Source organism: Miniopterus schreibersii, assembly GCF_964146895.1.
Source record: "Miniopterus schreibersii genome assembly, chromosome: 1".
NCBI lineage: Eukaryota > Metazoa > Chordata > Mammalia > Chiroptera > Miniopteridae > Miniopterus > Miniopterus schreibersii.
Window position 1 is genome coordinate 181924916 of NC_138101.1, and position 141923 is coordinate 182066838.

At 50.4% G+C, this 141923-nt stretch overlaps 3 protein-coding genes across 4 annotated transcripts; 1 reads left to right on the top strand and 2 right to left on the bottom strand.

Annotated features, from left to right (window-relative positions):
- Window positions 1–16773: 16773 nt before the first annotated feature.
- Window positions 16774–26831, bottom strand: NPC2 (NPC intracellular cholesterol transporter 2). Its single transcript, XM_081145451.1, has 4 exons — window positions 26540–26831; window positions 22067–22174; window positions 19498–19670; window positions 16774–17479 (listed from the first exon to the last, which is right to left on the bottom strand). Exons 1-4 carry the CDS (start codon window positions 26619–26621, stop codon window positions 17393–17395), a joined length of 450 nt encoding a protein of 149 aa, XP_081001577.1. The 5' UTR covers window positions 26622–26831; the 3' UTR covers window positions 16774–17392.
- A 148-nt stretch (window positions 26832–26979) lies between these two features.
- ISCA2 (iron-sulfur cluster assembly 2) lies at window positions 26980–29604 on the top strand. 2 transcript variants are annotated; one of them, XM_081137678.1, is made up of 4 exons: window positions 26980–27090; window positions 27332–27434; window positions 27534–27649; window positions 28107–29604. In XM_081137678.1, the coding sequence occupies exons 1-4, from the start codon at window positions 27020–27022 to the stop codon at window positions 28279–28281; spliced, it is 465 nt and encodes a 154-aa protein (XP_080993804.1). In that variant the 5' UTR covers window positions 26980–27019; the 3' UTR covers window positions 28282–29604. The 2 variants fall into 2 exon arrangements, with proteins under 2 accessions (XP_080993804.1, XP_080993803.1); XM_081137677.1 differs by having other exon boundaries at window positions 27002–27090; window positions 27272–27434.
- Window positions 29605–30555: 951 nt separating this feature from the next.
- On the bottom strand, window positions 30556–120493 carry LTBP2 (latent transforming growth factor beta binding protein 2; the record flags this gene model as incomplete). The annotated part of the gene is given in 39 exon segments (XM_081137551.1): window positions 30556–34495; window positions 34975–35124; window positions 36894–37175; window positions 37478–37645; window positions 37728–37865; window positions 38202–38330; window positions 39045–39128; window positions 39236–39427; window positions 40267–40410; window positions 40973–41098; window positions 41371–41502; window positions 42185–42307; window positions 42730–42855; window positions 42956–43078; window positions 43900–44025; window positions 44439–44564; window positions 44789–44911; window positions 45962–46081; window positions 51147–51266; window positions 55328–55456; window positions 56096–56224; window positions 58318–58431; window positions 59987–60202; window positions 60440–60604; window positions 61880–62002; window positions 64264–64338; window positions 73709–73811; window positions 74871–75157; window positions 76033–76239; window positions 76499–76669; window positions 78783–78973; window positions 100381–100627; window positions 113264–113334; window positions 119646–120184; window positions 120186–120197; window positions 120200–120316; window positions 120318–120398; window positions 120400–120444; window positions 120446–120493. Coding segments are annotated over 39 exon segments (5748 nt in total). The 3' UTR covers window positions 30556–34349.
- Between the last annotated feature and the right edge of the window lie 21430 nt (window positions 120494–141923).

A 141923-nucleotide genomic window follows, 5' to 3' on the forward strand; every position in this document is an offset into this window, starting at 1 on the left:
CATGACGGGCCAGCTAGCTTCCCCCAGAGTGAGTGATCTGAGATAAAGCGACTAAAATGGAAGCTGCAATGCTTTTTATACTAGAATCTTGGAAGTGACATTCCATCACTTCTGCTGTGTTCCATTGGTCCCACAGACCAACCCCTGATACAATGTGGGAGGGGACGGCCAGGTGAGAAAACCAGGAGGGGAGGGTCACTGGGGACCATCTTGGAAGCTGAGTTGCGTACCCTGGCTGTCTGCACAGTTTGCTGCCACCTCGTCACTCAGATTGTCCTCACTGAGTCCCCAGTGATTTCCTTGGCTACACCCCAGTCCTTGTCTTAGGCGGCCCCTCTGCAGCATCCCACCTCGGTGAGCCCCCCTCGCTCTTTCTCAGCTCCTTGGCTCCTGTGATACTGTTACTAGAAAGGGGACCTGGCCCTAGTGGATCTGCCTAGGGCTGGCCAGTGGTGTGTGGGTTCTTGACCTCGTGAAGGAAAAATGTCATGAGTCCAGGTGAATTTTAGAGGATGTTTATTAAAGCTGAGGACAGAGAAACAAAGAAGGGCTGGGGAGATGAGCCTAGGCTGGTCTGCTTTGGCTCACTAAGGAGCCAGAGAAAAAGGGGCCTTGGGGACAGGTTTAGGGGTTTGCCCAGGAAGAACTGCAACTGCCCATTGCTGCCCTGGTTGCAAGTCTCATGGGGTCCCTTAGAGTTTAGGAGATGCACGCCTATTGGGGAACAAAAAGAGGTGGGGCAGGTGAAGGGGGCCTGCTCTTGTGCTGGGATCTTCATCTTGGGGGTTCGAAAGGCTGGGAGTTTAGGGGAGGTCTTAGGGAAGGATCTCAATAGAATATTCATCAGTTTTATGCACATGTGCCAAAATGAGATTTATTTCCTTAACTTTATCTGTCCTTGGATGTGGTTGGCAAATGGCACTAATTGGATTTCTGCTGTCTCCCTGAGTAGGATGATTTAAACTACTTACCCTCTGGTTGGGGAGGAGAAGTGCAAACCATTTACTCTTAAGTGTCTTAGGTTTAGCCCTGGCTGGTGTGGCTCCGTTGGCTGGAGCGTCATCCTGGTGGTGGGCCTGATTCCTGGTCAGGGCATATATCCAAGTTGCAGGTTTGATTCCCAGTTGGGGCAAGTGCGGGAGGCAACTGGTCAATGTTTCTCTCTCTCTCCCTCTCCCTTTCTCTCTCTAAAAGCAATAAAAACATGTCCTCAGGTGAGGATTTGAAAAAAGTGTTCTTGGTTTAGGGAAGGATTTACTAGATGGCTGCAAACTGCTGTTTAACTCTCTGCCTCAGTTTTCCCCATTCCACTTGCCAAGGAATTTTCCTAGCTTCTTACAGTCCTGCCTCCATACCACAGGCTCCTGTATTTTTTCTTTTTTTACCTTTTGGCCCTTCTCAATTGTATCCACAACCTTCTTTTCACTCATCTGTCCTTTCCTGGGGGTTGCTACACCTCAGGGCATCATTTGGCCTCTGCTAACCTTATCACCCAACACTCCCTGCATCCCCTCCGCACTCTACCTGCCAACCCTACAGAATGTCCCATGGCTCCTATAGTCTTACTACTCCTCAGGGCTACTCTTTGTCCAGTCCTGGATCCCTCAACTAAAGGACAGGGGAGAGGCCTGAGGAAGTAAAGAGTAGGTCATAAATTAATGGGTGTAGTAAGTGGGATTCATTAGCCTCAGATGGAGAAGCCTTAGGGGTGGTTGGATTATTGTTTTCAGGTCTGCAGAGGCCCCTTGCTTTGAGAATTATGACCACTGCCCTGTATCCTCCAAAGACCAGAAAGGAGAAGGTTAAGTTTTAGTACGGACAGAAATGACATATCGGGTTAGAGACAGAGAAGCATTAAATGCCAGGAATTAGCTAGAGCAATGTAGAATCCGATCAGCAGATTTTTAGAAGTAGGTTAGGATTTTGCACATCTGAGATGATTCCAGCGTAGACAGAGCTAAAGTTGGGCAGGTGGATTGGGTAACCCACTAACACCCCAGGATCCACAACTTCATGGTGGCATGAGGGGCAAGTCCAAGGTGGGACTGAGCTTAGAACCTGGTCTCTTATCCAGTTCCAGCAGCAGAGTGTGACTGTGGCAACCCCTGGGCTGCAGGATGGGCTCATTCTGTCCCACAGGGTCAGGACACTCCAGCTATTGCTGCCTGGTTGCACCAGTCCTGAAAGAGCCTAGAGGCTGGGGTTATATATAGGGAGAAGTGCAGTGAGGACTGACTTGGTTTGATATTTAGAAAAGAAGCAAAACCAGTGAGAATAACCTTGGCTAAGGAGCTGGTTGGTGCATCACCTCCTCCAGGAAGCCCTCTCTGATACCTTCAGGTTGGCTCAGGGCTTTTTCTCTGTGCTCCCAAACACTCTGCGCTACCTTGTTCCTTAGATTAACTCTGTGGCTCTGAGATGGTCTAAGGGTTTGTCTCGCTCCTCATCAAACTATTAATTCCTTGATGGCAAGAACCACGTTTTGTTGATAGCTGTCTCTGGGATGTGGTACTGAACATAGATCATGGGAAGCGCTGGGTAAATCAATCTGGACTAATTCATCTAGGGGACAAAGCCTTGGGGGACTTTGTACTGCATTGTCCCCAGATGAGACTTCAGGATAGCCAGGAGAAAGCCCTGGCTTTTGGAACCACATTCCAATAGGAATATTGAAGAGATGACCCAAGGAAATCTGGGTTCCAGTCCCTGCTCAGCCACTAATTAGCAGTATGACTTGGTTAGCACAGGACAATCCCTTCCCCATGCCTCAGTTTCCTCATCTATCAAATGGGGGTGATGACCCCACAGATTCTGAGTTGTCTTGAAAATCAAATGAGATAATGGTTGTGCAGGTGGTGAAAACATCCAGAAAAAGGTCTTTAAGACTTAAACAGAGGAAAGAAGTTATTAATAGTCTCATTGTTATTCTTACCCAGAACGCCCATGGAAAAGTAGCATGTGCCAGCCCCAGCCCCGGAGCCCCACCCTTCCATACTATTTCTGTCCCTGGAAAGCAGGTTCTTGGAGTGGTAGTCCCCCGCTTTGCCACTGGGGAAGGGGGTGAATGTCGGGTAGAGCTGCCACCCTCTCCAGCTCTCCAGCCTGCCTCTCCTGGTGGCTCTCACCAAGACACTGGCACACCACCCTCTGGAGGGTTGCAGGCAGCATCTTGATGCTGTTGTGGTGTGGAGAGGTGCTCAGGTGACCCCCACCCACCCAATTAGGCCCGGGTACAAGGGAAAGCAGCTTTCCTTCCTCTTCTGCATTTCTTTTTTTTTTAAAAATATGTTTTTTAAATGATTCTTAGAGAGAGAGGAAGGGAGAGGGATAGAATAGAGAAACATTGATTAGAGAGAAACATCATCGACGGGCTGCCTCCTACACGCCCCCTACTGGGGATCGAGGCTGAAAACCAGGCATGTGCCCTGACCTGGAATTGAATCGTGACCTATGGTTCCTAGGTCGACGCCCAACCGCTTGGCCACACCGGCCGGGCCTCTTCTGCATTTCTGAGGAAGCGTGAGCAGCTCAAGGAGGCTCATCCTATCTTTCTTCCTACTTTTCTTCCCATGGCTCCTCCACTGCCTGCAGCCCACCCTGCCTGGGGAGTGGGGAGTGGGGAGCTGTGCTCAGAGTGGGAATAAATCCAGGGGTTTCTCCTCCCCCACAGCACTCACTTCCCTGCCATGCCAGTGTGACACTTGTGCGCACCAGTTGGCCCAGGACTAGGGAGCAGCAAAGAGAAGCAGGTGGCTTGAGGATTGGGAGCAGAAATCCAGATGGGTGGGGTCTGATGGTGGCCCCATCCTCCTGGAAACAGCATCCAGGTTCTGCCAGCCGGCAGAATCTTCCAGACTGTAAGCCCTGTGGGCTCCCAGCAGAACACCTGACCTCCTCATCCCTGGGCCTCATCTTTCCATTTTGTGGCCCTAACACTAACCTGTGAACATCAGCATGAGGGCAGAACAGATCCGTAGAAGTGAGGTGTTCACTGGCTTTGGGAATGATCAAAGCCCCAGGGTCAGTGAGACAGTGGGGACAGAGGAGAGAAAGTCAGGAGAAGATACCTGATGCCCAGGGAAGGCTGGCACCTGGAGTGAGGTGACAGACTGAGGCTCCACCAGCCCGGTCCAGGGCTCTGTCTGCAGGAGGGGGACCAGCAGTGATTATTACCATTCCCACGGGAATGGGCCATTATCAGAGAAACGCAGCCTGGCTGCTCCGAGGTCTCTAACTCAGCTTAGCTCCCCCTCCCCACTCGGCCAGGCAGGTCTGTTCACTGCTGACTTAAAACGCTGCCCTCAATTCTATCTTTAGCTCTGGCTGTTGGAAGCCTGAGTGGCAGGCAGGGTGGGGGCTTGTGCTGGGGTGGGGAAAATTTGCAGCTACCAGGTTTGCTGAGAAGGTGGCACGATTGTAAGGAGCAGGGCCCATGTCTGTTCATTGCTGCAGCTGTGGCCAGTGCAGTGGTGAGCACAGAGCGCCGCCCAAACTGGTTGAATGGGTGGGCAGCTAGAGCAGAGGCCCCCGAGGGAGCAGGCGAGCGAGGCCAAGTGGTCCACAGACAAAGTCACGGGCCCCGAGGGAGCTCTGCATCATCTCGGGCAAGCGACTTCCTTTCTGACCTCGGTTTCTTCCTTTGTAAAAGGGGACTAGATAACTAGTTTTCAGGCAACCTCCATGGACCACCGCCACCACCTCCACCACCACCTCTCATTTCCCACCCCCTCCATAAACAAGGCACTTCTGCCCGGCTTGACTTCGACAGCAGGGAAATGATAGACTGACAGGGCTCTCCCACTCTTCCATGGGGTTAAGTCATTTTGATCAATTCTGAGTAGTGAGCTTCCTGGAAAGAATTCTTTAGACAAAGGGCAGCTCAGTTCCCCAAGCACATCCAGATTTGAGAAGCCGGAATGAAATTACCTCTTGCAGCAGGTGGCAACACTAGCCCCTCAACTACCTCTCATCAGGACGGATATGAAAATCTCTAATCTAAGCAATAAAACAGCAGCAAGGCCCTATGCAGCCAATTCTCTTTCCAATAAGAGAAAAGGAAGTGCCCAAGAAAGAATGAAGGGGGTGGGGGGTCGAGGGGAGGCCCTTGCAGGGCAGTAGGAGGGTGGGTTGGAAGGGAACTTTATGTTCTTCCCTTGGCCTGCCTTCCAGAAGGCATGGGGTGTGGCAGGGACCTCAGACAAGTTACTTTAATTCTACACACCTCCGTTTTGCTCCCTTGTTATATGGATAATCTTTGACCTACATCAAGGAGATGTTCTGATCAAATCAGATTACAGATGTGAGATTTTCTTTTTAAAAGTGAAAATTGCTTTACAGGTATTCATTCCTTTCCCCCCCAGGTATTATTCAGTGGCCAGATGGTTGGGGTTTAGCTGGCAGGTCCCTGGTTCCTCCAGGCTCTTCTCCCTCCTGCTCTTGGAGACTTGCTCAGGTGAAGCCCAGGGCCTGCTTCTTTCCCTCCTTTGAACTTCCCTTCCTTCTCCAAGGCACCCTCCTCCCACTCCCTTTCTCCAGCCTTTACCCTGGTGTGGCTTCTGGCACTGAGCTCCAAATAAGGCAGAGTTCCTGTTTGGCCCCCCTGTTCCAGCCTCCCAGCTCCAGCTCATCTCACATACTTCAGCTGGAAATTATCTCCCTGCTTGGAAACCTGCTGCGTGTTCAGGTGTGCATCCCACACTAAGCCCGAGTTACTCACCGAGCACTTGCCAGGGCCCACTCGCTTCTCCCTGACCTGACCACCCCAGGCACCACCCTGACATGGCCCCTCTGCAGACAATCAGCTTTCTGCAACCTCCTGCCTCCAAACCAGGCCCTCACCCACCACCCAAATTTCCTCCCCTTTTCCGCTAAATCAACCAAATACACTTTGAGTAACTGGTCTAATATCTCCTGCATTCCAGGAAACCTTCCCCAAATAACCTCATGAAATCTTGACCTTCCTTCACCTGAACACTTTCTAGAAGAGATTAGCACCTCTGTAGTGTGTGTATATTGAGTGTGCGTCTGTGGGTTCTGGTAAGTTTCGGGGGGTCATCATTCCCAAAGGCACCATACACGCTGGTTCCCCAAGATGTGAGTGGTATGAGCTGCTGACCAACCAGCAGACTCATTACGTAGCAAGATAACCAGGCCAGGTTTGGTGTCGGGGAAGATGGCAGGACGGCATCAGGAACAGAGGCCGCAGTGACCTTTATCACAGCAGGACTTCTCAGAGCCTTTTCACTAAGATGGGGCCACAGGGTGTCCTCCTCTAATGCCACTCTGCAGCACTCGTCACCTGCAAGCTGTGGCCGGGACTGTAGGTGAGGTGCAGGCATCGCTGCCCATCCCCAGAGTGGCAGGTTGGTTGGCTTTGGCCGCCTGCACATTGCCAAGGGGTGAAGGCTCAGGGGCTATCTATGCGCACGCATTGGGCTCAGCGCACAGCCCTGGCCTATTTGGGGTCTTAAATTCAGAGATGGCGAGAACAGTGCTTTTGTTGCTGCTAGGTCTGGCAGTTTAACCCACAGTAACCTTCAGGTGCTTTTCAATCCTGCAACTTCTTTTTGTATTGTTCTGGTTGGAAAATGAAAACCCACTCTGCCAGCAATTAATTTACCAAAATAAACAAGAATTCTGCTTTTCGTGACAAAGACGGTCCCTGAATGCCAATCTTAGGGCTGCCAGATTGCAGTTTCAAGTGGGTGCAACCAGCACGGTTACAATCTGCAGGTGATTTATTACGAAAGTTATGAGAAAAGGAGACGCTGCAGTCAAGAGGGAATGGAGAAGTGCTGCTTAGTTCTTGCCTCATCTCTAACTTCTTTGGCAACAAATCTCATGCTCTTGACTCTTTCTAACACCCCCCCCCCACTTTTTTTTTTTAACCGCAGATGATTCTTGTTTTTCCATTCTGTTCTATTTGGCTGATTTCCAGCCCTTTCCTGACATGAGTGCAGCCTGGCCTGCTGCTTCCAAACCGCGTCACGGCCTGCTGGTACCCCGTGCACTGGCTATCCAGGACCTCTGGCTCGCTACATTTTGCCGGTGGGTCCGATCCCTTCATCAGAGAGCTGCTGCTCCTGGGGTGATTGATTTGATACGCTCTTGAAAGAGTATCCAGACTGCAAAGCTGCAGCCTCGCTCCTTGCTGGTCCCTGAACACTGACTGGGTGGGGACTCCGATGCATTGGAAAGATAGGGGGCAGGCTTGGATCTGAGATACAGAGCTGCTGAGAAGCTGGAAAGAATTTGCTCAGGTAGCAGAGTGGGGGGTCTGGGGGCGGAGGCTCTGAGTGACACCAGCCAGGGCCCATTAGAGATTACATTGGGGGAGTTAAAAGCAGCGATTAAGTCTGAGAACATTGTCTCCTTCGTCGCGGCCCCTGCGGGGAATCAATCCCAGTAATCACCAGTCCTTTTCCCACCGCTGCTCTCCAGCCTTCCCCGCACACCTACTGCTCCAGCTTCCTGCTTCCCACTGCCTACCTCTGAGGACTTTGCTCCTCGTGGCTTTGCAATTCCGATGGTTGCCTTTGCCAAGATCCTATCTACTCTGAACCCGGGATTCCCTGGGCTCAACAGTGGGCATGTATCTGTTGTGCGTGGTTTCGAGGTGCCTCGTTTTAAAAACAGGCCCAGCCCTGACTTCAAGGAGTTCCTAGTTTCTCCTGGGGTCAAGGTAAACATAAAGATGGAAACATGCAGAGGAACTAGGGAATAATTTCCTTATAGGCTATGGCAGGGAGTTAAATTCTCTTCCTACTTTCTTTTCTTTTTTAAAAAATATGTTTTTATTGATTTCCGAGAGAGGAAGGGAGAGGGAGAGAGAAACATCAGTGATGAAAGAAAGTCACCAGTCGGCTGCCTTCTGCACACCCCCTGCTGGGGATCGAGCCCACCACCCAGGCATGTGCCCTAATCGGGAATCAGTGACCTCCTGGTTCATAGGTCGGTGCTCAACCGCTGAGCCACACCAGCCAGGCTCTCTTCATACTTCCTGCTTTCACCTCACTCTTGCTGCCTCCTCCTGTCTCCTCACTATTCTTCCCTGGAATAGTTTGGACACAATACCCCATGAAGCCTCTTTATTTAGAGCCTCTCCAGAGAGACACAGAAGTGGCTCCAACTCTCTCTGGAGAAGGGGTGGGCAGAGTAATCTTGATAATAAAATCCAATGAACGATTTACAGACCAGACTAAGAGCTGTTTGCTGTGGAGTCGGTTCAACATTCAATGTGCAGCTACTCTGCCTGCAGGACACTGTGCTTGGCCTTTGCGGAGTAGTGGTGAGTGGTACAAAAAGGAACAAGAAGAGTATTGCTTCTAAAAAGCATGCCCTCCATGTATTTCTAGTTATATTTGATTTACAAAATTTCAATCATACGGAATCCTTTGGAATATAGTACTTAAAGATATTAATGTACTACAGACTCTTTCACAGCACTACTGCTAAAATCATTAGTGCCTTTAGAAGTCTCGTGAGTTTTTATAATCCTATGAAATTTATATTCTACTTAGTATTGGTTTTAATAGAAAACGATGCTCCTTTCCTCCAATCCCACATTCCTTGAAGTCTAGTTATAACTGAAACAGTAGGAAGATGGGACAGTTATCCTGTTGTTTTTTTAACCCCTCTACATTATCTTATACCCATACCCATGGGACACAAGTACCCCTGAGCTGAGGGACAACCGGGGTAACATACTCAGTGCTGATTTATCAACACTCCCTCTTTCCCAGGACCCCTCCTAGGTCTGACCTTGCCAGGCAGCTCAGGTCTCTGTTTTTCCTGCCTTTGCCTCCATTCCTTCAAGCCAGGAGCCTCCTAGTCCTGGCACATCCCGCCCCAGCCTACCTTCTATTTGCGCCTCTATTAGAGGAGGCTCCCTGTTCAGCTCTGGCCCCTGGTTTTATGTTTAGTATTATTTTTAGTTTTGGACACATAACCATTTAGGCCGGAGGCAAATACTGCCCAAAAAAGTCATTAATCATTAGTGCTAAAGGCACTAATGATTTTAGCAGTAGGGCTGTGAAAGAGTCTGTAGTACATTAATATCTTTAAGTACTATATTCCAAAGGATTCCGTATGATGAAAGATATCTACGGGCTACCTCCTCCTTAGACTAAGAGCAGTTAGACACTGGGAATACAGTGATGAGCAAAGTGGAAATGTTTTCTATCCCAATGGTGGGTACAAGTTCCTGGGAGAGGCAGACATGAATCACATAACCCTATCAGCATGGAATCCTGAACTGTGCCACGAAGGGAGAATAGGAGGCTACGAGAGTATAGAGCAAAGTGCTTGATCTGATCTGGGTGAGGTGGTCAGGGACGGCTTCCCTGAGGAAGCAACATGTCTGGGGAGGTCAGATAGGAGTTAAAGAAATGAAAGTTAACTTAGTAAGGGGAACCATTCCAAGCAGAAGGAACAGTATGTTGTAAGAGTCCCATGGCTGCGGGAAGGGAACACAACCAACTTGAGGAACAGAAAGGAGACCAGTGTGGCTGGAGCAGAGGCAGAGAAAGGAAAAGTGGGTCAGATGGGCAGGGTCGGTGGGGGCCAGAATTCTAAAGTCCGAACAGGTCATTTTAGCTGGAGATATATATGTCTATATATATATACACACAAACACACACACACTGGATGCATAGTCAGGACATAACCAGATATGCTTACTTACTTCCACAAAAAATTAAGTAGGAGGAACTTTAAGTAAAAACAAATTAACCAAGCCCTGGCCAGTGTAGTTCAGTTGGTTGAGAATCATCCCATGCACAGAAAGGTTGTTAGTTCAGTTCCGGTCAGGGCACATGCCTGGGTTGCAGGTTTGATCCCCAGTCAGGGTGCATAGGGGGGACAACTGATCTATGTTTCTCTCACACATCAATGTTTCTCTCTTTCTCTCCCTTCCTCTCTAAAATCAATAAAAATATATTTAAAACAAACAAAAAATCAAATTAACCAAGATCAGTAGTTCAGGAGGAGGTAAATTCACTATAATAAATACTTCCCCCAAATCTCAGAAGACAAAGGTCAGGGACACGTTTGTGGAATGAATGAATGAATCATAAGTGGTAGATGAATGAAGACCTAGGACAGTGTTAGACATCTCCATTCCCAGCCATGCTGCCAGCAGAAGCCCCTGACCAGACTCTGCCTCTCCCACGACAAATCACCCAGTGCTCTGCCTTCCTGTGGCCATGGCATTCTGCACATGTGACCATCACGGCAGCGTCCCATCATATCATGGTGATGGTTTGCCACTTGTCTCTCCTACTAGACTCTGAGCTCCTTAAAGTCAGGGACATTATATTGCCTTCCTCATTTTTCCATCCCCAGGGCCCAGCATAGTGCTGCGCACATAATAGGTGCTCAGTAAGTGTTGCCTGAAGGAACGCACATGGTCCTGCGTACAAATTCAACCAGACTGCAGGGCGGTCAGGATAATGAAAGCGAGCAGTTGCCTAAGCCTTCTATACCCTCAGGACTAGCAGCAAATGTTTCAGGAGAGCCAGTTGCATTAGACATCTGTCTTGTGGCCAAATCTTAAACTTATTCTTACAGGGATCAAACCTAGGACCTTGCTTTTCTTGTGGGTTTTTCTGTATTCAGTTCACCAAGTCAACAGAAGCTAAGCAGGAAAATCCAAAGGATGAATTATCTGTCAGGCTTCTCCACTTGCCTATGATATTAATATTCTGACTGTGAGTAGCCTTTGTTTTTTCCAAGCTACAGGCACACACCCGTCATTTCTTTTCGTTCATATAACATATGCGGTATTTAACTAAAAGAGGTTAAATGATTCATCCAAGGTCAGGGCAAATCAGTCAGGCCTAGAAGCTTTTCTTCTATATTCATTCCAATGCCTATATTTCCTACCCAGCATTTTCCCTGTTACCCACCTTGCAGAAAGATGGTTCTCAGTGGCCACAGTCTGGGAGATGCTCCAGATAGTCCCTTGGGCCTTGTTCCTGCTGAGAAAGCTCTGGTGGGAAGCCGAGGGGGTTCTGCCAGGGGCTGCAGAGATTCAGTGGAGAGACTTGGGTAAACCAAATCGGCTTTCCCTCACCCTCTCAGAGGGAACCTGATACAATATGCAGCTACTGAGCCATAACCCAGACAGGAGCAGCCAAGAGCAGTCAGGAGGCAGGAGGCTTGTTGAACTGAACTGAAGACGGACAGCAGCCAGGAGGGAGGGGGAGCCATTTCCTCGTGAGCCAGGGCCAGGGAACCTGCAAGCTGGAAACGAGCTAGTGTTGTCAATGACTCCTAGACACAGACGACAGCTGGCTTCTGCAAGATGTGAGCTGAAGTCCTGCTCTAGAGATGCCCACCCAGGATAGGAACTACGTGCCCTTCTTCAGAAGAATGAATCCAAAACAACTGTTAGCTTCCCGCCCCTTTGGAGACCAAGGTTGCTACAGGGTTAAGTGGTCAGATTCAAAATCGTGACATTTTTCTATATTGGAAGAATTCACTAAACAACTGCTGAGAGCTGAGTTGAAAGGGCAGTCTCTATTCTTAATATGTTTACAGCCTAGAAGGAAGGTGAGCTGGCACACAAAAATTATACATGAAAATGAACGGGGTTAAGTGTCATAAAGAGAGGATTAGAATCCGCCTTAAAGAAGGCAAGCCGCAGGGAGGGCTGTCGGGGTGGCTACCAGTCCTGAATGGCACCTGGAGTTAAATCTAGGGGACAAATCCATGGCAAATGTCTAGGATTCTGGGCCATTGAGCAGTTTCCATGGCTGCGACCTTCTTTTCTTATCAAGGAGGATAATGTAAGCAGGTGCTTATTAGAGTCAGGCAGCTCGCATACACCACCTGAGGTCATGGTTAAACCACCTGAAGGTGGGTACTTTCATCCTGTTTTACAGCTGAGAAAATTGAGTCCTTAAGAAGTTAAATAAAGAGTTTAGACCTTAAAAGTACTTATCACAAAAAAATCAAAAGATTATAGTTAAATAACCTATCCAAAGTTAATTAGCTAGAAACAGTTGGAGGTGGAATACAAAGCCAGCTTATATTGAAAAATTGAAATGTTACAGAAATCTATAAACTACTATGATCCAACCTCCCCACAGACCCTGGGGTGATGCTCAATCACCTATGGAGCAGTTCGAATTCCGGTGGCATCTCTCCCTCTCTGGTGCCAGGCTCCTAGACTCTAAAGCTCCCTGGGAGGGGCAGATGCCCACAACTCCAGGCAGGAGAAGGCAGGATTAGGGGAGAAAGTCAAGACCATAGACTTCAGAATTCTAGAGAATCAGGTGAAAGCCCCATGGGCCAGACATATCTGAGATGGTCTCTAAATGAATGTCTTGGCCCTTGTCTCAGTCCTAAGCCCCTCTGGACTCCAGGGATTTTCCTTATTCTGATAGGTATGATTAGTCTGTGTCTGTTTGCCTGTAGTGTCCAGACTTCCTTTCAGTGTCTTGTGAATGGGAAAAAAAAAAAAAGACTGTGTAGCAAACCTGGGGATGCAGGGCACTACCTGGCACACCTGAGAAGCCCAGTGACCAAAAGTACCACATGGGATGGTCTGATCATAAACTCCTAACTGGGCAGACCATGGCAGATAGTCACGTCCCAGGCCTAAAGCTTCCTTAACAAAGGCCAGTTTTTACCTTAACTGGGCTCTGTCTGTTGTATCTTTTTTTTTTTTAAATATATCTTTATTGATTTCAGAGAGAGGAAAGGAGAGGGAGAGAGAGCTAGAAACTTCAATGATGAGAGAGGCATTGATCGGCTGCAGCCCGCAACCCGGGCATGTGCCCTGACCAGGAATCGAACCCTGATCGCCTGGATCCTAGGTCAATGCTCAACCGCTGAGCCACGCCCAGCCAGGCTCTGTCTGTTGTTCTTATGCATCTAAGATAACGCACCTTTGAAATGTCAGCGTAATCTTCTTTTCTAGACCCCTCAAAGCATAAGCATGAGACCACAGAGCCCCCAGTGGGTATCTGATCCCCACACACCATCTCCGTGTTAAATGTTAACTATCCTGTACCAACCAACGTGAAAGAAGCATGTGTTTCTCCATTTTGTTTTTTATCCAGTTCTACACATTTCCCCACTTTGTTTTCTCCTGCTTCCCTAACTACCACCAATGGATTTCATCTATCTTTCCTTACATTTTCTCCTTTGATTCTAATGTATAAAATAAGCTATAAAACTGCTATTTTTGGAGCATTTTCTCCACCCTTCGACATCTTACTTCTGAGCACATCCTCAAAATTTGGCTGAAATGAACTTGAAGAAAACTTTTCTATAGGCCGGGCATTCTTTTGTTGACAGTCTCAATGAACCATAAGCTGTTAGTTCTGACAGACATTAGCGATTACCTAGTCCAGTCCCTTCAATGTGTACGTTACACATTAACAGTAGTTAATGGCAGAGCCACTAGAATGTTTTCTTTGTTCAGTAGGTCATCTTACCACTAGACACTGATGTAAGTTATTTTCTTTGATTGCAAAACCCGGAGAAGAATCTTACAACTGTTGTGCGCATCCATTGAGAGCCTCCGTCAAAGCTCGTCTTTAATCTTTTCTCTATCTGCAGTACCCCCTTCTGTGGTGGAGGCGTGTGGGTGGGTAGGGGGTTTGAGAGCAACATAGTGCGTTTCTCTAATGCTAAAAGCAGACTGTCGTTGCCTGCCTGTCCTTCTGCTTCTTCACCTGGAACCCCCAGAATCCCTGCCACGTTCAAGGCCAGCAGCCATCCATTTTGTCTGCCAGGCTCCTTCTCAGCCTGACCCACTGGCAGTCAGAGCTAAGCTGATTCTCTTACCTGCTGGCTGCCCATGTGAGACACGATGTGTGGAGAACAGCCTGCCATGCAGACAGGAGCCAAGACTTTCCCTCTCTGAGCCCAAGCAGATGAATAGCAGCACCCCAAGATTTCACGGCCTTCCTCTGCATTTGGGACAGCAAACAGCTGTGCTCTGTGGCGACCATGGGGCAATGGGCAGAGAACAGGTGGAGAATGCCTGCAGAAAGTCACTGGAAGAAGTCACTGCTCTTCTGCCACAGCAGGCTCACCACACTGCTCACTCTCTTCCAGGACCCTGGAGCCAACTACGCAACCCATCACCTGCGCTCCACCCTCTCCCCTCCCCTCCACTTTTTAGGAACCAGACCCCTGGTTTCCAGAGCATGGTAGGTTCCCATAGCAATGGGCCTTTTAACTGTTTCCATGGCAACCAACACCCAGACCATTTAGTTGCTAGTCAACTGACAGCTGTAAATGAATAGAATTCAGTTTAGAATTTGAGGGATAGGCCGGGGGATTGTCTTCACAGAAAAAGACACAACCACCCAAAATGACTCAACTCGTCTAAAGATTCTCACAGGCAGCATCTGTGGAGATCCAGCGCCACTTTCAAACTCAGGTCACACAACACTGCCTATCCCATTCCCAACCCCCCCCCCAAAAAAAACCCCAGAATTTCCCAGGACTTTAAATCCCCCAAGCCTATTTCCTGTGCTGTGTTCTCCCCAAAGGGCCCTGGGGAAAAACATTAGTTTGAGGTGACTATCACCGTGGCGATGCTTCTCACACATAACCCGTCAGTCTTCTTCCTGTGCCCCAGGACCCTGACCTCAAACTGACCCTATCACTTAAGCAATACTTGCTTTTCAGATGATCTGATGAGTGGCTATTTCCAGATCATCTTGCCTTAGCCTGAACCTCACCTACGTCAAGCCACCCCTCCTACACCTGAGGGTGTTCTCAGAGAACACAGTTTCATCAACCTTTGCAAAGCATAATTAAGATGAATTTGTTTCTTTTAAGAAGTCAACTAAGATTTCAAAACCAAAGAGGATTGGAAATTATGCTTTTTGCTCTTTATTGGCTTGATTTGACTAAAATGCCAGGCCTCCCACCTAGCACTCTACCAAACTGGGGGATACTAGGTGTTGTGTCCCCTTCACTCTGTAAGCAGGGGTGCCTCTCATGTTTTTTTTTTTTTTTGTGTGTGTGTGTGTTTTTAAAATGACTGGAGTCTGAAATTCATGAAGGAGCAATGTGTCTAAGTCTCCATGGCCTGCTCAGTGGACTAGAAAAGTATGAGACTGTCGCTGGAAAGAACATGACCTTTTATATATAGCCTAATTTCAGTGCTTCTCAATGTTTTAATGACTCCGGGGGCACCTGTGAACCATCTGTACTGAATACGACCTTTCAAACTAATCCCCCGCAGGAGCCCTAACTAGTTCACTGCTGCAGGCTCCACGTGGCCCCACATTGGCCGGTAAACAGTTATAAGCTGCTGTGTTACCCTTCTGCTCTGACTGAAGGGGACAAGCTAGCGGAACTGCTTTTCTTCTGTCGTTTCCCATATGAGGGTAGGAGTATGAAATAAGGAGGGGGGCTGTTAGCCTCAAGGAGCTCAATGACCTGAGGAGTCTTCTGGGAATAGGGAGAGCGCAGACGCACGAGAACAGCTTTTCCAGGAATCTTGAAAAGTTCTGTGCACAGAGGAGGGTCTCATTTTCCCAGGCGGCACCCCACACATCAGATTGAATTAGATTTTCCTGATGTTTCTAGATGAAGAGCAATGTGTATCCCAGAATAATTGCCAACATTTACTGAGTCTGTGCCATGTGCCATTCTAACTGTTTTACAAGCACCTCATTTAATCTTCGAAGCCCTACTATTATCCCCACTTAACAGATAAGGAGACTGAAGCACTGGGGAGGTTAAGGGTTTAAAGAGCCCACTGGTAGTCCTCTTAATTGGTGAGGCCAGTATCCAACTCCTGGCAGCCTGACGCCAGAGACCAGAGAATCCCTTTGGGATTCTTACAAGTCGGATATACCTAGGGTCCATCATGGGGAGAGAGAGGGCTGTCCCTCTGGACCCAATGTGATGGGATACACAAAAGGTCTGACCAAGAGTACAGTGGTTGAATGGCTCTGGGAATTAACTAGTAAATCTTGGCTGCTGATAACTTTATTCCCGATCTATGGCTGTCCCCTGGTGGTTTTCCTGGGAAACTCACAAGCAAAGAAACCCAAGGCTCTAGTGAAATTAGTGGGATGAAAAGAACTGAACTAAATTACTTATTTGCTGTATAAACACCCTAACCAAAAACAGATAATCCTTTCAAGGTCCACATTACCCAACTCACTTGTGAAGTGTTGTAATCCTTGTGACAGCTAAGAGCTGATTGGTAGTACATTGATTAAAACAGGCAGCAAAATATATGCCCTGATTATACTTGTATTTCAAAAGCAGCAAATAACAAGGTTTAATTAATTTAGCCATTACTTGTGACTTCACATTTCATTTTTAAGCTTCTAGGCTTTCCTCGTGGCAGAAGGTTCGTTCCCCAAAGACTACTATGCTCCATGCCAACTTGTAACCTTACTCTTCACCCTCCCGTCTCAATTCTGTTCCCTCGGCCTTTCAGATGTTATTATTCAACTAGATGATGTTTGCTTTCACTACTCATTTCAAACACTTGGTGGTATAAGATTATGCAAAATAAAGCAAAACCAGGTCATTTCATATGAAGTAGATAAGTAAGGTCTAACTGGGCAAGAAGGGGAGAAAAGGCAGTTTCCAAAAGAGTAGTCTTTACTGCATTCTGGGACCATGGGACTCGGTAGCCACCTTGCATAGATCTGGGGGAAATACTCTGAAAGAAGCAGGTTACCTAAGTACGAATGCAGAGAAATGCGAAGTTTTTAATTATTCAAAGAGACATAGGTGCATAAAGAAGTCACAAATTAATGTTAAAAAAACAACAAAAAACCAAACATCTGCTAATCAAGTTTTGCATTTAATGAAAACCACCTAAGACAGAGAAGAAATAAGATAACCACAGAGAACCAGCCACCCAGAGCTGAATTTCTATCTCAGACCACCCCCCTCCGCTGAAATGCTGGATACCACAGAAGAGCATGTCATTATTGTTGAGGCAGTGGAGCTGGAGGTGCTGTCAAGTCAGCGGGCTTATTGGCCAGATGCACTGAACTCAATGAGGCACTTGGAGATGTAACATCCCAGCTAGAGGAATGTGGTTTGGAACCTGTCCTTCACTACAAGGGTCAATATCCCTAAGCAGCCTCATTCGGGTCCTGTCTGGCTGGACCCTCCTTATTTCAACAGCAAAAAACACTGAAGATAATTACATCAATTCCTACAGTGTCTGTCTCTCTCCCCTTTCCTTCAATGCTTTTACAAAAGGTATTACAAGAGCAGCAGTTCTGAGCTCTCCGGAAACAGGGTCTTAGATGCAGCTGGAGGTTGAGAGGCATAAAACAGCAGTCTAGAATTCCTTTCCTCTTATGGCACTGATTTAGTTTAGACTTGATTTCTCTTCCCCTCCCTCCACTCTTGCTCTCTCATCTCCAGACGGACACACTGGCATTAAATAGCTCTAGTTTTCAAGCTGTACTGGAATTTCCCAGCAGAAGAGACAATGGTCTTCGTCATCCCGAAGTTCCCACTTCACCACCAGTTTTATCTGGATAAAGACAAAAAGAATTGGGAAAAATGAAACTGGGATCTCATCTCGATCCAGAATTGGTATAACTATGAATCCTAGAAGTACACTCTAACAAACTGCCTAGTTCCTCATGCTTTTCTTCTTAAATCATGGCATCAGGAAAGCTGCTTGGGATGTAGACACAGCCTGTCTTTAAACTTAAAATACTAACCTAGTTAACTTATCAAATATAATTTCTAAAGCATTTATTCCATAAATGAAGGCTTACATGAAAAATAATTTTACACTCAGACAATTTCTCTTGTATTTGGCAATCTGATCCAGCTTTTTCCAACTGTAACCATGAAGAGCAGATATTGTTAGGTATAAGGAAACTTACTTTTAGTTGGAAATGAAACTATCAAAGCACAAAGGATGTCCAAAGAAGTTTACTGCCGTATGAATAATTTCAGGAACAACCCTTGTAGTATATAGTTTCAGTTAAATTCCTTAAACCATTTTTAAAAATTTATTTTAAAGAGAGAGGAAGGGAGAGGGGGAGGGAGGGAAAGAGACGGGGGGGTAGGGAGAGAAGGAGGGAGAGAGGGAGAGAGAGAGAGAGAGAGAGAAACATCAATATGAATGAGAGAGAAACATCGATCAGTTGCCTCCCACACGCACCCTGACGGGATTGAACCCACAACCCGGGTATGTGCCCTGACTGGGAATCAAACCCATGACCTTTTGGTATACAGGATATTCCAACCAACTGAGCCATACCAGCCAGGGTTTAAAGCGTTTCTTGATTATATACCTCATTACAGATCTCTGCTTTGACTTGTTATTATCATACTATGAGCTGTCCCTTCTAGTTCTTAATAATTCACTGACACTTTGCCGGTCCTTTCTTATGTGGACATTAGCTTATTACTTCTCTTGTGTACTCAACTGTTTGTTTACCACATGCCATTTGAGTGACAGTGATACCCAGGCTTCTCTAACCTTGTTTTATAAGTCTTTCAAGACAAGTACACATTAATTACTGTTTCACTTAGTGCTTAAATTAACACAGTTTAAGAATTCACATAATAACTACCATATAGAAAGTGCCTGCTATGTAACAGGCCCTAAATAGAAACTCTGTATTAAGTAACTGAGGCTCCAAAATGCCCACGATTATATGGCTACTCTGCAAATTAATCTACAAATCTGTCCCTGAACTTTAGGGTCTCCGACATCCCTTAAACACAGACTCTCTACATCAGAGATTTTTTAGAATGTTTTTTAATTAATTGCCATTTCTAGAAAATAGCCAGATTGCTCCTGGGTTCTATTTGACTGGAAGAAAGTAATCCCTTTACTTCCTTCATTCTTATCAAGATTCATATTTTTAATACAGGCCCATTTCAGCAGGCTCTATCTATAAATGTTTGGTAGAAAAAAAAGTAGGTATAGCAGGGTGAGTCAGAGGTGAAGGCAGGGGGTAGAGGGGGTGAAGGGGAGAAAGAAGAGTGGAAAAAGCTACCTTTCTGCTATGGAGCTAACAAGCTACTGCTCTGTTGTTAACAGATTAATGGAGAAACCAGGACTTTTCTGATGACATGTTATGACAACTTGAAATCTTGAATTATTTTATATCTGGCTAAAATCTTTTAATACTATACAGGTTTTGAAGTCAAAAGACCTGGCTCTAAGTCTAGGCTGTAGTATTCCTTTGCAGAGTGGACTCTGCTCATATTGCATAATATTGGAGGCTTAAATTTCTTCATCTGTGAAAAAGGGATATCACCTCTATATCACCTCTACAAAGGATGGTCATGAGAATCCAGTGAAATATTGTATATAAAAATGGCTAACCATTAGCCTACAGACAAAGAAAAAAGGCCACTAAAAAATACCTGCCTACCTCATGATTCCTAACACTCTAACTTATCTCCTTCCCTCAGGCTCCTTTCCTCCACAGAAAGGAAGGACTCCTCCTCCAATCTTTTCTTCCTGCCCCCCTCCTCAGATATCTAATCTAGTCACAAGATGTCCAGTGTCAACAAGTCACTCACAGAGGGGTAGGCACTCTTCACTGGTAGTTTAGCCATGTAGCTGTAGGTCTTATTCTTTTCTATGGGGCAGTTGACTCCACTCTTACAACCATCAGGCTCAGGAATGGCAAAGGCAATTGGGACGCCCATCACGATGCCATGCACCACGGCTTTGCTCCCCTGAGACTGAGTACCTAAGAGGGAAAAAAAAGACAATCAGATAGTGAAGAAAACAGCGTATTTCCAAACTCTAAATTAAAAATTGATACATTCTCAAGCAACAGCATTGCTATTATAGCAAATCATAAAGCCTATGGCTCTTAATTCCCAGGGTCTAGTTCTCTTTGTAGTTATGCTTTGTACCTCTGCAAATGCTTATTACTCCAAAACTTGAAAAATTACTGAATTATACCATAAAAAAAAAGGAATCAGTGGGGGTTGTTTTCTTTGCTCTTAACCCCACCTTGCTCTTCACTCTTAGGCTTGCCAAGGAACACACGAGGCCAGATAAGAAGGTAAGTTTATTAGGGCATCCGCATACACAGATGGTTAAAGCATCTGAATACAGATGGGCTGAGCTCCAAGTGGCATCAGCCGGAAGTGGTTGGGAGGTAGTCTCTTTATAGGGTGTAGGGAGGGAACTTTTTGGTGTATGCACACTTTTTCTGAGCAGGAGTAGAAAGCTACTGAATGTAAGGAACAGATTGTTGCTTGAGATAATTTCTAATGCAGGGAGTGAAAGTTGCCAAGTGTAAGGAACAGGTTGTTGTTTGAGTTCATCTAAAAGTTACATTCTCATGCTGGGGAGGGGAGAGCCCTCAGGAACATTAAGCTTTTGTCCAGACCTAACATTCACCGCTTTTCATAGTTTCTCAGGAGAACCAGAGCTACTTGGATAAATGTCATTCAACAAAGTAACTGATTTTTGGCAGTTAACTTTCTATTTACTATTTACATCAGTTTCTGTCAAAGTGTACTGTGCATCTTAAAGAATTTTAGGAAACTGGTCTCTGAACTCTCAAATACTCCCACACAAAGGATTCCATTAGAAATTAAGAATTAAATAGAAGGAAATGTGGAAAGAATAAGGAATCTACAGAGACATACCATGGGCTGTGACAGTAGAGAACGAGGTAACCTTCAGAAACTGGATACGATTAGAAAGGGGGCATTTCATGCTAAGCTCTGTCCTCCATATGACAAGATGGTCAGGAGAAATAAATATAATAAAATTAGGGCAACCAGAATTATGAGCTGTTAGGTTATCCTGGAGATCCAGAGTATTGGCTTTCCTTTTCTCTTTTTTTGGTGCACCATTCCTGGAGGTACTGCAATACCAGGTCTATGAATGGAGTAGAGAGAGCAAGCTCCTATTCCATCTCCCTATTCCAAAAATCCATTTAATATATTGTCCTCGGGTAAGGGACGTATCAGATATTAAACTCATAAGGACAGATACCACACTTGATCTCAGCCAAAAGGCCGAGAAGCAATGGGCTCTGTTTCTTTCTTTCTACCTAGGTTCGTGCTGACTTTTGTTTAGAAGGTACTTTTTGAGAAAACAACTCTAGTACTTAGAGCTGTTTTTAGGCTTAAGAATAAGAGATGACGGGGACTTTGAGATTTCTTTTTTTGGGGAGAGGTGCAGTGAAGAAGGAACTAGATTCAGTGCAGAACAGCTCAATTGTGATATCACATGGCTGTGAGGCAGCCCTGGGGCCAGGCCCCTCTCCAGCCAGACAGCTCTGCTCCGCTCCGCTCCTCCAAGACCCGCCTTGCTTAGCACTTCCTGCTGGGCTGGGCTGGGCTGGGCTGGGCTGGTCTTTCAGCTCAGCCAGGGAGACGCATTCTCCAGTCTTCCATGGAATGGGAAGGTGTGCTCCGAGATCTACTGGACTGTCTAGTTTAGTTCAATAGGAAAGAAAATGAGAGAGGAATTCAAGGGAGATGCCCTTTCTAGAAATAAAGATTTTGCATTAGTCTAGATTCCTGGGAATCTGAAGGTGATGAATGTGATCCCGGAAAGCAACAGGTTCCAGTAATATTTCTTCAAGTTAAAAGAAAGTTCTCAGACTTCTTGATTGCTTCTTGGGTCCCCAGTGAGTTCCCTAAACCTTACAGAGGCTAAGTATTAACTGCTCTTGTATTTTTGAGGCAGAACATAGAATTAATAGCTAGAAGGTATACTGCTTAAAATGACACTTTGGAGGAGTTCCAAAGTCTACAGAATTGGGGTCTCTACTAATACTCTGCAGTCTGAGGCAACACAAGGCTGACATTCCCATAAAAGGCTACTGTGCAATATGGCCTAAAATAGGACATAGAGAAGCCAAGCTGTCTTGTCTCACCTGAGAACACATGGAAATCTCTCTCTGCTTAGAGTCTGGATTCTAGGAAACAGGCATATGGGAATCCCATATGAGAAGGGTGTGTAAGGGTATAGCGAATCCTAGCTTGACACAGGTTGGAAGGGAGGTCACAGAATTCTTGACTGCAGTTCCCCTCCCCCACATTCCCATGCTCATACCAAAACTCGGGATTGATGTTATGCTTTAAGATGACTTTGAAGGTAAGAGTCACTTTTACTCACTACTGGTGAAGGTGACATTAACAGCGTAAGACTGTCCTTTCTGCAGATGGCAGGGCTGAACAGGACATGGGATCACATTCACTTCCTTTACAACTCCAACCTCAGAACCTGCAAAAGAAAAAGAGTTGAAATAGGAGAAAAAATAAACCACCTAGGCTGTCCCTATCTAATGGGAAGATGCTCTATTCTCCCAGTTAAGATGAGCTTTTCTCCTCTGACACTTGGTGATATCCAGGAAACTGTTCATATTTGATGGGTAAAAGAGAATTAAGGAAGGTATTAAGTACACATAGCCACTCCCCTACTCTATAACCTGGGAGGGCTATACCATGAAAAATCATCCCCCCATCCCCACACAGGATTATATATATATTACTGATTTCAGAGAGAGGAAGGGAGAGGAGGAGAGAGAGAGAAACATCAATGATGAGAGGGAATCATTGATCAGCTGCCTCCTGCACGCCCCCTGCTGTGTTGAGCCCGAAACCCAGGCATGTGCCCTGACCGGGAATCGAACCTCCATCTCCTGGATCATAGGTCGATGCTCAACTGCTGAATCATGCCGGCTGGGCACCCCCACAGGGTTTTAAAGCAGCACACACATCCTACAAGTGATGGCTCAAGTCTAGCACTACTGTTTCCATTTGGAATCTTGAGACTGGCTGCTCCCAAAATCCCTCCTCCACCATCTTCCAATCCTGTACTGGTATTTCTCCAAATTAGTGGTCTTCAAGCTTTGTATATCCCCACCAATGAGAACAACTTTAAGCACTCATCTGCAATATTCAGATGTGTACACTCTACTTTGGAAACGTGTTCTTCAAAGTAAGTATCTTCGGGGCAAGGTGCGTGTCTTTTTTTTTTTTTAATTTCAGTCTAAAAAGGGACAAAAGTGCTGTTTATTTACAATAAATGCTTGATCAGAAAAGGTTAAGTACAAATTGTTAAAAATCCGTTTATCTCATCTAGGCCCCTGATGCTGGACAGCTGAATGGGAAAGAATGCAAGAGAGCCGATGGTCAACACTGCCTGTAACAGGGTAAGTGTAAGCTCTGCAATTCAGCCATCTCTGTTGAGAGGTAGACTCTGGGACCTGATTCCTGGGTTTAAAATCTTACCAATCTCGCCCGGCCGGGCGTGGCTCAGTGGCTGAGCGCCAACCTAGGATCCAGGCGATTGGGGTTTCATTCCCGGTCAGGGCACATGCCCGGGTTGCGGGCTCGATCAATGACTCTCTCATCATTGATGTTTCTATCTCTCTCTCTCCCCTTCCTTTCCTCTCTCTGAAATCAATAAAGATATGTTTAAAAATATATATATATATATATAAAATCTTACCAATCTCAGTAATGGCTCCATTACTTACTGTGTAACCTCAGGGCAAGATATTTAACCTCTCTGGGGATAATAATAGTACCTACCTCATAGAGTAGGTGAGCTAACACACATGTAGCGCTGAGATAAGTATTTGGAACATACTAATGGTATACAGTAGCCCCCTTATCTGTGGTTTTTCTTTCTGCGGTTTCAGTTACTCACGGTCAACTGTGGTCCAAAAAAATTAAATGGGAAATTCCAGAAATAAACAATTCATAAGTTTTAAATTTCGAATAGCGTGTTGAAATTTCACCCCACTCCATGACTCATCTCTTTGTTTAGCAAGACAGTTAGCAGCTGACTGTCCTGGTATCACAGTGCTTGTGTTCACATCCCCCTTACTTTACTTAATAATAGCCCCAAAGAACAAAAGTAGTGATGCTGGCAATTCAGATATTCCAGAGAGACGCAGTAAAGTGCTTTCTTCATGTGAAAAGATATGTATGTATTGGAAAAAACAGTATGTACAGGGTGGGGCAAAAGTAGGTTTACAGTTATGAGTACACAAAACAGTTTATTCTTCTGTTATTATTAATTAATTATTGTATTCTTTTCCATATGAACACCTGTAAACCTATTTTTGCCTGACCTTGTATAGGGTTGGGTACTATCCATGATTTCAGGAATCCACTGGGGTCTTAGAATGTATTCCTCATGGATAAAGGGGGGCTACTATATAACTGTTTACTACTATTGTCATCATATCAGGATTCAGTCCATAAATTTAATCTAGACTACCTGCTCCTGAGTGGGTTAGCACGTTCCCTTTTACCACACAAGGTGGGCCTCTCATCTCAAATATACTTTGTGGGTAGAAATTATGGATCCAGCTGATAGAATGGATTCTGTCTCTAAAGTAGAACTCATGAAGACAGAAAGCAAACTGAAGGTTGAGAGCACGTTATCTGCTTTGCAGTCACCAGGTTAGCTCTGTCCTGTAGGATACGAACTGAGCAGCTCAGGTGGATGCCCTCTGCTTCCTCAGCCTGCGCCTGCTCTTGGGTGGAACAGTTTCATCACACTGACCAACACTGCTTCAGCTACTCTGTAAATACTTTGCCTATCCTTTATCCCCAGTTTGCTTCTTCATCATGGCAAAGTTCTCAAACTCTACACTCAAGAATTCTCTAAGCACTGTGTTTCACTCTGTCATATCTTCCACGGATGGGGGGGTGAAAATCCAGAACTTTAAGCAACGGTCTATTGAAAATCAGTGCTTATACTCAAGCTTTCCATGCCTAGCTTCTGCCAGATTCTTTCAAGGCTGGGTCACACGACCTAGAAGGAACTGAGTAAAGGGTAGTACTTGTAGCTCCTTCAGCCAGTTTTTTGGCTGACAAGAGGTTCTTGCACTTCCAATGTCAACAGAACAAACTCCTCAGTCCTAACCTGCAAAAATTGCAAAACTAATTTGCTTGGCCTTATTTCTCACTTGAAGAAATGACACTCCAGGGAAAAGGGGGTGCACAGCGGAACTCAAAAGACTTTTGATGTGGGCACTGAAGTTTTTACATTGTATTTCCCAATTCAAAAGTCAACTGAAAATCTGTAACTGAAACGCACCTTTCCTTAAGTTCTTGCCATGGGTGTACACCTGCTTTTTTCAAATGAGTAGAACAATGTCTGGATTTAGTTTTCTTAGTTGTGTGTGTGTGTGTGTGTGTGTGCGTGTTTAATGTTACTGTTGAAACCCAAAGTGGCTCAAAAACACACACCAGTTTCCTACTGCTTGCTAGCTGTGAGAACTTGGGAAAGGGACTCTATGTGCTTGTTTCCTCATCTGTAAAACAGATTGTGAGGGCTGGATGAGTGTCTTCATCCAAATGTTGGCCACTAAATTTAATGGAGGGAAAGACAGTAACCCGAGGTGGTAACAGCACCTCCTCGCTCAGTGCAACAGCATTTGTTAAGAATCAATAGGCCAGCCCGGCCAGGCGGGGCTCAGCGGTTGAGCTTCGACCTGGGATCCAGGAGATCAGGGTTTGATTCCTGGTCAGGGCACATGCCCGGGTTGCGGGCTGCAGCCGATCAGTGACTCTCTCATCGCTGAGGTTTCTCTCTCTCTCCCTCTCCTTTCCTCTCTCTGAAATCAATAAAGATATATTACAAAAAAAAAAAAAAATCAATAGGCCAGCAGTCGTTATTCCCTAACCAATCTGTTCCCTAGCCCCCAACTTTTTGCTTCAACATGAATTTTAATGACATGGTGGAAAGAGTATTTACTCCCTCATTTCCTTTTTCAACAAATACTGATTGAGCAGTTACTATTACTTGGGAACTGGATGTAAAGGAGCAAACTTATGCTGGTTCCCATTCTGCTGTGTGACTTTGGTTAAGTTACCTAACATCTCTGGAATTCAATGACTGACTTTTAGATAGTTTCCTTCCAGCTCACAAATTTTACAAAATCAGTGTCATGCCTCTTCCATTTATCCTTGCACCTCTCCACTTCAAAAACGTTCGGCTGGAATAATTAATGCTATAGACTTGACTGAACGAACTCACAATGCCTACGCCCTTCCCTCTTGCATTTCCTATCCAAGATTCCAACCTCAGCAGCAACAGGGGCTTATGTGTCACAAGCTGTGACCAGAAATACGAATTTTATATAAAGGAGGAATCACAAAACTCCAGAGCCCAAAGGAAACGCTAACGGAAAAAATCATGAAAAGGAGAAGTGACTTTTGACTTGTCAGCAAAAGGTAAAATAAAAAGCGAACAGAGTGCGGAGGGAGAGGCCGTGCGAGATACAAGGCAAACACGAAAGTCCTGCGCCCCACCCCTCAATCCCCGCGCTGCCTATGGACCTTCGGTTCCGCCCTACAAACTTTAGGAAACTTCAGCAAAAGGTCCATCCACCTCCAGGAAGGTCCAGGGACCCCGAACACGCGTTCCAAGGGCAGAGACAAAGTTGTGAGCGGTCGCGTTTCCTCGAGGCCGGCGCTTCTCGCCTACCGCACCCCACCGCACCCCACCCCACGAGGGACCCAAAGCTGAGCCTACGGCACCCGCCCAACCTAGCTCGGGTCTCCGCGCGAGCTTCGGGCTGAGACTCCCGCCGAGAGCGCGGGAACCTCGGCAAGGTGCGGGGCTCACCGCAGTCTTTGAAATGCACGGGCTCCGCCAGGGCGGAAGCGCTGAGCGCCAGGAGCAGGAACGCGGCGGCCGAGAAACACATCGCTGCCAAGGAACTTCCAAGCGTCGGGAAGGAAGAAGCGGCCGCGGCAGTCACAAGATAAACCTGGCGGGGCGGGCTCGGGGAGGAGCTCAGTCAGGCGACCCGCGCCAGCAAACAAGGCCTCGGCCCGCCCGCGCCCCGCCCCCGGCTGCAGGGAGCCAGGCTCCGGTCCGTCTCCTCCCACCCCTTCCACTTCGCCGCCGGGCGGGCGAGGATACATCCCCGCCCCGTGCGTCTCCGCTCCCGCAATGGGAACATTTCTAGCCAATAAAATTCCTCTGCCTCTCGAACCACCCAATCGGCGTGCTCGGAGGCGGGGGTCTCTGTGGGTTCCGCCTCCCGAGGCCCAGGCGGAGAAGGGGATTGGATGACGCGAGGGGTGGGGTTTGTGGAGGAAGATGGCGGCCGCCCGGGGTTTATCCCTGTCGGCGGCGGCGCTGAGAGCCGTCACCCCCTGGTGGAGGAGCAGGTACCAAGCCTAGAAGGGCACTTGGGAAGTCTAGTAGGTTTTGTGCCTTCCAGGACTAAGCGGAAACTAAGGTCCACGGGGGAGGTGAGGGTGTGGCGGGAGGCTGCCCAGTTGGAGGTCGTCGCGTTTGGCGTGAGGCAGTGCCGGTGGGCGTCGTCAGGTTTGGCTTCATTCTGTCCAGATGGGGGTCGCCAGGTGCCCCTCTGCTCGCGGGCTCAGCGTCCTCCCTTGCGCGTGGCAGGCTCCTCGGGGCTTCCGCCCGACCTCAGGCGCTTCGGGCAGCGTCGTCCTCCAGCCCCGAGGCTGGCGAAGGGCAGATTCACCTCACCGCCAGCTGCGTCCAGGTAAGAGGGGCGGCGGTGGCCGGACTAGGGCCCTCCCCTCGGCCCACCCTTCTGCCTCCCCTTGCCTAGCATTCCGGATCCCCTCTTCCTGCGTTTCAGAGGCTCCTGGAAATCACCCAAGGCTCAGAATTCCTCAGGCTGGAGGTGGAGGGAGGTGGATGCTCCGGATTCCAATACAGATTTTCACTGGATACAGTTATCAACCCGGACGACAGGCAAGGAGGAAGGGGTGGGTCCTCGGGAACCGAGCGGGAGGGATAAAAGCGTGTCCAGTTTAAGGTGCGCTTTTATCCCAAATTTAAAAGGTTTGCTGAAGTTGCTTAACACCACCCTTCTCACACAGTGGGGATACAGTGAAGATTTGTTGTCTCGAAGATTTGGTGTTTATGATATTCAAAATAACTAAGTTATAGGAGGAGAATTGGCCTGCCTGGGTCCATAGGGTAGTTGATAGAGTTAGGCTGGACTGGATTCCAGGCCTGAATCTCAACATTTCCCAGTATTCATTCCATTGAATCTTTTTGCCTCAACATCTGCACCTTTTGGAGGTAATAAGGAATGCTTCCTCAATTTCAGAAAACAACGTGCACCTCTCACATCAGGGCTCAGAGGGTGTCATGTTTTTGGTGTTTATGATATTCATTAATGCTTCTCTTCTGTTTTTTTCTTCAGGGTATTTGAACAGGGTGGGGCAAAAGTGGTGGTTGACTCTGATAGCTTGGCCTTCGTGAAAGGGGCCCAGGTGGACTTCAGCCAAGAACTGATCCGAAGCTCATTTCAAGTGTTGAACAATCCTCAAGCTGACAAAGGCTGCTCCTGTGGGTCATCCTTCTCTGTCAAACTCTGATTCGATGACAGGTGACCTAGAGATTGCTGCCATTGGTACCAATTGGAGGAACCTGGGATTAGTCGAATTTTAGTGGTTTCCTTCCAATCATGTCCCTCCCTCAATTCAGGATTGTTGTGTTTTGCCACCATTATTTTCAGAATGTGAAGCTGTTACTCTTGACTTAATTTCTCCTGCACAATTCTAAAGCCAAGGCCCTAGATGCCGTTACCTAAGATTTAATAACTAGTTGAAATGCAGTGTAATCTGTAGAGCCTCCAAGGTTCCAAAATTTGAGTTACTTCTCTGGCCTTCAGAGGTGCTCATACATATATGTAAAACTATGTATAAAAGCTATATTTTACAGAAAGTCCTTATTTACTTGTGTTTTGGATCAGTCTTAGATTAAGTAGCTTGAACACTTGTTACTAGGCCAGAGAGGATGAGAAAGGCCAGTGAAAAGTTCTCATCTTCATCTCACCCTTCCTGAATGTTCTCCTTGACTTATCTTTATTTCCTATGCAGTTCATGGTCTACTTCCCATTTGTTAGGCAGATACATTTTCTCACACTCAGAATTTTATTTTATTTTAAATTTTATTTTATTATTTTCATCACCATTTATCCATTCTATGCCCTCTTACACGCTCAGAATTTAGATTCACAAAACCAAAAGCCCATCACTCAGAAAACAGACCTAACTCCCACTGATACCCTAATTACTTGAAAAATAGCCCCTGCAGTCCCACAGACATTTCAAGATTCTGTGATCATTTAGCGACTGAATCTCTTAAGGGTATGTTGCTTCACTTGCCTTATGGCGTAAACATCTCTGGTCTGTGCATAGTAGGAACTGGTCCCTTTGTTGGAATAGATAACAGATAACTCAGGGATTTTCTTTTAGGTTGAATTACCAGATAAAATGCAGGATGCCCAATTAAATTTGAATTTCAGATAAACAGTAAATAATTTTTAGTATAGGTGTGTCCAAATATTGCATGAGACATACTAAAAATTGTTTGTTGTTTATCTGAAATTCAAATTTAACTAGGTATCCTGTATATTTCTTTATTAAACCTGGCAACTTCACTTTAGGATTACTGAAGGAAAAGCATTTTAAGCCACAAATTCCAGTGAATTTTAAAGTATTTGTTTGAGCCCTGGGCAGATGGCTTAGTTGGTTGGAGAGGGCTCAATTCCCAGTCAGGGCATGTACCTGGGGTGTGGGTTTGATCCTTGGTTGGGGCATGTATGGGAGGCAACCAATCAATGTTTCTCACATCAATCTCTCTCTCTAAAAATCAATAAAAACATATCCTTGGGTGAGGATTAAAAAAAAATTAAAGTACTTGTTTGGGTATGGCATTTAAATAGGCTACAGAGCTAGAAATTGTTGTGGTATGTGTATGACTGCTGGGGGAGCCAGAACTGCATGGACTGACAACGAAAAATACCACCACCAGGATGAATGACTTATAAATGCTAATGTTGGGGAAACCACACCCAAGTTGATTCTGGAAGAATTATTGGTTAAACCCATCTTTTCCTCCAGAGCCTAAAAGTTTGTTACAGTAAAAACTTGCATTTCTGGCCTGGATTGGAACATTTCTAGACTAGATTAGAATTTAGGTCATTCAATAAAAGAATTTACCATTAAAAAATGGAAATACAGAATTTAGAGACAAAGTATCTAAAATAGAGGGGGTAAAGGGGGTCATTGGGGGGAAAAGGGGACATCTGTAATACTTTCAACAATAAAGATAAACTTACAAAAGTATTTGAGATAGAAACTTAGATGCTTACATTTTTATCATGGGAAAATCTAGGACTTCGAGAAAACAAACCTATCCTGTGTAGACAAAGAGGAAAGAGGGTACACTCAGAAACCTGAGCAGATTTCTTAGCAGGTTTTCATAGGCTGAAACCAGTATGCCATGGAAATGTCTGTGTGTAACTTTACTAAAACATTGAAAATTGCTGCCTGGCCGGTGTGGCTCAGTGGTTGAGCATTGACCCAGAAACCAAGAGGTCATCGTTCAATTCCCGGTTGCCCAGGTTGTGGGCTCGATTCCCCAGTGGGGGGAGTGCAGGAGACAGCTGATGGATGATGTTTCTCTCTCATCAATGTTTCTATCTCTCCCTCTTCCTTCCTCTCTAGAAATCAATAAAAACATTTTTTTAAAAATTGCTACCAGTGAGCATAAGCATAATAGCTTTAGTAGCTAAATAAACCATTGAATTGTAGTGGCCTATTAGGAACAGGATGCCTTAGAATGCCTATATCTAAGTACCTACTGTTAATGAGAAAAATGGAATTTTGTGTTTAGAAAGGGTGGATTTCTGTGTGAAATCTTATTCTGGGGGAACTTCAGAGTAACAAGAAGTAACAATGGAGACTTCTTGTTACTTCAGAGTTACAGGAAGTCTCCATTGGAGGTGAGTGACAGAAATTTTAATAATGGGGCATGGGGAAATGATAGCATCAAGTGGTGACAGGCAGTTTGCTTGGAGTAAACAGCAATGTGAAACAGGGTTAGGACCTTTCAGGGGCACTTTCTGACCAGATGCCGCCTTCCTGGCAGGCCATAAAGTGGGCAGATATTTTCACAAATACTGCTGCTCACTGTGCTAATTCATTTATACTCTTTCAGCATCAACTGGAAGGTATTTTTGTTTGTTTTTGCCTCTCTTTCAAGGGGAGGTTATCAAGGCCCTATTTGTTGCAGAATTGATTTTTTTAAACTCACTATGCAAGCTAGTGAGTGCCTGGGGCAGCATGCCCTACGTTTGCCTTAGCAAAATATAGTGCAGGAAGCAAAGGCAGGGGAGCCTTGGATCTGCTTTATGTTGTGAATAGCTTTATGTTGTTTGCTCCAAAGAGGGGGCCTCTTGGTCAGCGTCCAGATCTTACCTTGTTGCGGCATGAAGCTTTAGTTATATGATTGATAGTGACTAGTGGTATGAAAACTATAGGTGTCCCAACTATCCTTTGTTTCTTTCATAATCAGGAGAAAACAGGTTCAGAAGTAAAAGATTAGGAAGGACTACTAAAGTAGGTGTCCAAGAAGATACTATTTTTCTTCTGAGAATTGAGCACTATTCTTGTGGCCTTTTGTTATAAAGCATCCTAGTAGAGGGTTGACATTTGACAGGATCACCCTGTGTAGAGAAGTGGGCAGCACTGGTGGTCATGGTGTAGCTCTCCCTTAAATTCTGGCCCCGAGCTGATGTCTTACAACTTGCAGTGGGCAGGGAACACTGTCCACTGCAACATTATTATGGTTTTGTATGTTTGTCTCGAAGGCAGAAAACTCTACTTTTCTAGGTATCTAGGATTGATATTTATGATTTTTTAAAAATCCACCTGCCATTTCTCCACAGAAATGCCACAGGACTGCTTAAGGGAAGTTTGCTTTAAGAAGTTTTGAAATAATGATCTGGCTTTAATTGTAAAATGTAGGTAAATATATAAAGAGAAGGAACATTTAAATAGTCTATGGCCAGCAGCTGTATTTAAAAATATTTTATTTTTTGAGTAAGACGTATGGTACAAATTTCCAAGAGACACAAAAGGGGGATACAATGAAACGTGTCCAATCCTGCACCCATCCACCGTCATCCTCCCCACAAATTGCCATTGTTTCTAAGAATTTAGCTCACAGGTATATAATCCCACAGATACAGTATGAAATAACATTTGCACAAGAATATTCATTATAGCATATTTTTAATAGCAAAAGATAGGAAACAATGGAAATGTCCACCATTAGGGGACTGATTAAATAAATTATGGTTTATCCATTCAATGGAATAGTATACATTTATAAAATATAATGAGACAGCTCTTATGTGCAAGTATATGTTTAGTGAAAAAAGCAAGTGTAGAACAGCATGCATAGTATGCTGTTTGTGCTTTTAGTGCATGGAAATGGATATGCATGAAATATCTCTGGAAGGGCAAGCGGGGTGGGGGTGGGATGGGTGCGAGGGTTGGGAGAGGGCAGTGGGAACAGCTTTTAAGAAAGCGCAGTGCCATCAGGGTGATTTGAGGAGTGGTAAGACAGTCTCTGAAGTATGGGGTATGAAATGGAATTAGCAGATGCCCTATTCACTTTCCTTTCTGTAGACAAATAGCAGCATGTGTTACACTTTGTCGTTCAGCCTCCTTTTCCCCTTAATCTACTTTGGATATCTTACCAAGGCAGTTAGAGCCACGTTTTCTTTTTCTTTGTAGGGCTCCATAGCAATTAATTGTTTCTGGTCTTTTGCTATTACAAATAATGCTATAATAACCTCTTTCATATGTCATTTCACATTTGGTGAGAATATAGCTGAAGATTAAATTCCGAGAAGTGGAATTACTGATTCAAAGAGTAAGTGCTTTTATAATTTTGAAAGACATTTCCATATCCTCTTCAGAACTTGTATCAATTTATACTTCTGTCAGCTATATAGGTGAGTGCCTCCTTCCCCAGAAACTTGCCAACTGACAAAGTATCTCAGTGTGGTTTAACTTGCATTTCTTTTATTATACATGAAGGTCAGAATATTTTCATATAAAAATAGTAAATAGGATTGTTGGACATTTAAATGAAATTTGTGTATAGCACTCAACATTGCCTAGCACATAGCAAGCATTCAATAAATTATTGTGTGATGGGTGACCGTCAGAGCAGCAGGTAGGACAGGACAGATTAAATTAAGAAAATGGTATTCATTTCCATGTCTCCAGGCACAGGGAGCCTTGTTCACTTACGTTGCTGTTCATCAGAGAAACACAAAGAGCTTTCCTTGTCTCAGAAGAGGAAAGAGCCCTTTCCCATTGGAACCCAATCATAGGCTATTGTCAGAGCTGGCAAAGGGTGGGCACAGCCTCCTCTCTTAATATTTAGACTTAGCCAATATGGTAAACTTGGTTTGGTGTAAAACAAAAACAAAAGAGCCCAGATGTACATTTCTTTATTCTGCTGTGATGGTAAATTCCCAGCTAGCCAAGGTTGGGTCTCTACTTGTAAACTTAGGAATGCCAGCCAGCCATTTTATGAAGGGAAGAGGGCAGAGGCTCCTGAGTAGAGAGGAGAAACAACATAGGAAATCTGGCTTCCCCCAAACAAAACTACACTGTATTTCACAAGCTAGAAAGTAGACCTCTTTATTTTTAGCACATCAAATCGGAGAAATGTCTTTCCTGTAAGGAGCAGTATGTATTTAATACAGGTGTTCTGAGACAGGAACCCTGTCTTGTGGTAGCCCTTGTGCACTGCTGGGTACATTTTGAATATTTACTCAAAGCTACTGAATATTTTCTTTAGACTTGTATAAATCCCTGTCTCCCCCCTCCCCCACTCTTTTCTTTTTCTCGATTCCCTAAATTTTTAATATTTCCCTCTTGCTTTCTCAGGCTCCTTGTTCCCTTTCATTTGTGTCTCTTACACTCGGCAAGCTAGTATCAGTCTTGCTTCTCTGAGATGAGGGGATCTTCTGCCCCTCTCTGGGGCCACCGAAGTGGCTACAGGATGATATGGCAACATCTGGTCCAGACCAGACTGGCTAAGCGGCAGTGATGGTTCTTGGGAGGAGGCGTTGGAGTTACCCCCCACACTTCCTCCAGTCCTTTTTTGCGCCATAGATTCTGAAGGGCCATCCCAGGACAGATGTAGCCTCTGACCCAGTTTTGGAATCATTGGGGTGATATGTGTGGGTCATGGCTAGAAGAGGGTGTCTGCAGTGTGAGGCCTAAGGACCTTGCACATTTGCACAACTTGAGGGGGAGAATGAGGGCCATCCTTTGGTAAGCATCTCGTAGCAAGGCCAGGACAGATGGCGGACTGGGCCTCATGGCCAGTGGATGAAGTATTAAAGCATTTGGTGGTGGTTGAGCCAAGCAAGGGCATGGCGACATGGAGGCAGTGACAGCTCACAGCCAGAGCCTAAGCTGGGAGAGATGAGAAGCAGGCAGGGCTGGCTGGGAGTGGGGTTGCAGGGCCTCCTGCCCGATGTCTTCACGGTGTCTTCCCAGCTAGGAAAGCATCCTCGAGGTCCCCGCCTGAGGCCCATTTCCAGGTAGCTGCCCACACTGACCCTTCACTGCTACTCCTTGGCAGTGCAGTGGGGGGGCCCTGCCTCGGCCACATAACCTGGGGAGCAGTGGCAGCGGTAGGAACCCTCCGTGTTTTCACAGTGACCATGGGCACAGAGCGCAGCAGGCCCGTTCAAGTCGTCACACTCATTCACATCTAAGAGGAAGGAAAGCAGGAGAGCTGGTGGGAGCCCAAGTCCTCTGGCCTGTTGCTTCTGGCCCTCAGGTCACTAAGCCCTGCCCCCCCCCCCCCCCCCCCGTGGAATCCTAAGTATGACAGCCAGAGGCTGAACTCACTGCCCCAAGCTAAGCTACTCGAAGACACAAAGCAGGTAGTAGTGAGCCCTTACAGTGCCCAGGAGAGTGGCCATACTCTGTCCCTGCCCTTTTCCTGTCTCAGCATCTCGATGGAAAGGGCTTTCTAAACACAGATGTCAACCTTCCTTTGGAGCTTTCTCACCACCCGACCTGGCCTGGCCCTGGGCAGCCTCACTAGGGGGCCATGGTGGATTTTCCAGCCATTCTAAGTTTAGTCCCGCATCCCTAAAGTGAGCAAGGGGCCAGTCTGACTTTTCCACATGGAGCTATCAGGGCCAGTCTGCTTCCCGGGCATTGCCACTCTGATGCTAAACTTACCCACACAGGCCATGTGGGCCATGTCTAGCTGGAAGCCCTCAAAGCAGTCACAGGTGTAGCCTTCCCGCACACGCACACAGCGGCCATTCTCACAGCCGTTCAGGATGCCGCACTCCTCTGCCTGAAGCCCTTCGAAGCCAGCCTGGTGGTCTGGTAGGAAGTCAAGAGAAGGAAGCTGATGCCCAGCCTCTGTGGCTCAGTGGTTGAACTTCATTTCGACTTATGATCCAGGAGATCGTGGTTCGATTTCTGGTCAGGGCACATGCCTGGGTTGTGTGCTCGATCCCCAGTGGGGGGTGTGCAGGAGGCAGCCGATCAATGACTCTCTCTTCACTGATGTTTCCATCTCTCTCCCTCTCCCTTCCTCTCTCTAAAATCAATAAAATATATCTTAAAAAAAATAAAAATAGAAGGAAGCCCAACCCTGGGACCCTCACCCTCCACTACAAAGGGTTGCCCTGTTGAATTTCTGGCGTGGGGGTGGGGAGGGTCGTAAAACTCTCACAGAAAGATGCTAAAACAAAAGGCGGTCCTCTTAAAAAATAATAGTCCTTTTAGGTTGGGTAGGCCTTTAAGTGAGACCTGTAACTGAGGCCTCCAGGAAGGTTGGGATTCACTGCTTTCACAACGCCAGGGCTCCTGAGCAGTGGGTCTGTACAGTTTTGATTTTGTTGTGGTTGGTTGAAGTGATAGGGACACTTACAACTTCCAAAGATTGAGCACCTGAATTAACCTGAAATATAATTATGTTACTTAAAAATTAGAGAACACATACTTATGTGAACAGGGGTTTAAGTTTCTTTTTCCTAGGCCTTTACGCCCGCACACTCCCCTTGATCCCAGAGGAAGCAAGGAGGTGGCACAGCTGTGGACAATGTATCTTTGAACAGGCATGGTCAGGCTGGCCCAACCAGGAGTCAAGATATCATCTTATCGAGACATCGCCAGATGACCAAGAACAAAAGGATGACATATGCAGACTTCTGAGACTACACGTAGCTGCATTCTGTTCCCAGCCTCAGTTTACCCCATTTCCCTATATAACCCTATCCCTCAGGCCATTCCTTAAGACAGGTTTTGGATACTCCTATGCTCCCTTGTTTTCTTGGTTGGCCAGCCTTCTCAATAAGCACCTTATATGATTCAACCCTGCCTCCGCTGAATTGGACACAGCTATAGGCAGCCCGAACCCCACCTGGGTTTCCCAGTAACAGGAGGGTGTTTTGTTAAAAACTTTACTTTTTTTTCCCCCTGCTGGGAGAAGATTGGCAGCAAAAGTAGATTACCCTCACTCAACACAAAGCAAATCTACCAGGTCTGCCTAACCCTCTTTTCTCACTAAGCAACTCCCCACCCCTGAAAAGACCCCATCCCTAGACTCAGTGCAGTCAAGTCAGTCTGGTACGGTGGCTGGGCCTGTGGCGGGTGCACTACACAGATGCCAGGCCTGACTTCCTCATTAGAATCCAAGTCCTGAGTGCTGGGGTCACTGCCACTTACAAACCAAGTCACCACCAGGGCCTTTAAAGTGATTGGAAATCCTGAATTAACACTTCAGGTCACAAGTTTGAACTTGTGGAGCAGGTTGTTCTGCACACCCTATGGGTGAGGGTGAAAAATGGGCCATACATGTGTACCTGCTTCCTCCACCTGCTTTCTCCCACTCTTAGCTTCCTCCCACCGGGAAGCTTTTAAGGTGGGGACGGTGGGGTCCTGTAACTCTATCCCCTGTGCTGGTTTACCAAAGGGAGTTGTTAGGGTCTGACTTGGGCATTTGGAGTTGTCCCGAGTGACCCGTGAGAGGGCTTGGAGTATCTTTCCCCTTCCCTGTCCTCACCCTGCTGGCAGTCACTAGCAGGTGGAGGAGATGGAAGTGAAACTGGTGCCCACCTCTTCCCCATCTTTACAGCAAGACAGACCTGGATAGCTGGCCACATAGTGGGGCTGGAGTTCTGAGGGCTGCAGGGGAGACTCAAGGCCTGGTGCATGGTCCCTTGGGTGGCTGGCTGTGTTGGGGAAGGGCGGCTCAGGGATGGCGTCCTCAGGGCCCAGGTAGTTGTAGAAGGGGGCCCCATCTGGGCCATAGAGGCTGTAGTGCAGGTCCTCGGGCCCAGGGCCATACTCATAGCCTGGTCGGAAGTGGACCCCGGCCTCCCGCTCTGCTTCAATCCGGGCCACATTGCACAGCTGAGCATAGACCTCTGCCAGGGAGGAGGGAGAGGAAGTTGGGCCCAGCTTCTGGTAGCTAGAGCCTGGTGTGCTATCCCCTGGCTCACTGCCCCAGGGAGAGGGAGCATGCTGGGACTGGTGCCCTCTGAGAGTTCCTGGCAGTGCCCCACCATTCTATCCCCAAAGAATAGGGTCTGAAGACAGGGCCACTACTCTAGCTGCCCTCCTTTCTAAATCCCTCCTTCCAAGGCCAGGGCATTCTTTACCCTGAGGCCCAACCTGGTTCTGCAGGTGTCTCCCCTCTCTGCATGAAGGCACGGGCCACCCCTCTCACCAGAGCTCCTGGGGGGGCACAGAGCGCACTGCTGGCTCCAGGCCTCGCCATCCTGGCAGCAGCATTCTGTGTAGGTGGTGCGGTGCCCATGCAGGGGTTGGCTGCACACATAGTTGGTGACTTTTTTCCAGCAGATGTCCATGTGGATGTCGTGGTCAGGCAGGTCTTCTAGTGGCACAGACAGAGGCCCATGAGCCCTCCAGCCCAGGTCCCCTTGCCCCCGCTGCCCTCCCATCCTGGGCCCACTGACCCACGCTGCTGGTGCTGTTTACACAGCGCTGCTGGCTGGGGTCCAGGGTGAGGGGTGGGCTGCAGAAGCAGTGGAAGGAGCCCTCTGTGTTCACACACTCGCCATTCTCACAGGCCATGTCCTGGCACTCGTCGTGATCTGTGGAGGCAGGAAAAATGGAGGACAGTGTGGGGCAGTGCCAGGGTGGCTTGCCCACCCACCACCTTCACGGAAAGGGATTTGCTTGTAATTGATAATGAAGAGGTGGCACCCTGCCTCCCCCTCCCCTGCCCCAGCCCAGCCTGGGCGGCCCCTCCCCAGGGATACTTTCCCAACAGGTCCCCACATACAATCCCTGACGTCCCACAGCTCCCCTCACCTCAGACCTGCCTGCTGCCGCTGGAGTCTGGCCCTGGAAGGGGAACTCCCAGCCAGAGGGGCCGGCTGGCAGGGCTGGGTGGGCCTGGGGTGGGGAGGGGTGGAGTGTGTCCTCACCCTCACACTTCCTGCGGGTGGCATCGTAGTGGTAGCCAGGGTTGCACAGGCAGATGTAGCCAGGAACCGTGTTGAGGCACCGGCCGTTCTGGCAGAGCCCAGGCCCGAACATCACACACTCGTCAGCGTCTGTGGAATGCAGGGCCGAGGTGAGGGCAAGGCGAGAAGCAGTGCCTGAGACTCAGGGCTCCAAAACCAGACTCACTGGGTTTGAATCCTGGCCCTGCCACTTGCTGGTGGAGAGAGTTCAGGAAACTTGCTTAAGTCCTTGCCTCAGTTTTCCACCTAAAAATGTAGATACGACTAACCTCTTACAGTTGTTATGAGGATTAAAAGATTAATACTTGTAAGGTGTTCAAAATAGTGCTTGGCACATAGCAAGCACTTACAGAAAGCTGCTTCAACTTCCGTCGTTTCCTTGCCCAGCTCTAGGATTAGGGCGCTCACACCTAAACTACCCAATTTGAGTATGGGTTCCCCAAAAGTGCTAGCTTCATAAGTGGGGCAGGGAGATAAGCAGCTGCCTCTGGCCCCTGCACAGTGGCACACCCCTCTCCCTCCCTGTGCCCTGAGACTGGGTCAGTCAATACAGCCTAGTTTGTTCCTGGAGGGCTCAGCCCCGGGGGAGCAGAAAAACCAAGGTGGGGTTGTATGAACATTCCTGGAAGGGCTCCGGTCAGAACTTCCAGCCTTAAACTCTGCAGGTCATTAGGACAGGGATGATGACTGACTGGGGAGTCTGGGGCTGTGTGCAGTGCAGAGCTTCCCAGGACCTGCTGGAGGGCCAGGCTGAGCCAGCTCAGGTGAGTGGAGTCTGGGGAGCAGGATGTGTAGGGAGGTTACCTGTGTACGTAGTCTGTCCAAACATCCAGGCTCCTTCCACAGGGATGTAGCCTTTACCACTAGGGCAGATCTCACTGAATTCCACTGTAGGGAGGCATCCAAGCTTAGAGAGAGGCAGGCTCTGCCCCCTTCTCTCAGTGTCACCCTGCAGAGCTGACCCTGAGAGGATTTAGGACAATTAGGGGCTTTACCTGAGTCCTCAGCAGGGCAGAGCTCACAGGTGTCTCCCCAGTGGGCACCCTGGGTGCAGCAGCACTCGGCCTGTGTGGTGTTCCGGCCCAGGAGGCTGGAGCAGGGTGGCTGGTCTTTGTGCCCAGAGTAGCATTCCATGCGGATGGGGCCCGAGAGGTGGTCCCCTGCTGGGGTCTCGGGGATGCTCTGACCTATGTGTGATAGATGTCCCTTATTATTGTCTGTTCATGGCTGTCTGGGATGCCCTAACCTTTACAAATTTAACATTTATATACCACTTTATAGTGCACAAAATGCTTTTTCCCATATTACTCACTTGATGTTCTCAACAACTTTATGTGGTATTATGTCCATTGGCTTCCTTTTACAGATGGGCAATTGAGACTTAGAAAAGCTAGCTGACTTGCCACAACCCTCAGCTATTAAGTGGCATAGCAAGGAGTTGACCCCAGTTTCTCAGGTGCCAAAGCCCCTGCTCTTCCCAGTATACCCCCCTGCCTTCTGCCACTACAGTGGGGTGCCCTCAGTCATAAGGGAAGCCCTCTGCCCATTCCTCTGCTTCACACTGTACCCCACTCCCTCCCACCCTTCCTGTTCTAAGTCCTGCTTTCTTTTCCCCAAGTTAGAGAAGGCCAGCTGAGTCCTGGTCCAGCCTGGGGTGAGAGGCTGAATGAACCCAGCGGCTCTGGGGTGCAGTGGGAAGAGGAGAGTCCAGCTTAGCTCTGCTTCCAGGCCTCCCTCACCTAGAAGGTCTCCTGGTGTTAGATTGAGGGTCCCTCCAAGGCTCAATCTGAGATCCCTAAGGACAACCTAAGTCAGCATCAGAGCTTCCTGAGCCTCTTGTAGGGTTCCTCACAGCCCTGCAGCCTCCTGGATGTTTCTTGGCCTGGAGCAGAACCCCTCTTGCCTTGCTGCACTCTCAGACTCCTTGCCTCTCTGCACTCCATTCCTAAGCTGCACCCCTGCCCCAGTCCTGGCCCAGACTCCCTCTCAGTGCCCAGTGGTTGGGTGGAGTATGGAGCATGCTCACCTGCAGCCCCCCGCGGACGGCAGTGCCCCTCCTGAGCATCATACTCCTCCAGGTCGCTGGCACAGAGGCACAGGAAGGAGCCCTCCACGTTCTCACAGAGTGCCGCCCCACACACTGCCAGCATGAGCTCACACTCGTTCACATCTGCCAGGCATGAGGACAGGCTTGTGGGTGGGGAAGGGGCAGCCCCTGCCCTCTACCCCTGCTTCCAGCCTGGGGGGCAGATACTCATCCCCTCAAAAGAAAGAGGCTGGGTCTTGGGAGAAGAGCATAAGTGGGTATGAGTTAGCAGGAAGGAGGAACAGAGGGCATGGAAGAGAGAGAGAAGGGTCACAGACAAGGGTCACTAGACAAAGAAGAAAGGCTCCTCCCTCTGCACATTCTCTGAATCAGTGTGCCTCCTAAGACCCTGAGGTCTCTGGAGAGAAGGGTGGGGCCTCCATCAGTCTGCCGGCTCCCCCACTGGTAGAATGTGGCCACATTTCCTCTACCAGCCTGGCCAAGGCGCCAGCGGTCGGGTGTAGCTGAAATCTCCCTTCCTTGCCCACTCCATGAGGGCCCGTTATGGAGCCACGTGACCATGGACATTTGAGGAGGAGGGCCCTAGGGCCTCTATCCAAGATGGCCAAGGTCTGTGGAAACGGGATAAAGGGCCCAGAGCCTCCCTTTCCCTGCCCAGAGCCTAGCTGGCCCTCTGGCTTCTCACCGATGCAGTCCCAGCCGGAGGACGAGGTCTCGAAGCCCTGGTCACAGAGGCAGCGGAAGGAGCCCTCCGTGTTGTCGCAGAAGCCGTGGCTCCCACACACGGTGTCATTGGCACACTCGTCTATGTCTGCGGGACAGTGGAGACCAGAGTGTAGGGCACATTCTTACACACTTTATTTGCTGGGAATACTTATTTACTTGGCCTATTAACACCAAAACAGAGGACAAGAAAACTCTAACATTCCTCTTCAATTTCTGTGTGAGCCCTGCTATATGGAAAACATACAAACTCAAGCAGCTGCAAAAATAATTTCCTCAGGATGAAAGACTTTCTAGCTGGGTACATGAGAACAAGGTGTCTTCAGCCCTCCCGCTTATGACACCCCCAGCCCCACTCACCAATGCAGTCTCCAGTGGGGGCCATGTGGAAGCCAGGCTGGCAGCCCAGGACACAGCGGTAGGAGCCAGGGTTATTCTCACACTTCCAGGCCCCACACACCGGGTCTCCGTAGTCCTCACACTCGTCAATATCTGTCCCCAGAGCCACGAGAGGAAACAGAAGTGGCCAGGTTACTGCTCTGGCCCCAATTCTGTGGCATTAGAAGGTCATGCCCCACCACCTCTGGGGTCTTTGATCTGTCCCAAATTACTGTGATCATCTCAACCCCAAAACATCAAGTTCAGGGTCATTTCCCCTGGCCCAGCAGGGATGAGCATCTGAAAGAGAGCTCTGTGCTCTTTAGGAAAGCACTGAGCTCTCAGCCTGCTCCCCCCGCCTCCCCCCCTCCCATTGCAGAGCACTTTATACTTCTCTGTATATAAAACCTTCACTGAAGTGTATTACAGAGAGTTGTCTTCATATCTGTCACCCTTGCTCAATTTCACGATTGCCCGTAACTGTCTATTTGTCCTAGCAAAAGATATTGAACCTAGCAGGTGTTTAATAAATGTCTACTGAATCGGTTTGGCTTCAAAAACTAGATTGTGTGCCTTGCCCGCACAAGGATTATGACTGTCTCCATCTTGCAGTCCTTGCACAGTCCCTGAGTCAGCAGAGACTCAATAAATGCATTATCCATCGGGTGATTAATGTGTGGAAAGTGCTCTGCTTCCCGGAAGCTGCAGTTGCTGATCCCAGGGAGCTGGGGACCAGGCAGGGGTGGAGGTGGCAGACGTGGGGCAGAGCCTGTCCATTCCCCCTTGAAGCCCTTACCCACACACTCCCCGTTCTCTGGGGAGGGCTGGAAGCCAGTTTCGCACAGACAGTTGAAGGAGCCCTCGGTGTTGACACAGCGCCCTCCCAGACACCGGTCTGTGACTGTACACTCGTCCACATCTAAAACAGGGACATCAATCAGCAGACCCAGCCGTGGGACCCTAGGGCCCTGGGCAGGTTCCTGTGGGCCCTAAGTAGCCCATAGGAGGGCCAGGGAGTGGCTCAGGATAGGAAAGGGCTGAAGATATGAGGAGTGCAAAGCTGGAAGGCAGAGGCCAGGCTGGGGGGAGGAGCCCTGGAACCGGGGCTCTGTCAAGGAGAGAAGGGTGACCCTCAAAGACTTCAGAGGGTGCACACGTGCTGTAGACATTGCAGAGGCCCTGGTGAAAGTGTCCCTCCCTGACACTTGGCTCCTCATTACTGTCAGCCTCCCATCTTCCCATCCCAGGGTGGGACCAGGAGCATTTTACGTCAATATTCTAGACAGGGACTCTCGCGCCCCCTGCTGCTGGCAAGTGGACATGGCCACACTTGCTTCTCACCCTGGCATCTGGTGCCTCCCTCCACGCTAAGGAAGCCAGGTGCACAGAGACAGAAGAAGGACCCGTGGCTGTTGAGGCACTCGCCGTGGGGTGCACAGTACTCTTCTCCCACGCACTCATCCACATCTGCAGGGAGAAGACAGGCAGTGGTGTCTCCCGGGGCTGTTCCTGTCTCCCCACGCACTCACTGCTCCCAGTCCCCCGTGGGGAGACCTGAGCCACTCACCCTCACATACAGTGCCGTTGGCCAGCTGGAAGCCCCGGGAACAGAGGCACTGGTAGGAGCCAGCTACGTTCTTGCACTCGCCTCCCAGGCAGTTGCTCTGGAGGTCTTCACACTCATCCACGTCTGCAGGGTCACACAGGAGGAAGGAAGCTGATGGCAGCACCTCCCAAGGACAGGAACCAATGGGGAGGTTTCCAGAGGGCCTGTCACCTGCCTGAGGAGCCTGGCCTCATAGAGGCATCATCCCCTTATAAAGCAGCACAGCTTGGAGAAGCTGGTGAGGGAGCCTTCGGGCAGCAGGATGACTGAAGCTCCCTCCACTTCTGCCCCCTCCCAGCAGGCTCCCCTGCCTCTTAGCTGGGCTTCTCCAGCTGCCCAGACAATGCCCACCTTGGGGACACTCGGCCTCTCTCAGCAACCCTGGCCTAGGATGGCCAAATGCCACTGCCCTTGTGGCTGAGATGGTTTAGATTTTACTGAGAAGCAATAGGAAGACAAATGGGAACTAAACCAAGGAAACAGATACACAAAACCTGAGAAGATAACAGAAACTAGATTCTTCAAGTTGGCCTATAGATTCCCTGGTACAGGTCAGTGTTTTTCAAAATACGGTTCCAGCACCCACCCTTACGAGGAACTCTTAGGGAGCTTGTTAGAAAACAGATCCCATGACAACGCCCCCCCCCCCCAACAGAAGTTAATTTAACAGGTCTGGGACAAGGCCCAGGGAGCTGCACTCCCCCAGAGATGCTGATGCACACTGAAGCTTGTGACCCAGTGGCTCATTGGCCCCTCAGAGCCATATCTACAGCTGTCTACAGCTAGCCTACCATCTGAGGGGGACAGAGAGCCCCTGGTCTGGGAACCGCCCCTGCTGTGCCCAGGCCATTCCATTCTCTAAGGGTGGTGGGTTGGTCTCCCTCATCTGCCACAGGAGCTCTTACCTTCACAGGTGTGGCCCTGGGGGCTGGGCCGGTAGCCCTGGTCACAGTCCCTGCAGGAGAAGGAGCCGGCAGTGTTGGTGCAGACTCCTGAGGGGCAGACTCCAGGAAAGGCGCACTCATCTAGGTCTGGGGCAGACAGTTGTGGTCACCTGGGGGCTGGGAAAGGCTCCCTCTACCAATTCAGGCAGGAACTTCCCATGTCTCTGGTCTCCCTCTCTGAGCTTAGAGGACTCTCTCTAGGCCCCTGGGAAGGGCAGCCCGGGCTGTGGACCTGTAGGGCAACCCCAGCACCCCCTCCCCAGCTGTGAGCTTACCTCTTATCTCTGGCTCCTCTTTCCTCCTGTCCTTACCTCTAAACTTGGGGATTATGACACTATAAACTCTCCTTGGGGCCAAGTCCATGTATAGGGTCTTCTAACCTAGCCTGGAGACCCTCAGCATTAGCCCAAAACTAGGGGACAAATAGAATGTTCTTTGGACCATAGGAGGGCCTACATTATATTCTCGGTCCCTCTCTGCCATCCCCTCCCCAGGATTACCTTCACAGGCAGTGCCTTCTGCATTCACCCAGTACCCACTCTCACAGGCTGAGCAGGCAAAGGAGCCCTCAGTGTTGAGGCAGAGGCCTGTGGGGCACGAGGCCCGGCTGGCACATTCGTTGACATCTGAAACAGGTCATTGAGTGCTGTGTGGGACTCTGCAGGACAGACATGCCAGGACAGTAGAGACTGACAGGTGTGAGGGGATAGGGAAAGGATGAGTCTTGGCAGCGATGTGTTGGGTAGCATGGCTAGGGTGTGGGACCAGGGTGGATTGGGAGTGTGTATGCAGAGGGAAGGGGCTGCAGACTGGTTTGCTGTGGAGGAAGCGTGCTTCAGCATCTCTGTACCTTGGCAGCTCTTCTCATCTGAGGTGGCCTCGTAGCCCTTCTCACAAGAGCATCTAAAGGAGCCCTCCAGGTTGTAGCACCTTCCATGGGCACAGACCCCGGGATTCAGACACTCATTAACATCTGCGGGAGAGAAGTCCAGGATAGCGAGCTGGCCTCCTCTCCTTCACGCAGCCCCCTTGTCAGGCTTAGAGCATTTCTGTGATGAGGCCAAGGAATCACCATTCAGAGGACCCAGAGACCTTGAGGTCATGCCTGCCCCTGGCTCCACTCACCTTCCCCACTGAGCTCACTTCATCTCTATCTAGTAACACCGAGAACCCTGCTTATGTCCTAGAAAAGGGGACAGGTCCCTTAGCCCTGGGGCTGGTTTGGCACATCCAAGGACACCTGGAGTGAAGTGTCCAAGACCCCTGCTCACCTTACAGTGGTCCTGAACCTCTCTGGCTTCCTACCTGCCAACCAAACTGGTATGGGCTCTTTCCCAGCCTCACGACTAGCTTCAATAGGTGAGTGGGCAATGTGAAGAAAGGCCAAGCTCTGCCTGGGTGGCTGAAAGGCAATGTCAAGGGCCTGGGAAATGTCTGCCCTCTCCAGAGCCTCAAAGCATCTATTCACAACTCAGTCCCTCCTGGCATTCAGAACCCCGGGCCCTTCTTCCTGTGAGGGCGGAGGGGAAAGAACATTCCTCCTACAGCTGACATGCAGCCCCTCTGGAGAGAGAAGAGCACCCACTGTTGAGTTAGGCGTTGCTCTTTAGACACTGCTGCTGGGATGCAGGGCAGCAGAAGACCCCTTCTCCCAGGAAACCGCAGCAGGGCCTGGATGCCAGCTCTCACCACCAGACTCAGCTTCTTCCTAAGATGGCTGGCACTTCACTCTACCCAGGATCCAGCCGCAGAGGCTTTTGGGACCTTGGGCTATAGCTCCTGAATGGATATGACCACAGTGGCCACAGTGGCCCCCACCCTGGCTAATTCAGAGAGTGGAGCGTCAGCAACTGAAGTACACTCATCTCATGCCCAATGTCTTCTGGGAACCCAGCCAGCTCATGAAGGGCAATAGCCTCCAAACCACTTCCCTCTGCCCACCCCTTTCTCTCCCTGTGCGTTGGCTCAACCAGAGGTCCCGAGGCCAAACAGTCCTCTCAGTACCTTGGCAAGCAGCCCTCACCTACACAACTCCCGCTCTGGCCCCTGTAGCCCTCCTCGCAGGCCAGGCAAGTGTAGGAGCCGGGGGAGTTGACGCATCTCCCATCGGGGCAGGTGGCAGGGTGACGGCATTCGTCGATATCTGCAAAATAGCAGACCCTCCCTTGGTCATCCCTGGGAACCACAGCACAAGGGTAGGTCTATGAGGAAGCAAGTCCTTACCCCGCCCTTGGTTGGGGAGGGGAAGGAATGCCAGTTTTGGTACAGATGGAAAGTAGGAAAAAGACAGTGTTGTCCTGTGTTCCCAACTCCACCTCCCACCCACTGTCCTGGACAAAGGGAGAGATGGAAGAACTTTAGAAAGGGAGATTTCCTGGGTGGGCGCCGGAGGCTGTGGCTCCCATGAGCTGTGGGAGGGGGAGAGAGCACTGCGTTGTGAGCTGGACTGTTGGGAATGGCCTTTGTATCTCTCCTGGGGAACTCCTGTTTTTTGTTTCTTGTTTTTTTTTTTACAAGTGGTGACAATTACTGGGATTGTATGTACTTGGAGCAGCAGTCCCCAGAATGGATCACCAGCCGGGTGATGAAGGCAAATAGGCTTTCTGCACCAGAAAATGAGGACTGAAGATGACCCCCAGCCTTCAATGTGGCCAAGACCAGCCCTGAGGCTGATGCAGAGCTAAGGGTGGATACTGGCAAGGTTTCTCCGCTGGAGAGAAGACTTTTCTTCCAGCCAAGGTCTATGTAGGGCTCCCAGCACCCACTTTGGTGAGATCCAGGAAAGTCAGCCAGAAAGGATGGGCCTGAGCATCAACCAGACAAGCAGGGGAAGTAGGGACCTAGGAGGGAGAGAAGCAGCAGTCCTGGGAGAGTGACAAGGAGGAGGGTGGAGATCTTGCTCCTAGAAACTGCACACAGGGCTCTTCCTGATGTGACCTGACATCTCAGGGAGCCCATACCCCAGGCCCCAGGGGATGGGGCTGAGTTAGGAAGGTCCTAGCACAGGGACAGAACTCGGGGTTGGGCCTGCAGGAGAACACAAAGCTCCCCCAGCCCAGTGTCAAGGCTCCTGGTCTTGACATCATGACACACAGACTGAGCTCCAGAAGAAACAGGAGGGTTTCCTCTCCCTAAATGTGTAACTGCCATTGTCTTGGAGGAAGTCTACCTGCTTATGCAGATTCAGAGGCCCTATGGCTCAGAAGGAAGACCTACTCAGCCCCATGGAGGAAACACCGGAGGCAGGGTCAAGGCTCAGAACACAGGCTTTCTGCCAAGGGACCAAAGGCAGAAGATGTCATTACAGAACAGGACATGGGCCCTGCAGTAGAGGGTGAAAATGAGTCTCCCCTGAGGTGGTTTGGCTTGCAGGAGATAGGATAGATCAAAGCCTCCTGTCCCAGGAAATCAGGGCCCTCTCAAGACCAAAATTTCAGCCTGAGGTTCCCAGAGAAGAGAAAGGCATTCACAGGGTAGGTAGATAGTCAGGTGGGTGTCTACAAGGAGACACTCAGAACTCCTGTGCAATCTTGGGGACACCGAGATAAGGCTCATCTCTGGAAAGAGGGCAGCCCCTAGTTGGGTGTGGTGACACCAAGCTAAACTATTCTAAGGGTTCTGTAGAGACAGAGATGGAGAGGATGAGACAGATGGGGGGAATGAAGGGTCTAAGGCCACCACTTGAGCGGAGGTCCTTGCTTCAGGAAGGCAAGACTTCGGGGATGAAGCAAAGGGCAAGGAACAGGCAGGGAGCCTCCTCTCAGACGACACTGAGGAGAAATGAAGTCTTTGGACTTGCCTGCAGGGATCAGGAAGTATAGGAGGATGAGATCTGCCTGAGGTCTGTCCTGTCCCAAATTATCTGGGCACATCCGTGGAGGTGGTGCATGAAGTGTCTTATGCTAGGGATTAGGAGACTGTGGTCCCACTGCTGTTCACTAAATATTCTAGCTCTTTTGGGTCATGATGGGTTTGTGCCTGCCTCCTGGCCCCTTGGTTGGGCGGGGCCAGGGGACTAGACGTGTGTGATTTATGGACCAAAGCGTTTAATTGTGTGCAATGCTGCAGTGTTCTTCTGCTCTATAATGACACCTTCTGGCCACATTCAAGACACCGGCTATTCCTTTAGCCTGGTTCTAGAGCTAGGAAATGGGGGGCGGGATGCCAAGCTGACCCGCGATGGGCATGTGGCATTGGTCAGATAGAAAGTTTGCTGTGTCCTGGGAGCATCTGAGATCTTGCTCCCAGAATGTCTTCAGTTTGGCTCAGATAAACTCTTATAAAAATTCAAAAAATAGTTTGCTGTGTTCTAAGTCACTAAGATTGGGGTTGTTCATTAGTGCAGCATAACTTAGTCTGCCCTGGGAGGCCACTGCTGCCTTCCTTCCTCAGAGCCCCAGCCAGCAATGATCACACCGGAGAGGTCTATTAGCAAGTGCAATAGACCAGAAGATGAGGGCAGAAGAGCAAAGCAGCCCTTAGTCTCCCCCAGACACAGGGAAGGCCTCTTCTCAATGGGAGCCATTAGCCAACCAATCAAAAGAAGTCAGATAAATATTGTGCATGAAGTGGTGCCACATCTAACAAGTCCCTGTTGAAAGCACTAGCTCTCCCATTGTCACCAGATTTACTGAGGCTGTTCCACCAACCCTTTGGTGCCTGGAGTGGAGCCGGGTTTTTCTGCCTAGTCTAGGGTTTGAATTTTAATTCAAGATTATGGTATATTTTGGTAGGTTTCACCCTGGTCATGAAGGTGGGAGCTATCATTCTTACTGCTATATTCTGAGCCCATGGCTGGGACACAGGTGAAACTCAGCAAATGTTTGTGGATCAAACAATGAGATTAACACATTGTATGTGGGAAACGTATTTATACGTTTTAAGTTGACTGGTAGTAGAGTGCGCGATAAAAACTACCTGCAAACAATGTGTTAAAACTTCACACCCTCTTGGTATGAGGATGCTGAAGAAACCCTAGAAGACCCATGGAAACAGTCACTCTAGGCACCAGCTTGCCAGCCTGCTGTCTACTGGGAGAATTCGGAGCTTCTCCACCAGCACTGCAGACTTTGCACTAGGAAACAGAAGGGCGCCTGCCTCTGTTCCTTGTGAGGGCACAGGGTGGGGAGGGTGCTCAGTCAGGGGCCAGAAGCTCAGGTGACCTTGGATGTGGGTAGGGGGCAGCAAAGCCCTGGCAGTCTGCAGGGGAATCTAACCCCTTTCCACAGGAACTCAGAGTCCTGGTTCAATAGACATGCCATTGAGACTTTGGATGGGCTGCTGCCCAGACCACTCAGGCCTTTCGGCAGAGACCCTGAGTTTAAGTGCAGAGAGTGGTTTCTTAGTTGGAAAAAGAAGAAAGAGGGAGAGAAAATTGACTGGGCTCCTTGGGTGGTGGGCCTGGTCTGTGGTTACTGATGGAAACCTGGAGAAGTGTGCAGGCTACATCCGTCTTTCTTTCAACAGCCTCAGGGTCTGCCCTGGGCCAGGAACTCAGCCTGACCTCCCAGCTGAGGTGTGTGTATGGAATCTTTCCTCTGGAAGGGGAGGGGGCAACCCAGAGGCATGGTCTGGGGCGTGGGGTCAGGGGGAATCTAGATGCAAAAAAGAATAGGGCTCCCAGATAGTAACACTTCCCCGTGTTCACGGAGGGTCTGCGTGTGCACATTGTATGGTTTATTTGGTCCTCACAAGAGCCTCTGAGATGGGCATGATTGTTTCCATTTTCAGACACTGAGACATGAGCCAAACCCAGGCCTGTCTCCACCAGAGCCTGTGCCCTTAACATGGACTGGTTAGCATAAATCTGATCTTTTTTTAAAAAATTTATTTGAGGGAGGGGGAGAGAGAGAGAGAGAAGGAAACATCGATTTGTTCTACTTATGCATTCATTGGTTGATTCTTATATGTGCCCTGACTGGGGTTTGAACCAGCAACCTTGGCGTATTGGGATAATTCTCTAACCAACTGAGCTACCCAGTCAGGGCCAAATCTGATCTTCTTAATGTCCTGATGTTTGCTTGGTTCATTTCCTTTAGTTTTGTTTTTCTTTTTAATGAAGTTTAAGGTCAAATTCATAACAATGCTTAAAGGAGGCAATCTATCAGGTATCTGGCACAGTGCCTGGCACATGGTAGGTACCTATCAAATGCTAACTCCCTTCATTCTCCATCATGCTAATGAAAACAAGGGGTCCTGGCTTTAATCATACAGACTTGAGTTTTAAAGGGGGAGCACCAAGCAGGAGGCATTGAGAAGGGAAGGTGCCATGCGGGGGCGTGCAGACAGAGTTTTCCACCCTACAACCCCAGCTGCCTCTTGCCTTTGCTAGGAACTTCTAGGACTCTGGATTTTGTTTCTGTGGTCATGGCATTGGGAAGGGGGCTCTCCTTCACAAGGCACACAAGCTAATCCCTTATTACCACAACCCTCTAAATCCAGGCAAGTCCTGGTCAGGAAAAACCTGGAGGCTGGGAGCAGGCTGGGCCTAACCTCGGATCTGGGGCATGATTTCTCTCTGAGAGAGCCTTGAATTACCCTCATTTATTCCTGTCTCAGCCAGTCTTGAGAGCACATAACCCAGGCCTCTTGCAAGCATTTGACACCCCAGCCTGGCAGGGAGGTGGTGGTGGCAGAGCTGCCAGGAGGTAGAACAATAGTGGCAGGTTCAAGCCAGTTGGCAATATCATAGCCACCTTTTGACCTAGGAAAGGGAGAAAGGATAGCGGCTCATTCATTCATTCATTCATTCATTCATTCATTCATTCAATTAAAATTTGTTGGGGGTGTCCAACACATAGACAATTATCATGGGTCATCTAGGATATGGTTCAGTTCTAAGGAGCTCACAGCCTAAATTCTTTAGCAAGGAGGCCAAGATTGAGGTCCCTGGTGCCTCCCAGGTAGATCTATTCCTCCTCTCCATACAAGAAGAGTTCTATGACTCAAAGTGAGGGCCACAGGTGTATGCAGGGATGTTCCAGGGTCTCATGTACACAAAATTGCTTATGTTCCTTACTCCGGGGGCAGATAGGATGCCAAAATATCACTGAGGGGAAGGAAGGGCTCAGATGTTCCCAGATAGGTCTCTGTCCATAGGAGTGGGCTTGGCATCAAGGGGCCCAGTCAGGGACAAGCTGAAAGGGGATTTGGACAATCAGTTCATGGGGAGAGAACAGGAGGTGGTGGGGTGGCATCCAGTTCCTTACCTTGGCAGTGTCCCTTCCTGACCATGACGTAGCCCTGATCACACTCGCAGTGGTAGGAGCCCTCTGTGTTGGTGCACCGGCCCCCGCGGCACGCCCCTGGCTGCTCACACTCATCTATGTCTGCAAACACACAGAAAAGACCTGAGTTGGAGCCAGCCCTGCAGAGGGTCCTGGGGACATTCCCTTCAGAGGCCAAGGACAAGGATACCTATGCTGAGGCCCAGGAGGGGAAGACGTCTTTGCTGTGACCATGATTGGCAGGGGACTTCTATGCCAGGTTTGAGACTGGCCTAGCTCAAACCCCCGAGTTCTATTCTCCCATCAGTAGGGAGGCTACTTTGGGGGCCCATGGGGACTTTCACAGCTGTCTCCTCACCACAGTGCAAGGGCTGGTCTTGAGATCAGGTGGCAGTCCATAGGGCATGATCTGAGGAAGCTAACAAAGTCCCCCTCCTGACCCCAGTAGAGCCCTTGTGTTGGTCTAGTCCTAGAGTTCTTAACAGGCCTCCTTAAAGGTTGGGATTAAGCAGCAAGTGAGAGGCAGAATGTTAGGCAGCTGAGGAACTATCAGTGAGGCTTATTCCCATGTCCCAAAGCATATTGGTGCCCCATGATGGCTCCAAAGCCCAACCCTGGCCATGCTACTCCCTTGCTTAACCCCTACCAGGGTTCCCCACTGCTCAGCCTGTATTTGATGATCCCCTCTGGTCCAGCCTCTAAGCCTTTGTTCACACGAATGCCTCTGCTTGGTTTGATGGCCAGCAGAGTTCTACTCCCATTTCAAAGACTGGCTCATTTGATTAACTCTATGTCTCTCTGGCCACCTCCCATTCTCTGCCCCACAGTCTAATTAAAGGAGGATTCACCTTTGCCCCCACCCCCAGCACTGATTCAAACACTTCACAGAGTCCTTCATAGATTAAATGAGACAATCCAGGTGAAGAGTTTAGCTCAGGGCCTGCCTGGCACAAAGTAGGCACTGAAGAGATGTTAGCTATTATTATTGTAGCATTAAACCTACCCCATAAAATCCAAGCTCCTCCGCCCGGCAGGTAAGATCTTCCGTGCGCTGCCCCGTTTAAGTCCCTCACCTCGGTTCCTGCCTCCCACACACCTCCTGGCCTCAGCTACATAGGACCTGCTTCTGAGCTTCTGCACATGCTGATTCCCTGCCTGGAGTAGCTTCCCACCCCCTGGCCTGGCTGTCTCCTGCTCCTCTCCCAGTCTGACTGCTCCCCTCTAACCCACATGCCCCTTCCCAGCATTCCCTTAGGACTCACCCCTAACCGTAACTGTTAATTTACTTGCTTTTTTCTCCCCGATTGCCAAGAATATGTCCTACTATCCTAGTGACCCCAAGTGCCCAACACAGAACCCCAAAAAGTGTATATACAGCATGAACGGAATAATCATCATTTGTTTATGGACAGTGTTTTCCTCTGAGCGGTGCTTCATAGCACCAGCGCACAGCAGAGTCACCGGCAGAAGGTGTAAAATGCCTGCTCCCGGGCCCACTCTGGAGGTTCTGACCCAGCCTTACTGGATGGGCCCAGGGACCTGCATTTTAGTAACTCTCCAGGCAATTCTGAAATAACTAGTCCTCCCTTTAGAAGCTCTAATCCCAATGGAAGAGAAAAGGGAACTCAGAGGCAGAGCCATGTGTGGGGACTTGATAACGGACCCACAAGCTGGTGGGGCCAGGATGACTGTCTGATAGATGAGGCTGGGAACACTGATGTGCTCTCTGGAGAGAAATGGAAATGGAAAAAAAGCCCGGGTCTTAACACACATGCAAGGTGGGCTCCGGGTGAGTTAAACATGCCACGGAAGGCGAAACTATACCTTTCCTGAAAGAACATGTAGGAGGACAGCTCTGTGGCTTAAGCCCCAAAAGCATAAAAATTGGGCAAAAAGGTGAATTTCAATACATCAGAATTAAGGATTTCTGTAAAAAGAAGGGCCTGTGAATAAGGATAATGCACAGAGGACAAAGTGGGAGAGTTGCAGCACCCAAGCCCAGGCGAGTCTGGAATATAAAAACTGCAAAAGAGCCACAGGGAAGCGCAGCGACCGCCACTGGAAAACTGGAAAACTGAGTGAAAGACGGGAACAAGCCATTCCAGGTAAGGAAACCCGAAGGCTAGCCTACGAAAAGAAGCTCATCCGTAAAGTAACTTATTTTAAATACTTAATAGCCAGGTAATTTATGTTACTCAATTAAGCTTATATTATCTGAATTCTAGAAAGTGTAAATTAATGAAATAACTCACAAAGTAAATATTTAAAATAATGAGATATTGTTTCACAAGCCCAGTGAAATTTAGAACATGGATGTTTTGCTCGATAAGGCCGCATTAGGTGGCAGCCAGGCCCCACTGGGAGAAGTACTGACAGCTGACCTTGAGCTCCCCCCCCTCCCCACTGTGGGGTCTGGCAGAGACATCCCGGACACCCAGGCCGGCACACAGCAAAACTCCTTGTCTGGGCCAGTCCTGGCGACACCATTCCCTGCAGCAGCCACTGCTGGTCCCAGGCCAGCACCCAGGGCTGGGCCTGCAGAGAGCAGTGCCTCTGGCCCACAGCACCCGCCAAGGCCTCGAAGCCCAGAGAAGCCCCTTGCCCCCAGCCTCTCCCCTCGCCAACTCCAGCTTGTTTGGAGTACCGTTGCCTGAGTCACGTCCCTGAAAGCCAACTGACCGAATTGTCAACCTCTGCTTACAGATCTCTACTGGCTGCCACTGCCTGTGGGACAGCATCCAAGCACTTCAGCCTGGCACTCAAGATACTTCGCAACTGGCTACGCCCCTGCCACTTCCTCCGCATGCCCCATGTTCCAGTCACACTGGATTTATCATTATCCCTGGAGCATGCCAGGCCTGTTCACTACTCTGCTCCCTGCAGAAATGGTTCCCTTTCCCTGGAATACCCTCTTCTCCCTCCAGTCCTTCACTTCGCGTGTAAGGGAGTGTGTGGTTAGACACAAAGCTCTGCCACAACTAGGTGTGAGGTCCCTGGGTGTTTCAATTCACCTCTTGAGCCTCAGTTTGCTAAACTATAAAATGGGCATAAAGATTTCTATTGCATGGGCTTGGGATGATGAGCTTCATAAATAAAGTGCTTAGGACAGCACCAGCTTGTACTAAGTGCTCATTAAAAGGTAGCTCCAATTCTGCCCCAGCTCAAACACCCTCATGGGGAAACCTTCCCGCATTCTTCCATATAGAACCAATTGTTTACTCATCCCCTGGACCCACCGTTCACATCTCACTCATCACACTGTCCTCAGAGCTCACACAGCTCTTGGCACATAGGTGCTCGATGCTTGAGTGCTGAATGAATGATGCCCTCAAGTCTCCCACTCTTCAATTAGGGAAGTGGTTTGTCTCCTCTACTCCCCTTCCCCGACAATCAGGTGAGGGGACCTGGGCAGCCTTGGTCTCTACAGACCAGATCCTTGGGGACCCTGGCAATGGGAGGGTATACAGCTTCCTGGAGGGGCCCTCGAGCGCCTGCTGGGCTGCCTCGGTCAGAACCACAATGCGAGCCCCAAGAAGGCAGTGCCATCCTCCAGGTGAAGGATCCAACTGGGTTATGGATCTTAAGTCCCAGCTTGGAAAGTGCTGCATCATATTCTCTGGGAGCTCTTCTGTAACAGTGTGTCTATCACAATATAACTGCTGCATATTAAAGGATTTGTGTAGGGTTTGTGTCGGAAGCATCCTCACCCATACACGGCTTCCTTGGGAAGCTCAAAGCCTTGCAAGCACCAAGCTGCCGAGGACCTGTGCTCCTCTCCTCTCCTCTCCCAAAGGCATGTTTTCTCCCCAGTCTGCCAGGAGTCCTAGATGGTGTCCTCATGGGTTGCCCTCCTTACCCAAAATGAAAGCAGCTCCCTGTCACTCAGATTTTGGGTCACCCTGGACCCTCACACTCTTGGCTTTAGCCGCAGTGCCCTGAAGCTTTTGGGAATGTTGCTGCTTTTTGGACTCATGCCTCTCGAGTTCGGTGCCAGGGTAGGTGGGCTTCCTCCCCAGTCCAGCTCAGAGCTCTGGTCTTGGTTCCCTGGGCCCCTGAACTCCCCACACTGCAGAGCTGTGGCTGAGCGCTGAGGATGCCTGGATCTTCTTCCACTTCAGCCCTCTCTGTGGGGTCTTGTGCCCCTCCCAAGGGCAAGGGCTTACCTTGGCATTCCTGCGTGGTCCCCGAGGTGGCCGGTGTGTAGCCAGGGTAGCAGAGGCAGGAGTAGGAGCCCACATGGTTGACACAGCGCCCTTTTCCCACGCAGGGGTCCCTCAGACATTCATTGTCATCTGAGCAGAGGAAGGTGGGGAGGGAGGTCAGGGAGGCCTTTCTTTGGGCACCTGCCTACAACCTGCCCCTGCTAAGGGCTGGACAGGGGATGGTGCTGTGGGGCAAGGAGGGGATAAGAGAGCAGAGGAAGCCAGAAAGACGAAATATTTCTAAGACTGGGAGCCATGAAGTCAGTCCATAGGGCCCACTCAGGCACCAAGGGCCTGGGGAGGCTGTCCCCCACTTCCTCCCTGCCCTACAGTGTATGTGCCTTCTTTGTAGGGATCAGGCCCACACTTGATGATGGCCCTGGTAGAGACATTTACAACAAGGGCAAACCTTGGTCCACTCTGTAGGCAGCAAGATGGCCCGTTTGGGGGGTGGGCTGAACTCACAGCTGAGGGTTCCAGGCACTGGTCTGGGGCCCTGGGATGGCTTCCCACTCTCTTGGAGTCCTGGAGACTCATCAGATGCTGCTCCCAGAGATTGGTCTCCCCAAGGTTAAGGTCAGCTTTGTCCACAGGGACTGCACTCCTTAACCCACAAATCACACAGCACTGCTTGGACCTTCTGCTGCCTGGACTCTTGACTCTGTCCCCTAGCAGCCCTGCTCTCATCTACCCCAGACACTGAGCGAGCCAGGACCCCTGGGTAAGTACCCGTGCAGTAGGCCTGGCTGGGGTGCAGCCGGTAGCCGGGGCTACAGATGCATCTGTATCCATCTGGGAGGTTCACACAGGTTCCAGGGCCACAGACGTTGGTGGCTCCAGCGGCACATCTGTCAATATCTGTGGGAGACAGAGCAAAGCAGAGGTTATGGGGGGTAGGATGTTGGCAAAGGCAGTGGAGCTGGTGGGAGGAGTGGGGGAGGCAGGACACAGGGGCCTCAAAAGACTCACAGAAACCTCATCTCACCCTTAGTTGGGCCCCCTCTTGGCACCTCCTCCAAGGGCCTTGAGCCCTACCAGGAGGGAGCTCACAGGAGTGCATCGCTCTGACTGAGACCAAGTAGATTCCAATGACCCATGTCCTGAGTCACAGCAGGGCTGGCCCTGCTGAGATCTCCCGCCTGACCTTACCCTGAATATGGGCATGGCTCTCACCACAGTACCCAGTGATTCCCTTCCCTGGCAAATCCTGCCCAGTTTCCCTTAGACAGACAGACAGATAGATCTGGTGAGCAGGGTGCTTGGGGAGAACTGCCAGGGGAAGATGGGAGAGGGGCTGGGGCCAACTAAGCAGGGCCTTGAATGCCACATTGAGACATGTAAGCAAGGGGGTGTGATCAGAGCTGCCTCAGAAAGACCACTCATCTTGCCATGCCACTGTGCTCAGAGAGATGGGGGGGGGCACTGGGGGCCCTTAGCAACCTGATGAAATAATTTAAATAAGGACCATTTTAGGTGGTGGTAATGGGGTAAAAAGTGAGGAGACAGACACTGAATTCAGAAACAGTTTGAAGACTCACCAGGACTCAGGGCTGAGGCTGCATAGAGGGCAGAGACTAGCTTTTTAAACTGTGTCCTTGATATTAGAAAAGTGCCCGGCACTCAGCACATGCTGAATGGACAAATCATTGACTGGATGAATAATGATGCTTTCGGCCTCTGTGTCCACCCGGATGTCTTAGCGGGAAGCCCACACACCCTGGGCTCCCTGCCTTTCCCCAAGGGAATGGTTTGGGATAGGGCCTGTGAGGGTGCTCAGTGGGGTTTCACAGCATTTGCTAAACTGGACTGAATTGAACATGAACACTGGCCTGTTTGCAAGGCTATCCTGTCACTGGCCTGGCTCCAAGTGTCAGCCTGGGGACTCATGGGGACTCCAGCCAGGTTCTAAATGTCCTTCCAGAGGAATGAGGATGGGGGATGGCTAGGAAGACGGGGGATCAGGCAAAAGGCTATTGGTGGTGGTTGGGGGAGATTTTGGTGGTGGTTTTGTCCCACTTAGAGCTGCTGCTGAGCCTGGCCAGGACCACTCCTGCCCCTCTTCCTCTGCCTCCAGGCCCATTTTCCTTGTCAGAGGCTCAGACTCCTAAGCTGAGCCCCTTACCCCAGCTCATGCTGCCTGCCAGGTGGAGGGGAGATGAGGAGCAGTTGCTGAGCCTAGAGGAGAGGTCCTGGGAGGGGGCAGCAGATGCCCTGGTTCAAGCCCAGGAAGACAAACCCAGCCCCCACCCCACATTCTCTGGACTGTTCCACCAGGCTGCGGGGTCTCTCCTTTTGCCAGAGGAAATCCAGAAAGACCCCTCTCCACCAAGGTGTCCTCGATCTGTGAGGTCAGGAGATCAGCAAGCCCTGGTCGGGGCACGTGTGAGGGCACATGTGCCCAGGGAAGAGCAGGTAACACCGGCCCTGCTTCTCTTGAACCAAGTGCCCAACAGTGAGCCTTAAGAAGGGCACATTCCAGAGCAAGGTGGATTTGCCAGGAATCTCCCCACCCTGCACCCCCTCACCACTGTAGCTGGTGGGGTGGAGGGGGGAGCACAGGCTCCCCGGCAGTTAAACAATCTTGAGAACTAGACCTTCCCGAAAGTCGGCCCTCCCCGTGGGCAGGAGGCTGCCACTGCCAGTCACTCAGATGACTCAGGGTCAACAGGCTTCCGGAGGCTCCACGTGCTCCCCTTCCTCTAGAGGCCCCTGGATTCTCCTGGGAGGCCTCTGAGTAAGACCCTCCCCCAAGGTGTTCTTTCCTTTCCCCTTCCTAGTTGGACCCGTGCTCCAGTCGGGACTCCTGGCTCACTAGGTAACCCTGTGGTCTCTGTGAGATGAGGCCAGGGCACTGAGCTGGGGTCAGAGTTCACTGCAGAGTTTGTTCATCTGGTTGAGAGGCCCCGGAGTCGGCTCTGCACAGTCACCCCTCACAGGGCTGGCTGCAGTACCTGGGGGACCCAGGGTCACCAGCACGTTGGTGGGGGTAGTAACTTGCTCTTCTTCCCGGGACTCTGGAATCCCCTGCCCAGGCAGTGGTGGCGTTGGTCTTCCTGTGGTGTCTCCTGTAGGGGGCAGAGGGGAGGGGGAGCAGGTGGGCACCAACCCCTGGCCACCTGCCTTCCCACCAGGAACAGTGCTCCCTCCAGAGATGCTGGAAGTGGCCTTTCCCTCCTCCCTGCTATTCTAACCCCGAGACCCAGGGGGGAGCCTAGGGTGGGCCACCCCTCTGCCTCCTAGCCTCCTGAGACTTGACCTGGCCCCAGAGAGAGCCAGAGAATCTGTGAGCCCATCGGGTCTTAGAGCGCATCCAGCCTCACCCTCCATTTCACAGGGGAGGAGACCGAAGCTTGCAGACATGGCCACTTGTCCAAGGCTACCTAGCTTCCTGGACACAGAGCCAAAGCTGGGAATCTGGTACCCACATCAGCATTCTTCCCCTGTTTGCAAAGAGCTTTACAGTTTACAGAGCTCTGCATGAACATCAACATCTCATGGACCTTGGGAGGCAGCAGGGTAGGCGTTCATGTCCATTTTATAGTAGAGGAAGCAGAAGCCCAGCTTTCTGACTTTGGAACAGTGCCCTGTTCCCAGCCCCAGCTCCTTAGGGGTATGGAGCTCCTGGAGAAGCATTCACATGTCATGTCTCATCCACGACCTCATCTGATCGGAGACCCATGTGTCAGCTCATGTGCACTAACTCCACTACTAGATGAAGGTCTCTCCTGTCCCTTCTCTGTTAGCTGAGAGCCAATAGGAGGAGGTCTCTTGTGACAGAAGTCCTACCTTACCTGGGCCAGTCCACCCTGTCTTAGCTATAATCTTCCTCCTTGCACTCTCACCTCCTCCCTCCCAAGCCTACCAGTCACACCAGGTCATTCTACCCCTTGCCCTGGGCTACAGGCCAGGGGAACAACAGTTCTAGTAAGGAGAGGAGTTGCTCTTGCTTGGCCAGTGTCCAGTTCCCATGATGACTAGGGCTCTGTCCTGACTTCCCTATCTGTCTGTTCTGGATCCCTAGAGCAATTTTGACCATCACATAGTTCTCCTGGTCCTAATATGTCCTTTGCCTCCTGCACTCTGGGTTACCAGTAACCTGGGCATGCCTTCTGCATGGTTTTCCAGGGAGCCTGCCAGGGGTGCCTCAGGCCCAGTCTCCTCCCAGCCCCATGCCTCCTGGGCCTAAGGCAGCTGAGCTGGAGTTAGTGCTATGACTCTAATGCCAGGGTTGGAGATCTAGATTCCCCAGGATCCACCTGCCAGCTCTTTAGGCCTTGCAGCCAGCACCAGTCTCAGAAGCTGCATGGCCAGGGGCAGGGGATGGAAAGGCCTGAGCAGCTGGGGTGGGGGCTGCTGGTGACCTCTCCCACCTCCATTAGCAACCCTCTGGAATGTGGGTACCTCTTGACCCCATACGGGAGAGGAAGGGGGCGAGGCCTTCCCGTCATGCCAGGCCAGGGGAGCAGGTTCCCAGGGCTGGGTGCTGCTGCTCCAAACTTCCTTTTCTAAGGCTCCAGAGATGGATGCCATGAACCCAGGATAAACTCCCGGTGGCTGTCCGAGGAGCTGTAACCCAAGGGGAAAGGGGAACCCCTCAGGCATCTCCCCCAGCCCAGATACCCTTGTCAGGAGTGGTCCCGGCCTCCAGCCAGGTGCTGGTGGCCGCCCGGAGTGGCTGCCTCTCCGCTGGCTTGGGCAGAGTCCCACTGCTCTTCTGCCCTTGCTCCCTTGCGGGCCTGGCCAGTTCCTCCTCCTCGGCTTTCCTCATAGTCAGGCGGATGTCTGAGCTTGAGTAGGTGTAGCCATGGCCAGCAGGGCAGATCTCCCTGAAGGCCTCTGCAAGGTCAATGGTCAGAGGCACGCTGAGAGATGCTGTTCCTGCAGGAACCCAGGGACCTCCCTCCCCTCCCTTTGAGGGACAAGGCTGCTGCAGCAGCATGGAGGGAGGGACCCCAGGCTGGGTTAAGGAGTTGAGCAGGAAGGAAGACTAGGGCTTTCTGGCTTGAGGTAAGGTCTAGGCGGGGGAAAATGGCCACACGCTTGGAAGAAGCTGAGAGGGGGACCGAGGGTTACCTGTGCCAGGCAGGGGGCATTTCTCACACTTGCTGCCCCATGCTTTGCCCACTCGGCTGCAGCAGCATATTTGCTTGGTGATCCTCTGGGTCAGAGGCAGGGTGCAGGTGCTGGGCCCCAGTGACCGGTAGCACAGCCCCTGATGCATGGACACAGCCTTGTCCGCTGCAACAGACATAGGTAGGAATGGGCAGGTGGCCAGGGAGAGGGCAGAGGATGGCACAGTGGCTGGTCGCGTGCACTCGGATTGGCTGGGAGTTTGGGGCCCTGAAAATGCTCATGAGAATGTAAGGAGGAAGAACTGTAGTGGAATGCTTCAGCACCTCCTCATGTTACCTGTTTGAGGGGACCCTGGCTCCCACCCACATGGAGAAGCTGAGAGCAGGAAGTGGGGATGCACCTGCTTGTCTCCGGGTGCTGAGTTAAAAGTGTTTACCAAAGCCCAACATGGGCCTGGGGTTGAATGGGGAGCAGTGTGTTCTGAGGGCCACGGTGTCCGTGGGGAGATGAGACAAGGTGAGAACCAAAGGCCCGAGGGGGAGCTTTCAGGACCGGGACCCTGTCATCTTTGTCCCCCTTCACATGGGTGTTCCCTCTGGGTGGCACTAGAGTCATGTTCATTCCATGGTCTTCTTGGTCCCAGTGCCTGAGGGTTTGCAGACTGAGTGCTTAGCCAGCCACAGGGAGCTCTGTTGAGCAGGGTGGCCGTCCTGATCCGGGCTGTTACTTGGCAGAGGCCAGTCAGCACTGGTTTTATTCAGCTCTGGTCAAGCCCCAGGAAAGCCCCGTCTGGACTGTGGCGTCAGTCTGCCATCTGAAGGGGTTGCCAGCCTGGGCCTCTCTCCGTGGGAAACCACAGAGGTCACTGGAAACAGCTGCCAGGCTGTACGCGCACGCACACACGGACATGATGCCAATACCACTCGTGACACGTATGTGTTTACGGATGCAGAAACACATTCAGAACCACAGAGGACCACAGGATTGTGGAAAGGCCTGGGGCTGGGCAGCAGTGGCATTCATGATACAGGCCCTATCAGGAAGATCTGCAGCTGAGTGACAGGGCTGCTCCATGCAGGAGCTGGAAAAGGCAGCCACCGCTCAGCCAGGTGTTAGGGCAGAGGCACACACATCCCCCCAAAGTAAATGCGGCCACAGATGGGGCAGAAATGATTAGAGAAAAACAGGAGTAGAAAATCCCAAACCGCCAAGTCCCAAAAGAAATGCTTAAAGCCCAAAGTGAAGTAGCAGCTGTCTGTGTGTCAGCGGGAGGGGACAGATCCTTTTTTGTACGCTGGGCCCAATTCTAGGTTGAGTAGCAGCCACTGGGCCCTGGGATGGGGCCTGGGGGAAATTTCTGCTCTGGGCCTGGCCCGTGGACCCTGAGGGTCCCATCTTGCCTCCCAGTGTACCCCAACCCTGCTCCCCACCAGCACTTACACACACAGCGGCTCCTTGACGGATCCAGCATGAGGCCAGGTCTGCAGGTGCACAGGTAGCTGCCCCTGGTGTTCACACACTCCGAGTCCTTGCACAGGCCCAGGGTCAAGCACTCGTTGATATCTGCAGGGTTGGAGAGGACCATGCACCCACCCTACTGAGGCCTGATGGAGGCGAAAGGCTGGGGGAGAGATCTTCAAATACTTTCTCCAAATAAAGGGACAACAGTAAGAGAGCTGCCATTTATTAAGTTGATCTCGCTCTCTGTGCCTCAATTTCCCCATCTTTAAAATGGGGATAATAAGAGTAACTACCAGATAGCCTTGAATAGGAAGATAAAACAAGATAAAAATGGCAAATCACTGGGTGCTGTAACTGGTAATAATGATCATAATATTAAGAGCTAGTGTTTACCGAGTGCCTATAACATGCTAGGCGCTTTACATGTGGGACCTCATTTAATTTTCACAATTTTATCAAATAGGTCCACAGGTCCTTATTTTACAGGTGGGGGAGCTGAGGCTCCAGGAGTAACTTGCTCAAAGCCACTCAGCTAGTAAGTGACATGCTGGGACACAAACAGGGGAAGCAGATAAGGGGACAGCTGGGGTTGGAGGGTGGAGAACGGGGCTCCCAATCAGCTTTCCTTAAGAGACCCAGAAGCATCTCCGCAGGACCCAAGTCTGGGGGACATGTGCGCAGGGAGCTGCAGGATGGAGGTGCCCAACCAGGAGGAGGAGGCAGGTGCTGTGTAATTGTTTAGGTGTCTGTCTTCACCTGGGGCAGCAGCCGTGTCTTAGCCATCCCTGTGTACTAGCACCTGGCACAATGTATGCAGCTCAGAGCAACACCCCAAAATTTCCCTGTGGGAGTAGGAGAGAAGGATGGGGAGAGAGGGGAGGTGGCACACGGGACGCAGAGTTGGGTGGGGCCCTTCGCAGACATGGAGACCACCACCACAGACATGGGGCATCCTGTATCCCGGGGGCTCAGTGGATGGACGGCAGAGCTCGTTTGAGATTCTGGAAATAACTTTAACCTTCCAGGCTGGGAAACCTGCCAGGAGGGGCCACTGGAGACAGTCTAGATATGAACAGCCTTACCGCACCCTCCAAGGGCAAGACTACAGACACCTCTCTGCACCCACTGTGCACTAGGCCCTCAGCCCACTGGCTGTGCGGGAGGTGGACCCTAGGCCGGGCTGCGCCAGGAGTCTGCCCTTTTGCCTGGTTCAAGCCCTTTCTTAATCCACAGGCCAGAAATCCCTTGTGGGGCCTGGCACCTCACAGGCAGACAGCTCAGCCACCCCAGGGTCTCCTCAGACTCCACTCCCCTGAAGAAGCCTCCAGGGGGAAGGCACCCAGGAGGCCATCTGGGTCAAGCCCTTGTCTCTAACCCAGCTTCACCTGAAGTAGCCATACGGACAGAACTACATCCGGCTCTCAAAGCTTCCCAAAGGGGAAACTGCCTTAGTTCCTCACTGACGCCCATCAGCCCCAGAATCCTCTCACAGGCCGAAAGGGCCCACTCCTATCAAACCTATTGCCAGGCCATGGCCGACAGGGGCTCTTCACTCAGAGCCTGAGCTGCTGAGTGGCAGCAGCTGCCTCCCTCAGGGGAGCCTTCTGGACCCCTCAGTAATCCTGGTCCCACTGCCCACCCCTACTGGAATTCCCTGCAGTGACAAAGCCATAGCTGAGCCCTACCTCTCACCCTTCTGTCCCAAGGTGCCCCTGGACCTTAACCCCCTGGAGGCCCTGGGGTGGCTGAGCTACTTTCTAATGCAGAGCACTCTGGGTCTCATCTGGCCTTACAGAGCCTGTCAACCAGGCCAGCAAGGCTGGGTTTATGCTTTGTGGTCCCCCTCTCCTCCCCCTGTGCCCTCTCCTTCCCCTGTCCTGGCCATGGATTGAGGCAGAAATAGCTGAAGGTGCTTTGCTGGGGAAAGTCCACAGATGTCTCCACTAACTCAGGCTGATTTGATCTTCCAACTGGAGTCAAAAACTCTCCCATCCAGAGAGCTCAGTCTAGGAGGTGAGTGGCTGTGCGGGAAGTGAGGTGCCACCTTCAGACATGGAGTCATACATTCCTAGAGAGGCATCTGGCCCAGGTCCAGGAGGGGGTGGGTGGAGAAGGGGAGGAGGAGATGGGCTCAGCTGCAGGTCCTTTCTCAGCTCACTCTATCACTATCCCCTGACTTCCTCAGGCCTCTGGAACCAGAACCAGCAACCCCCAGAGCTCCCCCAAGCTGGGGCTTAGAGGTGCCCAGTGGAGACCATACAGGCAGTGTCCACTGACGAAGCAGGGTGGGTGGGGTGTCCCTGCATCATCAGGCCTCTGTCATTTCCCATCCCCAGCTGAGCCGTGGCCCTGGTCATCCTTACCTTGGCAATGAGTGAGGTTTAGTCTCTTGTACCCCTGGGGACACTCCAGGTGGCCATTTTCAATCACTGGGGAGGCTGAGGAGTGAAGATACAGACAGGTCTCAATGAAGGCCCTTGGGCTCCTCTGTCATCCATGCTGCAAAGTTGGATGCAGTCTGAATTTCCCGCCCACTGCAGCTGTGGGGCCCAGCTCCCCAAGCCATCACCTTGGGCAGCTGTACCTCCTTGGCTCCCACCAGGCTACTCTCAGTCCACCTTGCTCTTAATAAAAATGATACTAAATAACTAGTACATATCTTGTATATAATTATATATAGCATATACAGTATATAGCATATAGTAAATATTTTGTATATATTGTATACAGTATATAGAATTGTATGTAGTATATATGTATCAATGTAATACAATATCACATATGATTAAACATGTTTTATTACGTATTTTTACTTTTTTTTTTTGGAAGTAATTATAGATTTGCAGGAAATTGCAAAAAATACTACCTGAGTATCCATCACCCAGTTTCTCCTACATAACTACAGTTGTTTTACTGGTTTTTAAACATTTGGATAGAACAATTCACACCCTGGCTAAGTTCAGTCTATTTTGATACTTGGTTTTAATGCTGCCGTAGCTGACAAAGCATCCTAGATCAAGAGGGAAGAAAGCTCATCAGTGTCTGTGCTTATAAAACCGTGACATTTATTTTTCACTCACATTTACCAACCATGTGATGCTGCTGAAATCTGGCTAGTAAATTTCCATCTTCCCGTGAGGAGGTCAGTTAATTGTTCTTACAAATTAAATTCTAAGTTAGAAAATTCCAGCTTTCAAGTTTTTCAAGTGTACAAATGGATATGGTTTATAGCACCCCATAATGAGGAAATAATTCTCAGTGTTTTGGTGTTGATACATCTCCTGCCTAGATTTCACAACATTCCCCTTTACTTTATAGGGAAATGAAAAACCCATGTTAAATAAAAACATGGAAAAGTCTCCACTACTTTGGAGGGACAGACTAGTCTGTCGACCTTGTTGAAAAGCTCTAGCAGGTAGCCACTGACAGCCACCTGTCGTCACAGAAAAAAAGCAACAAATATGGAACACCCATCTTTTTTGGTTTTTAACAAAGAATAGCTCATCTTTAAGTCTGGCAATTCCTCTGCCAAGAAAGACATAGCCAGCAATTCTCAAAGGGCTCAAGGAATTTTCACAGACAATATTCCAACACAAAGTTCCATAAAGATACCATCATACTTTAAAGGTCTTGTTTTGTAAAGTTAACTGCGCGATGACTTCCGGGGACAATTTGTCATCTGGCTTTGACTCCTTTGCGGCAATAGGTGGCCCATGAAGTCTGCTGTGAAGGAATTTTACATCCAATGCTCTCCTCGCCGTTCCCTTACCAGTCATAGCTTCAGCGGATATACTTCCAGGGTTGTTTAGTAAAGCTTATTTTCATTCAAGAAGTCATTGACTGTCGAGAATATATGTCCTCCGGTTCATCCTTTCTTTCACGACTTACAAAAAGATAGTCCTTGCCTTGGCCGGGGCCTCAGTTGGTTGGAGCATCAGTCAGTGCATGCAAAGGTTGCAGGTTTGCTCCTCCTTGGGGGCGCTACGTCAGGGCGCTGCAGGAGGCAACCGGTCGATGTCTCTCTCTCACATAGATGTTTCTCTCTCTTTCTCTCTAAAAAATCAGTAGACGTATCCTCGGGTGAGGATTTTTTTAAAAAAAGATAGTTTTTCATATATTTTATTGTTGAAATAGATTCTTGCAAATACCAAGAGACTTGGACAGCCAGGTTTGAGTGTCATGGTATTGGTAAATGGTTTTTTAATCCTGACAGCTTTGACTCTGTCATTAGCTGCTATGTCTGGGCACATTATACACCCAAGGCAGGGTTTGTTAGTAAAGACGGCAGACGTAAACTATAGTTCACATGGCCTTCTTGATCATTGCATCCTGGGTTCCATTTTGGGTCACATCTGAGAGGTCAGCATTGTTTTACCTTGGGATGTGGCTTGATTACATGTTAGAGGAGACGCGTCAGCTTTGCATCTTTTCATGATTACTTGCGATTATGTTATTGGTGTTATTTTGAATCCTGTTTCTTTGCAGGGATTTTTGAGCCGCTTCTCCACTTGGTGAGGGTTGCTGGTTAAAATGAGACAATATAATTGAAAAATCCCGTAAACCACGCACTGTTGTACATTGTGTGTTGTGAAACACCAAACAACCACGAGAGGCACCACCTCTCCTGGGAACTCCACTCTTCCCTGACACTTTGCGTGCCAAAAGTGATAGGTGACAGTCTGATATACAGACCAAGTGAGGACATAATTAGAAAAGCTTAATTTTTAAGATTAAAAGGATGTGCATATAAGTTGTAATATTTGTTCCTGCCGTGGAAGGTCTTGCTCGGGGTTTGCATGGTGTTCCACCGCGGGGACTGGGCTCCGGCTGAAAGCGCTTGAGCTGTGTGATTCATAGTGAGGGGGGAAGGCAGGTATCACCTGCCTGGCACCCACCCAGGCACGTCTCTCAGGTGCTCACAACACGTCCAGGTCTTCCTGCGTCACAGCACTTAACATGACAGGCTGTTTGCTTGTCTCTCTGCCCCGATAAAGCATAAGCTCCGTGAGGACAAGGACCTTGTCTTCTTCGTTGTTGCTATGTCTCTAGAGCCAAGCATAGTGTGTGGAACAGCAGTGCAGACACTCAATCAAAATGGAACGAATACTAATAGCAGACACTAAAACAGCACTCACTGCGGGCCAGCTATTATGAAGGCTTTACATATATTAACTTATGTAATCCTCATAACAGCCCTCAGAGGCACTTAATGTTATTATCCCCATTTTACAGATGAGCAAACTGAGGCACAGAGGGGTTAGGAAACATGCCCAAGCAGGTGGGTTAGAACTGGGATTATGATCTCAGGCATCTGCCTCCAGAGGATAGATTCTGAACCATTCCTCTCTACTGCCTCCAAATAAATAAATGACTGAATTCATGGCAAGTCTTAGGAGGTGTTTAGGCTGAGAATCCTAGGGTCTGGGGGTCACGGGAAAACACCTGCCAGCAGGAAGCGTATCACCCTTTCTGGGAACATTCCCTCTCCCCTGTCTCCCCCCCCCCTTTTTTTTTTTTACAAGGGATCAGGAGAGTGAATGGGAAATAAATAAAAAGACAAGGATACCCAGGAGGAGGTCAGAAGAACTAATTAGATGCTGGGTAAATGCTCCACAATGTATCTAACCGACGCCATGCAGAATCGATAAAGGAAATGGTGACGAACCTATGCCACCCTCATGGCCTCTCAGCTCAAGGGTCAGAGAACAGAGAGAGAAGGAGATGTGAGATCTAGAGAGAGTGCCTGCTGACCCGTGATTTCCACAGACACTTAGAGGCTACAGGCGACCTTGCAGGTGGGACTCTTAGACCCAAGGAAGCCAACGCAGCTCCTGAGGGCTCAGCTGGGGTCAACCTGAACTCCAAGGAGTCTGAACATCACAAAATGCCTGGGGAGCATGTAGGGCAGACATGTATAAGGAAACCTGGGCCATGGGGGCCTGCAACTCAGGTCTTCTGGCCTCTGACCTGGGCCCTGTCCATTCGCTGCACCTCTGCCTGGGCACATACCGGGAAGCAAGCAGAGGCCCCCTGGCTGCACCGTGCTCCCGCCTGTGAATTCTCCCCCTTGGCTTTCTTCCCCCAGGAAGTCCTCAACAAGAGCAAACCAATTGCTGGAGATGGTTTTGGCCCGGACCCCATGACAGAGTTCGGGAAGGAGGTGGGAATGTAAGTCTGGCCACAGGGCTGTTTAAAAGCCATGCCGATCTCAGCCTGCGATGACAGATGGCTGCAGCAGGGAGATGTGAAGGGACCTGTCACACACCTCTCTGCGCAGAGAACACACACACACACACACACACACACACACACTAGCAGAACCCCCGACTTGCAAACCTCAGGCAGGTAAGCTGGAGAGAAACTCCTATTCCCCAGAGCAGGTGAAAGAGTGTGGGAGCTGGGGCAGCCAGACCTGCATCAATTTCTGGCTCCAGTCCAAAGAGCCGTGTGTCCTGGGGCACATTGCTTAACCTCTTTCGGTCTTAATTTTTTCATCTGTAGAAGTCGGGGCAGAAACTCAGTTCGTGGGTTGTTGTAAGGATTAACTTGACCGAAACAATCAATGGCAGATTGAAGCTAGCACGATGCCTGCCACAGCCTGTAGGCGCTCCCCAAGGATTCCTTCTTCCTTCCTTCCTTCCCTCCCTCCTTCCCTCCCTCCCTCCCTCCCTCCCTCCCTCCCTCCCTCTCTCCCTCTCTTCCTTCCTTCCCTCCTTCCACACAATCTCAGTGTTGCCCCTCACTGGCTGGAGAGACTTGGGCAAGTTACTCAACCTCTCTGAGCCTCAGTTTTCTTATCAGTAAAATGGGTTGAAAATTCCTTCCTGGAGGGTGAGGGGTTATTGTGAATGCTGAACAGGCATGTAAAACTCTGAGTACGATGCTTGTCACATGTTGGTAATTATCATAATGTTTATTATTCCAGATTTTCCTTTTTGATGAAATCCTAAGGGATCCTCCCAATAATTGTAGAAGTTCTGCCCAAAGATGGGCTCTGACTGCTTCCTCAGGGGGGCACTAGAGCCAAAGTGGGCGTCTTAGTCACCACAAACAATGAGGTGGAGAGAGGTCTGGTCAGACCCCTGGCTCAGACAGGTGCCACCCTGCCACCCTACCCCCATCCCTTCATGGAGCTCTCCAGGCCAGAGATGCCACGTGTCAGGGACACCCCCGCGGGTGTAGGGAGGGTGTTAACATGAGCCCTGGCACAGTTCCCAGGATGCTTCGAGTCCCTTGGAAGAAGCTCTCAGAACATCCCCAAGCCAAAGAAACAGTTTTTTTCAGCCCAACAACTGAAATTCTGAAAATCCCATTTTTTTAAGGGTAGGATCCAAAGTCCCAGAGGGGAGAAATCCCACCCCAGCACAGCTGTTCCGCAAGCTGGGTCCTCTAGCTCAGCAAATGCCAGGGGCACAAGAAGCCAGTTAGAGAGCGTTTAGAAGCAGAGGTCTGGGGTCGTGTAGAACTGGGGTTTCAGGCCCAGTTTCCTCATCTATAAAAGGAAGACAGTAATACCTGAAATTCCTAGATATTGTTAGGATACAATGAAATGAGGAAGCACTTAGCATGGGGCCTGGCACTTATGAGATGCTCTGAATAACAATGGCAGTGATGATAATGACCTTGCTGCTGTGGCCCCAGGTTTCTCTACTCCAACCTGGCCTCATGCCCAAATCACTCTCACATCCACCCTCCACAGGGGTGGCAGCACAGACTGTGCCTGTCATACTCCTCATGGGCAAGGGCCCTGACAAAACCAGGCCAAACCCAAGCTTCCTTTATATTGAGTGTTTCACATAAATTTTCAGATGGAAATATAAACCTCCATTCCCTCCACAATCGGTTTCCTTCCCAACCCCCTTCTAGGAACTTTCTACTGAGGTAGGCACACTTCGCGTGTCAGGGAGCTCAGTACTTCTGGGCACACCCCATTGTATTGCTGGGCAGTTGCAGTTTTTAAAAAAATTCAATCTCAGCGTGGCTGCTTCTTTATACGCTTAGTTATAGGAGTTCTTTTCAGCTAGTCTTCAGGTGGTTCTCCAGGGTGATTGGTCTATAATGTAGTGTAATTTTGATGTGGTCGTGGGAGGAGGCGAGCACAGCATTTACCTGCTCCTCCGTTTGGACCCAGTGACAGTTTTTAATAAGCTGTTGCTTGCACTCAGTTTCGAGTTGAGCTCTGCTTACTAGAAACATCCACTCTTCGGCTTTCGCCCTCCTGAACCACGTGGAACAAGCCTACTCACTCCACTATTCTGTCAGTGCATCTCGGTTAACTCTTAGGCCTGGGCTGCAGGCTGCTTCCCAGACTGTCTATTCAACTCCAATCTTCTTGAGGGACGTGGTGCTTCACACACACATAACTCATGAAACACAATCCTCGGGTGCATCCTCCTGCCTGTGAAATTATGGTTTGGGGTCCTGCATTTTGCTGTCTCCAGACAGGCCCAGGCCTCCCCAGAATAATTGGGGAGATCTTAGCTAGGAATCAGACGCGTTGTGGTGTTTGAACCCTAGCTCCACTTGTCCTAACTGTGTGACCTTGGACAAGTTCCTCAGCCTTCTCTGAACTTCATTTTCCTCATCTGTCAAGTGGGAATAAAGAGCCTTAGCTTGTAGGTGGTTGTAACAATTCAATGAGATCGTGCAGGTGGCGAGCCCAGCATAGTGGAAAAGTTCAGTAACTGGTGGCTATTGTTGTTTTAAGAGGGAAAGCTGCCAAATTCTTTGAAGGGGCAGAGCAAGAATCAGTTCTCCCTGGAGATACAGGGAGGGGCCGGGTTCTGAGGTGAACTCATCCCATGCCAAGCAGATGGAAAGACGATCTCGTGGCACACAGCTGGAGCCCACCAATGCAAAACTCCAGCTGTGGGCCAGCCCTGCTGCCCCAGCAAAGGGGCCTCGGGTGGACACAGCCAGTGCCAAGACAGATGGGGCAGCGGCCAACTTTCCAGCCAACCCAGATGTCTGTCCTTCTCAGATGAAATCTCAAAAATGTGGCTTTAATCAAAGTGGCTTTTGAGAGCCAGGTGCCCTGCAAACTCTGGCGGGGGACTTCGGAAGTTCTGAGTGGGGACCTTCGATAACTCCCACGGGGTCAGGAAGGTCAGCTGCATCTGTCACCCAGTGAAGGGAGAAGGGTGACCATAGGCTAGCCTGGATCGATCGATGGAGCCATCTCCCCAAGAAAGTAGGCACGGGAATTTTTCTGGAAGAAAGGGGATTTGTCCGTGCCATGTAACAGGCTTCAAGATAGTCCCTTTTCCATGTCAGAAATAGCAGCATTCTGCAGGGGCCTTCATCCAGAGTCCAGCCCCAAGCCTCAGAGGCCAGGTGATTTAGGGGAAGCCATGAAGTCACAGAGCTTCCTGGCTGCTGGCTGCACTACTCCCCTCACCCCTGATTCTGCTAGACCACCTCACTGGGGATGACAAAGTCCTTCCCTGAGATGCAAAGCCTCATTGTATCAGAGAAATAGAGGCTCAGAGGGGCAAAGCCACCAGGGTTGAGAATGTTCTAGAACCCAGAAGTTTTGCCCACTATTCCCAATTTCCCTCTAGCAGCTGGCCTGTCTTCTGCTCACTCTTGCACAGTAGCTTGCTTGTCATGCCTCCTTAAAGAAACATCCCCCCCAGCCCCAGGCTTGCGCATGGAGCTAGGTGTGTGGCACCCTGTCAACACAAACAAGGCTCCCGGCTCCTGCCCTTCCCTATACAATGCCCAGTTGCACTTCAATGTGTTTTAAATGCTTATGTTGCCCTGTCTTTGTTATTACGCTCTTTGGTGTGTTAGAATGCTTGCCATTCCAGGGTCTGCACCCTGGTGCCCAGCTTGCTGAGTGTGCTGAATATAGCAGGGAGGGGGCGGGGGGGGGGAGCTGGTGGCATATGATACCGGGGGCGGGGGGGGGGGGGGCTCAGCCTTGGGTGTGCTGTGCTCCAGGAAATGTTGTTCACTCTCTTGATCTCACCTGCATATGTAATTTCCTTGGCTTCTTAAGCAATTCCCCATCTCTTTGACTGGCTTACTCTGATAAATCTTCACGCCACCTCCTCTAAGAAGCTTTCCCTGATTCACTAGTTGGAGCTAGGATTTCCTACCTGCAGTGTACAGATGTGCAGGTTGTGCACGGCACAAAAGCACCACATTAAGGGGATCATTGGCATCCTGGATAGTATATTTATAAAGGCTGTTTTGAACAAATGGAAGGGGGACCTTTCTCTAATTTGCACAAAGGTGCTATAGAACTTATCAGTGTCCCTGGTTCTGCTGTCTGTTCCCACTGCTTTTGGCACTGTCTAGTCACTGCACTAGCACTCTTTCTCTTTTACTGATTCCCATTATATGTCTGTGCCTCTTTTCCCCACCAGACTGTAGGCTTGGAGACAAGAAGCACTATTTCTACCAAATTCTCCACTCTGGCCAGGGCCTGCACACTAAGGGTATTTTAAACTTGCTTCATCAATGTAGCTGTTGACTGAGTGGAATGTGGGGTATGGAAGTCTCCAGGGTCAGCTGGACCAGGAGGAAGGAAAAACAAGGGGAAAAAAGAAAAGCGGCAAAAAAATCTCTGGCCTGCAGGGGGAGATGCTGAGCAGTCTGACCACACTCCTAGTGGGCCCGTGGGTCCATTCCCTTTTCCCTTTTTGGAGAGATCTTTCTAATAATAATATTAACAGCTACCATTTATGGACCTGACACTAAGCACATGCATCATCTCATTTACTCTCCACAGCAGCCCTAGGAGGCTGGCACTGTTACCCTCTGCATTTTCTAGATCAGAGGCAGAGAAGAGAGAGGTCAGCAGGCAGAGCTGGGACTGATACCAGCTATGTGCTGGGTGTTTAAGCCTGGGAGCTTAAAACAACCTTTTGCTGCTTCACCAAAAATTCTATTACACTGTGAAACCGTCCACACTTATTTTTAGTTAGGAAAATACAGTCACTGCTCCAAAGCCTGGTCTGAAGTTAAGAACAGCCCTGCCCCTCCCACCTTTGGGCTCCAGTCCAGGCCCCCCACCAAGCCAACTCACTAAGTTGATTGCTGACAGGCCAAAGAAATACATGGCAGGACGGAGCCCAGGAGTGAGGCCTGGAAGGGAAGACAGGCCAGGCGGGCAGAGCCATACTCAAGGCACAGGCACCTTGTCTCAGCCTCCCGACTGCAAGATCAATGCCTATGAGAGCAGTGTTTTGCTCACCCCTGAATTCTCAGTGCTTGGCATGCACGAGGCACCTGGCAAGTATTTGCTGAGTGAGTGAATGAATGAATAAATGAATAAATACATGTTAGGTTTTCCCACTATCCAAAAGAGGGCAGGGAACTGCATTTCCCATACCCAAGGCTGAGGACATTCTGGGACAGACACCTAATCCTGATTCAAAGACTGGAGGCAGAAAACAGGAGGCAAGGAGGAGGTCTGGAGCCACTCCAGGGAGAGAATGAGGGAAATACTAAATCACCAAGTCTTCAGGGGCCATATGGAAGGGGGTACAGGGGTAGAAGAGGGCCCAGTATGGGATGGGATCCCTAAAATCTGAGCAGGAATACTGGCAAGATGGAACCTCTTCAGGCATGAGATGGAGCAGGTAGGCCAGGCTGCCCTGAAAGAGGGTCTGAGCCATCAGGAGCCTCAGCCACCAGCCAGAGGCACCCTCGAAGCAGATCTGGAAAAACTGCCCAGTTTATCAGCAAGTTCTACCTGCTTGGCCTCTGAAACCCTGGTAGGAGATGGGTCAGGGGTGAAACAGAGGTGAGGCCCCAGGATAGCTTGCCATACAACCCTGGATCCTGGCACCTAGCACTCACCTGGTCTGGGCGGGCATGGGGCACACAAGGTCACCCCCCAGAAGGCCCCCACACTCCCACAGCAGTCCTCTTGGGTAGTGAGCTCCAGCAGGGGGTTGGCACACTGGAAAAAAGGCCATGGACATGTGTCACCACTTCTTCTCTCCCCTGCTGTGCACAGAGATGTCCCAGAAAAGCCTGAGACAAGGGCTCCCTTCCCCCCACACCTTGCCAAAGGATACCCACACCCAATGGAGGGTAGGAAAGAATCAGCTGATGTCCCAGAAGGAAGCAAAGAAACCTATAGTCCACTCAACCAGACCTTAAATTTGAGGGGTGGGGACATTCCCCAGGCAAGATAAGATCTCTGTGCAGGTCTGCAAACTGCCTCCTTCCATGTCACAGCCCATAGATAGAGGATCCCAAAGGATGTGCTTTTCCTCTGTTAAGCTCCAGGGTCACCCACAGTGCCAGCCTTCCTCATGGGCATGGCCCAGGCTCAGGGACACCACAAGCTGGCAGGCCAAGGAGGGTCTGGGAATTCAGAGTCTCTATCCCCTGGCTACTTCCACCTCCTCCAGTTTCCTAACCTCAAGAGCAATTTCTGGGAACAACCAACTGCAACCCCTAGAAAAATCATCCTGAGTCTGGCTTAGCCCCCATTCTTAGGTGCCTGGACTCAGAAAAGCTCACCTGATTTTTCATCACTGACTGTTGCTTCCAGAGGGGGATGGAGTGTCTCTTATCAGTGCACCCCCAAGGCTCTGGGGTTTAACCTGCATTTGCTAATTCCACATCTCTGTGACTCCAATCTCAACTGAATGCCAAACTCTTTCTTGCCAGATTTAATAGCCCCACTGTCCATGCACCAGGACATCCTAGACTCAGCTCAGAGAGAGCCCAGGATTTACTGGGGCGCAGGGATACAGGGGACCCTCCAGAGGGGGAATCTCTTGGGCCCCGTTCTGCTTGCACTGATAGGTACCTAGCGGAGCCCAGGTAGGAGGCCCAGCCTGTCTGCATGCAGGCAATTTTATGCCCTGAGTTTTCTCATCTGGGGGATGGGAGACTCTGCTGACACTCACATTCCATAAGAACAAGGAAGAGAGAGAGAAGGGGGCAGAGTGGGGAGGTATCACTGTTCTGGAAGTTTCCAGGGCTGAGATAGGAGCTACTTTCTCACCTGGCCATTCACACCGCTCAGGTAGCACCGACCCAGCAGCCCCTGAGGCCTGGGTGCCGCTGGGGGCAGTAGCCGAGGGGCCTCTCCAGACCGAGTGGGGATGCTGTTGCTGTCCCAGTGGCTGTGGCCGGGGCTGGCAGGGAGCCGGGGCGAGGGTCTGGTCTCCACGCTGTTCTCCTCTGGGGTTTCCTCGGCCTCGCCCCGCACCCGAGCCACCTGGTGGACCTGCACGGAGGCCTCGGGCGGGTGGTGAATGTGCACCTTCACCAAGGAGGGGTTCACAGAGGCTGGGCACAGGGGCTGGGATCAGAGTCAGGGAAATGCCCCCCCTCTGAAAGTGCCCCCCAGCCCTGGGCCAGGCAAGCCACTGGCCATGTGTTGCCCCCCAATTCTCCCTCACTTCTTCACTTTCTACTCAAACCCCAGCACAATTCCCCAGTAAGGACAGGATGAAGCACAGACTCCTTCACTCCTTGCCTCTCAATGAAGGACCTTCATTATCAACTTCTAAACTACCCTCCTGATTCCACCTTCCCCACGATCCTGCATAATCCTGAGCTCCAGCGCGCAGCCGAGCCCACGTGGTTCCACCTCCATGGCTTCACTCATGCTAGTCCCTCCGAGGCGGAGCCTCTCCCACTCCTCTCTGCAGAACCAAAGGCTGCCCATTGTTTAAGACCTAACCAAAGTCCCCCTCCTCCAAGCAGCCTTCCCTGAACACCCTGGGCTTAGGGGGATCTCCATCCCCACCCTGACCTCCTATATTTTTTGTACCTTTAATTTGGCACCTAATAATGGAAGGCAGGGGAAATGAAGGGTTTTATAATGCTATTCTCTTTCCATTCACTCTCCCTCTATTGTCCAGGTCCGTGGGTGCCTTGAAGGCAGGACCCTGTCCTTAATACTCTTTTGTCTCATGCATAGCGCCCAGTATGGGGTAAGGACAAACATATCGCTAATTCAGATGGGAGGGCAAAGAGAAGTTTAGGGAATAAAACTTAGTGCTGAGGGCAGAGGAGAAGGAGGGAGGCTTGACTGTGAAGAAAGGCCTGGAGACAGCTTGCTGTCCTCCCCACCACAATGGCGGCACCCCCCACTGGGTCACCCAGTGCACCCTCAGCCCCACGTCCCCACATCCCCACATCCCCAGCCCTGTACTCACCCAGCTGGTTGGAGAGCGGCAGTGTGAAGGTGGACTGCCTCAAGGGGCCCTCCATCGGGGCCCTGTGGTGGGAGCCCCTCTCTGTAAGCTCCCTGTCCAGCTTTGGGGCGGGCAAGTGACAGAACTTCCCGGTGGAGTTGGTGGGGCACCAGCACTCATCCCTGCCGATGCAGCGGCCTCCATTCAGGCAGGGGATCTGGCAGAAATCTACAACATCAACCTCAAGGTGACCGACGGTGGAGGAACATAGCACCCACCGTGTCGCCAGTGGGTGACAACAGAAGCAAGGGGAGCAGTAGTGCTCCAAAAATACATGAAATGTGGGGACTTTCCAGAGGCCCAGGGTGAAGAAGGGTAGATAAGAACCAGCCCTCGCCCTTTTAAAGAGCCCTTTCATGCCTTTCCTCGACCCCCCAATAACCTGGGAGACAAGGCCAGCCGAAAACTGAGGGAGGAAGGGACTCACAGATGCGGAAGCCAGACTTGGGGTCATGCCCGTGACCACCCTGGCTGTACAGGGTGGTAGTGTCGCCACGCTCACAGCTGTTGGCACAGTGCCCGTAGGCACAGGTCTGCTTGCAGATGGTAGGAGTGAAGACAATCTTGATCTTCTTGATTTTCTCCGTGAGGTTCAGCCCTGCAGAGAGAGGGCTTGGGTCCAGGGGGCAGGGCTGAGAGGCACAGCTGTGACCTCCAGAGGCTGCTTAGAAAGGCCCATGGGACCAGGGGTGAATCCATCCCAAGGGCATTTGCTAAGTACCCACCAGCATTTATTGAGGGACGTCAGTGTGCAGCCAATAAATTCATGCTTTATGCACATTAACTCTCAGCCCTCTTGAGTGAGTATCATTTTAGGTTGAACCATTAGAAGATGCCATTTTTCTAGGTTAGAATGGTTGTATGTTGGCGAAGTTCCTACATCCAACCTAATATTTCCATTTCACAGGTAAGGAAACAGGCTCAGAGAAGGTTGGGTTGCAAGTGGTGCCGCTGGGCTTTGATCCAAAGGGCAGAGAATAGAATGTAGCTCAGACCTGCCGGAGTGGAGAATTTTCTAAGAAAAATGGAGGAATGTAAAGCCTGAAAGATAAGAGACAGGTTGGGGGCTGGGGGACTGGTTTCCAGAACAAGGATTGGCACTTTATTTGGCTGATAGTGGGAAGTCACTCAAAAATTCCAGTAAGAGATCAAAGGGGAAACGTGGGGGGACAAATGCCCTCCCAGCCTGGTGTGCAAGTGGAGGGGACGCAGGGTGGCCAGTGAGGAAGTCACGAGCAGTGTGAGTTAAAGTTGTTTCACTGAAGGGTGGTAGCAGTGGAAATTCAAAGGAGGGGTGTTCATTTGGTGTGGGGAGCCCAGAGAAGGAAGCCGGAAGGCAGAGGGGTTGAGGAGGGAAAGTGAAAAGTCTATGTGGCCACCCGTTCAAGAGGCTTGACTGATGGGAGAAGAGGGAGAGGAAACCAAAGAAAAGTGGAGAAATAACTCTGTGTGTGTGTGTGTGTGTGTGTGTGTGTAAGAGAGAGAGAGAGAGTGAATGTGAGAGAGAGTGAGCTGTAAGCAAGTGTATATGCTGCCAGGAAAGGGGTGAGAGAGGGACAGGTTGAAGGGGGATGGAAGAGGGGGTGCGAGGAGGACCTGTGATGGCCTACCTCTCCAGAGCAATCGAGAAAGGAGGTGTGTGTGCCTTAGACAAGAAGCGGGACATCGCCTTTTCAAGATGACAAGAAAGGAAGGCATCAACCATATGCTACCACATGGATAAACCTCGAAAACATTATACCAACTGAAAGAGCCAGACACGAAAGGCCACATATTGTGTGATCCCATTTATATGAAAAGTCCAGGATGTGCAAATCTATAGAGACAGAAAGTAGATCAGTGGGGCCAAGTGACTGCTTAATGTGACTGCTTAATGACTGAGGGTTTTTTGGTGGGTTTTTTTTTTTGGAGTGATGACAATGTTCTGGAATAATTAAATGGGATTGTGTCAAATTGTGAACATACTAAAAACCACTAATGTGTACACTTTAAAATTTAATATGTTATGTGAATTTCACCTCAATTTTTAAAATGGAAGAAAAAGAAAGGAAATCAGCTTGGGCATGGGTTGAGATAAGGGGGCAGTGTGCTCATGGTGGGGCGGATGGGCAGGAAGGGAGGAGCTTTCTGGGAGGTGGGTGGCATGTCCATGTGCCGAAGGGATGGGACCTGGGAAAGTGGGAGCAGTTGGAGTAGCTGCTCTGAGGAATGGGATGGAGTGTCCAGGCACATAGGGAAGGACTGTTGGGAGACCATTAAGCATGTGCGGAGGTGTGAATCCACAGGGATCCCCGGTTCTCTCCTCTGGGAAGTGGAGGCCCAGCCATTAGGTGCTAAGGAAGCAACTGGTTGGTTTGGTTCAGGAGGTGGGGTTTGCAGGAAGGATGAGTTGGAAGGACTAGGGCCAGGGAGATGAGGTTCATAGCTGGACATGAAGGAATTGAAGGCAGGACGGGTGACAGATGGGGCAGAAATGGAGCAATCAAAATCTAAGGGTCTCAAAGGGGCAAAGTCCTGACCGCTGGTTTGGGACCCCTGGAGCCTGGCACAAAGCAGGCACTGCACAATTGTTTGTTGACTGGCTGAGAGGATGAGGGACAGGTAACCACTTAACCCTTCAGTGAGAGTGGAGGAGAGAAGCAAGGTGGGGGAAGAAAACCAGAGATTGAGATGCCCTGTTCTTCTAGGTCCCCAAGACAGGGCATCCTTACCCCAGGGGGATGACAGGTGATCCAGATATGCTGCCTGCTGGGTGCCATCCCTCCGCGCAAGGCCTGGCCCCACAGGCAGGGCATTGGAAGTCAGCTGGCCATTGGCCGTGGTGGCCGGGTAAAGTCGGACGGTCCGGGACAACCCCATGCGCTGCTGGGAGGGGCGGGTCTGGCTGAGCTCACTCAGGGACCTGTGGAGACAACGGTGGCACAGGGGTTTGCATTGAAGAGCAGTGGCTCTGTGCAAACCCTGCTCAGGATGCCCACACCCACCTGCACCGGAAAAGTGCTCTGTACTTGGCTGCCTTCTTGCCAATTCCAAGAAAATGAAGGTGCCCTGAAGTAGGGGCCTGAGCTAAGGCCAGCCAGCTAGTTCAGTGGGAGTGCCTACCTCTATGTGGAACAGCCAGGCTTTGGTTGGGTATTCTGGGCAAGTCACTTAGCCTCTCTGGGCCTCAGGCCCCTGGACTGCAAAATGAAGGTGTTAGACTGGTCCCATGTAGCTCTAATATTCTGAGTTTTTGAGACATTTATGGACGAGCCCCTGCCCCCAAACCAAGTCCTGTGCCTACCCCACCACTTCTTTTTTTTTTTAATCCTCACCTGAGGATAGGTTATATTGAGTTAGAGAGAGAGAGAAAGAGAGAGAGAGAGAGGGAGAGGTTGATGCAAGAGAGAAACATCGATCAGTTGCCTCCCATACATACCCCGACTGGGGATCAGATCAGCAACCTAGGTATGTGCCTTGATGGGGAATTGAACCTCCAACCAACTGAGTCACCCAGCCAGGGCCCTCTGCCACTTCTTAATGCAACCCTTCAAGCACATTACCTGTGGCATAGGTGCCCAACATATATGTGTTCACAGAATGATTCAGGGGCAGAGCCTAGAATATCCCTTTCATTAATTTTATTGCAAAGATAATATAACAAAAATATTCAAGTAGAAAAAATGAATTCATCACCCCCACCCCAACAGAGCAAATAATTTTGCATATTTCCTTTCAACCTTTGCTCAAGTATATATTCTTAAACTATTGTCATCGCCTGTAGATACAGTTCAAATTCTGATTTTTCACTTGACCTGCTGTCACTTGTTTCTCTCATTGGAACTCAATGCTAATGGCCCCAAGATTCCTGAGTTCAAATCCCTTAAGGGCCAGCTGAAGATCATCAGGGGAGCCACCAGCTTGCCTGGACAGTACATTCCCATAACGTTGCCACTCAGTTAAAAGTGATGTGCCTGCACCCTGCCCAATACACTCAGGTGTTCAAACAGGGATGGGAAAACAAATCAGTAAGGGGCTCCATGCCTTCCACCCCACCCTCCACCCCACCCACCTTCACCCTCACGTGGGAGCTCCACCCCATCTCATTTATAAATGGGCTTCCATATACTATTGTGTTTGATAAATATTCTGCTGCCAACAGAACCTTTAGAAACATCACTGCAAGGTGGCTAGGACAGTTATAGCTGCCATTCACTGAGCACTGAGCCGGGTGCTTTAAATATATCATGTTATTCACGTTATTTTATTGAATGAAAAAAAGTAAGTTGCAGGCCAATATGGGTAGTATGCTTCCAGTTTTGTGTTTTAAGAAAAACTTCTCTTTCTCTCCCCCTAAAAATATTTATACAGGCACAGGAAAGGTCTGGAAGGATCTGTAAACAGAGGCTGCCCTGGGGAATGAGAGTGCCTGTGTATGTGTAACTACTGTTTTAAACTTTATGTGTTCTTATATTTGTGGAATTTTTTTAGTAAAGTTTTTTTAATAGTAAACACGCATCATTTTGTAATAAAAAGAAATGTCTATTTCCCCCAGCAACTCCATTTTATAGATAAGAAAACCGAGGCTCAGGAAAAGCACAGTAAATGTGTGCAGATAACCAGGATCCAAGGTGGACTATGACAACTAATAGAGGTATAGGAATTCAGATGTAAGAAAGACTATGACATCTGAGCTACCCATTTAAGAGATGGATAGGATTTTTAGTCTAAAATGAGGAGAAAGACATTCCAGACAAGAAAAATAACATAAGGAAATGCATGGAGGTGGGAAGCATGGACCATATTTAAGGAAGAATTATGAGCACTGTTAGAGAAAGCACAGAATTGAGGAGAGGAGAGGGAAGGGAGATAACATTCGTTCAGTGCCTATCAGGTAGTAGGCCTCCTGCTATGTGTTTTACATAATGTATCATCTACTCGTCCAAACAACCCTATGATAAAAACTCTCTGCTTGGCCAAAACTACCTTAAACAAAGTAAAAAGACAAATGACAAAATGAGAAAAATATGTGCAACTCATGCCATAGACAAAAGACCAAGTTCCATAATATATAAAGAGCTCTTAGAAAGAAAAAAGACCAATAGCCCTAAAGGAAAAATCAGCAAAGGAATATGTCTACAGTTCACAGGGGGAAAAAATACAATTTTTTCTTAAGCATATGAAAATATGTTCAATCTTTTCATTCTACGAGATGTGCAAATGAAAACTACTCAGATTAGCAAAAACTCAAAAGTTTAATAATATATTAATTTGATGAGATTGTGCTGAAACAGGCACTCTCAGATGTTGGTAGGGCTGTAAATTCATACGGCCCTTATGGACAACAATTTGGCAATGTCTACCCACACCACGGTGCATCTATGCTTTGCCTCTCCAGTTCCACCTCCAAGACTATCCTGCAGATAAACCTGCTGTGGTGGGTGCTGCAGGCTCCCGGCCCAGGTCCCCTTTGCAGCTGCTGCACCCTCCATTGGCTTCTTCTGAGTCCTGCTCTCGACTGATGGCAGCCACCTGACAGGCTCCTCCCACTGCCATGACCACTAAAGCCAATGACAGCTTGAACCAGAAGTTCAAAAGCCCCACCCTTGCCTCAGGGTAGGAAAACTGCAAGCTGCACCCTCAGTCGGGCCTTGGCTTGATTTCCCCAGGACCAATTCTCTCTTGGCTCTTCCCACCTTCCCATTCTGCTTCCCTCCCTCCCTTAGCTCTCCCCCAGTAAATCACCCAAATCCATTTCCCAGCCGCACCTCTAGGGGAATCTGACCTAAGACACTTGTAAGTGTCAAAAATGATGGATGGACGAGATTATTCATAACAACACTATTCTGTAGTAGCAAAATCTTTTGTAAAGAATAGAAACAACTTAAGTGTCCTGCAGTAGGGGACAGGTCAAACAAACTAGGCTGCGTGCACAGGATGGAGTCGCACGCCCTCAGAAGGGAACGAAGCAGCTCCCTTACAGCTCTAGGAAAGGTCCCCGAGATGTGCCCAAAGGTGAAAAGCAGCCCAGACCTGCCCTCTCACTGTTTCTGAACAGACTGTGAAACAATAGCTTTTTTACATTTTTAAATGGTTGAAAAAAATCAAACGGATAATAATAATATTTCATGACATGAGAAAGGGGTATGCAAATCAAACTTAAGTTTCCATAAATAAAGCTAATTGGAACACAGCCACACTCCCCTAAGACTGCTTTTCCTCAGCAATGGCAGGGCTGGGTAATCACAGAAACCACATGTTGTTCAAAGCCTAAAATATTTACTATCTGGCCTTTTATGGAAAAAGTTTGCTGACTCCCAGTGTGGGACATGTAAACTTTTGGGTGAAAATAGAGAAAATAAGGACACCTTTTGCATTTATTTGCATATCCATAAAGCAGCCTTGGAAGGACGCCCTGGGAAGTGGTAGCAGTGGGAAGTGGGTGGATGGGGTATAAGCTAGTGCTACTGTGTAACGAAGCTTTCTCTGCACCGGCCTCTGTCCGGTAGGGCACGTCGCATGCGTCACCTCACGTGGGCCTCTCCAGAACCCCAAGAGTTACTCATCCCCATTTTACAGCAAGAAAACAGGGTAGGAAGCTTCTGTGCTTTGCCGAAGGTTGCAGAACTCCCAGGTGCAGAAGTGAGGTTACCAAATCAGGATGAACTTTAAGTTCACCATAAAGCCACCCCAGCATTTGTGATTTCTTTACCACTGTCTTACAGATGAGGACATTAAGGCTTTGAGGGATTAAGAAGAGTAAGTCTGGTCCACATGGTGGAGGGTCTAAAATATGGGGGTGTCTAGGCTGTACTGAATGGGTAACGGGTAAGAAGCATCTGTTGAGTGCTTGCCACATGCCAGGCACTGAGATCCAAGGATGGCAAAGACGCTCTTACCCTCTCTGCTCCAATGGAGGCTTGGCAAAGGGACCAGCACCCCAGGAAAGGTGTGGGGGCACAGGGGGAGCCACATATTAGCCTCAAGATATTCATGGTCTTTAAGAAGGTCTCGGACATGGAAGGATGGGCCTTTCAAAATGATTATTACTCTGGTGAGATTACCTGGTGGTGAGTGGACCAGATTGGGGAGGGCTGGAGGCTCTGGTCTAGGCTACAAGGACCAAGGGTGGGACCCAGAATGAGCTTGGCTTCAAAGGATATTTAAGACAGAGAATTCCCAGTTGTGAGTTAGACAAATGGGCAGAGAGGGTTCCAGGAGCCAAGATCCCAATGTAAGAGGTCCAAGAAGTGGCTCAGCTTTGGACATGAGGACTGTTGAGTGTCTCAGGATGGATCTGCAGATGGAAACACCCAAGAGGAGGCACTCAGGAGAGAGATGGGGGCTGGGCTGGGGAGTCGAGTGTAGAGGTGGTGGTTATAGAATAAAGGAGGAGGGGTGATATCACCCGGGAGTGTGCAGAACAACCCACACTTCAGAGTTCCTTCCACTGGTGGACTGAGGCATTAACTCTGTCAACGTTTCCCAGTTTCAAGAGGGGAAAATGTCAATGAACCGGTTGGTCTCCGTTTCGAGTTATGCTCCCATCCACCCATCTCCGACCTTTGGTGCTTGCTACCACTTGTCTGCTAGCACACGATAAAACAAATGAACAAGCTGTAAATGAATATTAAAGGAAAAACATGGCAGCAGCCCACCGCACTTCACTTGACAGCTGATTCTACTCACGTGTGCCCGCAGCCGGGCTTTTTATTTTGCCCATACAGACGATCGTCATAGTTTCTGCTAATAAAACTGTTCCCAGCTCTAATCGTGGGATTAATTACATTGATAGTTTATGGTATTTCTTATGACTTCCAGGTGCCCTGACACCTAAACACTGGGAAATATAAGAGAGAGTAGAGAAGGGTAGGGGGGTCTGGGGAGCACCCACACTTAGGAGGCAGACAGAGGGAGAGGCTGTGAAGGTGCCGAGGGGGAGCAGGCAGAGAGGAAGGAGGGGACAGGAAGGGAGCAGCAAACAGGAGGCTGTTCCCAGAACTCCATCTCTGTTGCTGTGTGAAGGGGCGGAGGCTGCTCCTTCCTGTGACCGAAGGTGAACATGTCCTGGTGCCTCCCAGGCAGCTCAGTCTCTCCTGAGAATCTGGGCGCTGGCAGGGCAAGGGGAGCCCTCACAGAGGTCTGCTCCTCCTGTCCTCCTGGCTGGCCAGGCAGGCCTCACGCCCAGGCCACGGTCAGATGGCCCCTGTGCGATCCCCCAGGCACCCAAGATGGTATTGCCACACATCCTGCCCCAGCCCCTGCCACACACCAGCCCTGTCCCAGCAGGGAACAAGTGGGCACCTGGACCTGGAGGGTAAAGGGGAGGGGACACTGTGGCCTTGGCCCAGAGCCAGGAGCCTGCTGATTCTGGGTGGTGTAGGGCTTGAAGGCTGAGCAGGTGAGACCCATGCTGGGCTAAGGCCACAGCCATCGTTCTCCAGCCTCTGGGTATCAGAGGTACCAGCTTGGTGGGTTTCCAGGCGTCACTGTGGGGAGGGGAGGACTTGAACCCTGCCCCACTTGTGCTAGACAATAATAGTGAACATTTATTGAGCACTAGTTCTGTGCTGTGTGTTATATGTTATATTTGCCTTATGTTAGCTAATCTTCACAACCACCTTAGGGGCTAGGGACTGTTATTAACCCCATTTTTCCGAAAAGAAAACTGAGGTGCAGAGAGGTTAAGGAACTTGTCCAAGGTCATGCACCTGGATCTGTGCTGTCCAATGGAACTTTCTGTGCTGATGAAATGCTCACTAGTCTGTGTTATTCAGTCTGTGAACCACTAGCCGCTTGTGGCTTTTGAGTACTTGGAAGTGCAGCTGGTGTCACTGAGCAACTGAGTTTTACATTAAATTAAATTTAAATAGCCCCCTGTGGCCGGGGGCTACGGCACTGGACAGCACAGTAGAGAAAATGGAGGAGTTGGGACTTGAACCCCAAAAGTCTACCTTGGCCTGTAACTGTAGCATTAGGAGGCTCCTCTAACGACCCTCACTGCATTTTTTTGTCCCTGGAAAGCTTCACTCATACCCCCGGCTCTTAGGTTCCCTCCCTGTCCTGTTCCAGGGGAATCAGCAGCCCCCCAACCTTGCTGTCTGGCCCCCGAACTGCATTATCTGCCATGAGATGTCAGCAGGTCTGTGGCAGAAAAGAGACTGGGTTTTCCAAGGACACACCAGGACCATGTCACAGGGGAGCAGGTTTCAGCCCAGTGTGAGGAAAGACTTCTAAAGAGCCAGACTTGACCAGCAACATGGCAGCCCCTGGAGAGGCCGCAGCTCCCAGGCCCTGTGTCCCTGTGTGCCAGAGAGGAAGCCACAGATAGTCCTGCTCGGGGCAGGGCTCCAGACTGATGACTTCTGAGGGACCAGTGGTGGGGGTACTCAGTGGGCAGTGCCCAGGGGACCCAGCCCCACCTGCTGTCTGACACGCTGATGCAGCACAGTCAATACCAGCACCCTCACTCCCTGGTGCCCTCCTGAAAGGGCCCAGAGCCAGCACCCTCAAGTGTCTCAAGACCTCTCCTGCTGTGGATTCTGCTGTGTTCACTCCTCCAAACCCCTCGGCCTTGCTGGTCAGCCCAAGGCCTCCACTCCACCCCACGTGGCCGCCTGTGAGTCACATCTCCCTGCTCTGAGGTCACAGCCCCCTGCTCTGAGGTCTAGCTCTTTCTGCAGCCACACCCAAGTCTGAGGAGTCTGGAGCTCCTGCACACAGATCCCAGGGGATGCCCCGGCAGGTGGCAGAACTGGGGGGGGCGCAGGGGGGAGTGTCTCCTGCCCAGACCACATCCTGCTCTGCCCAGGAGAGAACACAGCATTCCTGTTTCCTTGCAGCTAAATAAGAGGCAGAGGTGGGCAGGAACTGTACATGTCTGGGGAAATGTCTGGGGGGCACTGAGGCCTCGCCTGGGGCCTGATCCCTACCTCAGGCAGTCGTGAAGCAGAGGCTGCCTCAGTCTCCCAAGGGCCCAGAGGCCCCTCAGAGCCTCATCACTGGACGAGTTACAAAGGAGCACAGGGAAAAAGGAAGTGGTGGGAGAGATGAAGCCGTTGGACAGGAATGAAAACACAAGTCAGGGCCAATGGACACCTGACAAGGATTCCAGAAGATCAGAAGAGGAGAGGAGAGGCCTTTAGGCTGAGGGGATAGAGCTAGGATCACATCCTGAAGCCAGGGAGAGCTTCGTATAAGGGCATCTCACCACCACCAAACTGTCATGAAATGCCTACCTCCTGAACCCTTGAGTCCCCAGATCATGATCTTTAGGACCTCTCGACCCTCCATAATATACCTCCCCCCCCCACACACATGCCCCCTCTCCCCTGAGCTGAACAGGCCTGCACGATTGGACAGCAAATACAGGCCTATGACTTCAGGTGAGCTTACCCCACTCCTGGACTTGCCTGGGCAGGCCCACTGTAGACAAAGGCAGCAGGGGGCCTGGGTCAAGGATACGCTCCTCAGGGGCTGGCCAAAGTCCTAGCAGCCTGCAGCCTGCAGCCAGCATACTCTTCCAGTAGCTGAAACTCTGCCCCAGGACCATAAACAAAAGGAGATTTCTAGGAGAACTGGGACCCAACCTGAGAAGTCTTTACTCAGTAATGTAGCAGCCCAAAGCTACCAACTGATTATATGCCAGACATCAGCTATAGGCATTTCCTTTTTTATTTTTCCTAAGCCCTTTATATGTGAATCCTCACTTGCTGAATGCAACAACTCTCTGCTATAGGAACTATAGCAGAAGAGAAAACTAAGGCACAGAGAGGCTGTTACCCTCCCTGGGACCCCCACTAGCAGGAAAGTTCTGTGTGTGTCTCAGGGCCTGAGCTCCGTCTGCCTTTGGCAGGTGACATTCCCCACCCTGAGGCTCACCCTTGGCCATGACACAAAACCTCACCAGGGCCAGAAACACTTTCGAGTGGTCTGGGCAAACAGAGTTTCTATTTACCACTGTTGCTTTTCTGATGGAAACAAAAAGCTCAGATAACCCCAGAATCCAGGGACAAGCAAGAGTGGGTGCCTTCATAGAACATTTAAAAGGTGTCAGACGTATTTATATATATTAGTAAATCCTCCTGACAAGTCTACAAGGTAGCGATGTTGTCCCCAGCTTATAGAAGAGAAAACTGAGACTAGTGAGGTTAAATCACTCGCTCTAGGCAGCATAGCTGTTAAGTGGTGGAGCTGAGATTCAAACTCAGACTTGTCTAACTATGAGACATAAATGATTTCACGATTCCTCCCTCACACACTACTGCCTGCTGTAGGGGCTCTGACCTTGACCCAAGATCCTCAAAGAAAGAAAGAAATGTGGAATCAATTTGTTTCCCAAGAGTGTGGCTTGGCTGGGGTCTAGAGAAGACACCCCCACTTCCTCGCAGCACCGGATTCCCTCGAGAGGCCTCTGACGCATCGCTCGCCCTCCGTTGGGCACCTGTCTGTGGACATGTTCGCAGCAGTCGGGGGCTGAGGCTGGGAGGAAAATGCAGCCTAGGTGACCAGCTGGAAGCAGAAGTGTGGTAGCTCCAGAGGTTTTGATTTGCAGTCTTCATTTTGCAAGGAATGGAGATTTTTCTTTTCAAAAAGCACTGGACTTCCTTGAATTTTAGATCTTTCCCAAATATTTTTTTTAGGAGAAAAAAGACCAAGAAAAAATCCCACAAAATGCCTGTCACAGCTACTCACTTCCACAATGAATCATGGACACAAAACCACAGCTATGTGGCTAACAAAGGAACTATGTGCCTTCACATTTTGTTATTGGAAATCATTTAGCAATCTTCACTATGTCATCTGCAGACAGACAGACAGACAGACAGACGTGCATACACACCCCTCTGGGTCCTAAGTAGCCAATTTTACAACCATGGTCACCACATGACTTTGCATGTAACCCATTTTCCTTTTCTAATCTTTTTCCGGGAAATTATCCTGCAAGACTTAAATCTTCCTCCTCAGCCCGCACCAGAGGCGGGTGGGTGTATGCCCGCCCCTCCGTGGACACAGGTAGCTGGTGGGGCGGGGGGGGGGGGGGGGGGGGGGGAAGAATGCTGACACACTGATTCAGTTCCACAAGTGGAAACTGTACATTTCAGAGCCCGCTTTTTATTACTGTTACCATAATACAGCCCTCCCTCCGTATCCAACCCTCCGCGCACACACCAAGATCCATGGATGCGCAAGTCCCTTGTATCATATTGTGCAGTATTTGCATATAACCTATGCATAGTGTCCATATACTTTAAATCATCTCTAGATTACTGATCATACCTGATACAATGTAAATGCTATGCAAATGGTTGTTATACTGTATTGTTTAGGGAATGATGACAAGAAAAAAGTCTGTACATGTTCGGTACAGACTCATGGGCCTAACTATATAGCACACGTCAGCAACAACGTAACTTTTTTTTCTGAAATGTTTTTCTTATTGACTTCAGAGAGAGGGAGGAAGAGAGAGAGAGAAACATCTATGATGAGAGACAATCATCAATTGGCTGTCTCCTGCATGCCCCCTACTGGGGATCGAGCCTAAAACCTGGGCATGTGCCCTGACCAGTAATGGAGCCATGACCTCCAGGTTCATGGGTCGACACTCAACCACTGAGCAACACCAGCCGGGCTTTTCTGAATATTTGTGATCCGTGGTTGGTAGAATCTGCGGGTGTGGAACCTGCAGATACAGAGAGCCAAATGTAGCATTTTGGCACCACTTTACCTCAGTGAAGTATTTTCACCTGGGAAGCTTACAGTGCCTTTTCTGATAGTGGCAAATTAGTTAAGTGGTGGCAGATTTAAACATCGTGTAACTGGAAAAACTATTGGACCCATACATCCGAAACTTCCTCTTCATTGTGAATGGGGGTGAAACCGGATACATATTTGAAAACCTTGAGCTCAAAAGGAAAATTCACAGGACCTGAAAAACTCTATTGTGATTTTCGAGGCATGACCTCTCAGCACAGCTTTCCACTCACACCCCACGTCTCTCTCACACACACACACCCCCACCAACCCAGAGGGTGGCATTTACTGAGCATCCACAGCCTACACAAAGCCACCGGATGGGACAGACATTCCCTGGGGCATCTGAGAAAGAGTATTAATTGTCTTTCCTTTCCCTCTTTGCTTCATCTCTCCCTAACTCTTTCCTTTCAAACAAAACTCCTAGAGGATTAGATCAGTTAAATGCTATGAGGAAAGCCACAAGCTTGAAATGTTTGTTGTTACTATTTTTTTAAGCTGGATGCTGGAAACTGCATACATTAACGTTTTAATGACCCAGCAAGCTCCCTTCGCTCCCACACACCTGGCCATGCGCAATGCTGTTCCAGCTCTGGCCAGGTTTCCGTAGTTTTCTGAAAAAGACACTGGATGCCATGCCAGACCCATTCCTCCGCAGCTCCCAGGCCAGGCTTGCTGGTCTGCACGTGCCTCGGCTCACCTGCTCTAGGGGCTGGCTAGCTAAATGGCTGCAAGCACGGGTTCCTGAGTCTCGAGCAGAGCAGAGCTGGAGTCACCCTGCCTCGGATTCCTCATTGTGGAGTGGGGGTAGTAGGAGTATCCTTCTCACAGGGCTACTGTGGGGACTGGCCAATGTGCTGGAGATCTTCTACTCGCCCCAGCCCACGTGGGACCCAGCAAAAAGCAGAGGTATTCATCCTCCGGCTCTCTTCTGACGGGCCGCTGCGGGTGGGCCGAGGCTGCGTTCCTCTACCAGGGGCCCTATGGCTAGAGCTACTCTGGGTTCCAGTAACCCCTGGTCCCTGTCCCCTTTAGACCTGGAGGGTTAAGTAAGGGCTTCCCTGCACAGCTATCCCCAGGATGCCCCCACCCTTTACTGTCTCCCCTAACCCTGTCTGTGCCCCTGTGGACAGACCCTTTATCAAGCTGTCCCCACTGAGTGTGCCGTCTGTTTCCTGCTGGAACTCTGACCCATACAGATAAGAGAACATCAGCTATCAAGTACTGAGCACTTAGCTATGTGGCTTAGCACTTTGCCTGCTTTCTTTTATTCTGGCTGCAACCCTGTATTTTATTTTATTCTGGCCAGTATTTGCATCATCAATGTACACTGAGACTCAGGAAGGTAAAGAAACTCATATAGTATCAAAGAGCCAGTAGGCAACGGAATAAAATGAAACTGAGGTCTGACTCATGACCCACACTCTTGACCACTGTGCCATATTGTCCCCAGGATTAAATTAGGTGGAGCCTGTCAAGTGCTTCACACAGTAGGCCAGCTGACTCAATAATGCTCGTAAAGGGTAGGTTAAAATAACAACCCTACCACACTAAAAAAAACCCACAGTCCTAAATTCTACTGTGACATAAGCCCAACCCAACCCTAACCACAACCCTCAGGTTATAACCTCATTCTGACACCACACTCAAGTTACCCTAACCGCCACCCTGTTGTGAAAAGAATGTCACCTCAACCATAACCTTAGCCTCACTCGGTCCTGACCCAAACATTTGCCACTGTAATCACAATTCCAGACGCCCCATTAAGCTGAGGCTAGGTCAGGGCCGTGGTGAGCACCAGGAGCCTCCCTGCCCCTTTGGTCCTGGGTGCCTGCCCCCACCCCAGCGGCAGGTGGAGCCCTGCACCCCACTCCATTTATACGCCGTACTTGGACTCAACATAATTAGCCAAAAGACATTTGTGCAGCATCCATTTCTGGTATGTCACTGAGCTGGTGACTTTGGTGTGGGGAGGAAAGGAGAGAAGAGAAGAGGGCAGAGTACCCAGTACAGTGCCTGCAACAGAGCGGGGTGCAATGACCCTGTGGATGGTGGTGACAAGGAAGGGGAATTAGAAGAGGAAGCGGCTCGGAGCTTTCTCCATCACTTTGCTGCAGCTGTGGGCAGATAGGAGGCCAATAGCTCCTATGTTAGAGATGGTAGAGGGCTGGGGCCAGGGCCGGGCTGAGAGGAAGCCCCTCTCTGGCTCCTAACCTAGGGAAAGATCCTGGTTCTCCTCTGCTCAGGGAGGGTCCTGGAAAAGGGAATCATGCAGTCTTCATCTGAGATCTGGGGCTGTCTCGGGCCATCCAGGCCAAATGTCCATGTTCAAGCTTAAATAGGAGAGGAGGGGGGTAAGAGGAAGTGGGCAGAAAGCAGACACCACTTCCCTTGAATCTTCCCACTTGCTCTATGTGGGGAGCAAGGAGGCCCCCCCCTCCCTTGAGCACCCAGAGGCCTGAGCTTGGGATCTTCACCAGTCCAGAGATGAATGCTCTGGACAGAGCATGGGGGAAGGAGGAAGGCTGCAGATTCTGTTGCACAGAGAGAGGCACATTGGGCTCCACCTTCCTCATGACTTTCGTCAGGACCCCTAGGCCTAGAGGCAAAGCATAGCCAGATCCCGTGCCCAGGTGCATCTGCCCAGAGCCCGAGTCCTTTGATATTCACACAGGTACCCTAAGGCCAGCTACACCCTGCCCGGACCCTGAGCTCCATGGGTCTCAGATATATGGGTGGATTGGAGAGGCGTACATTAACACTCTACAAGGTCCCGGAGGTCTACTTCCCTTTTAGAGAAACCTAGAGAGACCTCAGCAGCTAAACCCAGAGGACAGGATGGCCTTGGAGTAACATGCTTTATAGGAGGAAAATGGAGGACACTTCCCTTTGGGAAGGGGCTAGGTCCGGGGTCACCACATACAGTTGCACATTGCACAGTTCCTGGAGTATCTGCCACAGAGACTATGAAGTGACAGTCGTCTCCTGGTATCGTGTCCAGTCACTAAAAGGTCCAGCACAGAACAGCCTGCTTCCCTCCTCTCCCCGGTGGGAATGGAGTACTTCAGACCCACCCAGTTACTCCCAGTCATCTCTGCTGGGCAGGGATGGGCACAGTTGGCAGGGATTAAGTGCCAAGGGACCACGCACAAACCCTAATGTGGCCCCTGTCTCTTTTTCAGAACACTCTGCAAGCAGCAGGGAGAGGGCCATGGACAGTCAGGGAGGTCCTCAGCTGAGTCCTCTCAAAAATCAGCAGCAGGGCTTCTGTGACTTCAGACCTGGGACAACAAAACCCTTTCCGTTTGTTCTGGCTGGAGGCCAATGAGTGAGCATCTCCCTCCGGCTACTCCCTTCTAAGCCCTCCCTCTTCCAAACCCACAGTCCCAGGGAAGGGGTTCATGGGATTCTCCTAAGGTCAAGAGATGGAAGAAACTAGGGGGAGACCCCTTCACAGCTGCCACAGTCCCACACCAGACTCCCGGCACTCCTGAGGGTCTGCTAACCCCAGCTCTGGCTGCCCTGTAGTCACTTTAGGAGAGAAGTATGGCCCTCAGCCTGCCCTCACTCCAGACCCTTGTGGCCAAGGACACAGGGTGGGTAGGTACCCACCTGTTGGGGGCATTGGGAGATTCCCCTTCCCGATCAATGGCATGCTAGGGGATGGGCCGCGTGCAAGCTCTGAAGGAAATGAACCCTAAACCATCATCTTTGCTCCAGGCAGCAACAGGGGATACATTGCGACAGGGGTATTCATCCAGTAGCTATTTATTGAATGCTTACTCTACAGCAGGCACTGCGCTGGGAGCCTTGGATCTATCTGAACAAAACAAAGATCCCTGCCCTGGAGGAGCTCACACTGTAGTTGGGGAAAAACAGACAATAAACATAATTAGTAAATTATGTCATATTAGAAAGTGGAAAATAAAAAGCACTGCGGAAATAAAAAGTGAGCCAATAAATAGGGGACTTTCAAGCTGGAGGTTTACAATATTAAATAACAGGAAAATGGGAGACACCTCCCTCTGGGAAGGAGCCAGGTCCAGGGTCACCACGCACAGACACACAGGCTGCACACTGCACAGCTGCTGGGTACCCATCACAGAGACTACGGCACGAAGCACATCTGGTGTTGTGTACAGTGGCTAAAGTTAACCCTAAGGTCGAAACTTTAAAAGATAGCCAGGGAGGGCCTCAGTGAGGAGTTCCTCCTGAAAGTAACCCACTCACGTATAAGAGGTGTCAGAAGATACCTCAGCCCACTGCCAGGACTGAGGAAGAATTACAATAATTCAAGAAGAAACCTTTCACGGGCATTGTTTCAGTTAATCCTCACAACCTCCCAGTGAGGCAAGAATCGTCCTTCGCATTTTACAGATAGAGACATTAAGGCTGAGGGAGTTAAGTAGCCCTGGTTGCTAGGCCAATTAGTAGCCCAGCTACAAGCAAAATTGGTCTCCTAATTCTGCCTTTTCAAAATAGTGTAGTCAAGGTCCTAAGGACTGGGAAATTCCAGAAAAACCCCAGGAGGCAAGCTTGGGGTTTAGAGTTATAAAAACAAATCAGGAAAAAATATATATAAGACTAAGAAAAGAAAAAAGACAAGAAAAGGAAAGAAGGCAGTCAACTCCCGGAGGTCCCCCTGACTCAATCAGGATTATAGGGTTGAGTCAACGCTGCAGGGGGGCGCCACTCAATGGCCTCTGAGGAATTTGTGACACAGCACAAAAGGTGTGGTCACTTAACCCCATCACAGCCTTGCTCTGGAGGAAGGACTTGAGACCAGACTGTCAGGGACAGTCTGCCCTGGTGAAAGGCATCACATATCTTTGTCACGACCTCGAAGATGGGTAAAGGGGGGAATGAGCGTGGAATAGCCATGGAAGTAGTCAAAGCTGGAGGCCACCAGCTGAAGTCATGAACTCTTTTTTAAAAATATGTTTATTTATGGAGTGATTTTGAGCAAGAGGAAGGGGGAGAGAGAGAACCACTGATTTGTTGCTCCACTTATCGATGCTTTCATGGGTTGATTCTTGTCTGTGCCCCGACTGGGGATCAAACCTTGACCTCAGAGAAGATCCATTCTATCCCTCTGATTTACAAATGGGGAAACTGTGGCCCAGGAAGGGCAAGGGAGTTCTCCAAGTTCTCCATTAGAGAGTGGTCTTGGGTCCGAGGGACTTGAATGAGAAGGACGGACAAACGGGCTCATGTTGCCCAAAGGAGCAAGCAGAAGCCCAAGCCAGAGGAAGGGAGTGGGACGGAGATGGCTGGAGCAGGAGGCAGGCTCAGAGGCCCAGCGAGCCTTCAGACTGGGCCAGAGTCAGGATCTCCTGGCTTCCCAGGATAGACCGACAACCTAGCTGCCAAACGTTGTCCTGCCTCAGTTTCTCCATCTATAAGCCCAGACAGTGGGGTGGAAGAAAACCTACCCTGGTAAATGGGGTGTCTCACACTGATCTGTCACAAGCATGGGGAATAGGCAGGTAGGGTAAGAGAGTTCACATTTATTGGACTTACTGTGTGCCAGACACCCCGCTATCATTCTACCTGCATTATTTCAGTGAATTCTCTCAACCATCCTATGAGGTAGTATGAGTTTCTCCACTTCAGAGTCTAAGAAACTGATTTCAGGGAGGTGAAGGGACTTGCATAACTAGTTTGTGCAGGTACCAGGGTCCAAATTCTGCCTGACTCCAAAGCCCAAAGCTGCCCCTGCCTCCTTGCACCTTCTCACTGTCCCTTCTGTGCCCAGCTGCCCTCTCCCCAGGGACCTGGTCTCTTATTCTGGATCGTCAGTCTCCTGGGAATATCCCTTGCCATTCTTTCGGGAAGAGGTGCCTGGGTCTCCCCTATAGGGGCTCCAGGCACTGTGACCTACTGAGTGGTTGCTTTGTTCCCCTAGAAAAGCAGAGACTGCCCCTTGGGGCAGAGTCCTCTTCTCCCTGCCCCCTCCCTAGAGGAGACCTGGGCAAGGCCTGGGGGCAAAGGGAGGCAGCACTCTCCTGGGAAATCAACGGGCTCAGTTCCAGCAACAGCACGTTAAAGGTCACAGGTCAGGAAGTGCCAAGAGGGCGAGGGTGGGGACTGAGACATGGGGGCTGAACAATACCAGGGTCCTGATCCAAGGCAGCAAGTTCTCTGACCACCCACGCATAGGCATACACAAGTGCTCAGTGGCCCCGGCACTCACTAACCACTGAGGGCTGGACTTTGGGCAGGAGTTGCACTAGTGACCCCACCCTTCTGCCCTGTCCCCACAGACAAGAGCCCAGACAGGCTTGGCACAGATCTGTGTCCCAGGCAGGGCTGTGGGAGTCGAGACAAGTGACCTCACCTCTCTGAGCCTCATCAGTAGAATGGAGTCATTGGGAACCCACTGCAGAGCTGTGGAAAGTAAAGGAAATAGTGCAGATAGACAGCCAAGAACATATTTACTCAACTCGACTCCAGGCCAGTCTTATTTGAGGTGTTGGAGATACATCAGCAAAGAAAACAGGTAAAGTCCTTCCAGACCTGCCATTTTACTGGGGTAAGGAAAACAACAAATCAAATAAATAAGCAAAATATATAAGATGCTAGTCCTGTGCAGAAAAATATTAGGGGGTAGGAAGTGCTTGGGATACACAGGTTTAAACTGGGTGACTGAGGAAGGCCCCACTGAGAAGGAAAGACCTGAAGGGGAGGAAGCAAGCCAGATATGTGTGAGAAGTGCTTGATGTGGGTTGAATTGTGTGTGCCAAAAAGATATTGAAGTCCTACCCCCAACTTGTTCATATTAACTTATTTGGAAATAGTCTTAGTAGATGTAATTAGTTAGGTTTGGAGGCAGTCAGATTGGATTAGGGTAGATCCTAAATCCAATGACTGGTGCCCTTATAAGAAGGACACCACACACACACACACATACACTGAAGACCATATGATGACAGAAGCAGAGATTAGGATGATGCAGCTATAAGCTAAGGGATGCCAAGGATTGCCAGGAGCCAACCGATGCTAGGAGAGAGGCATGGAACAGATTCTCCCTCTGAGCCTCCAGAATGAACAACCCTACCAACACCTTGATTTTGGACTTCTGGCCTCCTGAACTGTGAGAGAATAAGTTTCTGGTGTAGCCACTCAGTTTGTGGTAATTTGTTATCACAGACCTAGGAAACTAACAGTGTTCCAGGGAGGGGCATAGTGCAAAGGCCCTAAGGTGAAAGCAGGTCTGGCATGTTTGGGGAAACACCAGTTGGTTGGTATGGCAGAAGCAGGGTGAATGAGGAGAGCAAGTGGTGAGCATCAGAGATGTCAGAAAGGTTTTTGGGGCCAGGTCCTGTAGGGCTACCCTTGTGGCAAGCTGTTGACAATGGAGCTATCACACTTCAGATGGAGGGTCCCAGCAGGAATGGGGGGCAGTGGTTGGGTGTGGCTGGCCCCCATGATCTTTGTCCCCTGGTGTTATGCCTTGGAACATGTTACATTAAATGGCAAAAGGAAATTAAGATTGCAGATGGAATTTAGGTTGCTAATCAGCTGACCTTAAAATAGGGAGATTGGCTTGGGTTTTCCAGGCCCAATGTAATCACATAGGCCCTTAAAGGAGAAAACAGAAGAGTCAGTGAGAGAGATTCAGCCAAAGAAGAAGCAGAGGGAATTCAAAACATGAAGAGTTCACCCACCATTGCTAGCTTTGAAGATAGGAAGGTGGCCACAAGTCAAGGAATGTGGGCAGCTTCTAGATGCTAGCACAAAGAAACAGGGACCTCAGTCCTACAACTGCAAGGAGCTGAATTCTGCTGACAACCCGAATGAATAGGAAATGTATTCTCCCCTAGAGCCTCTAGGAACTCAGCCCTGTGATACCTTAACTTGACCTATAGAACTGTAGGGTAATCATTTGCATTGTTTTAAGCTGCTAAATTTGTGGCAATTTGTTATTGCAGCCATAGAAAATTAATACAGAGGATATAAAGAGAGGGAGTATGCAGAGAAGAGCTGCCTTCTTGGGGAGCAGCCCACTGAAAGCCACCACCAGCCCAATTGAGAGCCCACTGGGGTCCACACCTCTCTGCCATCCCCGTTTGCTGTGCTCAGCACTGTCCTCCAGGCTCCTTGTTGCCCAAGTACTGACTAAGATGCTTAAATGTCCCCAGGAGTCAGCCTCTAAGTCCTCAGGTCAGGCTAAGGGGCAAACCCAGTGGAAGTTCCTCCCATTCTGAGAAATGTGACAATTCCCCTTGATCCCATCTGCCATAAAGCCGCTGAGACTCGTCCTGGTGGAACAACCAAGCTGGACAAAGCCACCACTGGTGCTACTGCTGCATCTGCTAGTCAAACCTCCCGCGAGGCTGGGTCTGACCTCTGGCTTCTCCCCAGAGCAGGTCTGCACTCACACACACACACACACACACACACACACACACACACACGCACAGCCACATGCACGCACCCTAGTTTTCTGTCTGCTCTTTGCCACAGTCTTCTGTCCACTCCAGTCCCTAAGGCAAAGAGAACCGCCCTGCTGATGGCGAACAGGTATTGAGCACTAACTCAAATCAGGCACCATTCTAAGTGCTCTACGCATGTGATCTCATTTAATCCTCTCTGCAATCCTAGCAGGTTGAGACTACTGACTCAGGCTAGGATTCTCACTACTTAAGGTGTGGTCCATGGACCAGCAACATCAGCATCACCTGAGACCTGACAGTCACCCCAGACCTGCTGAATCAGAAGCTGCATGTTAACAAGTTCCCAGGCAATTCCCTTTCCGTTGCAGAGTTGAGAACTGTGTGAAGCACTGTTTTCTAAGGTCTGCTGGTTTCAGGTTGTTGTAACCACCCCTTCCCCAATCTTCAAGGCCCTTCCCCAGCTGCCTGGCTCTTGTTCCCCAGACCTCAGAAGAAGCAGTCAGACCAGGCCACAGCTGGACAACATCTATCCATGTCTGGCTCTGTGTAGGGTGTGTTGCCTGCTGCCTCAGACTCTCCTGGCCTCTCCCTCTCATCTTCCTTCTGGGACACAAGTCTTTTGGCCTCTAGCTAATCCTCTCTTAACAGGGACCTCTGGCTGTCACCAATTCCTGCAGTGTCTCCCTCTCTTGGACATTTGTACCCCTCTCTCGCTCTTAGAGTGCCCCTGAGTCATGTCACTCCCTCTAGCTGGACACCAAGGGCCTGTCCAAGTTGCCACCAGGAGAGAGGCAAGCAGCTGCTTGGGAAACCTGGCTACACTCACAGGAAATGTCTGACACCACAACGCAAGCAGGATTTGGCCTCCAGAAGCAAAACACAGCTGGGCCGACAGCGGGCCACTCGGACTTTCCCAGATTTCATGGCACTGAGGTCCCAGGGCAGAGAGACTGGGCTGGCCTGGAGGATGCAGCTCATTAAAAACATCACAGTAGCCCCTGGCCAGGGAGCCTGTGAAGCTCAAAGAGGGTGGCCCTGCTGTGGGCCACAGACCTCACCCTGGGCCTTTGCCCTCTAGCACGTCTTGCACAAATGAAACCTTCACTGGGAGATCAAAGGCTCCCATAGCTCATCCCCTTTTCCTCCCAGCTTCCTCCTCTCCCCAGCATCAAGCCTCATTCATTTATTCATTCAACTTCTGTTGAATGAGTACCTGCAGTTTTAAGTACCAGGGCCACATTCATGAATGAGCAGGACAGAGTCCCTGCTCTCAGGAGCTCCTGGTCCAGGGAACAAATAAACAGACCACCCCAAGCAGAGTGAAAAGTGCTACAGGAAGGCAGGGAGCCTCCCCCTGCACTCCGAGCCATGCCCTCAGTTCCAGGCACAGGGTGAGGGTTCAATGCTAACTCTTCAGTTTGGACCAAGTGATAGTACAAATGCAGACTGAGTGCTTTCTATAAGCTAGGACCGTGGGAGGAGCTGCAGAGAAATCCAGGGTGTGAGATGGAGTCCCTGCCTTCTAGGGCACAGGCCACACAGTCTGATTGCAGACACAGGGCACAGACCCACAGAGATGCATGCCAATGTGTGATGCAGGAAGTCAGAGAGCTGGGTAGAAGTACCTGGGAGGGGAGGTTTGGAGGAAGCAGGAATGGGCCTTGAAGAATGTGAGGAGTAGGGTGGGCTGGCAAGATCGGGCAGGGGATATTAGATAGCTCTGACTCAAGGGTGTGAGAGCAGAATCACCTGCCAAGCAACCACCCTCCAACACGCATGGGCACACACACGCACATGCACACATACCTGAACACACACACATACACATGAACACACACATACAGAGAAGATCAGTACATCATGAAATGAATGAATCACACAAGCCAACAGAGAGCTTGCAGGGAGGAAGTCCAGCTAGAAGGACTCTGTTCCCACCCTGCCCCAGGCTGGCCCTGGAGCTGGTACCACTGGGGCTCCTCAAGGTGCCTTCTCACCACCTGAAACCCACAGCTGGGACAACTCAGAACAAAGCTCAGGCCATGTCCACCTGCCCCTTTGTTGTCCACCTAGACACTTAGCTCTGCCCCTCTCTGTCTCAGCATCCCCAGGCCTTGGCCTAAGGGTTTGGCTCTTCTGGTTTTGACATTGGAGCCCCCTAGGCTTTGACCTGAGTTCATCCTTCAGCTCTTTCTGCTCCTGGCTGCCTTTGGAAACCGCCTGCTTGGGTGGTCGGGCCCTAAAACTCCACCTTACCAAGACCCTGGTTGGCCTGGCCTCCTCTTCAGAGTTGCTGGACAACCTCAGGCTCCTTTCCTTTCTCTCCTGAGCTTTCCACTGGGGACCCATCTTTTCTCCCTGGTTCTCCTGGCCTCTGAAAGGGCAAATCCTTTTTTCCCCTTAGTTCAGCAAGACAAGGTTGCAACATCTCACAAAGAACTTCCTAAGTGGAAAGCGAATGGAAAAACTAACCTGAAAAACCAAAAGAGAAAACACAGCTCTCTAGAAATGGACCAGTTTACAAAGTTCAGGTTTCCTGCCTGAGCTAGGAAAAGCCTCGCCAGTGCAGCTGGCACGCGGGCCAGGGAACCCTGCCCGTGAACACTCCCTTTGCCCACTTTTTCTTCAACGCCCTTCCCCCATACGCTCCTTCTCAGCCCTCCAAGGAGAGGGCTTAGCGCTGGGTGGAGAGTGAACCGAAGGGGCTTTTCAGGCAGAGGAGTCCTCTCTGCATTGCTGAGACCACAGGTGGAGGGGGACAAGGGGAAGGAGAGACATTTATAAAGAGTTTACTACTTGCCAGGCACGGTTCTAGCGCTTTCCTTGTGTTGACTAACCTAATCCTTACAGCTCCATGATTACGGTCATCATTGTCCCCTCCCACTGAGCAGGAATCAGGTACCTTGTTCAAGGTGACCCACCTAGGAAGTGACAATGCCAGGACTGGCAGCTAAAGAGCCTGGTCCCAGGGACATGCCCACCTCAGCTTTGTCCTACCTCCCACCTCCCTGTCCACCCCAGCCTGGCAAAGCCTACGCCAGCCCCAGCACCTGCTCCCCGCACATCTGGAGGGGGCAGGGGAATGGGAGGGCAGTGAGGACGAGGGAAGGAAGGACCAAGATCTTCACCCAACAGTCTAAGGGAGAAGCCCCAGGCCCGACGTCCCCCTGACGAGGGGACTTACCTGGCTGGCGGCAGCCGTGGTGTCAGTGGCCATGTTCTGGCCGCTGTGCTTTCTCTGGCTGCGCTGCTCCGGCGCAAGCTGGACGAACCCTCGGCTGAGCGTCGGGGGGCCGGCCTGGAGTTCTGGGGGTCAAACTCCTCCTCAGGGATGGCCTCCTCGCAGCGGGCTCCGCGGAAGCCGGAGCGGCACACGCAGAGCTGGGGCCGGCTGCAGGAGCCCCTGTTCTGGCACGGCGGCTGGCACACGGCTAGGGAGACAGGGAGAGGGGTGAGGGCAGGGGCCGGGGGGCTGGCACCCTCCGTCAGAAGGGCCCCTTGCCTCGTGCTGCTTGGCCTCCTCCACTCAAGCAGGAAGCCAACTGCTGGCCTCCGACGGCTCCCTGGCCCCATTTCTCTTTCCCGTCTACCCATAGGCCTCAGGGCGAGGTTGGCCTGCCCACCTCTCCCAGGACCTCCTCTGGGGAGCAGGTGGGAACCTAGGAGAGCACAGTGAGCTCATGCTAGGCCATCTAAATCTAGTGTCTCCTCCATCTGCCATTCATTCATTCAACAATTATTTGCTGAGCCCCTACTATGTGCCAGGCACTACGGACAAAGCCTTTGCCCACATGGAGCTTGCAGTCTTCGAGTGAGGGAGACCAGTAAGAAACAAGAAAACAGCAGCATAATGTCGTATCAGGCGTTATCACGGGCGATGCAGAGGTCCGTGCCCGGCCAGCTGCTTTAGATGGGGTGATCAGGGCAGGCCTCTCTGAAGAGTCAGATATGACTGGTGCAAAGGAAGTAGACGGGAAAAGATATGGGCAGGCTCTTTTAGGAAGAGGGATAGGCAAGTGCAAGGCCCTGGAGGCTGGAAGGAACATGGAATGTTCTAGGAGTAGTAGAGGTCTGGGGAGGCTGGGGTCTGGTAACAGAGTGGGAGAGTATTCAGTGTGAAGCAGAAGCAGATTTCGCAGCCCCCACCTAACTGCCAGGTAGGTACCTGTCACCACCCCCAGACAATAGCCCCACTGCCAAACCAGGTCCAGCAAACACTGGGGAAGGAGGTATGCCCAGGCCAGGTCTCTGCCTTGCTTTATTTTAGGGAGGGAGTAGAACGGGCAGGCCTGAGTGGTTTTCCATGGGGACCACAAATGCTGCATTACTCCTAGTCCCTCAAAGCCACGCCTCTCTGCTGACAGAAGCTTGGCGTGGGCGAGAGGAAGGTCATGCAGCTGTCTCCCAGGATAGGTCACTTCCTCCTTTGAATGGGTGGTCCTTGCTTTTAAGATGGCCTTTCAAAACCAATCTAGCTTCTACCATTCCCCTCATGGACTCTGAGGACAGCCCATTCTTAACTTTAACGTCTTCTACTCTCTAAAACCCAAGGCCCCAAATCCCTGTTTCACGTGGATTCGCTTACTTCTGGCTGTGCCTTACTTGCTAATACATTCTGCAAACAGTTAGTAAGCACCCTCTTGGTCATACTGGCTGCTGGGGGTGCAAAGAAAACAGCACTGGTCACTGCAGAGGAAACTCTGCCCAGTGGTAGGTTCTCATAACCACAGAAGCCCCTTCCCATGCAGGGAGTTAGGTCCTCAGTGCAGACCAGGGTTGGCAAGCTTCAGCTGGTACAATGAACAGCTCATGGAAAATGGGTAGTTAGAGGGGGAAAACTATAAACATGGCATTTAATATGTATATAACACTGTGGTAAATAAAAATTCTAAAAGGTTTCCAAACCAGCCCAATTTGTTGGCAGAAAAAAACCTCCCTGGGAAGATAACCTTTCTGGATCAGATCTTCTAAGAAAGATTTTCCAACAAGTTTCAGGTTTTTGGAGGTGTTGAGCCAGCCCTCGCCGACTTCATTTGCATCCGCTCTTGAGATGTTTTCATAAGTCTCAGCAAGAACTGACTTCCTCACTTAAGTAAACACTTTACTTTTGGTCTGAGTTGAGCCTCTGCATTATGGGATTGGAGCATAAACTCCTCTCCTCTCTCTCCATTCCCCACAAATCACCCCAAAATGGCCCCAAATGGTGGCTCCAAGTGCCTGTCTATGAAAGGGTACATTCTTATGACAGTTTTTATTGGTCTACCATAAATAAGGGAAATAAAAACAGTTTCCTGGGTTTTTTGTAATGCCTCTTCCCCCCATTTAATAATTTTTGAAATTATATCTTTTCTACTTTTTTGGTGTTAAAATGTTCTTTTTTAATTAAAGGTGATGGCAAATGGTAGTTTGTTTTTCTAACACCCTCACTTGGCAAAAAGGAAACCTGGCTACTGTACTTTGGTGCCCAAGATGTTTTTGGATATTTTACTGGTGCATGAAATCCAAAAGTTTGGGACACTTTGGGAAGGAGGGGGCAATAGTGGCTACGTGTCCTTTTGTTTAAAGGAGACTGAAGCAAAACATCCCTCTGTCAAATGAGCACTGCTTTCAAAACTGAAGGATCTGAAAGGAGATCAGCCAACTCAGAATGGCAGATGGCAGGGGCTGCTGCTTAAAGCAAAGAAGGAAATGTGGAGGGTCCAGGAGAGACAGCTCCATGCAGCACTGTGGGAATTTTGAGAGAGAAAACTCCCAAACTCGGCAGGCCGGGAAGTCTTTCTGTTTTACTTCTAGAGCCTCATCCCTTCCATTTTTCCTCAAGGGCACAGATTGTGCCTTACACATGAGAAATCATCCCAGGATGGGGGACGTGGCTCGAGTGATTCTTCCTTGATCGATTATTGGTGAAATGTTAGGAAGCATGAAGTCATGATGGACATGTTTGATTATTGGTGAATGGTTCTCAAGCCTGATGCCAAGAGGTCCAGGTTTAGCCATCGAGGACACACCCTTTCCCTTCCCTATTGAAAGCCAGCATCCTTAGACAACCGAGAGGTGATGCTGTTACCAGCCTCCCTATGCCCCCTCCCCAATGCCAGCCTATGGCCATTCATAATTTGGGCACTTCCATACTTCCCTGGCACTCCCTTCCTTACTGAGGACTGGGCATGTGGAAAGTTTCAGCTCTGGGAGTGCAGCTCTGTGGAGTTAGCAGGATGCCAAAAGAGAGGGGAACAAAAAGAAAACTCTCAAAATTGCTTTGCAAGTAAGAAATAGAAGGCATTGTTCCTCTACACACCACCCCACCCCCCCGGCCTTCTGGCTGTGCCCCTTCTACCTTCACTCTGCTCCAAAACAGCCAAGCAGAGATTTGCTCAGATTTTCCACACAAAACCCCCACCTTTGGGAGGAGACCAAACTCGGAATGGGCAGGCCTGGGGAAGATTCTGGAAACAGCTCCCACCGTTTGGGCTGCTCAGCTCCCACCATGTGGGCTGCTCCTACCATTTGCTGAGAGCCTCTGCGATCAACTACCTGGTAGCAGTAAGAGCATGGGGTCGGGAGTCAGTAGGATTTAGTTTGACTCCAGCTCAGCCACATCCCAGCTGCGCGACCCTGGGATCATCTCATCTCCCTGAGATTCTCCAACCGGTGCCTCAGTCGTGTCATCCATAAAGTAGGTGTGATCATTCCTGCCTCCAAGAGCTGTAGTGAATCCCAACAGAGACCATGGATGTGGAAGTACTTTATATTCTTTAAAGCTGTGCTGTCCAACATTGTCTAATGCTGCAGCCATGAGCTGTATGTGGCTATTTAAGATGAAATTGGTTACAATGAAATGAAATTTAAAATTCATTTCCTCAGTTGTACTAGCCACATTTCAAAGGCTCAATAGCCACAGGTGGCTCATGGCTACCATGTTGAACAGAAAGACACAGAGCTTGTCCATCATCCCAGAAAGTTCTATTGGACGGCATGGCAACGCTTAAAAATACCCACCATAACCCCAACGGCAGCAGCAAGAGGGCTTCTGACCTCTGCTATGACCCTTGTCCCAGAGAAAGGCAATGTCAATGCAGGCTCTGGTTAGAGAGATGGACCAAGGCCTGTGGTCCAGAAAGCAGGGCTGCTTTCCAGGTGTGAAATTCAGCCAGTCCCCTCTCTACCCCACCCTCCCAAGGGAGGGTTTTTGTCATCAGGTCTCTCTCCTGGGCCCCAGAGATACTTCCTCCCTCCATCTATAACCCCTTAGATGAGGCACTGACTTGGGTGGGCCTCTTAGGCCTGTACCCTCCTCCAAGGCCTTGAATACCATTCTCTCTTCTCTGGAAGATGAACCTCAGCACCAGATCAGACTCTGGGCCCAGTACCCCTACACCTGAAGCTTAGCTGCTCTTCCATTAAACCTCCATCTTCCCTAAAATTTGTGTCAGCGTGACACTAAGGACCTACCCGCCGAGCTACTCGATTCCTCCCTCACAGAAAGGGGGCCCAGATGTCAGAGATCTCCGAGACCAAGGAAAGGCTTGTCTGGCTTCCACACCTTAGAATCCACCTGGGGACTCATCCTCTCCACTCCCAAGCTCTGCCCAGGGTCTGTGTCCCTAGGCCCCAACCTCAGCCTCAAGCCTCCAGGCAGTGGGAGAAGTCAAGTCCTCAAGGACTGACCCTGCTCCCACCGCAGCTGTGCTCGGGCCTCAGCTCAGGATGGCTGGAACAGCACTGGGGCTCAGGGGCCAGCCAAGCGCCCGGCTCCAAAATAGCAGTTGTGTTCACATAAAAGCCTCTAATGAGAGAAAGATGCCGTTCTTGGCCCCTCTCGAGCTCTCTGCAGACGCTGTCTGGCAGGCTGAGTGGGCCTCTACCGTTTGGCAGAGGGAGGGGAGGAAAGGGAGGTGTGAGTCAGACCTTGGACCCCAGCCCCTCTGCATGGACCGCCCTGCTAATTGCATTAACAAATGCCTCGATGCTGGGCCAGTTGGAGGCCAGGGCCAGGGAGCAGCCCCAATTCCCACGGGCTCTAGCAGGCATGAGGAGGGGGACCATGGGCAGGGCTGTGGCCCAGGGCTGAGGCCTGGGTTCCCCTCCAGCTCCTGCTCCAAAGCAGAGGTCCCTGTCCACCCTGTCACAGCCCAGAGGGCCTTGTCTAGAAGGAGGCAGGGCTTTGGAGGCCTTAGTGCCAGCGAGGTCCCTGGAGATGAGAGAAGGATGGGATGGCGTCCTGGGACAGCCCCCATCAGGGACAAGCTTGGGGCCAGTCTTTTCCAGGGGAGCAGCTTCAGGGCATGGAAGAGTTGTGTGGCTGGCAGGGAGCCATCCAAGCCGTTCTACAGCAGCACCAGCTCCATGTCCAGGACCCAGGAAGGTCAGGAGGGGAGGGCACCATTCCCACTTATAGCACAGCCAAGGCCAGGGCGTAATACACAGGAGAGCGTGGCCTTGCTGTCAAAGCGATCTGCATTTGAATTTTGCCCACGTGACCTTGGGCAAGTTTCTTTACTTTGGTGAGCCTCAGTGTCCTCATCTAGAAAATGGTCATGCACCTGATATTTACTATTTGCCTAAGATGGTAAGCAAGATAGACACTGTCCTCACCTTTATGGACCTTTCAACTTAGAGAGACTGTCACAAAACGAGCAAACACACAAGCAGAAGAGCAGACATTGGGATGTGAGTTAGGATGGAAAGAGTTGGGGGAGGGGGGCTGAGATCTAGAAGAACAAGGCTAGTGGGGGGCAGCTCTAGGCTGAGTGGTTAGGGGGAGCTCCTCCAAGGAGGGGAGCTTGAAATGGAGACTGGAAAGATGACAAGGAGTCAGCTTCGTGAAGAGAGGAGAGAAAGCAAACCAAGAGAGCGGCACATGCAACAGCCCCGAGGTAGCACTTTCTATCCAGGAGCCCCAGCTTGCTATGGCGAGCAAGGGGGTGCACACTGAGAGGCAGATTTGGACAGGGATGTGTTATGATCTAATTTATGGAGAAAGAGCTGGAGGGTAAGGTGGGCAGGAGATAAACAGTCAGCTGGTGGCTGCCGTCACCCAGGAGAGGGTGCTGGAGCCCCGGACTAGAGAGGCAGCAGGGGAGTCAGGGAGAAGCAGGCAGGTTCCCCAGCGATTCAGGAAGTAAAACAAACAGGGCTCAGGACAGAATGGATATAAAGCTGAGAGGCGAAGGTGTCTTGGAGGGCCCCCAGGTGTCTGGCTTGAGCATCTAGGTAGATGGGGATGCCTTTTAACAGGGTGGGTAAGACCTGCCAGGGGAGTCAGCTCAGAGGAAAGGAAACCACAAGTTCATTTTGGACAAGGAGGGGTGGGGATGTCTGGGAGGCATCAAGAACAGATGTCGAGTAGGCAGCGGGACGGAGGAGTCTGGAGGTCGGAGGAGAGGTCTGGCTGAAGATATATATAAATCTGGGCGTCGTCAGCCCAGAGACGATGTTTACATCCATGGGAATGCATTAGATCATTCCAGGAGCAGTACAGCTAGAGAGCAAAGCCGAGGACCCAGGACTCTGTTCTGAGAAGCCACGTTTGGTTGTTGGGCAGAGGAGAAGCGGCGGCAGGGACACAGGAGGGGCCAGGATAGTGACATGATGGTCGCTCACAGGGTGAAGGGGATCGAAGTGTTTAGTGTGGTCCCTGGCACACAGAGAGCTTTGCTCTTTTATTGTTGCATGTTAATTGTTTGTCATGGTGCTTACTGGTGCTTAGAAATGGGGAGCAAATGATGCTTGGCTTGGCTCCCATGGCCCCCTTTGTGTGGGGACTTGGAAGATCTGGGGAAAGTCCTGGGGCAGCCCAACATTAAGATGCTGGGTAGAAAAGGAGAAGCCAGCCAAGGAGGTGAGAGGAGGCAGCTGGGGATGGCAGAAGGAAACTACCAGGTCACCCCTGTGATCATTCACCTACTTAGTCCTTTAACAAACGTATGCCAAGTAGGTAGAGAGGGCGAACACTGCCCTGCTATCAACAGGACATGGCACTCAGCTTCAGGAGGCCCCGGGTAAGAACATCTTCTAACTTAGACCTTCAGGAGATGCACCTGCTCACCAGGAAGAGCTACGGTGCCCGTAGGTGGGGGGTGGAGGTGGATGGTGTCTTGCTGGGACTGCACCCTCCGTGTTGGCTGGGTCTCACTGAGGTCATGTCGCAATTCCCCTTAGCCACCTCCCGCCCTCCTCTCCACCACTCTGGCTGCCAGTGGTTCCTGACGAGTCAGTGAATGGCCTGCAAATCATGCCCCTGCCCTGACCCTTCTCCCAGCCGTTTGTTCAGCGCTTACCATTATGAGGCCCTGGGCTAATTTCTTTACACATATCTCTTTTCTTCCTTCTTATAACCACTATAAGAACTATTCTCACTCCCACTTGACATATGGGGAAAGTAAGGCTGAGGGTGGCCAAGCAGTTGCCTGAGATCACCGTGCTAGTAAGTGATGGAGCAGGGGTTTGAACCCAGTGAGTCTGGCTCCAAAGTTGGGGCTCTTACCCTGTGGGATGAGATCATTACAGGGTTCGGATGGGTGGGCTAAGGAAGCTCCCTCAGGGAAGTCAAGGCAAAGCCCAGATCAAGAGGGTTAAAGTCCTCATAGCACTGAGATGTGGACCAGAATGAAGGCCACGCAGAGGCTCTAAACCAAGAAGGCAGGAGCACATGCCCAGGCCACTCCAGGATCTCCTGAGGGTCTCCTGAGGACTATGAGGAGTTCTCTGGAGGGGCTGACAGACCTGGGACTGCAGAAGGGCTCACCTCAGCACAGACCTGGGCTAGGCCCTGGATTATTCAGTACACACTTATTGAGCCTTTACTTTGTGTCCAGTGAACACTTACTACTGAGCGGCATGCTAGGGGCCAGGAGACACAGTCCCTGTCTCAACACCAAGGCCAGATGTGGACAGAGCATGCCAGGCCTTGAACTGAACACTTAACTTGAGTTATCTCACTTGTTCCTTCCACCTATGAGAGGCAGAGACTAATATTAGTCACATTTTACAGGAGAGGAAACTGAGGCACAGAGAGCTTAAGCATCTTGCCCGCAGTCATGTAGCTAAGAGGTGGAGTAAGCATTTCAGCCCAGGCAGGTAGCACAATCTCCTGGGTCCAGATTAAGGGTAATGGCTAAACTTCCAGGCTCTGCTGATTCCCAGCTGCAAGACTGGGACAAATACTTAACCTCATCTGCAAATGAGAATAAAGATTGAATCTAGTTTCTAGGGTTGTTGTGAGGATTAAAAATTAATTATTTAAGCTCTGACCCACAGTAAGAGATACAGAGTGTTATGATTAATCTCCCCGAACAACTCTATATAGATTATTATACCCACTGTATAGATGAGGCTCTTTAGCAAAAAAGGGCCAGTCACTTGCCTGAGGACACAGAACTGGGATTCAAACCCACCACGCCTTGGATCTGGCACTAGAATTCAAAACACGTGCTCTTAACCTTACGCCTTACTGCTGCGGGGTTGGAGGGGAGCGACCCACCTAGACCCATCCTCAACCCCAGAACAGCCCCAGCTGCTGTGCAGCTAGGCAGAGATCAAATGAGAATTTAAAGAATCCTCTTACTGTTGTGTGTGTGTGTGTGTGTGTGTGTGTGTTTGTGTGTGTGTGTGTGTGTGTGTATTGGGGTGATGATGAGGGTGAGCCAGTCTGGGAAGGATGGACAGTCTTCCAAAAGCCCTAATTATACACAAGACCCACTCGCTCCACACTCTACAGACCTTCCCCTCAGTTGAGGGGGCCAGGCAGGCCCCAGTCCTCAGCTTCCACAAATGCATAAAAACATAAATTGCATGACAGAGCTGGCAAAGCCACAGAAGGACAGGCAGATACCAAAATGAGAGGAGGAGAGAGGACCCAGCGTAAGACCCCGCCAAGGCAGAGGGAGGAGCTGTGGCTCCAGCAATGGCCACCTGCAGATACAGTGGCTCCCCGAGGTCCAGCTACTGGGCAGGGGTGAAGGAAAGGACCTGCCAGGGAGATGGGCTTGTGTGTTACAGCAACCTAGGATTCTGTGAGAGGATGCAAGAGGGGGCCAGGGAGTGGCCCCAGGGGGCTCGGCCATCACTCCCTGTACATGGACAGTGGGTTGTACCCATAGAAATCTGGGAGACACCTGGGGACAGACTGAGTCTCCACACGGTTCTGGGACTAGATTTCATTCTTGGCAGTGGGAGGATGTCACACACCCGTCCTTGTCAGCTCTCCTCCTCTGCTGTCCTAGGAGTCACCCAATATGTGTGAAACTTCTCGGACAGAGTCATGAGCATTCCCCAGCATTGACAGTCTCAGCTCCAGCCAGAGGGGCAGCTGTGGGGAGGGGAGAGGGAGCCGGCAAACCACTGGGGGAGGTAGGAGAGCCAGCTGACAGGGTGTGGAGCCAAGAGCCCTACATTCTACAGAGCTTAGGACCCAGCCATCCAGAGCCAACGCCCCACTGCCCACGTGGTTCTTGTTAGGCTTATTAGCAGAGGAACAGCAACAAGCAAACAGCACAGACCAGCTAATTAGCACACAGCCCTTCAGTGGGCAAGCTGACCAAGTGGGAAAGGCTGACGCCCATTGGCAATTCCTTCAGGAGAAGTGCCAGCCTGTGTGCGTGGGTCAGGGGACAGCCAGGGGAGCAGCAGGGTGAGAGGGCCCGGGAGGGAAATAACAGGGGCTTAGGACCCCCAGGGTGCAGTGGGCATTGGAAGCACGCTGGAGCAGCCCACTACTGGGGCACAAGGGTGTACACACACATTGGTTCTGACAATCTGCAGACTCACCCAACTTCGAGTTTCCAATGTCGAAACTCCAGTTTGGCAGAGAGTAATGCTGGAAAATCACGTGCAAGTCAGGAAACTGAGAGCTTTGGGGGCTGGAGGGCCAGAGCAAGGCTCATGCCCAGATTTCTCAGGCAGCTGGTGAGAAGCCCACCCCCTCTGAAGCCACCCTGCTCCAACTTCAACTCAAATCTCAGCAACACTCTCTGTTAAGCTAGCTAGAACTTTCCAACCCTACTCCCCACCTCCAACCCCAAGTCCCTTCCACAGCCTCCAGAGTCTCCCAAGGCCCCCAAAATGTGGTCCCTGGACCAACAGCACCAGCCCCTGGGAACTGTTAGAAGCACAGATTCTCCAGCTCTACCCCAGACGTGCTGAATCAGAATCTGCACTTTAGTAAGATACTAGAGGATTCAGGGGAACATTCACATTTGAGTAGGACTCCCTCAAGGCAGATCTTCCTATGATGGACCCCAAACTCTGTTCAGTGTCTTCAGCTCTGGCTAGAATCACCTAGGGTGATTTAAAAACACACACACCAGAGCTTCTGCTGAGCATAAAACTACCTGACTACACACATCTCTGGCTTCTCTGCCAGGGGGGTCACTGATTTTGATTCTCAGATCCTCTAATGAGGTCTGTGACCTTGAGCTAGTCACCACTTCTCCGAGGTTTGCTGTCTTCATCTTTAAAATTATGAGGTGTCCCCTGACTCTTCCCCCAGCCACAGAGGGCCTGTCCTCTGAAAGCCCACACTAATCCAGGGTCCTGAAAGGAAAGAATTTCCAGGGAGACAATCTGCTTTGCTGTTTGTTTTTGAATTTGGGGTTTTGATTTCTTTATCTGTAGATCCTTAGAGAGGCCCAAGATTCTGCCTGACCATCATCAGCTGACTGGGAGAGATCAAGGCCATGAGGTCTGAGGCAGGACTAAGAACTTGGTGAGCCAGCATTCCCATCCCCACAGGCATGGAAGCAGCCCCATCTCATCCCTGTCTCATCCCCACTTTGGAGGCGTCAGAACCAGAGATGAGGGTTTCCATCAGGGCTGGAACACCATAAGTTTTGTCATGAACCTGGAAACCCTCACACTGCTAAGAGCCTGTGGGCTTGTCCTTGGGCAGGAGGGGTTGCTGGTGAGACTGAGGCTTTGCAGCCAGGCTTAGGGCCAGACTAAGGGTGGTGGCAGCTCCAGGAAGGACCGCTCGGGGGAGTTCCTGGAGCTGCCATACAGACCTGGGAGCTGACGGGAGCTCAAGAGGGGCCCTGGATGTGAAAGAGAAAGATCCAAGGGGCTCCCTGAAACCCCCATATCTGTTATTATCTGTGGGGATTCCCAACTCCAGAAGGCCCAGCCTCATTGGTGTCGGGAGGGAACAAAGCCCCATAGAGAAGAGTGCTGGGTTCTGGAGTCAGACTGCCTGAATCCAGCTCTTCCTCCAGCACTTGAGGTGAGATATCCTTGGCCATGTTTCCCAACTAACCTGAGCCTCGGTTTCCTTGTCTGTAAATGATCAATAAATACTCATATTATAAGATTATTGGGAGGCTTAACTAAGATAGGGTATGTGAAGAGCTTAGCACAGTGTTGGGAACAGTAAATCCTCAGCTATTAGCTACCAGTGTAGTGGGGGGAGCAGCAGCAGTAGCAATCCTAGCAGTGGTAGCAGCAGCAGTAATGGTGATAGTACTAGTAATGGTAGTGGCAGTACTAGTAATGGTAGTGGCAGTAGTAATGGTTGTACTGGTAGCAGTAGTAGCAGTGATGGTAGTAGCAGTAGTAAAGATAGCAGCAGTGATGGTAGTAGAAGTACTAGTTATGGTAGTAGCGGTAGTAATGGTGGTAGCAGAAGTAACGGTAGCAACAGTGGTAGGAGCAGCAGTAACAGCAGCAGTAATAAGGGTGGCAGTGGTAGCAATGGCAGCAGCAATGGTGGTGGTGGTAGCAGTGCAGCAGCAGTGGTGGTGGTGGTGGTAGCAATGGCAGCAGCAGTGGTGGTGGTGGTGGTGGCAATGGCAGCAGCAGTGGTGGTGGTGGTGGTGGCAATGGCAGCAGCAGTGGTGGTGGTGGTGGTGGCAATGGCAGCAGCAGTGGTGGTGGTGGCGGTGGTAGCAATGGCAGCAGCAGTGGTGGTGGTGGTGGTGGCAATGGCAGCAGCAGTGGTGGTGGTGGCGGTGGTAGCAATGGCAGCAGCAGTGGTGGTGGTGGTGGTAGCAATGGCAGCAGCAGTGGTGGTGGTGGCGGTGGTAGCAATGGCAGCAGCAGTGGTGGTGGTGGTGGTGGCAATGGCAGCAGCAGTGGTGGTGGTGGTAGCAATGGCAGCAGCAGTGGTGGTGGTGGCGGTGGTAGCAATGGCAGCAGCAGTGGTGGTGGTGGTGGTGGCAATGGCAGCAGCAGTGGTGGTGGTGGTAGCAATGGCAGCAGCAGTGGTGGTGGTGGCGGTGGTAGCAATGGCAGTAGTAGATGATTGTCATCCCCAGTTCACAGATGCACAAAGGCCCAGAAAGCAAGGTAAGATATGTGGAAGGCGAGTGTAGTGATTTAAAAAAAGGGACCCTGGAGTCAGGTTACCTGAGTTCAAATCCTGCCGTTTCCAGGTCATGTGACCCTGAGCACGTGACCTGCCTGTGCATCAGTTTGCTCATCTGCCAAATGGACAGTGGTACCATCTGCCCTGTGGGGATGTAAGTGCGCCTTGCACAAAGCAAGTGCTGCGTGAGTATCGGCTCTGGCCCTTGTTACTGCCCCTGACACCATCAGTGGAGGCTTGGCTCCTCCTGCCTCACTCCTTGGTTTCCACGTAACTAAGATGACTGTTCTCTCTTTTCTCTCGTCTGGGCCAGCCTGCCGGGCTTTGAAGCAGTCCAAAGGAAGGCTGCTCCAGACAAGTGGTCAGAGCCTCATCTGACCATCCTGGCGGGATGCCTGACAGAGGCCAGGTCCAGAGAGCGGCGTCTCTGGAAATGTGCAATGCAGAGGCTCTGGGGCCAGCCACATTCTACAGACCACAGGGCATGTGGGCACCTAAGGGACCCTGTGGGCACAGCAAGTGAGGTGCCAACACAGTGGGGCAGCAGGAAGGAAATGCAGGAAGCTTTAAACACGTAAGCTGGGCTTTTATTTGAGAAGTTGTTTTCAGTTGGAGGCATTTTATAATCTCCTCCCTCCCAGGGCACATTGCCTCTACTCCCATCCTCAGGAGGAAGGTTGGGGAAGACACTTCTGCTCCAGGTCTGGAGTCCCCACACCCAGCCCACTTCAAAGGAGAGAGAGGAGAAGGGTAGGTGGGGAGAAGCACTCACGTTTGATGCAGTGGTTGGTGCTGTTTGCTGTTGTCCATCCCGGGCAGCACTTTCCCCCACAGACGTTCCTCCTGTGGAGTCACCAAGATGGGGTCAGGTATAAGGATGCTCAGAAGGGGACTATTCACAGAGCCCCTCTGATGGTCCTGCCCTCTACAGAACACTGTCAGGCTGCACAGACTGTCTCCCTTCTCTAGGGAGGCCACTCGGCCCGGGGAAGGCACTTTGGGATTCTGAAGATCTAATACTGAGTCCTGATTGCCATTCTCTGCATGACGTTGGGGAACATCACTCTCTCCATCCGTACAGTACAGAGCCCACTGGGACAACAATGACAGTGATCATGAAGATGGTCATAAAGCAAGATCAGAGAGGTTCAGTCACTTGCTGAGGCTAAACAGTAAGTGAGAGCCTGAGCCAGATTCAAACCTGAGTTGGCCCAACACTGTCATGCTCCAAGTCTACATTTCCTCTCACCAAAAAACAAGCACCACGTCCTTGCCCAACAAATGCTGACAATCCAACGGGAGCTGGAAGACACACATAAAACTCTTACAGACATACATTTGCATTGCCTGCTAACAAACGCACATTGGGAGGAGCCTTGGCCCAGGGGCTGGCTGGTGCACAGTAAGACTGAGCACTGGGCTCTAGCTCTTCTATTTAAGCAGGACTTGTGAGGTGGCAAGCTGGTAGGAAGACGGGGCTGGGGACTTGGGTTAAGCTGCCTCTGCTGAAGGAGCACTCTGTTTTAACTTGGGCAGGCTGAGGGAACTTACTTAATAGGACACACTTAATAGGACACAGTCCTTCTCCCAGCTCCTCTTTGGTGCTGGCACTGAGCGCATCCACTGGAAACACTGACCTACGCTCACTGCTGGGGCACTCACCCAACTCACTCAAACTTTGCTTTCGGGCATCTGGTGAGGCCCCCTGCAGCACCAGCAGGTGTCGCCACTCCCTGAGTCTCCGTCCAAAGACCCAAATGTCTGGACCTGGGTGACTTGCCTAGAAGGGATCTTCCTGGAGAAGACCTCTGGGGGCTTGACTCCTCAGCTCAGGCCGTTCCTGGTTCTGGCTTCGTGGACCCCATCATCAGCATCAGAAATTGTCTACCAAGCACTCATGAAACTCAGGATGAGTGTGGTGGCAGAGGTACCAAGCTGGAGAGTGAGGGAGAGGGACAGGACAGAGGCCATCCCATGACCTCTGTGGTCAGAATGGGCAAGCATCTGGTCTCACTTAGGAATTTGCTTAACATTTGAGTGGACCCCAAAGCTTGTGTGGTTTTGGAGCCTTACAAAACTTTCCAAATAAATTCCTGCAGCTTGAAAAAGCTGAGGCTCATTCCTGGCCCTTTGGCCCAACCTCCCAGGAAGCTCCCAGAATGTTCCCCCAGGGAAGGGCTATGCCATTCCAGCCACCCCAAAGCCTCTCTGGACCACTGACTGCCTTCAGCAGCTTCTTGGCTCCATGATGGCCTCCTTCCCATCAGGGCCCAGGCACCGGGTTCTGGAGAGGGGGCTGGTTCTCATACCCAAGGTTTCTGAATGTGTCCCCTGGCAGAAGGGGGAAACTACCCACCCATTTGTAACTCACTACTCCTCATGGTGGTGACAAGACCTCCTAGAGGCCTGGGAAGTTTTTGAAAGGAAACAGACCACATTCCCTGGGAGTTTTCTAAGAACTAGGGCCTGTGGGAGTCCAGATAGCACAAACTGAGGGGCCCGTCTGGCTGGGCAGTCATGGCATGGAGCACTGCCCAAGGAGGCCCCCTGAGCCAGCTGATGACCTCAGGATGGTTTCGCAGCTGACTGTAGGAGGGCGGCAGCTGGGCCTCCCTTGCCTGCCCATGGTGGAACCCTCAGGGCCATCAGGGCCACAGTGAGGAGTGGCTAGGATTAAAGGCTGCCAGGCAGTGGGGGTGGGAGGAGCAGCTTGGGACTGGATGGGTGCTCAAGAGGGATTCAGGTTCTCAATGACGGCCTCTTGAGGGTCCTTTTTAGGCCAGTATTAGAGTTTTGGATAGATGGCCAGCTAAGAGATGACCCAGGGAGGTGGCCAGCTAAGAGATGACCATTCAGTGGGCTCTGCGCGGCTGGTGATAGCAAATGAGCCTTACTAGCTGGGGTATATGACTCTGGTCTGCCTCCCCGGAAGGTCCCACTTAGAGATCATATGAGCCCAACCTTCCAGGTGATACCACTCAGCAAACATTAGCTTGATATGCAGCATCATTGCCCAATACTTGGGGACACTTCTGACTAACAGCTTGGGACAGTTGCTATTCCACCTCAGACAAATATGATCATAGTAATCCTTTGTTTAAAACCTCTCATAGCTCTCCATTGGCCTCTACAAAGTTAACCAGGCCCCTACTTGCCTCTGCAGCCTAATTGTTTCCATTACCCCTCCCTCGTCTCCATGACCACCCGCAACCAAGGCTGTGATCCTCCAAGGATACAAAGTTTGTCATCTGCCAATTGCATTCTCTGTGTTCACATTTTGATGCCTTTGCTTAAGCTACTCTCTGCCTAGAATGCCTTCCCTCTCTTCTTTGGCGATTAAAATCCTTTGCACTCCAAGACTTCCAAATCAAATGTTACCTTCTTTGTGTAAAACCTACTTTGACATCTACCCTGCCTTCCCTGTTCTCCATTCCCTGTGATCTTTGAATAGTGATTGTCTCAGGATGTTGGTTGTATGATTCTCTATGTGACTACCTGAGGGTTCTTTTCTGATTCCTCCTTGTGCCTCTAGAGTCTAACACAGCGCCTGACACATGCGATACATTTAATACTTCTTCGTTTAACTTAATCTAGTGTTTCCCAAAAAGCAGATGAGCAGCACTGAGAGCAGAGAAGTGGGTTTTAGGTTTCCACAATCACAGCATTCAACAATTCTGAGTTACTTGGTGATAAAGTGATTCCTATTTTGGTGATTTTCTAGCCTAATTAGGTCAGTGAAAAAAAATTGATCTGTAAGCCAGGTCCTTCCCCCAACACCTGCCAGTCCCCCTTTTCAACAGGGAGAACACACGATTGAGCTTCTTAAGATAACAGTATCTGACTAGAATTTGAGAACTTTTGTTTTCATTTCAACTTTCCTACAGTTATCTTCTCTTCATGACAAGTGAAACTATTTTCAACTTATGATAGTGATACAAAGTTTCTTTGGAAGTGAATTTATTTATGTAGAAAAATGAGTCAAGCGCTGTTTGTAATAGCAAGGAAGTGTAACTCATCTGAATGTCCCAAAACAGGAGGATGGATAAATAAACTGTGGTATATTCAGACAGTGGAATAATATACAACAGTTCAAATGAATAAACTTGGGCTAATTATATTAACATGGTTCAATCTCAAAATCTAACGAGGAGAGGAGAAGAAATTTTAGAAGGATAATACAGCATGGCATCATTTATCTATGTTTAAAATATGCAAAACAAATTGTTGCTCTACAGATGCATGCATATGTAGTAATAGTATAAAAACATATGTTGGACTCATAAGTAAATTTAGGGTAGAGATGGAGGCAAATTCATAGAGGAAGTTTCAACTAAAAAAAAAATCAGAAGCAAAATGTGCCAAAATATTAAGGTTTGATAAAGTTGGCTTGTGAGTTATAGTACATCCAATACCTTTTTGTGCATTTGTACAAAACTTCATAATATAAAATACTTTAAAATAAATAAAACACAAAATCCTGTTATTTTAACAGTATATAAATTTAAAGAAAAATAATAAAGCAAGAGATAAAAGAGGAAAATATTAAAAAGGTGGCATGCTTTGAGGCTAGTCCAGGAAACCCTAAATATTGAGAAACAATGGCTCCAAAATTTTCCTGTAGACTGTAAATTTCATTAGTGCAGAAATTGTGTCTGTTCTGGTTTGCTGTGTGCAAAAAACCCTCACTATATTGCAAGTTCCATGAAGACAAAGGCTGTGTTGGCCACTGCTGTATCCCCACCATCCAGCACAGTGCCTGGCATATAGGAGGCCTTCCAAATACTTGTTGAGTGAATGAATGAATGAATGAATGAATGAATGAATGAATGAATGAATGATCCAATGATCCCTGGCAGTAGTGGTGTAATTCCAAGTTTCACCAGCAGGTGGCACTTGGTTCTTGGCCCTAAGGAACCCACAAGGCAATTGCCAAAGAGGTCAGCCTGGCCAGGGGCCATCAGCCAGAATGGACCTGGGTTGAGAAAGCCCATTAACAAGACTGCCACTCAGCCCCTCCCTGGCTGACTTGGAGTGGCTGGCTGGAGTGCCAGAGGAACTCACTCTTTATCAAAGCTGCAGAAAATTATCTGGGAAAGGAGCCAAACCCAACATGTGATATTCTGCATGCACCTGCATACAGCAGGTGCCTGTGGGTGGCACCCAGCCCATGTTCTTACACACCTGTGCACATCTGTCAGCCTTATTGTGGTGACAATCTGCTTTGCTCATCACTACCTCATTTCATGACTTCTAATAGTACACCCTCCCACCGCTAGCCCCCACCTAAATGCCTACAGTGAAAGCTCCTCCACGACCTGGCCTAACCTACGCTTCCAGTCTGACCTCCATGGCTCCACTACACACAGGTGCAGTCCTGCCTCTAGGCCAGTGCCAATAGTGGGAAGCCCTTGTCCTCGGGCAGTGCTACGCCTCTAGGTCCCACTTCTGCCACCTCCCCTCTGCTTCCCCACATGCTGTCCATTGGGCACCAGGGGCTCCAGCTCACAGGGCCTCGTTGTCCTCTGAGCTTCTCAGCCACACTTGTCCCATTCCTTTATACTTAACATGAAGCTTCTGGTACTAGAAAGCACATTCACTGGTACATATCTGTTCATTTCTCCAACTCGGTTATAAGTATTTGAGTTGCTCTCCTGGCAGGCACAATGCCTTTGTCTCTGGGACCCATCTCCTATCCCATGCTCCCCACACTTGCTCTTAGGAAGCATGTATTCACTTGCACAGGTCAGGAAAGAAAACAACCTGAAACATGGTAGGTGCTCCATTAACAGTTGTTGACTGATTCTGTGTGTAAGAGACTTGGCAGTGCATGAGTCTACAGTCCGCCTGCTTTAAGCTGGGCCTTCCGTGGGCAGCAGGGAGTTCATTCACTCATTCAACAGGTACTTAATGAGCACCACATATATGCGGCACTCTTCTAGGCAATGGTAACAACAATGAACAAAACAAAGCCTCTGTTTTTATAGAACTTACATTAGCATGAAACACAGAAACAGATACATAATATGTCACACGGGAATAAGTGCTATGAAGAAATATAAAACCTGTGAAGGGAGAGAGAGGGTGGGGCAGGAGCAGAGATCTCAAAGAAGCCAGGGAGTCCTGCTGAAGTGTGGGAGAAGGTTGCTGCAGCCAAGGAAAGCAGCCAGTGCAAAGGCCCTAAGAACGTGCTGGGGAATAGAACTGGGGGTACAAGCCCTTCTGCTCATGCACCAGGACTAAACTCAAATGGTAAATCGGACTCAGGCCAAGAGGGATGCCAAGTTTCTTCCCAGCCTCCAGGTGGTGCCCCCACCCAGCCCTGCACTGCCCAAAGGCTCCCCTTCCCTCCGTTCTGGAAACACCTGACATCCAGGCAGGGCCCAGCGCCTGGCAGCCAGGATGATCCCCGACTGAGGAGCCTCCCCACGCTGCGAGGGCGCCCCCCGGCGGGCAGCGGGTGGTGCCTGGGGAGAGGGGAAAAAGTAAATCGCTGGGCTGGGAAAAACCTGCGAAGTGACTGAATGGCGCTGACACTTCACTGCACAGGGAGACACACAGGCCCATTCCCAGGGGGAACCACTGTGCCACAGACACACCGGGGGCAGGCTTCCTGCCCAAAGTGCCCCCGAGCCAACTCCCCTTCCGTGTACCCAGGCCAACCTGCGCCCAACCCAAATATTCGTCCCCACGCGCAGATTTCGCTGCCAGCCCCCTTCTCAGAGATGCATCTGCCTTCGCGCCATGGAGCCCCCGACATCCCCAACCAACGGCGCTTGGCGGGCTCAACCTCCCCTGTGCCCGAGGCGCTCGGACGCGCGCCCTGCGGCTCCCGCCCGCCCCCTCTCGGACCCCAGCCGCACCGGTTTACTGAGGGGGCGGGATGCAGAGGCACATTAGGAAAGGATTTAACGTCCGGTATTGGCGAGCTGGTATGAAAGGGAGAGGATGGTGTTTCTCTTTCCCCTCAACTTTCTGAAAGTGGCTCAGATCTACAAGCCCCAGTTCGGTGCTGTTTCCCCGCACTACTGAGGCCAGAGGGACTAAGGACAGAGCCCCGGCACCCTCTCTTCTCGCCTGCACATCCCCCCAGGAATGAACGCTCAGCCGCAGCCCGCGTTCCCCCCAACCCCCATGCTTTCCTCTCCAGTGCTCACCCCGTGAGTCGCCCTCGCGGCGGGGTTGGGGGCGCGGCCCGGGGCCGCTGCAGGGTCCCGAAGCGCGGGAGAGCCGGAGAGGCCCGTGCCCGGGGTGCGGGCTGCTGCTGGCTCCAGGGGCTGCTTCTCCAGGTCTGCGCAGGTGGCCGGACTCGCCGCGGCTGCTGCGCTCGGGGTGGCCTCCTGGCCTCGGTCTCAGCGGGCCTCCTGGGGCTCCCCCAGCCGGGTTGGGCCCGTTCCGCCGGCGGCAAGCCCTGGACTGGCGCGTCCTGCTCGCGGAACAGACTGTACACCTTGGCTGCAGCCCCTGCGGGGTGGCTGCCCCTGGGGCGCCACAGTCTACTCGCGTCCCTGCCAGCCGGTTCGTAATGTCCCACCGGGTCCCTCTGAGCGTGACCCATGCCCACGAAGAGAGCCAGGGTGAGCGGCAGGAAGCGCCTCCAGGGGTCCCGCAGGGCGCGCCCGGGGCAGGAAGAGGTGGTCGGCGGCCTCATGGCGCCGGGGCCACTGGAGAGCAGCGCGCGCGGGACCAGTCGGGGGTTGGCAGTAGGTTACCCCGGCCGCCCACGGGCTGCGCTCGGGTTCCCTCCTGGCTTCTCCTCGTGTGCGGGGCGCGGAGAAAGGCTGCGGGCCGGGCTCTCCCCAGGGCGAGGGCTGGACGGCAGAGCGGCCCGGGGCTGCGCGCTCTGCGCCTGGCGTCCGCGCTTGGTCTCCAGCTGGGCGCGCACCGCAGCTGCACCTTCGCGCGCTCTCCGTGTCGCCGGAGCCTTCCGAAGGGGAACTGGAACTGGAAGGTTTTTATTTTTGGAAACCTCTCCCTGTTTTTTCGTCTCTTTTATCCACACCATGCCCCCTCCTTGGAGGGACAGCTCAGCCCCCTCATTACGGGAGAGGGAGAGAGGAATTCAGCAACACCCACTTTGGCACCGGGAAGCGAGCGGGCGGCTAGGGGGTTTAACCCATGAGTAGCTGGGGGTGGCGCAGGGCTGACCCGAGGGCTAGTGCGGGAGATGCCGCCTGCAGGAACAGCGGCACTGGAGCCACCTTTCTCCTGTCCTGGGCAAGCTGGGCTGGAGACCTGTTCCGAGTTTATCTCCCGCCCCTGACCTCAGAGACAAACTCCGGTTTGGATGACCAAGGCTGCAGCCTCGAAGGTCTGAAGAAGGCCTGGAAAGGTACCAAGAACGGCGTAACAGAGACAGGTTCCTAGGGACCGACGTCTGGTCTCTTCGCTACTCACCCCGGCCACTAGGGGCGTTCGCCCGGGTGCAGGCTGGCGCTGGGACGCGGCGCGGGGGCTCTGGACCGCCGCCTGGGAGGGCGCGCGCCCTCTAGTGGAGTTGGCCGTGTCCTTGGCCATCCTGCAGCTTGGAGAGCGACCCGCTGCTACCAGCAGCCTTAGCTCCCTGTTCTTGTCCCCTTCCTGTTGAGTCAGCGTCAGCCCGCTGGTGGACCCCAGAAAAAGTGTTCTCTTTTTCACGGAGGGTAGACCTGGAAGAGCTGGAATAAGATCATTCAGTAAGACAGCGTGTATCCAAGAGGTGAATGAAATCCTGGCTTCCTGCCTCAGTCTCAGAAGTCCATCCCTCCCTGAGGAATTTCACCCAAGGGGGATTTAATTTGCCATTGATTGATCCGGTGCTCACATCTTCTTATGTTGGCAGTGAGGTGGCATGGGTGCAAGAATGCCAGTTGCCATCCGAGTACCTCCAACAACATTCGTGCCCACGGCCCACTGTCTTAAAGCCTAAAGGCCTGACAACCATGGCTGCACATGGTGCATTTCTGCAGACTACTGTTTCTTAGAGAGACAGAGCAGTCAGGAGGGCACCAGTGTGCAACTTCCCACACTGCACAAGGGACAGGCACAGCTACTACCTAATGTTGGAATACACCCTCAACTCCTGACCTTGGCCTACAAAGCCCTGCATGACTGGCCCCCTATCTGATCTGTCTCACGTCTTGCATGAGCATTCACCACTGCATTGCAGCTGCATTGGCCTCCTCTCTGCTTCTTGTAAAAGCCACGTTAATGCCCACTTCCTGTCCCTGGAACACTCATCTCCTAGATGTTTACAGGACTAGCTCCTCATCACTTCTCCTCTCAGCTCAAACATCACCTCCTGGAGTGGCCATCCCTGACCCCCCTCCCTGCCAATCTAGAGCAGCCCTCCTACTCCCCAGTCACCACTTTCTAACACATCACCATTTTACTTTCATGGCCCTAATGACTAGATTAAATTATCTTATTTATTCCTTTACTTGTATAACTGGTTTATTGGATGGGCTGAACCTGAAAACATCAAGTCTTAAGGATAATCAGGAAACAGCTATATTTTCCTCCTCTCATTGCCTTCAACCATATTATGGTGAATTTCCTCTCTCCACCCTTAATCTCAGAGCCTTTGGCTTGCCCTTTCCGATCAGCCACAAGAATAGTTTCATTTCTATAATTAAGACCAATTTTCAGGCACTAAAATGTCTGGTCCTATCCAAATCAAATCCTTATTCAATTTAATCAATAGCAAATCCAATTCAATACTCCTCCCTGCCCCCCATGGGACTGTTTCCTGGCTAGAGATTCTGTAGTGGAGAGAGTGGCCTGTGGTCTGCTTTTCTGACCATCCTTTTCTGTGGTGGCTCCTCTTTGTTGGGGTCAGGGCAGAGGTAATAGAAGAAATGTGGCAAAGTTTTATGTGACAGGTGTCCTTGGCTGGCAGGTGCCACACGCTGACTCTTTCATGGGCACATTTGCGGATTCTTGGGAAGCTCCCTGCAAGACCTCCACCCTGCACTGCTATAGCAAAACACTCTCTGGCCAACCTCTTACAGATCCCCGTATCCTCTGTCCCTCATGGACTTTCCCACTCATGCCAGCAAACCAATGGTAAGTTGGCTGTTCCTCACCCTGCCACAGAAGCCACTCCAGCCATGCTCCACAGTCAGAATTCTCCAGACAGGAAGTGCCCACAAGTCTCTTCATTTATGTTCATCCCCGATTCCTAAAGACATATGTTGGGTTCTCCCAAGAACTTTCTTGCTGTGCTTTGGTACCTCGGGATGCTTCCAGCTTCCAGCAACTCAGCCAGCATCAGTGGAGGGAGAGTTGTGGGAAGTCATGCTACTTTCCTTTTCTTGTAGGCCCCCCAAACTCTGCAACTGGTTCTCTTGGAGCCCCCTTTACTTGGTTTGCATGGGGGGGGGTACCCTCAGGGAAAACCTCTGCTCTGCCTACTAATGCAACAGTTTTCTACCTCAACACTTTCTTCAATCCCTTTCATTCATAGGCTGGTATTGAGGGATGTGGCTCTATAGTTGTTGAACCTGTTATGTTGTTAGCAAAGTGTGTAGCACTTGTCTTTGGAATGTGAGAATCTTTAGTCATTATTGGTCTGTTCTTGTGGCTTCAGCAAAAATTCAAGACCACAGGAAAAATCCTGTTCAACAACTGAAAAAGCTCATTATTGCCTGACTTCCCAAGCCGCAATGGTAGCTCTAAAGGAACTGCTATCGCGTCTGCCTGGCTCACCACTGTTTCCCCAGAACCCAGAACAGTACTTGACTCTAAGAGACAGCCAAGAAATTTGGGTTCAATGGATGGCTAACTGAGTGAATGACAGAATAATCCCATGAAGTAGGGAGGCTGGTATCATTAGAACCATTTTAAGAGAGAAATACTGAGTTCCTGGTGGTAGTTCCTGGTCCAAGTTCATGTGCTCACTGCCTTGAGGGATGGCCCTAAGGATCTCCTTGAATTCTGTGCCTTGTGTTTTGGGATGAATGCCACCTTGATTTCCAGAATGCTCAGTTCTCTCCCCGAGACATCGCTCCTTCACAGCTATGGGGAAGCCCGAGCTCCACACGTCCTGTCCTTCCCCGTTATCCACCCAACTCTTCAGTTCCCGACTCCCTTCCTCTCCCCACTACCTGCCAGTTCCTTCAGGAGCACTCCTCTTCATCCCTCGGCACTCACCTCAGAACCCCATGAGCCTCCCAAGGCCAGAAACCTTGGCGTCATCTTCGTCCCTGAGCTATTTTTTCCTCCCGTGTGTCCAAGTCATTATTACTGCTCCGTCTCCTCCGTCTGCACTTCTGGAAGCCTGCCGCCCATTCAGCCTCTCACCGCTTGGCCCCAGCCAAAACCCTCAGGCAGACACGCTTCCCACTCCGCTAGGCGCCCCTCCTACTCCTTGGTGAATACAAATGGTCCCTTGGAAATTCCCACCCTGTTCCCCTGGGAGCCCACAGCCCGGTTAATCTACCCTAAAGACTGGCATCTCCTACTCCCCCATCCCAGCGCCACCCTCCTGTCTTGTCTCCCACTTACTGTCCATCACTCCCTTTCCCTGTAACTATTGGTATCTGTTGATGCAGCTCTTCGGAATCACCAATCCCATAAACACTTGAGGTTTTTCTTTCTTTCTTTAAGTTACCAAAATTTACAGAGTCTACTATGGTTCAAACACTGCGTTAAGTATGCTATGTAAAGTGGCCCATTTAACCAAATAAAGGAGGCACCATGATTTCCACCTACACAAAGAAGGAAACTGAGGCTGGGAAGAGCTACTGGCTTGCACAGTTGATAAGTTCCAGATGCAGGTTCATCTGAGCCCAAGCTTTTAAGACTGTACCATCTTGCCTTCCCCTTAGGCTTGTGACTCTGTGGCCATCCTCACATTGAAGTGATATCTTTCCCAGCCACCTCTGCTGCTGTTGCCACCTAAGTATCTGGACTGCACATTCCCCAGTGCCCCCCTCCCTGTCTGTTAACCCACAACTCAAGTCCCTGGGGATGTGGAGTTACAAGAACTTTCTGTCCCCCTTCTACCCTCCCTGCCCAGTAAAAGAAGAGGGGCCGTTTCCAGCATGGCCCCTGACTCACTATGTGTCACTTCCTTACCCCTGATCCCAGCTTCCCCCCTAATGAGGCACAGAATGCTAAGCCTACTCACCCACCTCTTGGGGAGGGAAATCACCTCTGGAAAGCCCTGCAGAGAGTCCCAAGGGCTTGATAAGAAGGCTCGGGGGAGGGGGGTTTGCCATGACATGCACACCACGAGTGGGGATGGTAGCCTGCTGGACACCCAGGGCAACCTAATTGCTTTCCTATGTCTTTATGGAATCATGCTGGCAGCCAGAAAGCTACCAGAACCTGAACTAATTTGGTAAATAAGGACCAAAAAGCAAGGACTGCGTTTCTGCTCCCTTTGCTAAGACCCAGACTCCCAACAGAATTCCAGGGATTTTTCCTCCTTGGAAGTGACTGGACCTCCAGCCCTGAATTCCTCTCCCCAGGAGAGCTTGTTCCCCTGCTCAGAACAAATAACACATTTCCTGGTTAATCAGTGGGCAGGACAGCTGAGGAAGGTTGATTGGGCCCCAGCTTTCCAGATGGGAGCAACTCAGGGGCTGGGATGTCCCTGTCCAGACACTGGGCAGCTGGGACTCCCGCACTGTGCAGCCTCACCTCCAGTTTGGAAGATACAGGCTGTATGAAGAGGCCCCAGCTCCCTCCTGCGTGAGGTTTTCAAGGCCCACAGAGGCTGCCAAGACCCCTCCACCTCAGACACCGTGGCCTGGCATTGCCCCCAGAACTCACAGCCACCCTGCCCTGGGCAGCCTGTGCTGTCTCCTCCCATGAGCACGAATGTTTCTGTCTTCTGCAAACTGAGCTCAGTTCTCAGCTACGCTTGGCTTCTATTTTCTCATCTGAAGGTAGAGATAATGATGCTCTTCTTGCCACCCCCACTTTCGGGGCAGAGTAGATAACCAGCCCCATCTACCCTGTGATGGGAGGTGCTCAATTACTGCTACTCCATTTGCCAGTGGATATCTTTTGAGTGCTTAAAATGTGCCAGGCACTGAGCTTAGTGTTTTGCAGACGTTTTCTCATTTAGTTCTCACAATAGTCTTATGAAGGAAGTACTATTATTTCACCATGTAGCAGATGAGGAAATGAAAGCTCAGGGAGGTAAAATTACCTGCCCACAATTGCTAAGCTAGTAAGTGGCTTCACTAGGATTCCCTCCCGGTTTCTCTGGTTCCAGACACTAACCCAGTGCTGGCTTCCAGGGGAGTATTTCTGCCAGCCTCTGACATAGAAGGGTTCACAGCTGTTCGTGGTGTGGTCAGGGGTGCTGATGGCACATAGAACTGCTGTCACGAGTTAGCCCACCAGGCACATCCCACCCTCCTCCCTCCTATTTACAGCTAGGGGTCCACAATGGGTCAAGGGCAGACAAAAATCATCCTCATGGTGAGCTTCAGTGGATCTGATTCTCACTCACCAAGAAGGAGGAAAGAGAAACCAAGCTTGCCCCACATCAAGTCCTTTTCAATCGCTGAGCAAGGCTCATCTCAACCCTCAGCTTTTCTCTTTGGACAAGAGAAGTGGCATAAACAGAACACCTATGTGGCCCTGTGTGGTAGGCACCGTAATCCCCATTTCACAAACCCAGAAGGGCGAAGGCTCTTGCTCAAGGTCATACAGCTAGGAGTCAAGCCAGTATTCAACGAAAACGTCTGACCGGCTCCAAGGTCCGTGCTGTTTTCACTATAGCACACTGTACTCGCTCCAGGATGTCCTGCAATGATGTGAAATGGGCAGCTCTTCAAATAGCTGATTTCACTTGTTTCCCTTCATTTCCAGTCCCTGATACAAGGGTGGGCTGATCTGAAGGTGGTTCTGTGCGTTTAGCTAAAGCTCAGACAACATTTCCTGCTTACCCGAGTGAATTTCTCCAGCCTCTGGCTGAAGTGGGATCTTCTAGAACTCCCGAGGGGGCTGAAGCATCACTTTGTCCCAAGCAGAGTCTTGAAGGCCTGAGCAGGAGAACAATGTGAGTGAGCAGCCCAAAGGCCTCCTTCTTTCCATCCCCCCCAGTAAGACCACAGGGGCTTTAGGGGCTCGCCTGGGGTGGGGGCTGCACGGATGGGATGGGATCGCACATTGTATTCCCCTTTCAGAATCTCCAGGGAGGAAGCCCTGTGGGCCAAAGGGCTGTGCACATCTGTCCTGGGTTCTGGAATGGCAGGCAGGGATTTCAGGACAAGGTGAGCAGGAAGCAACTTCCCTTGGCTGTCACTGGGGTCTCCCAGCCTGTCCCCACCTTGATTTCCTGCTGGGACCTAGTGACATCCCTCACGGCCCAAGGAATAGATGTTGTGAGGACAGAAACAGGGGCTGCACTAGGGTCTTTCCTAAAGTAAGCTCTTCCAGAGAGGCCTGTGAGCAACCTCCCATTACGCTTCCTTATCAAGGCAAAGACGGGGTGCCACCTTCTGCTGTCACCTCCTGACCTCCTTTTCCCCTGGGATCACATGTTGAGAATGAGGACACTCAATAAGGTTTTCCCTGCTGCCTCCCACTACCCTCTAGGACCCTGAGCCCTTAGGGACAGGCCCAGGCCCTAGCACTCCCCACGACAGGGCACAGACATCAGGCTGGGGGGGGGGGGGTAAGGTACAGCCCAGTCCCAGCCGATCTGCCATGACTCATTCCTTGTTTCTGTCCACTCTGGTCTGAGTGCCTTGGCCCAGGGGCCTCCAGGAGGTTGTAACACAGGCTGGCCCCTCGCCCATCGGGGCTCAGCAGACAAAAATTAAAGATCTCACTCCTCAGGAACTCACACAGACAGCAGAGGCATGCTCTGTGCTCTGCCTCACCAGACCAGACCTCAGGCTGGAGGAGAATGGAGACCAAGAGAGGAAGGAAAGGCATCTCCACACCTCCCCTTGCGCTGTATCCCCCACATCCAGCCATGAAGCCCTGCTCCCTACCCACTCCTCCTCAAGTCCTTGCCTGAAGACAGGGTACCGCTCCCAACACCTCCTCTCCCCACTGTTGCCTGGAGACAGCAGTAAAGGACATACAGATTTGAAAGCAACAATCGTACATTTTCTGGCAGCATTTAGGACAAGGTCAGATCACGGCAGGACGGCAGACCCTGGTTGTAGCCCACATGTGCCCCCAGGGTCTCCCTCCCTGATCATGCCCCTTCCGCTCCCAGGACCTGTTTTCTCATCCATAGAAAGAGAGGATTTTACTAGATGAACCCAAATTTGCTGTCAACACTAAGATTCTGATTTGACGAGCAGACAGACAAAGGATGAGTGTGGATCCAAGAACTACAGGAGGAACCTCCCTAAGAGATCAGCCAGTCCATTCCTTCAATTTACAGTGGAGGAAACTGAGGCCCAAAGGGCTTGTGCAAGGTCACATGACTGGTTATTTGTCAGCACCAGCATTGGAACCAGGGTCTTCTGACTCCCAGGCCTCTCATCTCTTTCTCTTTTAACTCCCCCAAGAAGCTGGGAGCTATTTGACCCTCTTGGCCAGGAAAGCCACGAGTGGCTGTGCATGTCAGCAGCAGGGCCTTAGAGCCTGGGAACGTCTCTGATGTGGTAGGTGCAAGTGCCAAAGCCGCTGGTGGAGAGGGATGGGGTTGGGGGCCAAGGAGGGTGTATTAGTGATAAGCTGTCAGCATTTCCCCTCTTCCAGTTGGCAAGAAGAAACAGAGAAGTGTCCATGATGACTGAGGGGAAACAGTCCCCATTTCTGATTGAGCTGTTGTTCCATGAAGTACTAGTTTCTGTCTATTTCTCTCTCTCTCTCTCTCTCTCTCTCTCTCTCTCTCTCTCTCTCTCACACACACACACACACACACACACACACACACACACACACACACTGTCCACACCTGCCTAGCTCATGAAACAGCCTGTCTCAAGATGTGCATTGATATGCTCAGGTGCACTATTTGGTGGGGCCTAGAATTCCTTTTGCTGCCTGAGATGCCGCTAAGCACCTGCCTGTTTGGCTGGGAACATGATGCCCTCATTCCACATTTTTGGAGCACCTAATACGTGCCAGGCACTGCAGGTGGCTAGGATACCCTCACTGCCTGTGTGATGTGTTTCAGTGCAGGGATTAACACAGTCTTTGGGGCTCACTGAAGAACTGCCAACCATGCAGGGTCGGTTTTGGCTAGGGAGCATTTCTCAGAGGGTCCTTTCACTTGAATGTTGGAGGCTAAGGGAGTGTTCACCGTGTAGGGGTGGGGTGGGGGGGCATGCCAAGGAGAGGCACTGTACATGCAAAGGCATTGGTGTAAGACAAAATTGGGCTATTGTGGGGATAACAAGCAGTTTATGGAGCTGGAGTTTAGACAGGAACAGGGGTTATGTAAGGGGATAAGGCTGGAAGTGAAGGTTGGGGGCAATTTATGGAGGGCTTAGCTCTAGTCGGCTCCTTTTCTCAAAAAGATGGACCTGTTCCCTACATTTAAGCCACCAGCTGGCCTAGAAGGGGACAGATAATTTATCTGGAATTCTGAAAATTATGCCCTCCAGTCAATAGCAAGGAGATATTTGTGTGGGGAGGAAGTGCCATCAACCCACCCAAAGCCACTCGAAATAAACACCAATCAACATAAAGCCAGTGAGCTTGCCTTGCTTAAAAGCAATCCCCCAGCCCTGCTTCCAACCAGTCTCTTCCCCCTTACCTGGCTCCCCTTTTATAGAACTTATGGAGCTGTTGATATGCAGCTCTGGCATGGTTTCTGGGCTCTTGCTGCCATGACCCACCAACCTACTGTCCCTTCTTTCCCAACCCTTTTTCAGGTATCTCCACTTCCCCTAATTCCTCGCTTGCTCTGGGCCAGGAGATTCAGTCCCCCAGTTAGGCTTCTGTCCCCAGTCTCGCTCAGACTTGGCCTCAGGTTCCTCTCCAATCCCACAAGCACATGTTGAGGTTACCTCACGCCTAAGTGTTATAATATACATATCCAAGCCCACCCACTCTGCTGCCTCCCTCATAGCTTGGCCCATAGATAGATAAGCCATATGTGTTTGACAGATAGCCTAGTGCATTTTAGCCACCATTTATTGAGCACCTCTTTGTCAGGCGTCAGTGTTGCCAAGAAGAATAAAGATTAGTTCCTATCCTCAAGGAACATCCAGTGTAGTAGGAAAGGCAGCAACACCTATCAGAGTAAGTGCTGGGATTGAGATAAGCCCAGGGTACACTGTAAACACAAGGACAGAGCATTCCATGATGGGAATATGGGACACTTGATCAGGGAAGATCCTAGAGAAGATGCTGAGTGGGGTCTCACCCTGGCAAAGGTGGAAAAGATGGTGAGAAGGAGGCATAGCAATGACTACCAAAGCCAAGTTTGCAAAAATCAAACCACACCAAGGTCTACTCCATTCCCTTTTCCAATGGGGTATGATCAGAGGAGTTTTACCAGGTATTTGAATGATAAATGAAATTAAAATGATATTTAATGTGGATAGGCTGGGAAAATGTAGAGCCCACAGTAATGCAGTTAGATATATGTATAGATGTTTAAACAGCAATGCCCCACACTGAAGACTGGATGGAGGTCATTGAGATCTCCATCATGAGACAGGGCTGGGATCTGTACAAGACTTCTCACAATTTGGATGAAGTCAGAGTATTTTTATCAAATTTTCACATGATAAGAAATAAATGATAAAACTGGATGGTAGAAGCAAGATATAAACTGATGTACATAAGTTGAGATTTAATAAAGATAAGTGAAAAAGTCTTGCATCTTGGTCCTAAAAAAGCAATAATTAAAGGACAAGGGATATTTGCTTTGATAGCAGTTCATGTGAAATGACCTTATTGGGGGGAGGGAGGGTGAAGTGACTTGTAAAAGGAGATCCTAGTTAACCACTGGTTTGAAATAAACTAACAACATAAACTTCTAAAAGGTCTAGTACCATCTTGAATAAAATCCAGGGCTCAGAGCCAGGAGGACAACAGTGTACTCCAAGCTATTAAGACACAATGGCAGTTTTGTGCTTGATTCCGCTCCCATATTTTAAATGGCTTATTAAAATCGTGATGCATGTCTGTGAGAAGGTGACCTGATGGAGAAAAATACAACCCAGGAGGAGCAATTGAGATACTGGAGAAGAGAAATCTTGGTGGAGGAGAGTCTGACAATCTTCAACTGTTGACAGGATTATCAGGTAAGAGAGGGGTTCAGTTGTTCTGTGTTTGCATTAGTCATAACGGGTTAATTGTAGTAACAACACCCAAACAGTAAGTTTATGTCTGCCCACATCAAGCAGGGCTCTGATCCACATGGTCATGCGGGGCCCAAGGAGCCTTCCATTGTGGAGCTCCAACATAAGGATGCTTCTGCCTTCTCATTCAGCAAGTAGATGGATAGAGAATGAAAAATGTGGAGGATTGCATGCCTTTTTTAAGGGCAATGTCTGAAAGAGGCAAACATCACTATGTCCACATTCCATTGACCAGAACTCAGTCCCATGGCCATACCTTACAACAAGGGAGGCTGGAAAATGTCATCTGTGTGCCCAGAAGAAAAAGGCTGTGCGTGGGGCTTTAACATTCTGGACTTGGAAGAGAATGCCTTAGGAGTGAGAAGAGTTCAGGGTTTAGAATATCCACCCGAAGACTTGCACACACATAATGTAGACTTCATAGCATTATTCATAAAAACCAAAGGTTAGTTTTTGGCTAAATGTCCACTGACTGGTGAATGGATCAATAAAATCTGATATTTCCATACAATGAAATACAATTCAGCAATAAAAAGGAGTGAACTACCAATACATGCTACCACATGAATGAACCTCAACAACATTATACACAGTGAAAGAAGCCAGTCACGACATCACACATTCACTTATATGAAATATAAAAAGAGCAAAGCTGTAGAGAGAGCAAATAAATTCAGGGACAGGGGTAGGAGCGGGGCAGGAAGAGTTAACAGTAAATGGGCACAGGAGATCTTATTAGGGTGATAAAGCTGTTCTAAAACAGATTTATGCACAATTTGGTAAATTTATTTAAACATAAATGAGTTGTACATTTGACAGTTGTGAATTATATGATATACAAAATATGTCTCAATAACATTTTTTTAGGTGATAAGGGTTTAGCACTTTGAGGTTGGGGAAAGGAGAATAATCCTGCAAAGAGAATGAGAAAGGAACACCCTAGTGGAAGGAGGGAGCAGCCCAGAATCCAAGGGAAAATTCTATCTCAGGAAGGAAAGTATGGCCAACTCTAGCCAAACTTACTGAGATGTCACTTAAGATGGAAAGTTAGGGGTATTGTCTCTGTCACAGTAGAGTTCACAGTTTTGTTCCAGAGCCCGGGTCAGGAACACACAAAAAAATCATGGCAACACAGATTTCCACTTACAGTAAATGCAACATTTGGGCTTGTCCAACACCAGGATAGATCCCATTTCTGAGTAATAAACCCCCTGATAGGGGAAGTGTTCAAAGACAGGATGGATGGGCATTGTAGAAAGGCTTTCCGCATGGGAGGAAGACCTCTAAGCAGTGTTTAAATCCATGAAAGGCCCAGGATTTTCCTACGATTTCATTCCCTCTCTTTGCCCAAGGTCTCCTCTCCACTCTTGGCCTTGAGCTCCTCATCTCAGACATGGAGAGCTGTCCTTTGGGAAGACAGAGTGGCTCTGCCTCCTAATACCCCAGGGACCTCACTCCTGTTGGGCAGGAGTCCTTCAGCCACTGAGGGCTCCCTTGAGCCGTGAGCTAGCTCAGGGATCGGCAGTCACACAGTGGAAGATTTTACCAAGGTCAGTACAGAGAACTGAGTAATCATGGGAGGCCAGGGGAAAACAAGCTGAAGGGCCAGAGAGACCGCATGAGAGAGCCAGTGCTCGTTTTTAAACATGTGCCTGAAAGCCAATCCTACAGCTGCCTTGTGTCTCTGCCTCACATTCCTCCCACATCCCATCCCCCCAGAGGTAAGAATGGGAAGGAGAAGATGCAAGGTGAAGTTCATGGTAACCCTGGGGATTCCTGGGACAGGAAAAGAAGATAAATCCACAATACAAGGAACACCCACATATCAACCGTCCCTTTTAAAAACAGACTATCATTTCATCTTTGAAAAAAGAAGAGAAGAAAAAGAAACACACAGGTATCTGCACATCTCCTAAGAGGCAAAGGGAGCTGGGGCCCCATCACGTGAGTTTAAGGAGACTTTAGGGCAGCTTTCTTAATTGGGGCTTTGTTTGTCCAATGCCACGTGTTAGTCACCCACCAAGAATGGCACTCATGGTGTGGAAATAAAAACCATAATTGAGAAGTTGGAAGAATCTTGTTTTCAAGGACTTGGAAAGCTGTGTGGGGCTTCTGCATGGCCCGAGTTGCCAATGGCCATGACCGTAGCTGCTGGCATTGCTCCAGCATGAGCTCTGGTTCCATTGCAAAGGAGAAGGAATCCTGAACAGCCTCCACAGTAGACCTGAAAAGCTATAGTGCTGCCTGGTCACGAGACAAACACTCCAGAGGCCGTTCACTGGTCTCAGCAAACATTTGTTGGGCATCTTCTATGCACCAGGCCCCCTCACAGAGCTTGCGGTCATTCATTCTGAGGTGTGAGGGCAACGGCCCCAAAGTTCCAAGGTATGCAGCAACCCAGGTGGGTAACAGAGCTAGGTGCATGCTTCTGAACCTGCCTCATGAGGTCAAACCCAACGGTCTGTCTTTCTTATCTCTGGACAAGAACCACAGCTGGGGGAGTGAAGAGAAAGAAGCAAGAGTTTGTGCTTTTCATTGTATAAATGATAATACTGGTATCAGGATTGTTGCACATCCAGCCACAACGGTCATCCCGTGTGACAAGTAACCAGAACAACTGTTCCTAATACCTTATCTTGTGGCGCAAAGAATCAGAACCAAGGCACCGAGTCCCCCTCCCAGCATGCGGGAGGGCTAAAGGAAGAGTGTAAGGGTGTACAATGCAAAGGTGGAGCCTCAGCAGGATCTCAGAGTCAAAGAGACCTCAGGGGGCATTTAACCTCTAGCCCTTCCACTCCCTCTCCATTCCCCCAACAATCATCAACATTGCTCCCACAGATTCCATTAGAGAGTGTTCCAGGTTTCACCTTCTCTGGTCTCCCCTTCCACATGCCCTGGCCCCGAGGGAGTCCCAGGCCCAGCAAGCTCATAGATGACCGTGTCCTCCATATCCACAGGCACAAGCCAGCTGGGAGCAGTAGCTTTAAAACCACAGATCACAGTAAAAAATACATCCACAACACAATTCACTACACAAGGGTACACATCTATAACTGGAGAAACCTATCCTTACATGCAATGTGTTCTCACATTTCCTATTACCCCTCTTCTATTTTTTAAAAATGCTGGTTGTGACTCACCACACTGATTTTACAGCCCATGAATGTATGTCAATGTTCATCTAGTCTAGAGTTACGGGCTCTGCCACTGGAGACCTGAAGAGGCCGGATACCTCAAGGCAAGTCAAAAGGGCAAGACATGAAGAAACGACAGGGATGGTCAATGTATCTGCCCCAAGAAGAAAGGTCTTGAAACCCTTCAGCCCAGAGAAAAAGGAGGTAAAGGAAAATTTCACCAGGTCTTCATATAGGTTAAGGTGTTAGCTTTGTTTGTTTAATGTAGAAGACAGTGAGCATTTATTCTTTTTTTCAATGAGCATTTATTCTTCACACTTGTGGTGTGAAGCACTGTTGACAAAGACCGCAGTGGAAATTATTTCAGTTCAACATGAGATTTGTAGGTTAGTATTTGCAGGGAGAAAGAACAGCAAGAGATTTTACCATTAAAAAAGATTCATGTGACATTTCCTTCTGTTAAAGGCAAGGAAAGGGAAGGCAGTCATCCTTAAAAACTGATTAAATTCTTGTGGATCTAGGATGGTTTTAATGTTTTTTCCAGAAGACAAGGAACAGCTATGTGGCTTGAGGAAGTCCCATCCAGCCCTAGAAGTCATGACCTCTTCAGATCGTCCCAACAAAACCAGCCTATGGATTTTCATGCTGGCTCAGTGCTGGCTGTGGAAGCTTGAGCTAGATCCATGGGGTCTCCAAGCAGAAAGGCCTCCCCATTTCCAGACCCTGGAAAGAGGGCCAGGCCAGGGGCAGCCAGAGAGAGAGAGAGAGAGAATTCATGGGGGCAGGCGAGGGGAGAAGGGCTGCTCGCTCTGTGCCAAGTGCTCTAGACTGGTTGGGAAGCCCAGGGTGCTAGGGCAGGGGTACGGGAAAGGTCCCGCAGAGTAGGGCCATGAGCCCAGTGTTGGGCAGGAGACAGGTCTGGCTCCTGTTGTACCTGCACTAATGAACTGAAAGCAAGAGGAAATGGCCCAGCATTAGAAAGCCAGCAATGGAAGGCCCTTCTCATGCCAGCTGGACAGGAGAAGACCAAGCTGGGTGGAAAGAGGACCCATCCTGTGTCCACACCCTGGATTCTCAAGCAGAAGGCTGGACCTTCCAGGAGAAGGGACTTGGGCAATGAGGGTGGGTTGGCCAAGGCTGAAATGAGACCCTCTGGGAGAAAAGGGATTAGAAAGATGCCAAGGAACAATGGCAAGGGATGGCAGAGGTAACCTGCCAACCCTGGGAAGGGAAAGGATCCCAGGGGGTTGTCAGCTGTAGTTGCAGGCCCTGAGGAGAGAATCTTCACAGAAGCAAAGGCTGGATGGTCTACTGAATTAAAGGGGGCAGGCAGAATCGATGAGGCCTCCCAGCCCTGCAGTGAGGCAGAAATGACCACAAGTATTCACAGACTGTAAACACCAAGAGGGACAGAGCTTGTCTGGGTCTGCAGGAACCTGGCTAGGCCTGGCAGGGGTAGGGCAGGGCCGAGACAGAGGCCTGAGCCGAGCCTGGCATTCTCTGAGACTCTCCTGAGACCCTAGAGGAAGGGTCACTGAGGGAGTCCCAGAGCCAGCTCTGAAAGCCCCACTAGAGACAGGAGCTGGACACAGCCCCAAACAGGTCACTCCCATAGGGGTCCAGGATCCTGGCATTTCTGTTTGTATCCTGGGCATGGCGCTAGAAGTGTGGGGGAGCCAACTTTGCCTCCCAGCTCCACTGTGCAGCCCGGGCAGTTGGACAAATATTTATGGAGCATTCGCATTAACCGTTCAGGTGCAGGGTCTTAGGATCCCTCCCAGTGGCTTCCATAGGGACCCTCACCCGCACTCTATTTCTGGTACAGACACTTTCTACCAGAAGCAAAAGCCTGTGGGTCCAGTCTGGCATTCTGTGTGCATCTTGGTCAGCACTGGCTGCAGGTTAGAACCCGAGGCTGTGACCAGGGACAAGTCATCTCCCATCTTGGGGCCTCAGTTTATCCACCTGTCTCATGAGGAAACTGGGCCTACTCCATATGCAGTAATTTTTTTTGGTTACAGCCCTTTACTCAGCCTGTGATTGCCATGGAAATAGCCCAAGTCAAAGGCGGGCCCAGCAGGCAGAGGCGTCACCCTCCAGCCTATGACTAAGGTGGTCTTTGTCCTTTTGTCTGCCCAGCATCCCTCCTGTATCTTATTCTGGTAACAGCATCTCTTTTCTCTTAGGGAACTGTCCTTCCATTTTCTAGATCATTCTGATGGGGGGGCCAATTGCAATACCTGCCATATGGCACATGACCCAAACGGGCCAATCAGATTCTCTCCCAGGATTTGAACCCCCCACACTGTATATTAGAACCATCCAATGGCAGCTCCCAAAAAAGACATAGTCCAAGGAGTTCCTGGGGCTGAGAGCCCTGTCACTGCCTAGATTCCTGACTTTCTTGATAGCTTTCTGTTCAGTTCTTATTTCTGTTATGTTTGCTCCTAAAAATCTTTTTAGTAACCCCACTCTTTTTTCATGTACAGGTAGTCAGAGTCCTTGTTGTTGCTTGCAACCAAAGAATCCTAATTTATATACAAACTGACAGAGAGAAGCCGGGCCCTTCCTCTCTGCAGCCCTCCCTCCTTTGTGGTCCCAGGGCAAATTGGCTCAGCTTTCCAATAACACTCAGCTCAGGCAGGAGACAATGTGGGGTAGAGTCTGTTTGCTTAACAAGACTGCAAACATCAAAACAAGCACATTTTATCCCAGATATAATTGGCTTAGGACCTTTCACACTGTAGGTGCTCAGTTGTACTGAATCAAGACCTTACAGCTTGAAGCAAGTAACTCCAGCGGGGACAAAACTTAATGAGTATCAGGGGATAATATGTGGAGGGCAGATATAAACAGCTACTGAACAAGTCAGTGCTGGGACAAGGCAATTCCCAATGCATACAAGTGATGAGTGCTGGGAAGAAGTGGTCAGGGCTCATTTCAGGGTGTTTTGGGGAAAGCCCACTCTGTCCCCAAAATCATCCAGCTCTTCATGGATACTTCTAATTCCTGAAACAAGAGGCAAAGGCACTTACACATAAGGCTGGAAATGCAACTACCCAGAGGAGAGCCAGAAAATGTTTTCATTCACTCTCAAGTGTAAATGATGGGTGCAGACCCTTTCCTGACAGTAGATCTGCATAGGAGAAAAAGGGTTGGGAGCAGAAAGGTTTTCAGAGGCCCAGGAAGCCAGGGACCAGGGCAACTCTGGGAGTCTGGGTGGCAAGAACCCACGGGCTGGCTGGTTTTGGATGGTTGAAGCCAACTGCCTGTTGTGATCAGTAGCGACTCCACCCCAGAAACAAATTCCCCACAGAGAGAGTTTGATGAGAGTCCCTGGGGTCCTGTGCCCACTCTTTGTGGGAGGATGGGTGGGAGAAGCCCCAGGGCTGACAGCTCCACCAGGAATTCTTGAAATAGGAGAGGCGGAGTTCCCCAAAAGGAAAATTGAGTTTCTGTTATCCAAGGAAGAGAAAGGAGTGCTAGTCATATGAATACAGCAGATGTTCACTACACATGGCATTCAGTTTAGAGAGGAGGGACACGATGGAGGTAGGGTATGGGAATTTCCAGGACACTCCAGAATCTGCCATGGGGGCCAAGGCCCTTGCCCCAGCCCTGGATTGCATCTCCATTTTCCCCTATAAAAGCAAGCTCAGGGAAAGAAGGCTGTTTTTTCTGTTCTTGACAGCTCGATAGAATTGTCTCCTTAGCTTCCAGTCACGCTTGGCTCCTGCTAGAGTAATTACCACCCACCTGTTCTCCATGCAAGAATTCACAGCCAGTGGACACACATCTGGCCTGCAAAAGACATGCTTGGAAGTCTCCCAGGCTGCTTGGAACAGGCTGGGGACAGCATGGGGTCAGCCACCAATTCAAAGGCAAGGAAACAGCTGGCCTGAGAGCCGTAGTCACTGTGGCCTGAGTGGCTGCCTACCCTTCAACCCGCAGGCAGCTTGATGGGAGTGGGACTGGCACGCCCTGGGATGAGCAAAACCCCTGGGACTCAGTACTGGGCCAGGCCCTCTTCCTCTAGAACATTGCTGTCCTCCCCACCCCCACCTGCTACTCCAGTGGTGGGGAGGGCTGTTGCCTGCCTGTCTTGGGAGTCCTTCATTTTTCTTCCCATTACTGTCCACATCACTCACTTCTGAAGCACCCTGGGGCTGCCCTGGTTGAGAAGGGACCCAACCAGACACCCTACACTCCTCTCCACACACACATCACTTGCCTTGTAGCCTGTGAGGCATCTGAGGAACCACAAGGCTTATTAGGACATAGCTTAAAAACCACTAATCAGGCCCTACTTGACATTTTCAGATGAGAAGAGTGAGACTTGACAGCCATCCACCCCCAGTGGCCTCTCTGTTAACTTTGGGCACCTAACTCATCTCCCTGGAGAGAAAACTGACAGGGTATGAACTGGAGGGGAGACAGCCACAAGAGCCAGCCCAGCATCTGGCATGGGAGATGTTTCCCTAGGATAGGATTTTGCCCCTTGTCTGCCCTAGGCCCTCAGTCTCCCCCCACCTCCTCCCACCCTGCTGGGAGAGTCCCTGACCCGCCTTGGCCCCTCTCCATCACTCATCCTGAGGCAGAGGAAGGCCACTTGCCAGGATAGCAGATCCCACACAAGCTCCAGACTTAACATTCCTCTCTACCCGGGGGTCAGGGTCAAATGTGGGGTATTTTCCCAAGCCCTGGGGAATAGTTACAGCTACTGCCCCTGACTAGAAGGGCAGCTACCAGGGAAGGAAGGCTGGAGAGGAGAGCAGTCAGCTGGCTCTGGAAGCAGGACTGCAAAGGAAAGGGGCCCAGGGAGGAGGGGCCTGAAATAGATCACCAACCTCAGCCCCGGGAAGCAGAAACAGAAGCTGGAGATGGGAAGAGGCGGTGCATGGCAAAAGTCAGAGCTGAGGCTGAGATTTTCCTGCCCCAGCCCAGCTGGTCCTCATCCAAAACCCCTCTGGGTTAGGTGGGGTCTGGCCTCTCTGGAGACCCTACTGGCCTGTCTGCAGCTCCTGGGGCAGAAGCCAAAAGCAACCACCAGCCTAGAGACAGCAGCTGGGCCAAGAGTCCCCTTTGCAGTCCTGCAAGGGGACAAAGGCTAAGCAGGTGGGATTGGCGGGAAGGTTCTGAAGATGAAGGGAGAGGCAGAGGCACTTGCCCCTGGGCCAGATCAGGAGTAGCCACTGAGAGAAAAGTCTCTTGGAGACTGGAAGGTGGTTTCATCAGCCAAGGCTGGCTTGAGGCTAAACTGTGCCACAATAGTCTCCTTCCTTCTCACTTCTCCCTCCTGCCACTCCTCTGGCACGCTGCTCTGAGCATCAGGCAAGGAAGCAGGTGCCAGACACCTGAATTCAAGTTTTGGCCACTCCCCATTGCAGCTGTGTGACCTTCAGCAAAGATCTCAAGCTCTCTGAGACCCCACTTCTCCTTCTGTAAAAATGGGATAAGTATGACCTACCTTGTAAGACTATGGAAATGAATGAGAAAATCAAGGTAAAGATCTCAGTTAGCTCTTATTTAGTCAGTTGTGGATACTTCGAATTTTCAAGATGGAGTGCTTGATAAGTGGGGAGCTTCCAAAAATTTAAAACTCCATTTCCAAGCTAGAGGCTGGGCTGGACAGTGGGTGGTGTGGACCTGAGTCAGGGAAAGTTATTCTGTATTTTAAAAATAAAAATAAAAGGAAAGAGGGAAGTCAGATCTCACAACACATGTCAGCCCAGAGCCCCAGGCAGACAGCGTCTCCTTCGGAGGAAGGGCTGGTGTTTGCTCTGTTGCCCTCTGGCAGCCGCTTAGCTCCTGTTTTCCTCGTTAAGGGTGGCTGTAACCTGGCCTCCTTTACACTGCTGATACAAGGTCCAGGAACAATTCAGAGTCCCCAATACAGAGACATCAGCTGCTTTCAACATCATCTCCCAACTGGGTCAACAAGGTGGGGCTGAACTGCAGGGAGTCAGGGCGGACAGTGTCATGTCCGGATTGGAAGCCAGGACCCAGCATCCTCACTGTGTGCCCAGTTATGCTAACCACCACGACACCATATAATAGAAAAACTAATATTTGTTGAGCATACACTATTTGCCAGGCCTTCTGCTAATGTGATTAGATTGAGGTTATCCATTTTTGGTAAGAAGACCACAGGAGCGATGCTGTAGCCGTCTCACTTTGTTATGACTGGGTACACGATGTGGGCTTGCCTTATTACTGGTGGTGTTAACCTTGATCACGTGGCTGCACTTGTGTGTCTGCCAGGTTTCTCCACTGTTTTTCTACTGTAAAATGACTACTGGCCTCCCCTTTGGAATTAATAAATATCTTGGTGTGCGGAGACTTTTTGAGACTATGCAAATATCCTGATTCTCCTCCAACTTTCCCCCACTGGTTTTAGCATCCATCACTGGTGGCTCTTGCCTACAACAATTATTACTGTTGTGTTGGCCTGATGGTGATTTTTGTATTTCTCTCATTACAACTATATTTATTCATTGCAATTCTTTTGTAAAGAAGAGCTGTGCTGTCTTTCCCTCTTTTTTACAATTTTTACTTTTTTTACTTCAGTGGGGAGTCACGGCTATATATTTTATTCTATGAGTTATAATTTAATATTATAATTACTTGATTTTTGTTGTTCAAATTGCTCCACCCTTTGGGAGCTCCCACAGTTGGCTCCTGTGTCCTTTTGACCCCCCCCCCCCTTTCCAAGCACTTCCTTATTTTCTGGCACCACGAGATATTCCAGTATCATCTTGTTCAGTAAATATTTTTGAATGACTGAATGGAAGAATAAAAAAAAATGTGCTCAGCTTTTTTATGATTTCCCAACTAGGAAGGTTTCTACAATTCAATTTCCAGCTAGGAAGAGGAACAGGAAATGTTCTGATGCCCCACAGAACCTCCCACTTCGACTTCCCTGTGAAGGTCGAGGAAAGACAAAGGAAACAGTATCTATGGAATTTGTAGGCTGGGAAACTGATCTTCCCTAAGAGTCCAACTTATGGACTTTCCACATCTACCAAGCAGTCCGTTGGAGGGTTTAAGAGTACATGTGCTGGAGCCAGAAGCCTGGGTGTGAACCAGAGTTCTGTTACTTACTGTGAAACCTCCCTGTGCCTCAGTTTCCCCACCAGTAAAATGCAGGTGATAATAACAGCACCTGCCATGGAATTGAGTGGTGACTAAATTAGTTTAAATTGCTTAGGACAGTTAGTGGTACACGTAAACATTCAAGGGAGGAGAACAGCTATGCTGCTGCCACTTACCATGGGATTCGGGTCTTAGCCAATCAGTGCACTGCCCTCGCCACGGTGATGGGTTCGGGCCAGGACGCACGACCCATCCAGCACCACCGGGGCTTTTGCACTGGGGCCCCTGGTAGGAACCTGGGAGCTCAGAGCTGAGGCATGAGAGGCCGGGCCTGAGAATAAGCCACCGCCACTGAGGGCTCAGTCAAGAGTGGAGGGGAAACAGCCCTGATGGCATTGTTCAAGCCCCCGCCTCAAGAATGGGCCTGGAGGAAACAAGATGGCGCCGAAGGTAACAGCTGCACCCGCCGCCTCCCGCAACCACATCAAAATTACAACTAAAACACAGAACCACCGTCACTCAGAGCCTCCTGAAGTCTGGCTGAACAGAAGCCCCACAGCCAGGGGACTGAAGCAGCACCGAGACCGGGAGGAGGGGCGGAGACGCAGGCGGATCGGGGCTGAATCCCCGAGATGCTGCCACAAGCCCACATCCGGTGCCGCGGGGTAAACCCAGGAGGGACATCTCGGCGGTGGGGGTTTCCCAGAGCAGTGAGGGGTCCCAGCCCCACAGCAGGCCCCCAGCCCAGGGCTCCAGGGCCTGGAACAGAAGTCCCACAACTTCGGGCTGTGAAAGCAGCGGGGACTGTCCCTGAGGGTCACGGAGGCTGCAGCCCCAGCAGCTCCTCCTAAAGGGCCCGGCACGGACTCACTCGGACGCTCCCTCTGAGCCCAGCTCCGGGCAGCAGCCTGAAAGGACCTGGGACACTCGGGGAGGAACTAACCTGCCTGGAATCCGGGCGAGAGGTGGAGGGGCGGCTTCCTCCCAGGCAGAA

Coding starts and splice junctions, on each gene's coding strand:
- NPC2 (XM_081145451.1), bottom strand. CDS start 26,621: ATGTGTTTCTCGGCCGCCGCGTTCCTGCTCCTGGCGCTCAGCGCTTCC. Junction 22,175..26,539: donor CGTGCATTTCAAAGACTGCG/GTGAGCCCCGCA, acceptor TTTCTTTTGCAG/GTTCTGAGGTTGGAGTTGTA. Junction 19,671..22,066: donor TAATGTCACCTTCACCAGTA/GTGAGTAAAAGT, acceptor TTTCCCTCTTAG/GTACTCAGTCTCAGGGGAGC.
- ISCA2 (XM_081137677.1), top strand. CDS start 27,020: ATGGCGGCCGCCCGGGGTTTATCCCTGTCGGCGGCGGCGCTGAGAGCC. Junction 27,091..27,271: donor ACCCCCTGGTGGAGGAGCAG/GTACCAAGCCTA, acceptor CATTCTGTCCAG/ATGGGGGTCGCCAGGTGCCC. Junction 27,650..28,106: donor GTTATCAACCCGGACGACAG/GCAAGGAGGAAG, acceptor TTTTTTCTTCAG/GGTATTTGAACAGGGTGGGG.